At 45.0% G+C, this 144,179-nt stretch overlaps 1 protein-coding gene across 1 annotated transcript; it reads left to right on the forward strand.

The window, feature by feature from the left end:
• The first annotated feature begins 25,557 nt into the window (after window positions 1-25,557).
• Window positions 25,558-92,274, forward strand: TOP1 (DNA topoisomerase I). The gene is made up of 21 exons (XM_069752343.1): window positions 25,558-25,778; window positions 26,209-26,233; window positions 53,881-53,968; window positions 59,638-59,968; window positions 60,115-60,167; window positions 60,775-60,870; window positions 60,971-61,043; window positions 76,536-76,627; window positions 76,745-76,860; window positions 84,471-84,592; window positions 84,688-84,810; window positions 85,308-85,495; window positions 85,721-85,865; window positions 86,145-86,288; window positions 86,503-86,688; window positions 86,800-86,868; window positions 87,058-87,172; window positions 88,391-88,518; window positions 88,605-88,699; window positions 90,281-90,430; window positions 90,753-92,274. Exons 1-21 carry the CDS (start codon window positions 25,746-25,748, stop codon window positions 90,853-90,855), a joined length of 2,475 nt encoding a protein of 824 aa, XP_069608444.1. The 5' UTR covers window positions 25,558-25,745; the 3' UTR covers window positions 90,856-92,274.
• The last annotated feature ends 51,905 nt before the right edge of the window (window positions 92,275-144,179 follow it).

The following is a 144,179-nucleotide window of genomic DNA, read 5'->3' on the forward strand; positions in this document are numbered from 1 at the left end:
AGACCTCAGGATAATCAGGCAAAAAACTCCTAGAGAGGGCATCAGCCTTAATATTCTTAGAACCGGGAAGGTACGAGACCACGAAATCAAAACGGGAAAAAAACAAGGACCATCGAGCCTGTCTAGGATTCAGCCGTTTAGCAGACTCGAGGTAAATCAAATTCTTATGATCGGTCAAGACCACAATACGGTGCTTAGCTCCCTCAAGCCAATGTCGCCACTCCTCAAACGCCCACTTCATAGCCAACAACTCCCGATTGCCGACATCATAATTGCGTTCAGCAGGCGAAAACTTACGGGAAAAGAAGGCACACGGTTTCATTAAGGAACCAACAGGATCCCTCTGAGACAAAACAGCCCCTGCCCCAATCTCAGAAGCGTCAACCTCAACTTGAAACGGAAGAGAAACATCTGGTTGGCGCAACACTGGAGCAGAAGTAAATCGACGTTTAAGCTCCTGAAAGGCAGAGACAGCCGCAGAGGACCAATTCGCCACATCAGCGCCCTTCTTCGTCAAATCGGTCAAGGGTTTAACAACGCTGGAAAAATTAGCAATGAAACGGCGATAAAAATTTGCAAAACCCAAAAATTTCTGAAGGCTCTTCACAGATGTGGGCTGAATCCAATCATGAATGGCCTGAACCTTAACCGGATCCATCTCTATAGACGAAGGAGAAAAAATGAAGCCCAAAAAAGAGACTTTCTGCACCCCAAAGAGACACTTAGACCCTTTCACAAACAGGGCATTGTCACGAACGATCTGAAATACCATCCTGACCTGTTGCACATGAGACTCCCAATCATCGGAAAAAATCAAAATATCGTCCAAATATACAATCAAGAATTTATCAAGATAAGTCCGGAAGATATCATGCATGAAGGACTGAAAAACAGATGGAGCATTAGAGAGTCCGAATGGCATCTGTTGTGAATTCTGCTCTTGGGCTCCCTCCGGTGGTTATGAGTGGTAGTGCTGCTGTCTGTGGGTCGCAGCATTTATCAGGTGTGTTCACTTTTTGCAATTTGGACTCAGCTATTTAGTCCTGCTTGATCCTTTAGTCAGTGCCAGTTGTCCATTGTTTTTGGAGGATTCACATCCCTTTCTGGTCTCTCCTGTTTGCTGTGCTTTTCAACAAAGATAAGTCCTGGCTTTGTTTCTGCTGTCCACATGCTGTGGGCCTTATAGTTCAGTGCATTTTCATGTTTTGTCTTGTCCAGCTTGTCTGTGAAAGGATTTTTTGCAGCCAAGCGGTATCTCTGGAGATGCAGATATACCCTCCATGTCTTTAGTCAGATGTGGAGTTTTGTATTTTCTGTGGTGGATATTTTCTAGTGTTTTAATACTGACCGCATAGTTCTCTGTCCTATTCTTTCTTTTTTGCTAGTAAGGCCTCCTTTGCTAATCCTGATTTCAGTCTGCGTTTGTCATTTCCCTTTCCTCTCACAGTCAATATTTGTGGGGGGCTGTCTATCCTTTGGGGATTTTCTCTGAGGCAAGATAGTTTTCCGTTTCTATCTTTAGGGGAAGTTAGTCCTTAGGCTGTGTTGACGTGTCTAGGGAGTGTTAGGTACATCCCACGGCTATTTCTAGTTGCGCTGCTAAGTTCAGGGTCTGCGGTCAGTACAGGTACCACCTTCTCCGGAGTACGTCACATGCTGCTCCTAGGCCACCAGATCATAACAGGCATCACAAGGTATTCAAAATGGCCTTCGGGCGTGTTAAACTGTTATGATAAGGTAATTCAGTACCACAATGGACATAGAGGTCAGAGCACATACAGTGACCTGACAATAACCCAAAAACATAGAACGAGCTCTGAGACGTGGGAACTCTGCTGACCGCAATCCCTAATCCTCTCCAACCACACTAGAGGCAGCCGTGGATTGCGCCTAACGCTCCCTATGCAACTCGGCACAGCCTGAGAAACTAGCTAGCCTGAAGATAGAAAATAAGCCTACCTTGCCTCAGAGAAATACCCCAAAGGAAAAGGCAGCCCCCACATATAATGACTGTGAGTTAAGATGAAAGGACAAACGTAGAGATGAAATAGATTTAGCAAAGTGAGGCCCGACTTTCTGAACAGAGCGAGGATAGGAAAGGTAACTTTGCGGTCAACACAAAACCCTACAAAAACCACGCAAAGGGGGCAAAAAGACCCTCCGTACCGAACTAACGGCACGGAGGTACACCCTCTGCGTCCCAGAGCTTCCAGCAAGCAGGAAAAAACAAATATACAAGCTGGACAGAAAAAACAGCAAACAAAATAGCAAGCGGAACTTAGCTATGCAGAGCAGCAGGCCACAGGAACGATCCAGGAGGAAACAGGTCCAATACTAGAACATTGACTGGAGGCCAGGATCAAAGCACTAGGTGGAGTTAAATAGAGCAGCACCTAACAACTTCACCACATCACCTGAGGAAGGAAACTCAGAAGCCGCAGTACCACTTTCCTCCACCAACGGAAGCTCACAGAGAGAATCAGCCGAAGTACCACTCGTGACCACAGGAGGGAGCTCTGCCACAGAATTCACAACAGTACCCCCCCTTGACGAGGGGTCACCGAACCCTCACCAAATCCCCCAGGACGACCAGGATGAGCCATATGAAAGGCACGAACAAGATCGGGAGCATGGACATCAGAGGCAAAGACCCAGGAATTATCTTCCTGAGCATAACCCTTCCACTTAACCAGATACTGGAGTTTCCGTCTTGAAACACGAGAATCCAAAATCTTCTCCACAATATACTCCAACTCCCCCTCCACCAAAACCGGGGCAGGAGGATCAACAGATGGAACCATAGGTGCCACGTATCTCCGCAACAATGACCTATGGAATACGTTATGTATGGAAAAAGAATCTGGAAGGGTCAGACGAAAAGACACAGGATTAAGAACCTTAGAAATCCTATACGGACCAATGAAACGAGGTTTAAACTTAGGAGAGGAAACCTTCATAGGAATATGACGAGAAGATAACCAAACCAAATCCCCAACACGAAGTCGGGGACCCACACAGCGTCTGCGATTAGCAAAACGTTGAGCCTTCTCCTGGGACAAGGTCAAATTGTCCACTACATGAGTCCAAATCTGCTGCAACCTGTCCACCACAGTATCCACACCAGGACAGTCCGAAGACTCAACCTGCCCTGAAGAGAAACGAAAATGGAACCCAGAGTTGCAGAAAAACGGCGAAACCAAGGTAGCCGAGCTGGCCCGATTATTAAGGGCGAACTCAGCCAAAGGCAAAAAGGACACCCAGTCATCCTGATCAGCAGAAACAAAGCATCTCAGATATGTTTCCAAGGTCTGATTGGTTCGTTCGGTCTGGCCATTAGTCTGAGGATGGAAAGCCGAGGAAAAAGACAAGTCAATGCCCATCCTACCACAAAAGGCTCGCCAAAACCTCGAAACAAACTGGGAACCTCTGTCAGACACGATATTCTCTGGAATGCCATGTAAACGAACCACATGCTGGAAGAACAATGGCACCAAATCAGAGGAGGAAGGTAATTTAGACAAGGGTACCAAATGGACCATCTTAGAGAAGCGATCACAGACCACCCAAATGACTGACATCTTTTGAGAGACGGGAAGATCTGAAATAAAATCCATAGAGATATGTGTCCAAGGCCTCTTCGGGACCGGCAAGGGCAAAAGCAACCCACTAGCACGAGAACAGCAGGGCTTAGCCCGAGCACAAATCCCACAGGACTGCACAAAAGTACGCACATCCCGCGACAGAGATGGCCACCAAAAGGATCTAGCCACTAACTCTCTGGTACCAAAGATTCCAGGATGACCAGCCAACACCGAACAATGAACCTCAGAGATAACTTTATTCGTCCACCTATCAGGGACAAACAGTTTCTCCGCTGGGCAACGATCAGGTTTATTAGCCTGAAATTTTTGCAGCACCCGCCGCAAATCAGGGGAGATGGCAGACACAATTACTCCCTCTTTGAGGATACCCGGAGAGTCGGGCACAAAACTCCTAGACAGAGCATCCGCCTTCACATTTTTAGAGCCCGGAAGGTACGAAATCACAAAGTCAAAATGGGCAAAAAACAGCGACCAACGAGCCTGTCTAGGATTCAACCGCTTGGCAGACTCGAGATAAGTCAAGTTCTTATGATCAGTCAAGACCACCACGTGATGCTTAGCTCATTCAAGCCAATGACGCCACTCCTCGAATGCCCACTTCATGGCCAGCAACTCTCGATTGCCCACATCATAATTTCACTCAGCAGGCGAAAACTTCCTGGAAAAGAAGGCGCATGGTTTCATCACCGAGCAATCAGAACTTATCTGCGACAAAACAGCCCCTGCTCCAATCTCAGAAGCATCAACCTCGACCTGGAACGAAAGCGAAACATCTGGTTGACACAACACAGGGGCAGAAGAAAAACGACGCTTCAACTCTTGAAAAGCTTCCACAGCAGCAGAAGACCAATTGACCACATCAGCACCCTTTTTGGTCAAATCGGTCAATGGTTTAGCAATACTAGAAAAATTGCAGATGAAGCGACGATAAAAATTAGCAAAGCCCAGGAACTTTTGCAGACTTTTCAGAGATGTCGGCTGAGTCCAATCATGGATGGCTTGGACCTTAACAGGGTCCATCTCGATAGTAGAAGGGGAAAAGATGAACCCCAAAAATGAAACCTTCTGAACACCAAAGAGACACTTTGATCCCTTCACAAACAAAGAATTAGCACGCAGGACCTGAAACACCGTTCTGACCTGCTTCACATGAGACTCCCAATCATCCGAGAAGATCAAAATGTCATCCAAGTACACAATCAGGAATTTATCCAGGTACTCTCGGAAGATGTCATGCATAAAGGACTGAAACACTGATGGAGCATTGGCAAGTCCGAATGGCATTACTAGATACTCAAAATGGCCCTCAGGCGTATTAAATGCAGTTTTCCATTCATCGCCTCGCTTAATACGCACAAGATTATATGCACCACGAAGATCTATCTTGGTGAACCAACTAGCCCCCTTAATCCGAGCAAACAAATCAGATAACAACGGCAAGGGGTACTGAAATTTAACCGTGATCTTATTTAGAAGGCGGTAATCTATACAAGGTCTCAGTGAACCATCCTTCTTGGCTACAAAAAATAACCCTGCTCCTAATGGCAATGATGACGGGCGAATATGCCCCTTCTCCAAGGACTCCTTCACATAACTCCGCATAGCGGCGTGCTCAGGCACAGATAAATTAAACAGTCGACCTTTTGGGAATTTACTACCAGGAATCAAATCGATAGCACAATCACAATCCCTATGCGGAGGTAGGGTATCGGACTTGGGCTCATCAAATACATCCCGGTAATCAGACAAGAACTCTGGAACCTCAGAAGGGGTGGATGACGAAATAGTCAGAAATGGGACATCACCATGTACCCCCTGACAGCCCCAGCTGGACACAGACATGGATTTCCAATCTAATACTGGATTATGGACTTGTAGCCATGGCAACCCCAACACGACCACATCATGCAGATTATGCAACACCAGAAAGCGAATAACCTCCTGATGTGCAGGAGCCATGCACATGGTCAGCTGGGTCCAGTACTGAGGCTTATTCTTGGCCAAAGGCGTAGCATCAATTCCTCTCAATGGAATAGGACACTGCAAGGGCTCCAAGAAAAACCCACAACGCCTAGCATACTCCAAGTCCATCAAATTCAGGGCAGCGCCTGAATCCACAAATGCCATGACAGAATATGATGACAAAGAGCAGATCAAGGTAACGGACAGAAGAAATTTTGACTGTACCGTACCAATGGTGGCAGACCTAGCGAACCGCTTAGTGCGCTTAGGACAATCAGAGATAGCATGAGTGGAATCACCACAGTAGAAACACAGCCCATTCAGACGTCTGTGTTCTTGCCGTTCAACTCTGGTCAAAGTCCTATCGCACTGCATAGGCTCAGGTTTAAGCTCAGGTAATACCGCCAAATGGTGCACAGATTTACGCTCACGCAAGCGTCGACCGATCTGAATGGCCAAAGACATAGACTCATTCAGACCAGCAGGCATAGGAAATCCCACCATGACATCCTTAAGGGCTTCAGAAAGACCTTTTCTGAAAATAGCTGCGAGCGCACCTTCATTCCATTGAGTGAGTACGGACCACTTTCTAAATTTCTGACAATATACCTCTATCTCATCCTGACCCTGACACAGAGCCAGCAAATTTTTCTCTGCCTGATCCACTGAATTAGGTTCATCGTACAGCAATCCGAGCGCCAGGAAAAACGCATCGATATTACTTAATGCAGGATCTCCTGACGCAAGAGAAAATGCCCAGTCCTGAGGGTCGCCACGTAAAAAAGAAATAATGATCCTAACTTGTTGAACTGGGTCACCAGAGGAGCGAGGTTTCAAAGCCAGAAATAGTTTACAATTATTTTTGAAACACAGAAATTTAGTTCTATCTCCAAAAAACAAATCAGGAATAGGAATTCTCGGTTCTAACATAGAATTCTGAACCACAAAGTCTTGAATATTTTGTACTCTTGCCGTGAGCTGATCCACACATGAAGACAGACCTTTAATGTCCATCGCTACACCTGTGTCCTGAACCACCCAAATGTCTAGGGGAAAAAAAAGGCAAAACACAGTGCAGAGAAAAAAAATGGTCTCAGAACTTCTTTTTTCCCTCTATTGAGAATCATTAGTACTTTCGGCCTCCAGTACTGTTATGATAAGGTAATTCAGTACCACAATGGACATAGAGGTCAGAGCACATACAGTGACCTGACAATAACCCAAAAACATAGAACGAGCTCTGAGACGTGGGAACTCTGCTGACCGCAATCCCTAATCCTCTCCAACCACACTAGAGGCAGCCGTGGATTGCGCCTAACACTCCCTATGCAACTCGGCACAGCCTGAGAAACTAGCTAGCCTGAAGATAGAAAATAAGCCTACCTTGCCTCAGAGAAATACCCCAAAGGAAAAGGCAGCCCCCACATATAATGACTGTGAGTTAAGATGAAAAGACAAATGTAGAGATGAAATAGATTTAGCAAAGTGAGGCCCGACTTTCTGAACAGAGCGAGGATAGGAAAGGTAACTTTGCGGTCAGCACAAAACCCTACAAAAACCACGCAAAGGGGGCAAAAAGACCCTCCGTACCGAACTAACGGCACGGAGGTACACCCTCTGTGTCCCAGAGCTTCCAGCAAGCAGGAAAAAACAAATATACAAGCTGGACAGAAAAAACAGCAAACAAAATAGCAAGCGGAACTTAGCTATGCAGAGCAGCAGGCCACAGGAACGATCCAGGAGGAAACAGGTCCAATACTAGAACATTGACTGGAGGCCAGGATCAAAGCACCAGGTGAAGTTAAATAGAGCAGCACCTAACGACTTCACCACATCACCTGAGGAAGGAAACTCAGAAGCCGCAGTACCACTTTCCTCCACCAACGGAAGCTCACAGAGAGAATCAGCCGAAGTACCACTCGTGACCACAGGAGGGAGCTCTGCCACAGAATTCACAACATTAAACGCAGTTTTCCATTCATCACCCTGCTTAATACGAACAAGATTATATGCCCCTCGAAGGTCAATCTTGGTAAACCAACTAGCTCCCTTAATCCTAGCAAACAAATCGGAAAGCAAAGGTAACGGGTATTGAAACTTGACCGTGATTTTATTCAAGAGGCGATAATCTATACAGGGTCTCAAGGAACCATCTTTTTTAGCAACAAAAAAGAACCCCGCTCCCAATGGTGAAGAAGATGGCCGAATATGCCGTTTCTCCAAAGACTCCTTAATATAGCTCCGCATGGCGGAATGTTCAGGCACAGAGAGATTAAAAAGTCGACCCTTAGGAAACTTACAGCCTGGAATCAAGTCAATAGCACAATCACAGTCCCTGTGCGGTGGAAGGAAACTGGCCTTGGGCTCATTGAATACATCCTGAAAATCAGACAAAAACTCTGGAATCTCAGAAGGTGAAGAAGAGGAGATTGACATCAAAGGAACATCATTATGAACCCCCTGACAACCCCAACTAGTCACAGACATGGACTTCAAGTCCAACACAGGATTATGTACCTGCAACCATGGAAAACCCAGCACGATAACATCATGCAAGTTATGCAACACCAGAAATCGACAATCTTCCTGATGGGCTGGCGCCCTGCGCATGGTTACCTGTGTCCAAAACTGGGGCTTATTTCTAGCCAAGGGTGTAGCATCAATGCCCCTCAAAGGAATAGGGTTCTGCAAAGGCTGCAAGGGAAAACCACAACGCTTGGCAAACTCAAAATCCATTAAATTCAAGGCGGCGCCTGAATCCACAAACGCCATGACAGAAAATGATGACAATGAGCAGATCAAGGACACAGATAACAGAAATTTAGGTTGTACAGTACTGATGGTAATTGAACTGGCGATCCTCTTTGTCCGCTTAGGGCAGACAGAAATGACATGAGAAACGTCGCCACAATAATAACACAACCTATTTTGACGTCTGAAACCTTGTCGCTCCGTTCTAGACAGAATTCTATCACATTGCATAGGCTCAGAAATTTGCTCTGAGGATAACACCACAGCGCGCACAGTTCTGCGCTCCCGCAGGCGTCGGTCAATCTGAATGGCCAGAGACATAGAATCACTCAGACCGGAAGGCGTGGGAAACCCCACCATAACATCTTTAACGGATTCAGAAAGCCCCCTTCTGAAAATTGCTGCCAAAGCATCATTATTCCATTTAGTCAATACAGACCATTTTCTGAATTTCTGGCAATACAATTCTGCCGCCTCTTGACCCTGAGACAGGGCCAACAAGGTCTTCTCAGCTTGATCCACAGAATTAGGTTCATCATATAATAGTCCTAAAGCCTGAAAAAAGGAGTCAATATTAAGCAAAGCCAGATTCCCAGATTCCAGGGACAACGCCAAATCCTGCGGGTCGCCACGCAGCAGGGAGATTACGATTTTTACCTGCTGAATGGAATCACCAGAGGATCGAGGTCTCAGGTCAAAAAACAGTTTACAGTTGTTTTTAAAACTCAAAAAGTTAGACCTGTCACCAGAAAACAAATCAGGAGTAGGAATCTTCGGTTCTAAAGCAGGAGTCTGAACAATATAATCAGAAATAACTTGCACCCTAGCAGCAAGCTGGTCTACACGAGAAGCTAATTCCTGAACATTCATGCTTGCACCAGGCTCCTCAGCCACCCAGATATTAAGAGGGAAGAGAACACAAAACAGACTGGAGAAAAAAGAAATGGCTCAAGAGCTTCCTTCCCTTCTTCTGAGATGCATTTAACTAATTGTGGGCCAGTTGTACTGTTATGATCCGGTGACCTTGGAGCTGCATGAGAACTTTCACTGGAGAAAGTGGCCACTATACTGACCGCAAACTTGAACTTAACACCGCAACTAGAAGTAGCCGTGGAGTGTACCTAACACACCTAGACACCTCGTCACAGCCGGAGGACTAAATACCCCTAAAGATGGAAATCGGAATACTGTCTTGCCTCAGAGAAAATCCCCAAAGGATAGACAGCCCCCCACAAATATTGGCGGTGAGTCGGAGAGGAAAAAACATTCACAGGCAGAAAAAACAGGATTTAGCACAGGAGGCCACTCTAGCTAGATATGACAGGATAGGACAGAGTTCTGTGCGGTCAGTATTAAAACCCTTCAAAAAATCCACAGCAGAATATACAAAAATCTTCCTACATCTACTAAAAGATGTAGGAGCGTAAATCTGCAACTCCAGTGAAACCAACCAGACTGAGAAGACACAGTCTAATCTGGACAAAAGAAAAACAAACGAACAGTACTGAAAATAAGCACACTGCATGTGTGCCACAGGAAAAGAAACAGACACTTATCTTTGCTGAACTGGCAGATAAGCAGGAGAGGCCAGGCAGAGATCCAACACTTCCAGAGAAACATTGACAACTGGCAGGGGCTAAAGGATCCTGCACACCTAAATATCCCAGTCAGAATTGTAATTATCCGATACACCTGGCCAGGACTGCGAGTCAGAGACAACTGCATTCCCACCAACAACCACTGGAGGGAACCCAAGAGCAGAATTCACAACACATAACCATCAGATAATGGCTGTCATAGACAGGACCTGCCTCTTTGACATACTGTAATAGCTGCGGGTGGAGCGCAGCTCCACCTACAACAGTTAACCTGTGAAATGACACTGTAAATCTCTTAACAGCACGCCAGCAAGGGAGCACGCCATTCTATGTCCTATTCAGTGGTATACCACCAATGGTGGCAGGCCACGTGGCTGCTAGGGGTCCCAGTCACCACTCCTCCCCCACCAGTATTAGCAAGTTCAACTGTATCAGCATCCTGGATGCCAATTATCAGGCTGCTGCTATGCAGGTAGAAGCAGCTCCACTAGATAGCAATAGAGTGAAGGGAGGACTGCACACAGAAGGAGCAGACCTGCAGCGCAGCAGCGAGGCCACCACCAGGTGGCAGCGGAATAGTAAAACAAACCAGGTCGATATTAGTCTGTAGCGCAATACAAAAGAAATAAACAAGCACAGAGTCAGAAACAAGGCAAATGGGTCAATACCGGTCAGGAGCAGATATGCCAAAGACAAGAGACAAAACAGCAGATCAGAGTCCAAGCCAAGTCAAGTACCAGGGAGTCCAAACACAAATGAGGAACACAGAGTCGGAACGGGAAGAGGGGAATAAACAGACATGGGCACAGTAAGCAAATGCAGCAGGACGAATCAGGGTTTGCAGAGTCAGCTACACACCCCATAGGCAGAAACTATAACTGACACCGCCTGCAGGATGCAATGGCGAGAGATAGCCGACCCGATGCCAGAACAAGGCAGGGAAAGTTAACCCTTGACATGATCAGACCAGGAAGGAGACAGAATACAAAACCTGGTCTGGATCATGACACCAATACAGTTAAAAGCAATGACGAAAGAGTGAGCATCAGCAGATGCTTCATCCTCTATCAATATTACTCGGGGTCTGAGTGCAGCAGGCAGGATAATGTGACTACATGGCGCACTCTACCCTGAGATGTGCAGGTGCTTCAGAACACTTGCTGCAGAGACTGGAGCAGCGGGAATAAGGAGGAAAGTTGAGTATTGTATTGTATTTTTTTTAATCATTGTGGTGGCCATAATCCTGTATAGAGCACTATGGGAAGCGCATTATACTGTATGGAGGACTATGGGGAGTGCATTATATTATTAGGAGGACTATGGGGGTGCATTATACTGTATGGAAGGCTATGGGGTGGGCATTATACTGTATGGAGGACTATGGGGAGTGCATTATATTATATGGAGGTCTATGGGGAGTGTACTACACTATACGGAGTACTATAGAATGCAGTATACTATATGGAGGATTATGGGGTACAGTGTACAATATGGAGGACTATGGGAAGTACATTATACTATATAGTGGGTTATGGATGCTGTATACTATATGGACAGCTATGTGGGGGTAATTATAATATTTGGAGGGCTATGTAGGAGCCTTTATACTTTGTGGAGGGCTATGTGGGGGCCATTATACTGTGTGCAAGCAATTATACAGTGTGAAGGTTTGTTTGGGGTCCATCATACTGTGTGGAGGACCGTGTAGGGGCCATTATACAGTGTGGGGGCCATTACCCTGTATGTAGGCCAATTATATTACATGGAGGGCTGGCTGGGGGAGACACACCATACTTTGCTGTGTGAGTTGAGGTAGGGTACAGTAGGGTAATCATAGTGTGCGTGTAGAGGGTACTGTGGGGGAATTTAATGTGTAGGTATCATACAGTGTTTGCAAGGAACTTTTGTTGGCATCCATCATACTTTATGAGTGCAATGAAAGGGGAATCTAGGGCTTCAATAGGAGAAAAATTACTTTGGAAAGGCTGCAAAATTGTGAGATATGCTTTTCTGTGACCCAGCAGTATATTGTTATTATTTATTGGTTGGGGGAGGGGGGGCAATTGCAACCTCTACTATTGGGCCCCATGAATTCTATGTACGCTGCTGGCACTATTGGCATCCCCATGACACGATCGTGGGGCGCCAATGGGTTGCTATGTCAGCTGGGGGTCTGCTGAAGACTTCCATGCCTATCAACAAAAAGTTCAGTTGAAATCCAGCCTGTGGACAGGCTTCAAAGGAGAATGTGATTTTTGCTATATTCAAAAATACTTTAGTATTGCTGTTTATTGTACAAGTGATCAGACTACCGCAGGTTCAAGTCCTCTAAGGGTATTAATAAATACAATAAAAAGTAAAATACACTGTGTTCCAAATTATTATGCACAAAGAGTTTAGGAGTGATAAGGTTAGAATTTTTTTGTTTGTCATTTAAACTCATTGATGGTGATGTGTGTCAGGACACTTTATACAGTAGCACTGAAAGCAATTGCAGATACCTGTGCAAATTAGTTTGGCAGGTGTGTCCAAATAAAGGCAAGACTACTTAAGAAGGCTGTTCCACATTATTAAGCAGCCTACATTTTTGGCCAAAATGGGAAAGAAAAAGGATGTGTCGGCTGCTGAGAAGCAACAAATTGGGGAGTATTTAGGTCAAGGCATGACTACAATCAACATTGCCAAGACACTTCATCGTGATCATCGCACAATAAAGAAGTATGTAGCTGATTCCCAGCACACACGTGTGCGTGCTGATAAGGAAAAATTGAGGACTCTTTCCAACAGGCATTTGCGTAAGGTTAAAAAAGCAGCTGCAAAAATGCCTTGTCATAGCAGCAGACAAGTTTTTGAAGCTGCTTGTGCCTCCAACGTCCCCAGAACAACAAGATGCAGGGTCCTTCAGAGGTTTGCAGCTGTGCGTAAGCCATCCTGTCGACCACCTCTATCCACTGCACACAAGCAGAAACGTCTCTAGTGGGCCAAACGATACATGAAGACTGACTTTCAAACTATTTTGTTTACCAATGAGTGCCGTGCAACGCTCGATGGTCCAGATGGATGGAGTGGAGGATGGCTGGTTGATGGACACCCCATGAAAACACGGCTAAGGCGCCAACAAGGAGGAGGTGGAGTAATGTTTGGGGCTGGAATCATGGGGAGAGAGATTGTCGGCCCGTTTATGATCCCTGAAGGGGTAAAGATGAACTCCATAATCTATCTGGAGTTTCTAAAACAACACTTCCTGCCATGGTTCAAGAGGAAGAACCGTGCTTTCCGCAGCAAGATCATTTTCATGCATGATAATGCACCGTCTCATGCTGCAAAAAACACATCTGCATCTCTGGCTGCTATGGGCATAAAAGAGGACAAACTTATGGTGTGGCCACCATCTTCCCCTGACCTCAACCCCATTGAGAACCTCTGGAGCATCATCAAAAGGAGTGTCTATGATGGCGGGAGGCAGTTCACATCTAAGCAACAGCTCTGGGAGGGTATTCTGTCAACATGCAAAATAATAATAATCTTTATTTATATAGCGCCAACATATTTCGCAGCGCTTTACAGTTTAACAGTTTCAAACACAAACAGTAACAACGTTAACAATACAATAATTAAAGCGAACTAAAACGACCCTGCTCGTGAGAGCTTACAATCTACAATGAGGTGGGGGAGATACAAAGTACAGGTGTGTATTTACAATGATGTATTTACAATGATGGTCCAGCCATCTTCAGGGGGTGGGGGGTAGATGGAGATAGTGAATGGGCTACACACACACAAACATAAAATGACTTTGATTACTGAATGTGATAGGCCGCTCTGAACAAATGTGTTTTGAGCGAGCACCTAAAACTATGCAAATTGTGGATGGTCCTAATATCTTGGGCTAGAGCATTCCAGAGAATTGGCGCAGCACGGGGGAAGTCTTGGAGTCGGGAGTGGGAGGTACGGATTAGTGCAGAGGTTAGTCGAAAGTAATTTGCAGAGCGCAGCGATCGGTTAGGCCGATAGACAGAAATGAGGGAGATGTATGGGGGTGGCGCACTGTGGAGAGCTTTGTGGGTGAGAACAAGTACTTTGAATTGTATCCTGCAATGAATGGGCAGCCAGTGTAACGACTGGCGAAGAGCGGACGAGTCCGAGTAACGATTAGCCAGATGGGCGACCCTGGCTGCTGCATTAAGGATAGACTGGAGAGGGGAAAGTCGAGTAAGGGGGAGGCCAATTAGTAGAGCATTACAGTAGTCCAGGCGGGAGTGGATCAGGGCGACAGTGAGGGTTTTTGTTGTTTCCATGGTGAGAAAAGGGCGGATTCTAGAGATGTTCTTTAGGTGTAAGCGGCACGAGCGGGCAAGAGATTGCATATAGGAGGTGAAGGAGAGATCAGAGTCAAACATAACACCCAGACAGCGCGCCTGCTGCCGGGGTGTTATTATGGTGCCACCCACGGAGAGGGAAATGTCAGATTTAGGGAGGTTAGTAGATGGCGGGAGCAGAAGAAGTTCAGTTTTGGAGAGGTTACATTTCAGATAGAGAGCAGACATGATGTCGGAGACTGCGGACAGACAGTCACTGGCGTTCTGTAGTACAGCGGGGGTAAGGTAAGGGGATGACGTGTATAGTTGTGTGTCATCGGCATAAAGATGGTACTGAAAGCCAAATCTGCTGATGGTCTGTCCAATTGGGGCCGTGAAGAGAGAGAAGAGAAGGGGGCCAAGAACTGAGCCCTGAGGTAACCCGACAGTGAGAGGAAGAGGAGATGAAGTGGAGCCAGAGAACAGAACACTGAAGGAGCGGTCAGAAAGATAGGAGGAGAACCAGGAGAGAGCAGTGTCCTTAATGCCAAGTGACTGGAGCCTAGAGAGTAGGAGAGGGTGGTCAACAGTGTCGAAAGCTGCAGAAAGGTCAAGAAGAATGAGCAGAGAGTGGTCACTGTTACGTTTTGCTGTCAGAAGGTCATTGGTCACTTTGATGAGTGCAGTTTCTGTCGAATGAAGGGGGCGGAAACTGGACTGTGAAGGGTCTAGGAGGGAATGAGTGGAGAGGTAACGGGTAAGGCGAGAATATATCAGTCGCTCCAAGAGTTTAGAGATGAAGGGGAGATTGGAGACTGGTTTGTAGTTGTTTGTGCAGGATGGGTCGAGGGTGGGTTTCTTTAGTAATGGAGTAATGATAGAGTGTTTGAAGGAGGAGGGGAAAATGCCAGAGGAGAGGGAGAGATTAAAGATTGTAGTTAGGTGAGTTGTGACGACTGGAGAGAGAGACTGGAGGAGATGTGAGGGAATGGGTCGGTGGTGCATGTAGTCGGACGAGAAGAGGAGCCTGGAGACTTCTTCTTCTGTGATGGGATCGAATGCAAAACAATGTAACATCACCTAGAATAAAGTTTTCATTTGAAAACGGTTTGATTTCATTTTGTAATAAGCTGATAATGCTTATAACTTCACAATTGACCATTTTTTGTTCAAAATTAAATAAAAAAGGTTGAAAACTCTGCTGTTCATAAAAATTTGGAACATGCATTTTGAGTGTTTCTTTTTTTTAAAAAGATAATGTTTTCATAGGTAGCTTGTTCCAAAACATTGCAATGACTGCAATTCAGATAGGTAATTTAGAGAAAATATGAGGAAATATTATTTGCATAATAATTTGGAACACAGTGCAAATGGTTTGAAAAATATGAAAAAAACACATATGTGGCAGTGCCACATCCAGAAAAGTCTGATGTATCAAAATATAAAAATACTTAACCTGATCTGTAAATACCTCATACAGAAAAAAGAAATTAAAACAACAAAATTGCATTTTTTTGCTGACCACAAAACCAAAAAAAAGGTGTAAGAAGAGATAAAAATGGCATGTCTATCACAAAATGGTATCAATAAAGCATTGTCTCGCCCTGCAAAAAAACATCCTCTCAAACAGCTCCATCGACTGAAAAAATGAAAGTGTTACGGGTTTCAGAAAATTGCAACTCAATCCTTCAATTTTTTTTCACAAAGTTTCAATTTCTTTTCTTACATAAAATAGTTTTAAAAAATTTGACCAGTTTAGTATTGCCATAATCGTACTGACCTGGCCAATCATGAAACCAGGTCATTTTTACCACACAATCTATGCCATAAAAATAATTTGCCAAAATCGTGTGTTTTTTGCAGTTTCACCACACTTAGAATTTTGTTCCCGTGTCCCAGTACTCTGTGTGATAAAATGAATTGTGTTATTGATAAGTACAACTCGTCCTGCAAACAAAAAGTCCCCATACGTCCATGTGGACAGAAAAACAAAAAAGTTATTGCCCTTGAAAGAAGGTGAGCAAAAAGCGAAAAACACAAAAACGGAAACTGGCCATGTCGGTAAGGGGTTAATAAGTTACATGTACCTTATATGTGCCCCAAAATGATTCCATTGATAAACTCAACTTATCAACAACAAAATCCCTTACAGAACTACATTGCTGAAAAAATATAAAAATCATGGCTCCTGGAACGTGACAATAAAAAGTGGTAAAAAAAATGTTCAGTCATAGAGGTCAAAAGTGGCTGTGACACAATGGGACTAAGTAGCTAATTGGAGGGGGTGTGAGTCCACATTACACTATAACTAATGTTAGGGTGGTCATGTTGCAACTGGCAAATTGCCACAACTCCAGCAGCGGTCGGATTGTGGCATCTTGCACTTTGTAACTCCGCCATAATCAATTTAACCATGCTGCAGAGTCCCATCGCCATAGAGCAAATGTTGGCTTGTGTCATGGCTGAAATTGTTGTGTAGCCCCTGACTTAATTTTCCAGCACAATACTAGACACTGTAAGGCACGGGTAGCATTGTACATAGTGAAGAGGCAGTGACCCACAAAGTTCCAACACAAAAGTCTCTTTAATGTGTTTCCTCACAGCATTAAAGTCCAGTTCACATAAATGCATATAACTTCAGTGTATATTATCAATGTTCAGTTCATACCAGTTCATAGCAATACATATCAAATGGCTTTAGATTTGCAGTCCCTAAATAGGCCAGACTTCCCTTGTCCAGTTACCCTGGGCGACCGCACGCCATTTTAGTCTCCAAACACACAGCTTTACATGTCGCAGACACTACACATGCCAGCCCCTTCCGACTAGTTCGCGTGTGGGTCCCTGCATCACTGTATCAGTCTCCTTTACTCACACAGCCGTACACAGCCCAGGATATCCTTCGGATAGCAGCCGGGCACTGTATCCACCTGTTTGCAATCGTTACACATGCTAGTCCTCTTTCGGGCACAGGACATCCACTTCCGGGCACAGGACTGTCCACATCCGACTCCTTTGGGCACAGGACATCCACCTCCGGGCACAGGACTGTCCACATCCGACTCCTTCGGGCACAGGACATCCACCTCCGGGTACAGGACTGTCCACATCGGACTCATTCGGGCACAGGACGTCCACATCCGAGACCAGTACCATGGACGACTTGCATCACTGTATAGGCTGCGGGTGCCATGCTATTCAGCTGCCCTGGGTGCTGGCTCCACTGGCCTGTGCCTCCATGCACTCAGCCAGGGCTCTGCAGGCCTCTGCTCTGCACACCAGACTGACACACCCATACCTCTTCCTGCAGGGCTTTTAATGCACACAAACCTGTGGCCTTTAGCCACATGGAAAACCCGGACTGGAAATCCGTGACTGCCATGCACACCTATGGACTTCATCCGTTTGCATGCACAACCTGGGGAGAAGACACAGTGACCCCTACCTGTGACATGAGTCACTGCCTCACACCCCTTATGGGGTTATTCGAATTTCAGCCAGTAAAGCTCCTCTATATTGAGTAATGAAATGTCCAGGTATTGTGGATCACTTTCTCAGATTTCAATATCTCTGCTTGCAGTCATTGAATGGGACCCGTCATGTGGAGAATGTAAGTCCCCAAGGACAGAGTCCTCTCCCCTCTGTACCAGTCTGTCATTGTAAATTTGTTTACTGCTAACGATATCTACAACCCTGTACGTAACCCCTTTTCACATGTACAGCACCATGGAATTAATGGCACTATATAAATAAATAATAATGTGTACGGCTGCGATTACACCCCAATGTTAGACTACAGAACCATATTGGCAGTCTGTTGGAGTCAGTAACCTTTTAATGACTGCCTGAATCTGGCCAAGGGTTCAACTTCCCTACAGTTTCTTGCTCTGAATGATTCCTACGTGCACAGCAGCAATAAAGCAGGCCATAAATGTGCAGTATCAATCAGCTGAATAATTCTTCTGCCAACAGCTGTCATACAAATGCGCAAAAGTGCATGTCATTGAGCGACAGATGGATAAGCGGCTACTACATCTTCTGACTCTGCTTATCTCTGAAAACAATATGCCGATAATAATTATACACCAAAACCGGGAGTTCGGGTAAAGAGACGAAAAGATTGAGATGATATTGCATGATAAACGAAGAGAGATCTCCGGCGTTGATTAAAAAAGTAAAACTTCACAATTATGGAATGTTCTTTAAAAATGAAATATTGGGTACCAGTAGAAATCCAAGAGGGCACAAACCAACGCGTTTCGACTAGGTAGTCTTATTTGTGGTCTGTAAGATATTTTATATATATTTTTATGCTTGCACACCAATAAAATCTGTTTTTATTTGATGTTGTCCCCTGCAGCCCCTTCTCAAATACTAACACCCATACATATACACCTGTAGATATACCTGTCGGCACTGGATCTCCCAGGACTCACGTGACATAACGCTCCATAGACTTACATTGTAAAAGCCACTTCTGTGACCCAGTCTGAAGAGAGGTGATGTCACTGAGACGAGGGTCGGAGCGGCACCGAAAACTGGGGAACACAGAGGTAGGGGAGTATATTAACACACTGACACAACACTACCTATACAAAGGTTTAGGGAAAAGAAACTGTAGGGTATGTGCACACGTAGAATTGACCTCTGCGGATTTTCCCGCAGCGGATTTTAGAAATCCGCCGGTAAAAAGCACTGCGTTTTACCTGCGGATTTACAGTGGTTTTTATGCGGATTTTGTGCAGATTCCACTGCGGTTTTACACCTGTGGTTTTCTATTATGGAGCAGGTGTAAACCGCTGCGGAATGCACACAAAGAATTGACATGCTGCGGAATGTAAACTGCTGCGTTTCCGCGCGGTTTTTACGCAGCATGGGCACAGCGGTTTCTGTTTTCCATAGGTTTACATGGTACTGTAAACTCATGGAAAGCTGCTGCGGATCCGCACAGCAAAATCCGCAACGTGTGCACATAGCCTTATGGGAGTGCTTCTTTAACCCTTTCCTGACATGGCTATATTCTATTTTTGAATTTTCGTTTTTCCTCCCCTTCTTCCAAGAGCCATAACCTTTCTGTTTCTCCATTGATCTATCTATATGCAGGCTTGTTTATTGCGAGACGAGTTGTATATTGAATGACACTATTGATTCTATCATGTCATGTACTGAAAAGCAAGAAAAAAAAAATTTCCATTCCATTGCGACGAAACTAAAAAAAAAACCACAATTTCAAAATTGTTTTTTGACTATTTTATTTTGAGTGTTCACTATATATATTGAAAATAATCTGATTTTCCGGGTCAGTATTATTACGGTGATACCAGACATGCATAGTTTTTTTTATATATAAGTAGCGAAAAAAAATAAGAAATTCATAAAAAAAAATTAAAAAATTTGCCTGTGGCGCCATTTTACAAGCTTCATCCATAACGTTTTTAATATTGGTCAATGCAGCTGTATGAGGGCATGTTTTTTTGTGAGCTGATGTTTTTATTTAAATTATTTTTTTCAGCTAGATATGAAGTTTCGATCGCATCTATTGTGGAGGTGGAAAAAATAATTCTAGATTTTCGATTCTTTTTCTCATTTTAATGTTAGTGTTTTTTTTCCCCACTGTATTTATTAGTCCCCTTAGGGGACATGATCTTGTGATCATCCAATCACTTGTGCTATATACAGAGAATCAGCGCCACTACAGTACTTCTGTATATAGTAAAAATCACAGTCTCCTATGAACACCAGCCAGAAGATGGCTTCTGTAGCAAAAGTTTTGGTGCCGCCACCAAGTTGATTTAAAGGGAATCTGTCAGATCATCTTCCTACTCCTGCCCTTTAACCCCTTCATGACCCAGCCTATTTTGACCTTAAAGACCTTGCCGTTTTTTGCAATTCTGACCAGTGTCCCTTTATGAGGTAATAACTCAGGAACGCTTCAACGGATCCTAGCGGTTCTGAGATTGTTTTTTCGTGACATATTGGGCTTCATGTTAGTGGTAAATTTAGGTCAATAAATTCTGCGTTTATTTGTGATAAAAACGGAAATTTGGCGAAAATTTTGAAAATTTCACAATTTTCACATTTTGAATTTTTATTCTGTTAAACCAGAGAGATATGTGACACAAAATAGTTAATAAATAACATTTCCCACATGTTTACTTTACATCAGCACAATTTTGGAAACAAAATTTTTTTTTGTTAGGAAGTTATAAGGGTTAAAATTTGACCAGCGATTTGTCATTTTTACAACGAAATTTACAAAACCATTTTTTTTAGGGACCACCTCACATTTGAAGTCAGTTTGAGGGGTCTATATGGCTGAAAATACCCAAAAGTGACACCATTCCAAAAACTGCACCCCTCAAGGTACTCAAAACCACATTCAAGAAGTTTATTAACCCTTCAGGTGCTTCACAGCAGCAGAAGCAACATGGAAGGAAAAAATGAACATTTAACTTTTTAGTCACAAAAATTATCTTTTAGCAACAATTTTTTTATTTTCCCAATGGAAAAAGGAGAAACTGAACCACGAAAGTTGTTGTGCAATTTGTCCTGAGTACGCTGATACCTCATATGTGGGGGTAAACCACTGTTTGGGCGCACGGCAGGGCTTGGAAGGGAAGGAGCGCCATTTGACTTTTTGAATCAAAAATTGGCTCCACTCTTTAGCGGACACCATGTCACGTTTGGAGAGCCCCCGTGTGCCTAAAAATTGGAGCTCCCCCACAAGTGACCCCATTTTGGAAACTAGACGCCCCAAGGAACTTATCTAGATGCATAGTGAGCACTTTGAACTCCCAGGTGCTTCACAAATTGATCCGTAAAAATGAAAAAGTACTTTTTTTTCACAAAAAAATTCTTTTAGCCTCAATTTTTTCATTTTCACATGGGCAACAGGATAAAATGGATCCGAAAATGTGTTGGGCAATTTCTCCTGAGTACGCCGATACCTCATATGTGGGGGTAAACCACTGTTTGGGCACATGGTAAGGCTCGGAAGGGAAGGAGCGCCATTTGACTTTTTGAATGAAAAATTATTTCCATCGTTAGCGGACACCATGTCGCGTTTGGAGAGCTCCTGTGTGCCTAAACATTGGCGCTCCCCCACAAGTGACCCCATTTTGGAAACTAGACCCCCCAAGGAACTTATTTAGATGCCTAGTGAGCACTTTAAACCCTCAGGTGCTTCACAAATTGATCTGTAAAAATGAAAAAGTACTTTTTTTTCACAAAAAAATTCTTTTCGCCTCAATTTTTTCATTTTCACATGGGCAGTAGGATAAAATGGATCATAAAATTTGTTGGGCAATTTCTCCCGAGTACGCCGATACCTCATATGTGGGGGTAAACCACTGTTTGGGCACACGGCAGGGCTCGGAAGGGAAGGCGCGCCATTTGACTTTTTGAATGGAAAATTAGCTCCAATTGTTAGCGGACACCATGTCGCGTTTGGAGAGCCCCTGTGTGCCTATGCATTGGAGCTCCCCCACAAGTGACCCCATTTTGGAAACTAGACCCCCCAAGGAACTTATCTAGATGCATATTGAGCACTTTAAACCCCCAGGTGCTTTACAGAAGTTTATAACGCAGAGCCATGAAAATAAAAAATAATTTTTCTTTCCTCAAAAATGATTTTTTAGCCTGGAATTTCCTATTTTGCCAAGGATAATAGGAGAAATTGGACCACAAATATTGTTGTCCAGTTTGTCCTGAGTACGCTGATACCCCATATGTGGGGGTAAACCACTGTTTGGGCGCACGGCAGGGCTCGGAAGGGATGGCACGCCATTTGGCTTTTTAAATGGAAAATTAGCTCCAATCATTAGCGGACACCATGTCACGTTTGGAGAGCCCCTGTGTGCCTAAACATTGGAGATACCCCAGAAATGACCCCATTTTGGAAACTAGACCCCCAAAGGAACTAATCTAGATGTGTGGTGAGGACTTTGAACCCCCAAGTGCTTCACAGAAGTTTATAACGCAGAGCCATGAAAATAAAAAAAAAAAATTATTTTCTCAAAAATGATCTTTTAGCCTGCAATTTTTTATTTTACAAAGGGTAACAGGAGAAATTTGACCCCAAAAGTTGTTGTCCAGTTTCTCCTGAGTACAATGATACCCCATATGTGGGGTTAAACCACTGTTTGGGCACATGCCGGGGCTCGGAAGTGAAGTAGTGACATTTTGAAATGCAGACTTTGATGGAATGCTCTGTGGGCGTCACGTTGCGTTTGCAGAGCCCCTGATGTGGCTTAACAGTAGAAACCCCCCACAAGTGACCCCATTTTGGAAACTAGACCCCGAAAGGAACTTATCTAGATGTGTGGTGAGCACTTTGAACCCCCAAGTGCTTCACAGACGTTTACAACGCAGAGCCGTGAAAATAAAAAATCATTTTTCTTTCCTCAAAAATGATGTTTTAGCAAGCATTTTTTTAGATTCACAAGGGTAACAGGAGAAATTGGACCCCAGTAATTGTTGCGCAGTTTATCCTGAGTACACTGATACCCCATATGTGGGGGTAAACCACTGTTTGGGCACACTTCAGGGCTCGGAAGTGAGGGAGCACCATTTGACTTTTTGAATACGAGATTGGCTGGAATCAATGGTGGCGCCATGTTGCGTTTGGAGACCCCTGATGTGCCTAAACAGTGGTAACCCCTCAATTCTACCTCCAACACTAACCCCCCCACACCCCTAACCCTAATCCCAACTGTAGCCATAACCCTAATCACAACCCTAACCACAACCCTAATTCCAACCCTAACCCTAAGGCTATGTGCCCACGTTGCGGATTCGTGTGAGATATTTCCGCACCATTTTTGAAAAATCCGCGGGTAAAAGGCACTGCGTTTTACCTGCGGATTTTCCGCGGATTTCCAGTGTTTTTTGTGCGGATTTCACCTGCGGATTCCTATTGAGGAACAGGTGTAAAAAGCCGCGGAATCCGCACAAAGAATTGACATGCTGCGGAAAATACAACGCAGCGTTTCCGCGCTGTATTTTCTGCACCATGGGCACAGCGGATTTGGTTTTTCATATGTTTACATGGTACTGTAAACCTGATGGAATACTGCTGCGAATCCGCAGCGGCCAATCCGCAGCCAAATCCGCACCGTGTGAACATAGCCTAATTCTAAAGGTATGTGCACACTGCGGAAAACGCTGCAGATCCGCAGCAGTTTCCCATGAGTTTACAGTTCAATGTAAACCTACGGGAAACAAAAATCGCTGTACACATGCTGCGGAAAAACTGCACGGAAATGCAGCGGTTTACATTCCGCAGCATGTCACTTCTTTGTGCGGATTCCGCAGCGGTTTTACAACTGCTCAAATAGAAAATCGCAATTGTAAAACCGCAGTGAAATGCACAGAAAAAAACGCGGTAAATCCGCCATAAATCCGCAGCGGTTTAGCACTGCGGATTTATCAAATCCGCAGCGGAAAAATCCGCAGAGGACCAGAATACGTGTGCACATACCGAAACCCTAACCCTACCCCTAGCCCTAACCCTAGCCCTAACCCTAACCCTAGCCCTAACCCTAGCCCTACCCCTAACCCTACCCCTAACCCTACCCCTAGCCCTAACCCTAGCCCTAACCCTACCCCTAACCCTAACCCTAGCCCTAACCCTAACCCTACCCCTAACCCTAACCCTATTCTAACATTAGTGGAAAAAAAAAATTTCTTTATTTTTTTATTGTCCCTACCTATGGGGGTGACAAAGGGGGGGGTCATGTATTATTTTTTTTATTTTGATCACTGAGATATAATCTATCTCAGTGATCAAAATGCACTTTGGAACGAATCTGCCGGCCGGCAGATTCGGCGGGCGCACCGCGCATGCGCCCGCCATTTTGGAAGATGGCGGCGCCCAGGGAGAAGACGGACGGGACCCCGGCTGGATCGGTAAGTATGATGGGGTGGGGGGGACCACGGGGGGGGGGGGATCGGAGCACGGGGGGGGGGGGATCGGAGCACGGGGGGGGATCGGAGCACGGGGGGGGGAATCGGAGCGCGGCAGGCGTGGAACGGAGCACGGGGGCGTGGAACGGAGCACGGGGGGGCTGGAACGGAGCATGGGGGGGGTGGAACGGAGCACGGGGGGGTGGATCTGAATGCAGGGGGGGTGATTGGAGCACGGGGGGGTGATTGGAGCACGGGGGGAGCGGACAAGAGCACGGGGGGGAGCGGAGCACTGGATGGAGGGGAGCCGGAGCAGTGTACCGGCCAGATCGGGGGGCTGGGGGGGGCGATCGGTGGGGTGGGGTGGGGGCACACTAGTATTTCCAGCCATGGCCGATGATATTGCAGCATCGGCCATGGCTGGATTGTAATATTTCACCCGTTATAATGGGTGAAATATTACAAATCGCTCTGATTGGCAGTTTCACTTTCAACAGCCAATCAGAGCGATCGTAGCCACGAGGGGGTGAAGCCACCCCCCCTGGGCTAAACTACCACTCCCCCTGTCCCTGCAGATCGGGTGAAATGGGAGTTAACCCTTTCACCCGATCTGCAGGGACGCGATCTTTCTGTGACACAGCATATGCGTCACAGGTCGGATTGGCACCGACTTTCATGACGCATACGCTGTGTCACAGGTCGGGAAGGGGTTAATGTTTATATGGTCATGTTGCTCTCTGAGGTATAACATCCATGCCTTTACATATGCAACATGTTGACCGTAAAATGATTTCCATTTTTATGCAAATGAGGCTTAAGTGCTATTGGGCGTGTCAAAGCACTTCCCCAGCCTCTGATTGATTGACAGCTCGGTGGTTTGACAGCTAGTGAGCTGTCAGACAAGCAGATCAGGGTGGGTGGGAACACAGGCATGGAAGCTCTGACACTCCCAGGGCAATTAAGACTCATTTGCATATGAATTCATACAGTGATTTTAGCAGAGCCCCAGCTTGTACAAGGTGTGGATGACAGACACGGCCATATAAACAGTTTGGGAGGTGATCTATTATTATAAAATGACAATTCGATCAGAGTATGGTCCATACACAACACCGCAGGTGTGAACGGAGCCCTGCGCTAATGCATGTAGCGAGAGCCGCCGTCAGCCCCTGATCACATGGTGACCGGCCGATGCTGAGCAGTCCTGCACTGGCAACAACTGGAACACTATTTCCTGTTAACGACCGGCCAGGTCTGACTCATGGGACAAAGTCCGCCTGATGGTAACCCCGGCAGAGCCTGCGAGGACGCGGTGACTGCAGCAACCCCGGTGACATCAGCCGGGAGAGCCGCCGTGCACTGTGCAGCGCGGAAGAGGCGTGGCCGGCACTGACTCCACTCCGCCTTGTCCTTTTAAATGATCGGCGCCTGCGCAGTCTGCTCAAATCGGGACTTAGTAGTTACACAATCCGCTGAACGTCTCTGCCCTCTCTCATTTTGCTTGTGCTGCTCCTGGCTGTGCCCGGCTCCTTCCCCCAGCCACACAATACACCGCCCAGCAGTTCTCCGTGCGCCCCGCCAGCAGCTGCTGCCCCCAATTCCTTCAGTGCCCCCTCCTGTACCTCGTCACCATGAGTGGGGATAACACTCAGAACGACTCACAGGTAAGTGCCCTCCCCTCGATCGCAGTGCCCCCGACATGACCAGCGCAGGTGGCTTGGGGTCAGCCCAGGATGCTGCCCCCACAGTGTGCCCCCTTCCTGGATGGCACCCTATGGTGTCTACCCTCCAGGATGCTGCCCCTATAGTGTGCCCCCCACCCCATAGTGCCTACCACCTCCAGGACTGAGCCCCCCAGTATGGAGCTGAGACTCTCCTGCTTCATTGACTTGTGGCTCTGGCAGTCTATAGGGACTGGGGGGATCAGGACCCCTCATCATGCCCAGTCCTGCCTGTGCGGGGGTCAGAGGACACCGCACCCCATTTACCCCTGGGGGGAGTATCACATCTGGGGTCTCCACGACCATTTTTACCATGTTCTTCGCTTTCCGAACTCACCCCCTAATCACTCTTCTTGTTCCCCTCTCTCCGTAGATTGACTCGAATTTTCGGGCGAACGGTGAGTAATTGGGGTCCCCGTGTGCTAGTGGGGTACAGTGTGGGGTGTGGGGCCCCGCTTTCCCGTCTCTCCCTTCCCCCTCCTCGTCACTCTCCTTCCTCCTCTAGAAAGGGCAGACATGGCGTCCAGAGACTAAGTCCCGTCTCCTCGCTCACCGGCTCCTTTGTTCACCTCCAGCCCCTCATATCTCGCCCATCCAGGCTCGGATCTGCCATAGAGTGCGATATTCTGCTTCAGACCGACCCGAGCTCCCCGTTTCCCGCCTCCCCGGCCACCACAGACCTCGTTTCCCCTGTGTTTTCACGGTGTAAAAGTCGGCAATCAGTCGGTGGGGACTTAGTCTCTGCGCCATTTTCTTTTTCTCTGCCTGTGTCTGTGTGAGGGAGGCTGAGGCCTGGGCTGCGGGGCTGACATGGCTGCTGCTTCTCCTGACAGAAAACACAGCACAACTTGTACACGTCCCCTCAATGCGCCATTATTGGCCCTGTCAGCAGCCGTTTATCATGTTTTGTATGTAATGACCGTCCTTTAGTAACTAGAAACGTGGCTGCTGTGGAACTACAAGCCCCACCATCTCCTCAGCAGAAATAAAGACAAGTCTGCATTGAGAAGTCTTAAACAACATAATACTCGTTTTTATTTGTTGCCATTACAGCCTCACCCAGCTTTTCCAATCTCCTGAATGGCAGCTTCTAAACTTTTTAAGGAGAAGCTAGTCTGCCGAGCAATGGCGGCCGTATAAGTGGTCACCCAAACTCTTATAAAGTGATTATTTTTTCTTATTTATTGTTTTATTCTTTCTGACAAAATGGAGAATATTTTGTAGGTTACAATAACTGCATGTCGGGGTTATTACTTATTTTATATCATCTAAACTTTGGTGAAGTTATGGACGCCGAGTTTCCTGAGGTGCTCAAGAATGACAAGTTGTGTTAAGCAGTAACAGCTTCTTTTTGGGGGGAATCTTTGGAACATTTCTTCTTTTCCTGAAGTGTTTTTTTTTTTATTTAAAATACGGTAAGCGTGGACCATTTGTCAGGCAATACGCTCCAGAATTTACAACAGAAGTCAGTGGGAAGGCTCTAAAGACGCCCGGGCAGGTTTTGTTTTTTTAGCAGTTTTATATTAATCGTTGGCGCTCTTTTATTGCTTAATGAATGTAGGGGTAAAAAGCCTCAAAAAACACGAAGAAAAATGTCGACAAGACGCCAGAGACAAGCCATTGCTAAAGAGTCTTCTGCTTGAAAATAGAGGTTTGAGGCTATGTCCACACGTTGCGTTTTTTTATGCACGTTGAGCGACGTTTTACAGTACCAGCAAAAGCTATGAGATTTCAGAATTCTCCTGCACACATTGATTTATTTTCGTGATTGATTTGGAAATCTGCTCCTGTATTGCAAACTTCAGTATGTCACTTTTTTTTCAGGGTTTTTTCACTCAGGAAACGCAAAACTGCAGCTATTAGTTTCTCCTGTGTTTTTAGTGCAAAAACCTAAGGAAGTTACATCGTGCGTTTTTTTTTTTTTTGTGTCCACTAAATTTTATCACCATGCACAAGAGACAAGAAAAACGCAGTAAGGCTATGTGCCCACGTTGCTGATTTGGCTGCAGATTGGCAGCTGTTTTCCATGTGGTTTACAGTATCATGTAAACCTATGGAAAGCCAAATCTGCAGTGCCCATGTTGTGGAAAATACCGTGTGGAAATGCTGCGTTGTATTTTCCACAGCATGTCAACGCAGGTAAAATCGTTGTGGGAAAAATCTGCCCACGAATCTGCAACGCATGCACATAGCCTAGGAAGCTCAGCGCAACCTGCTTTTTGAAAGCAGCTTCTTTACTGTCAAGAGAGCGGAGTTTGCCTGCGAGGGGGAAAAAAACGCAGCAAAAACCCAGTATGTGAACATAGCCTAAGACAGCAGGGAACATATCTTTAGAAATGAATGGGAAGAGTTTTCCAAGCCTTTTTTTGTTTGCGAGGATTATTGAGCAAATCCACCCTCAAAAAAAAAAAAAATAACGTGAAAAGTGCGTCAGTCACCTATTTATGTAGTGGCGATATCATCCTAGAATTTCGGTATTGGTATAATCCAGTGTGTTAACCCCAGATTACCATGAAATCCAGACTACTAACCTGTGAGCTGTAGTGTTGGCTGTGCGCAGGGATTATTCTCAGTCCTCCGCTGCTCTCGAGGCTTTCGCTGCTGGATTCTCTCATGGTTTCTCTCCAGCCCAGCACTAGACATATTGTTTTCTGCCAAGTTCTGGATTGAGACTATACTATAATCCTTGATGTGAGAGGCTCTTTAGGTCAGTCTAAGCTTTAGGTATCTTGTAAATGAGCGTTTCCATGCAGTGTCTGTATAAACTGGATCGAGGGAAGCCCTGCTGGCATCTCGAGCTAATGTGAACTTGGCAAGGATGTGACGATACAGGGGCGGACTACGATGGGCACAGTATTGGTGCAGTTTTGACTTATCTACTGTAAAGTAAGAACCACTTGATGTCATACAGTAACCATTACTTTGGGTAATGAAAACCTCTTCTGACCTTCGGCCGATTTCATACATCTGACTTTTAGGGCTTATACTCGCGTGAAATACGGCCGAGTCTCGCATGGTAACACCCACTTCTGACACCGGCACTTGGGAGCGGAGCATGCAGCTCCATGTATTGCTATGCTGCCGCACGCTCCGCTCTGGAATGCCAGCGGCAGAGCCGGGTTTTAACATGCGAGACTCAGCCGTATTTCACGCAAGTGAGTATGAGCCCTTACAGTCCGAGAAGGAACCACCATGCCCGGACCAGTCTCTGGTCTCCTGACCTAAACTAGATGGCCTCATAGGCATGTATGGGGCAGGAGACCTGCATCAGATGCGTACTCTATCTAATACAGCATGTGTCCTGCCAAATTCTGTTTTTTTTCTATATATTGTTAGCTTACAGTAAAGAAATAGCAGCCATTATGTTAGATGCAGATTCTATTGTAGGAGACATTGCCTGAGGCTGAACATATTTCTGTGGACTAAAGATCTGATGGGTGTCTATGTGCAGGCTCGGTATAGTGCCATATCACCAGGGAGCAGCGTAGGAAGTGCAGAGATGCCCCTTCTGGCTCTGCCATACACTGCACCGTTCACCCCCAGAGGTGCCCTAAGGCTAGGTTCATATCACGTTAGTGCCATCCGTTTAACAGATCCGTTTCTAAGCGGCACTAACGCAATGTAACGGATCCGTTAACGCACTCGTAGACTTCCATTAGCGTAACGGATCCTAACGCATGCCAAAATCGGTATGCGTTAGCAATGGCTTATTTTGTGACGCACCTTCAAACGCGGACTTCCGCGTATTCCGGTCCGTTAGGGCGAACGCACCTTTTACAGAAGCGTTCTCTGGTCATAGAACTCTATTGCTAACGCAGGCCGACGCAGTGCAACCATGCGTTAACCCGATCGTAAAAATGCAGACAATTTGTGGCTCATCGTTAACGCATCCGTTTAACTGATCCGTTAAACGGATTGCCCTAGCGCGATGTGAACCTAGCCTAATAGACCATTCATGTTGGTACGTGGCTTCTCGTCCGACAAGTGAGCAGCATTGGCTCTAGTTGTTAATGACCAGCAGCATATGCCCCTTGCTCCACCTCAGGAACCGAACTCCATGCACCACCACGTGTTCACAAGTGTTCGCCCTATGCTGTAATTGCCATCTGTCATGTATGAAGGCCTTCTACAAGTTTACCATTTCCTAAAAGGATGGCTTGGCTTTTGGAGATTGACCTTGAACATGCAGATTGACCCCCGATAGTTAACACTTTCTGGCTTTTGATTGGCATTATTTAGCAGTTTTTAATGGAGCTTTGTTAGTGTCTCCCTCCCTGGGCACTTGATTCACCCTTCTTTTACCCTAAAAAAGTTATGTTAGCTAATATATTAAAGTTATTATATAAAATGTGCGTAGAATGCCATACTGGTTGTATGAAGTGATTCTGACTGCATTTAGTAAAGCAGGGGCCAGTGCTTGGTATTGCGATATATAATAGCCTAAATGCACCTAGAGACTCGCTATCTGTATACAACATCTTCTTGTGGATTCTGCCCGAAATCCACCGGAAAAAGTGCTATGTAAAATTAACGTATTTTACAGCAGTGTCAAAACTACTTTGCTGTACACATGACCCATTTTATCTCATGTCTTTAAACCCTGAAGCAGTTGATGGGAATCTGCCAGCAGTTTTATACTACCCCATCTGACAGCAGCATAATGTAGAGACAGAGACCCTGATTGCAGTGAAGCCACCAGTGTCTGAATACTGGGCTCCAATGATTGCCAGCTGTCTGTGTGCACTGTACATCGGTGGGGACGCGGTTATACAGAGCTCCTAAATAGGGCTACTTTCACACTAGCGTCGTACTCGGCCCGTCGCAGTGCGTCGGGCCGACGTACCGACGCTAGCAGTGAATGCGCCGCACAACGGGGGCAGCGGATGCATTTTTCCAGCGCATCCGCTGCCCCATTGTGAGGTGCGAGCGGAGTTCCGGCCACGCATGCGCGGTCAGAAATGGACCGTCGGCAGCAAAAAAGTTACATGTAACGTTTCTTGCAGCCGACGGTCCGCCACAATACGGCGCAACCATCGCACGACGGTTGCTATGTGTGGCAAAGCGTCGCAATGCGAAGCTAATGCAAGTCAATGGAGGAAAAAACGCATCCTGCAAGCACTTTTGCAGGATGCGTTTTTTTCTACAAAACGACGCATAGCGACGTGCAGTGCACGACGCTAGTGTGAAAGTAGCCTAAGGAGGACTACCTGGCAGCAGCTCTACGGGTCCTCTAGTGATAATCTCCTGCTGATAAACTAATGATTTTTGTCAAAGCTACAGCCAGTAACCGAGTAAAGGTACCTTCACACTCAGCGACGCTGCAGCGATACCGACAACGATGTCGATCGCTGCAGCGTCGCTGTTTGGTCGCTGGAGAGCTGTCACACAGACAGCTCTTCAGCGACCAACGATCCCTAGGTCCCCGGGTAACCAGGGTAAACATCGGGTTACTAAGCGCAGGGCTGCGCTTAGTAACCCGATGTTTACCCTGGTTACCAGCGTAAAAGTTAAAAAAACAAACACTACATACTTACCTACCGCTGTCTGTCCCTGGCGCTCTGCTTCTCTGCACTCCTCCTGCACTGGCTGTGAGCACAGCGGCTGGAAAGCAGAGCGGTGACGTCACCGCTCTGCTTTCCGGCTGACCGACGCTCACAGACAGTACAGGAGGAGTGCAGAGCACAGCGCTGGAGGACAGACGGCGGTAGGTAAGTATGTAGTGTTTGTTTTTTTAACTTTTACGCTGGTAACCAGGGTAAACATCGGGTTACTAAGCGCGGCCCTGCGCTTAGTAACCCGATGTTTACCCTGGTTACCCGGGGACCTCGGGATCGTTGGTCGCTGAAGAGCTGTCTGTGTGACAGCTCTCCAGCGACCAAACAGCGACGCTGCAGCGATCCGGATCGTTGTCGGTATCGCTGCAGCGTCGCTTAGTGTGACGGTACCTTAACTCGTCGTGTAATTCATGCTGATTGAGTCCCCTGCTGTTTCAGAAAAAATACTTTGAAAAGCCGGCCAGGGTCTGTGTTTGTCCAGGCCCCTGAAGAGCATTAGACTGATCGGTGGGGGTCTCTGGACCTTCACCATTCAGATGCTCTCACAAGCTAATGCACCACGCTGGCAGATAGTGAGCCACAAGCTGCAGGTTGGGGACCCCTGGTCTAATGGATTGGGTGGGGAGAAGTGTCTGGACTGGCATAGACTGGTCAGCCAAGATACGTAGAGCCTGATTTGTGCATTGTTCTTTATCTTGGTTTTGAGGTTTATTACTTTTTTTTTTTTAATTTGCCCCATTTTGAAGCCTTGTCTTTGGCTATTTTTTTCTTATGTTCGGCCATTGTGGGCAGAGATTGGGATTTCCAGATGTTTTTGGCTGACTGATCAATTGTGACCTCATTATAAAGTTGCAAAGCAAAATGTTCTTTGTCCAGCCCTCTAGAGTGATGTTTTTTTATTTATTTTTTATGTTCACGAGATATTTTGGTGCAATTTTGTGCTAATTTTAAGGCTGTGTGCACACGTTGCTGTTTTTGTTTTTTTTTTTTCACGGTTTTTCCCGATAAAAACGCGATAACACCGCAAAAAACGCATACAATAAGCATCCCATCTTTCAGAATGAATTCCGCATGTTTTGTGCACATGATGCGTTTTTTCTGCGAAAAAAAAAAAAAGCATCGCGGTAAAAAACACAGCATGTTCATTAATTTTGCATTTTTTTTGCTGATTTCCCACTACAAAATGCATTGGGAAATGTCCGGAAAAAAACGCATCAAAAACGCATGCAGATTTCTTGCAGAAAATTTCAGGTTTTTCTTAGGAATTTTCTGCGAGAAATCCTGAACGTGTGCACATAGCCTAAAAGTAGACTGTTTTTTTTGTTTTGTTTTTTTACTTTGTAAAAATTTAATGAACCGCATGTGTCATTTTGAAGAATTTATTGTAATAAATATGCCAAGACAAAAAATGACTGAAAAATACAAATGATGAATCAGACCCATAGTCTTTACCGGGGTTTTCAATATTGTTTTCTCTAAGACGCCGCAGGACTCATTGTGGTTCAGGCAAGTTGATTTGGATATCTGGTTCTCTTTACAAGCCATTCACAAAACCTATGAAGCACATTTCCAGTTCACACATTAAGCGGACCGAAACTTGTGTTGTCATGAACAATCGTGTACAATAATCATATGGTTATTGGGGGCTTCTGTATATACCGTTCTCATTGAGATGTGTCTTGTAAGTTGTGAGGTTCAGCCTCCATGGATCTGCTTTGTTTTTCAAGCACAACCTATATAATCTCAATTAGATTGAAACCTGAGAAACTTGATGGATAAGTCATCCCCTTGGACTCGGTCATGTCCTCTAGCTGTTCCCGAGTAATATTTCCTGTGTTGTGTGGAGCATTATTCTGCTGTAAGACGTCACTGCCATAAAGGAATACTGCTGCCATGATGGGTGTTCCCAGGACAGCATTGCCCAGAGCATTATACTGGTTTCACCAGCCTGGCGTCTTCCTATAGCACATCACGGTGCAGCACGGTGGCTCAGTGGTTAGCACAGCAGCCTTGCAGCGCTGGAGTCTTGGGTTCAAATCCTACCAAGGACAACATCTGCAAGGAGTTTGTTCTCCCTGTGTTTGTGTGGGTTTCATCCAGGTTTAGACTGTGAGCCCCAACGGGGACAGCGATGTTAATGTGTGCGTACTGTAAAGCACTGCGGAATATGTTAGCGTTATATAAAAATAAAGATTATTATCATCCAGGTGCTAGGTAAGCCACATTACATGCTCCTGGACATCCACACGATGTAAATTCACCGCCTTCCACCGGCCCATAATCCATGTCTTGTGCTCACTTAAGAGTTTCTCATTGTTCGGAAAATTGCATGCTTTGCGCTCAGTTTGTTTAAAAAGAAAAAAAATCATTCTTTACTCGCTGTTCCCAGGTCTACCACTGAGTGTCTACTGCTTCTCCTGACTCCTCTTACTGGCTGCAGCGTTGATCTCACATCAACAGCACTGCAGGCAATCATCCTAAATGGACGGAATGCCCTGCTGGAATGGCTGCCACAATGTTGATGTGGAGTCAGCACAGCGGAGACTGTGTTGCACCTGGGGACAGTGAGTAAGGCACATTTCTGTGTTGACAAGCTGCCCATGGACCAACATTTTTTTTCTGCGTTGTGTATTCTACACACTAGGCTCTGCTACATGCACATGTAGGCAACACTGAATACGCCTGTGGCCTGGCAGCCATTGAAGCTGCAAATCCGTGTCAGAAACCCACAGTTCTGTCTTAAGATTTCTACTAGAGTTTCCACAGAAAATATAGGTCGGATGTTCGCGATATGCCTGTAATGTGTGAGTGGAGCTCTTGGTGCCAAATGCATCAGCTTAGAAGTATAAAGAAATCTACGATCATGTGGATCTGCTCTGTGATCAAATTGGTATGTGTTACTAAGGGACAGCAGTAACATTTCTCCTTCAGGGCTCAGATGAGCATATTATACAGGCGATTTCTGCACATTTAGACACACGCACACAAACCATTGTCACATTTTGCACTTCCTGATGGGGACCTGAAGAGGTGCTGCACAAGCTGAGCTGCACAAATAACTCAAGGACCTTTCAGGATATATAATCAGTCACGTGACCTGACAGGTCCTTGAATTACTTGGGTGGATGGTCCTTCAGCTGCTCGGCTTGTGCAGCTTCCTCTCCTGCTCTGCACCAGTAACACAGATCAGTGTGAGACCGGAGGAGAGGGCAGCTCTCTGTGTGCGGGAAGGATGCTGTGTCTGTCTTCTCCTCCATCGCAGGAAGCTGCATCCAAACTATAAGGGTATGTGCACACGTATTTTGGAGCTCTGCGGATTTTTCCACAGCGGACTTGTCAAATCCGCAGGTAAAAGGCTCTGCGGATTTCCTGCGGATTTATTGCGGTATTAGTGCGGATTCCACTGCGGTTTTACACCTGCGGAATCCTATTGTGGAGCAGGTGTAAACCGCAGTGGAATCCGCACAAAGAATCGACATGCTGCAGAATATAAACCGCTGCGTTTCTGCGCGTTTTTTTTCTGCAGCAGGGGCACAACGGATTGCGTTTCCCATAGGTTTACATTGTACCGTAAATCATGAGAAACTGCTGCGGAACCGCAGCAAAATCCGCAACGTGTGCACATAGCCTAAGGCTTCTTTCACACTTGCGTCTTCTGCTGTGCTTCGTCATGCAGTGAAATGACGTCTCGACGGACATCACAAAAATAGTGAAAAATGTGTGTGATGCATCCAGTGTAATGACTGATGCGTCGTTTGTGTTGTTGCCACAATGTCAATGTAGAAATTTCCGGGCATCAAATGTCTGGGGACAAGAGAGAGAGACACTTTTTCCCGGATATAAAAATCCTTCCGGGCATGCTCAGAGGGGAAAAACGTGATACATCGCTGGATACCTGTGTGTGACAGTCAGCGACGGATCCTGCGCCCATAGGCTTCCATTATAGCCAGTGACGGGCAGTGCAGGATGCGTCGCTGACTGATTTTCCGACGTGCAGAAAAAAATGTTCCTCTGAACATTTTTTTTCCACACGACGGACCGCTATTTTCCAACGGATCCAGTGCATGACGGATCAAACGGATGGCGATCCGTCGCTAATACAAGTCTATGGGAAAATGCAGGATCCTGCATTCTCAAAAAACAACGGATTGTGATGGAAGCTGAAAAACGCAAGTGTGAAGGTAGCCTAAGACGCACACATTTTAACAAGCGTTTGTTTTTTTTCTTGTTACAATCTGCGTGTTATAGTCTGAAAAATACGATGCCTACGTGGTTTTGGGCTTTTTGGTTTCACAGACTTGCACTGTGAATCACTTGTTTTCCACCATATACCAGGCACCATGCTTTTCTATAGGGCTATATAGGATGTATAAAATGGGATATAAAGTAAAATTGCAAGCAAATACATTAAATGCCACTAGCAGCGGTAATCTCCAATGTATCCAGAATGCTATTGACCCTCGTTATTACCTACTACCTATATATTTTGTTCTCTTCAGACAAGACCATTGCACTTTTGTCTTAAATTTAACTTTCTAATTCCTGTAGTTTTCGTCTGGAATATCTTGTAAGTGCAGACGCAGTCCCCTGATCCATACTCCTCAGTCTTCTGTGAATTCTTCCTGTGAGAATCCTACAGAAGTGATTGGTAACAAGGACACCCATTGGACCCTGCTCTGGCTGATTGGGTGTCAGCCACAAAATCATCCCTCCAGGGTGTCTGATAGCAGGGAAACAGCATTCTGGGAACAATTAAGGCAAGTTTTGTGACCCAAGCGAATGCAGGTGGTAGAAAAGTAAAAGGTCCATTATAGTTAATGTGGCGACTACTACAGCCACCGAGTACAAGCTTCTTGCTGAATGTGTGTAATGTAGAGAACCATCCAAACGTTGGTTTCTATTTCTGGTGCCCATACTGAGCCGTGTACATGACAGGACTTGAAGTATTGAGTTTGTCATATCTTTATTAGGCCATGTTCACACCATCCTTTTTTTCATGCGGAATCGCCGCGATTTTCCCGCTGCGGGTCCGCAGCTGTTTTCCATGCAGGGTACATTACAATGTACCCTATGGAAAACAGGAACTGCTGTGCCCACATTGCGGAAAATCGCGAAAAAAGCCGCGCTGAATAGCCGCGGTAAAAAAGTACCATGTCACCACTTTTTGCGGAACTGCAGCGGTTCTGCACCCATAGACCTCCATTGTGAGGTCAAACACGCAGTAAAACCCGCAGATGAAAAAAAATATCTGCGGTTTGTTGTGCAGAACCGCTGCAGTGTGGCTGCCCCCACCCCCCATGCTCCGACGCAACTACCCCCCCCCCCCGTGCCCCAATCCCACCCCCCATGCTCCGACGCAACTGTACTCGGGGTACTCAGACGGTGCCCGTGCTCAGCCTGTCCACTTCACAGAAGGCAAATGGGATGTAATGCAATATACAGTGTTGTTTTGCACACCAAAGATACCTCCTCATGGCAATGTTGTCCTCTAATGGCAGTGGTTTCTCAGTGAGAATGCTGTCCAGGGCACTGAAAACATTGAAGAACATGACAAAGGTGATTTACTTTTGTCTTGGTGGCTAACAAAGCCAACATTGCAGTGGAGCTTGTGTACTGACATGTGCCATCATGAGCACCCCAGTAATGGCATGTAGGACATGCCAAGGATGGTTTGTATTTATTCCTTGATTTTGTGAAAGTGAACTTTAATGAAGGTTTGTATCAGTTCATGTAAAGAACATGCCTACAACTGAACCTTTGGCTTTCTTTTGTTTGTGAAGCAAACATATAGGACATAACTGGAAACTTCATTGTGCATAACTATTAGGGTATGTTCACACGTTCCTGATTTCCATCCTTTTTTTTTTCAGGACTGTTTTTTAAAAAACTGCAGCTCTTGGCAGAAAACGCAGGTCCTTTTTTTTGGTCCTTTTTTGATGCGTTTTTTGATCCTTTTTTTGATCCTTTTTTTTTTATGCAGTTTTCTATGCAGAGTCTGTGTGTTTTCTAGGAAGTTTTTTAGGGTAATGGCTGAAAATACCCTAACCCTAACCCTATTCTAACCTTAGTGGGGGGGAAAAAAAAAAATTCTTAATTTTTTTTTTTATTGTCCCTACCTATGGGGGTGACAAAGGGGGGGGGGGGGTGTCATTTACTATTTTTTTTTATTATTTTGATCACTGAGAGGTTATATCTCAGTGATCAAAATGCACTTTGGAACGAATCTGCCGGCCGGCAGATTCGGCGGGCGCACTGCGCATGCGCCCGCCATTTTGCAAGATGGCGGCGCACAGGGAGAAGACGGCCGGACGGACACCGGGACGCCGGGTAAGTATAAGGGGGGGAGATTAGGGCACGGGGGGGGGGGGGGGGCATCGGAGCACTGGGGCGGGGCATCGGAGCACGGGGGGCGGGATCGGAGCACGGGGGGGCAGCCACACTCCGCCCACGCACTTCCGCCCGCTTCCCCGCACTTCCTGCTGCAGCGGTTCTGCACCACAAACCGCAGTAAAACCCGCAGATATTTTTTTCATCTGCGGGTTTTACTGCGGGTTTGACCTCACAATGGAGGTCAATGGGTGCAGAACCGCTGCGGCTCCGAAAAAAGAAGTGACATGGTACTTCTTTTTTCCCGCAGCTATTCAGCGCGGCTTTTTTTTTTTTTTTGATTTTCCGCATTGTGGGCACAGCAGTTCCTGTTTTCCATAGGGTACAATGTAATGTACCCTGCATGGAAAACAGCTGCGGACCCGCAGCGGGAAAATCGCGGCAATTCCGCATGAAAAAAAGGATCGTGTGAACATGGCCTTAGGGTATGTGCACACGATGCAGATTTAGTGCAGAACTGCAGCAGATTTTTCTGCAGCAGAAACGCTGCAGAACTGCACTGTGATTTACAGTGCAATGTAAATCAATGTGAAAAAAAAAAGCTGTGCAGAAAAATCTGCGCAGAAACGCTGCAGATTTCAAAGAAGTGCACGTCGCTTCTTTTGTGCAGTTCTGCAGCGTTTCTGCAGCAGTTTTTTGTGCACCATGTGCACAGCTTTTTTTCACATTGATTTACATTGTACTGCACAGAAACTGCATGAAATCTGCAGATGCAGTACTTTTGTAGCGATTCCATTTGCGGTAACTACAGCTGAAAGTCGCTTTAAATAAGGCTACTTTCACACTAGCGTCGGACTCGGCCCGTCGCAGTGCGTCGGGCCAACGTTCCGACGCTAGCAGTGAATGCGCCGCACAACGGGGGCAGTGGATGCATTTTTACAGCGCATCCGCCGCCCCATTGTGAGGTGCGGGGAGGTGGGGGCGGAGTTCCGGCCGCGCATGCGCGGTCGGAAAAAGCGGTCCGTCGGCAGCAAAAAAAGTTACATGTAACGTTTTTTGCTCCCGGCGGACCGCCACAACATGGCGCAACCGTCGAACGACGGTTGCGACGTGTCAATGCGTCGCCAATGTTAGTCTATGGGGCAAAAACGCATCCTGCAGACAACTTTGCAGGATGCTTTTTTTTCCCCTAAATGACGCATTGCGGCGTATTGAAAAAAAAAAAAGCTAGTGTGAAAGTAGCCTTAGTCTGTGAGCTTTCCACATCTGGACAAAAACTACTCCAGCTCCATCAGGTTAGATGTTGTTTTTTTTTTTTTCTGCAGCGATATAGACAATGATGCCGATCGCTGGAGCGTCGCTGTTTAGGTCGCTAGGAGACGTCAAACACGGCAACAGCAGAACGATGCAGGAGCGATCCAGTGACGTACTTATCGTTCTCGCTGGTTGTTTGCTCCGTGAGAAAACATTGCAGGCATCGTTGCTTTTGCTGTCAAACCTGACGACCAAATAAAGTTCTCAACTTCTAGCAACAACCAGCGATGTCGCAGCGGGATCCTGATCGCTGCTGCGTGTCAAACAACGAGATCGCTATCCAGGACGCTGCAACGTCACGGATCGTTGTCGTTCTCGTTGGAAAGTTGCTCAGTGTGAAGGTACCTTTAGATTGCACACAGGTGGACTTCCTATCACTAAGCATGGGACTTATCAAGGTAATTGCTTGCCCCAGGAATTTTTAGGGTATGTGCACACGCTGCGGGTCCGCAGCGGTTTCCCATGCGTTTACAGTATAATGTAAACCTATGGGAAACTAAATCCGCAGTGCACATGCTGCGGAAAAAAACGCGCGGAAACGCAGCATGTCAATTCTTTGTGCGGATTCTGCTGCGGGTTTACACCTGCTCCAATAGAAAACTGCAGGTGTAAACCCGCAGCGGAATCCGCAATAGAAATCGCGATAAATCCGCAGTAAAAAACGCAGTGGTTTTGCACTGCGGATTTATCAAATCCGCTGCGGAAAAATCCACAGCCCTCACAGATACGTGTGCACATACCCTAAGGGCTTTCTAGCAAAAGGGCTAATACTTGTGCACATACCAATTTATAGTTATTTGATCCCATAATTGTAATCTATGCCTATATTTTTCTCACTTCAGCAACTTAGACTAGTGCTGATGCATCACACACAAATCTGATTCCAAAACTATTTAAACATGTAACAAAATAGCTAAAAAAAGCTCCAACAAAGTGTTAATCCGCACAGCGGGGAAGCCCACTCAGTGCACAGGTAATTGCATGAACTGATGCTGCAAGCATGTATACAGCAGTAAGTGCTCCGTGAGCCGGGGTGCCACTCCAAAGAAAATAGCCACAATGGATACAAAAATTGAAAGGAATGGATGGCACTCACCAGCTAAAAAAACTTCTTTATTCCAATACTTTAAAACATCGGCGTTGGGAGGATGGGAGCAGGAGTGGAATGGACGACAGCGGTTTGGGGCTGCAGTGGCGCTTCTACTGGTCACACAGGTGAGTGAGCCTGACGTCACCCCTAACAGAGGGAGGCAGCTAATCCCACCCCCGGTGCTTGGACACATGTGCAGCAGCTATACATAACAATTACAATGCATTTGGAAAACAATACAAAAACACAATAAAACCGGCTTATTGCAGGAAAATGGACATATCCAATCTTTCATTCAAACCAGCGGATTCTTGCGCTCGAGTGCGCATAATCCATATGGCCTCTCTTTTTAGTAGAAGCTAGTGCAGATCTCCTCCTTGCACTGGAAGAGACACCCTTTCAAGGCCAGCAAAAGAAAGCACCTCTGGGTTTCCTCCATGGAATTCCCTAACATGTTTGATCAAACATGGAACCCCCTTGCCTGAACCGATCGAGTTGTAATGCTCTCTGAACCTCACAGAGGGGGCAAATGGTCTTGCCAATATATAAGGGCTTATAATGACATAAAACCACATGGGTCGTTTTGCACCTGATGAAATCTTTGACAGTATGAGACACAACTCCAATGCAAAGTGTTTGATTACATCATGGTAATTACAAAAAGGACAATGTCCACACTTAAAATTACCATGAGGAACACTTTTATTTAACCAATTACCTTGTTGCTTCACCATCTGTTTTTTCACTATTATGTCACCCAGAGTGGTACTGCGTCTATTAGATATAATGGGACCCTTTGCTGCCACCTCCACAATATCTTTATCACGTAGAATGTGCCAATTCCTGCGAATAGCAGACCGTATGATACCATCCATAGGGCCGAATTTACAACAAAAAAAAATCTTATCGCGTTTGTGGGCAGAAGCACGATTATTGTCTCTTGCCTGATTAACCCTATTGTTAGCCTCATTCAGAAGTTCATTGGGATAACCCCTACAGCGGAACCTGTCACACAACTCTTCTGCCTGCTGAGTGCAGCTCTCCTGAGTATTATTAATCCTCTTCAATCTTAATAATTGGCTATAAGGGAGGGAGCGTATTACATGAGCCGGATGGAAAGTATCAAAATTTAGGACAGAGTTCGTAGCAGACGGTTTTCGAAACTCCAATACAGATTGCACCATCCACAAAGTTAATTTGTACGTCTAAAAAAATCTAAATCAAGGCCTCCATATGAATGTCGTTCACATCGAGATTTGAATATTGATTACTCATTGAGATACTGGACAAAATCAAATGATTCACGAGGTCCGTCCCATATCATGAAAATGTCATCCACATAGCAACATAGTCTGATGTGCCTCAAAAAATTATTTCCAATATTGTACACTCAATTCTCCTCCAGCAAAGCCAGAAAAAGGTTTGCAAAATTGCAAACGTGCACGCTCATATTAAAACAATATGCATTCAAATTTATGGATTCCTGATGCACTTTTGCGAACCTTTTTCTGGCTTTATGTTCGCTATGTGGACGACATTTTCATGATATGGGACGGACCTCGTGAATCAGTGTTTCGAAAACAGTCTGCTACGAACTCTGTCCTGCATTTTGATAGATTCCATGCAGCTCATGTAAAACGCACCCTCTGGGACTCACTGTGTACAGGGGGTGGGATCTGACAACCGGCGGGGGGGCCGGACAGGACGGAGGGGAGAGGAAGGCAGCGGAACACAGAACGGAGGGGAGGAAAGACTGACAGCGGCAGCAGATCGCCGATGGAGGGGGCAGATCGCGGTTTCCAGCCATGGCCAATGATATTACAGCATCGGCCATGGCTGGATTGTAATATTTCACCAAGTTTCATAGGTGAAATATTACAAATTGCTCTGATTGGCTGTTTCATTGGCTCTTTCACTTTCAACAGCCAATCAGAACGATCGTAGCCGCATGGGGGCAAATCCCAAAACCTGTCCCTGCAGATCGGGTGAAATTGGAGTTAACCCTTTCACCCTTTCGGCCCTATGGATGGTATCATACGGTCTGCTATTCGCAGGAATTGGCACATTCTACAACGTGATAAAGATATTGTGGAGGTGGCAGCAAAGGGTCCCATTATATCTAAAAGACGCAGTACCACTCTGGGTGACATAATAGTGAAAAAACGGATGGTGAAGCAACAAGCTAATTGGTTAAGTAAAAGTGTTCCTCATGGTAATTTTAAAGGGAACCTGTCACCCCGAAAATCGCGGGTGAGGTAAGCCCACCGGCATCAGGGGCTTATCTACAGCATTCTGTAATGCTGTAGATAAGCCCCCCGATGTTACCTGAAAGAGGAGAAAAAGACGTTAGATTATACTCACCCAGGGGCGGTCCCGCTGCTGGTCCGGTCGGATGGGTGTCTCTGGTCCGCTGCGGCGCCTCCCATCTTCATTCTAAGACGTCCTCTTCTGATCTTCAGCCCCGGCGCAGGCGTACTTTGTCTGCCCTGTTAAGGGCAGAACAAAGTACTGCAGTGCGCAGGCGCTGGAAAGGTCAGAGAGGCCCTGCGCACTGCAGTACTTTGCTCTGCCCTCAACAGGGCAGACAAAGTACGCCTGCGCCGGAGCCATGGCTGAAGATCAGAAGAGGACGTCTTAGAATGAAGATGGGAGGCGCCGCAGCGGACCAGAGACGCCCATCCGACCGGACCAGCAGCGGGACCGCCCCTGGGTGAGTATAATCTATCGTCTTTTTCTCCTCTTTCAGGTAACATCGGGGGCTTATCTACAGCATTACAGAATGCTGTAGATAAGCCTGTGATGCCGGTGGGCTTACCTCACCCGCGATTTTCGGGGTGACAGGTTCCCTTTAAGTGTGGACATTGTCCTTTTTGTAATTACCATGATGTAATCAAACACTTTGCATTGGAGTTGTGTCTCATACTGTCAAAGATTTCATCAGGTGCAAAACGACCATGTGGTTTTATGTCATTATAAGCCCTTATATATTGGCAAGACCATTTGCCCCCTCTGTGAGGTTGAGAGCATTACAACTCGATCGGTTTGATCAAACATGTTAGGGAATTCCATGGAGGAAACCCAGAGGTGCTTTCTTTTGCTGGCCTTGAAAGGGTGTCTCTTCCAGTGCAAGGAGGAGATCTGCACAAGCTTCTACTAAAAAGAGAGGCCATATGGATTATGCGCACTCGAGCGCAAGAATCCGCTGGTTTGAATGAAAGATTGGATATGTCCATTTTCCTGCAATAAGCCGGTTTTATTTTGTTTTTGTATTGTTTTCATTTGTTTTCCAAATGCATTGTAATTGTTATGTATAGCTGCTGCACATGTGTCCAAGCACCGGGGGTGGGATTAGCTGCCTCCCTCTGTTAGGGGTGACGTCAGGCTCACTCACCTGTGTGACCAGTAGAAGCGCCACTGCAGCCCCAAACCGCTGTCGTCCATTCCACTCCTGCTCCCATCCTCCCGACGCCGATGTTTTAAAGCAGGGGTCCCCAACTCCAGTCCTCAAGGCCCACCAACATGTCATGTTTTCAGGATTTCCTTAGTCTTGCCCAGGTAATAATTGCATCACCTGTGCAATGCAAAGGAAATCCTGAAAACATGACCTGTTGGTGGGCCTTGAGGACTGGAGTTGGGGACCCCTGCTTTAAAGTATTGGAATAAAGAAGTTTTTTTAGCCGGTGAGTGCCATCCGTTCCTTTTAATTTTTGCAAAATAGCTAAAAAGCCAAGGACTTGAATACTTTTGCAAGCCACTGTAGATACTTGTTCCCAGCCCCTAACCAGTTAGTTGCAAGTCTGTTAATTTTTTTACTCACTTGTATAGCACCATTAATTCCACAGCACTTTACAAACATTATTGGCACTGACCCCAATGGGGCTCACAATGTAGATTCCCTATAAGTATGTCTTTGGAATGTGGGCGCAACCTGGAGGAAACCCACGCAAACAGGGGGAGAACATACAAACTCCTTGCACTTGTTGTCCTTGGTGGGATTTGAACCCAGGACCCCAGCACTGCACAGCAATTAGTGCTACCCACTGAGCCACCGTGCTGCTCTATTCTTGATTGGAAATATCATCACCCCAATGAACCCAATTGACTTTATTTTCAGACTAAATGAACTACTGTAATCTTATCTCATTCAATATTGACCAGTTATTCCCTGCTGTATAATACTTACCCTTCTCGGTATTAGATTTTTCTGTTGCTAAAAACTTGATACCTAGCACAGGACTATCAATAGTATGCTCAACCAGCGACAATAAGGAGACTGTTAGCCATAAGAAATCTGTGCCCACAGGGGTGTACCATGACATTGTGTAGGATGCCTCTTGTTCTGTGACATTACTATGTAAATTTATATTCTCTGCGGATATGAACAGACAGCTCTGGTGATGGCCAAAAATCGAAGTACAACTTGTCATGGAGAAGTTTGTCGACTTTACACTGTGTGCAGAATTATTAGGCAAGTTGTATTTTAGAGGATTATTTTTATTGATCAACAACTATGTTCTCAATCAACCCAAAAGACTAATAAATATCAAAGCTTAATATTTTTGGAAGTTGGAGTGTTTTTTTTTTTTTTTTTTTAGATTTGGCTATCTTAGGCCATGTTCACACAGTGCGTTTTTTACCGCGGAACCGCGGCGGTTTTGCCGCTGCGGTTCCGCAGCTGTTTTCCATGCAGGGTACAGTACACTGTACCCTATGGAAGACAGGACACACTGTGCACATGGTCCGGAAATTGTAAAAAAAAAAGCCGCGCTGAATAGCTCCCGGAAAAAAGAAGGAGCATGTCAATTCTTCTTCCTGAACCGCAGCGGTTCTGCACCCATAGACCTCCATTGTGAGGTCAAAATCGCAGTAAAACCCGCAGATCAAAAATATATCTGCGGGTTTTACTGCGATTTGATGTGCAGAACCGCTGCAGCAGGAAGTGCGGGGGAGCGGGCGTAAGTGCGTGGGCGGAGTGTGGCTGCCCCCCCGTGCTCCGATCCCGCCCCCCCGTGCTCCGATGCCCCCCCTCCCCCGTGCTCCGATGCCCCCCCCCCAGTGCTCCGATGCCCCCCCCGTGCCCTAATCTCCCCCCCTTATACTTACCCGGCGTCCCGGTGTCCGTCCGGCCGTCTTCTCCCTGGGCGCCGCCATCTTGCAAAATGGCGGGCGCATGCGCAGTGCGCCCGCCGAATCTGCCGGCCGGCAGATTCGCTCCAAAGTGCATTTTGATCACTGAGATATAACCTATCTCAGTGATCAAAATAAAAAAATAGTAAATGACACCCCCCCCACTTTGTCACCCCCATTGGTAGGGACAATAAAAAAATTAAGAATTTTTTTTTTTTTTTTTCACTAAGGTTAGAATAGGGGTAGGGTTAGGGGTAGGGTTAGGGTATTTTCAGCCATTTTAGCCCTAAAAAGCTTCCTAGGAAACACACAGTAAAAAAAGGATAAAAAAAACGCATCAAAAACGCATCAAAAAAGGACAAAAAAAGGACCTGCGTTTTCTGCCAAGAGCTGCAGTTTTTTAAAAAAAACTGTCCTGAAAAAAAAAGGATGGAAATCCTGAACGTGTGAACATACCCTAAGGAGGATATCTGTTTGTGCAGGTAACTATTACTGTGCAGAATTATTAGGCAACTTAATAAAAAAAAATAATATAGTCCCATCTCACTTGTTTGTTTTCACCAGGAAACCAATATAACTGCACAAAATTTAGAAATACACATTTCTGACATGCAAAAACAAAACCCCCCAAAATTAGTGACCAATATAGCCCCCTTTCTTTATGATGACACTCATCATCCTTCCATCCATAGATTCTGTCAGTTGCTTGATCTGTTTACGACCAACATTGCGTGCAGCAGCCACCACAGCCTCCCAGACACTGTTCCGAGAGGTGGACTGTTTTCCCTCCCTGTAGATCTCACATTTTATGAGGGACCACAGGTTCTCTATGGGGTTCAGATCAGGTGAACAAGGGGGCCATGCCATTATTTTTTCTTCTTTGAGACCTTTACTGGCCAGCCACGCTGTGGAGTAGTTAGAGGCATGTGATGGAGCATTGTCCTGCATGAAAATCATGTTTTTCTTGAACGATACCGACTTCTTCCTGTACCACTGCTTGAAGAAGTTGTCTTCCAGAAACTGGCAGTAGGTCTGGGAGTTGAGCTTCACTCCATCGTCAACCCGAAAAGGTCTCACAAGTTCATCTTTGATGATACCAGCCCATACCAGTACCCTACCTCCACCTTGCTGGCATCTGAGTCGGAGTGGAGCTCTCTGCCCTTTACTGATCCAGCCTCTGGCCCATCAAGAGTCACTCTCAATTCATCAGTCAATTAAACCTTTGAAAAGTCAGTCTTAAGATATTTCTTGGCCCAGTCTTGACGTTTTATCTTATGTTTCTTGTTCAAAGGTGGTCGTTTTTCAGCCTTCCTTACCTTGGCCATGCCCCTGAGTATCTCACACCTTGTGCTTTTTGTTACTCCAGTAATGTTGCAGCTCTGAAATATGGCAAAACTGGTGGCAAATGGCATCTTGGCTGCTTCACTCTTGATTTTCCTCAATTCATGGGGAGTTATTTTGCGTCTTTTTTGCCCAACATGCTTCTTGTGACCCTGTTGGCTATTTGCCATGAAAAGCTTGATTGTTTGCTTCAAAAGTTTGGCAATTTCAAGACTGCTGCATCCCTCTGCAACACATCTCACAATTTTGGACTTTTCAGAGCCTGTCAAATCTCTCTTCTGACCCATTTTGCCAAAGGAAAGGAAGTTGCCTAATGATTAAGCACACCTTATATAGGGTGTTGATGTCATTAGACAACATCCCTCCTCATTAGAGATGCACATCACCTGATTTACTTAATTGGCAGTTGGCTCTCCAGCCTGAACAGCTTGGAGTAGGACAACATGTATAAAAAGCATCATGTGATCAAAATACAACGTGCCTAATAATTCTGCACGCAGTGTACATTGAGATACTGTAGCCTATATAATGTGTGGATAAATGACAGCTGTGAATATGCTTTCATTTTCCTCTACAAGAAAACATTCACGTTTAGATGTTTTTGGTACAGCTATGAAAATATTCTTTACTAGAGATTTTCCTCAGTGTGCGCTGGTCCCAGTGCAGAAAGTCTTGGGCGTGTTTGCATTTGATCTATTAGTAAGTTTCTTTTATTCTCATCCAGCTATATTAAGATGCGAATAACTCTGTTCTGATTGCCAGAACAATCTATATAAGTGCATGTTACACACAACATAATACACTGTAGATGTGTGTGTGTAAAATATATATTTACACACCCGTGCTGCTCTCTAGCTTCTGCAGTGTAGCAGGTAGCGGTCTGTTGCCACAGTATTTTATGTACCACCTCTCTTGGCGTTCAGTGAACCATGTACAATCGAGCCACAGGAAATGTCACTAGTACTACTGGACATGGTGATCCTATCAGATGGCATAACTTGTGGGTCTTGCAAGCTATGCCATGGAGCTTAGTGGCAATGAAGCTGGACATGATCAGGAGCTATAGCCGAATTCAAACATAAGCATATGAAGCAATGATGTTTGAGGCAGGAGATCCGCGGCTGGTCCTACCACTACAGTCCATACTCAGTGTGAATCCTGCCTATCAGTGCTCCAGCTATCCTGGCCAGCTATCTAGCAGCAATTATAAGCGGTTATAAAGAGCTTGTAAGAATTGTGGCGCATGTTCAGCTACTGCTGCAGTGGTGGGTATCCTAGGCAACAAGCCATAAACAAATAAAATGGTAATTATAACAGGAATATTGCAGAAATGTAAGAATAATGAATTTGGAAAGCGGCTCGTCTTTATAAGCACTTTCCAATTATATCCGTTGACCATAACCCTTTGACCTCTTCATGACCGGAGGTATTTTCACTTGTGTAACCCCTTCATGACCGGAGGTATTTTTGCTTTTCTGTTTTTTGGTCCCCTTTTACCCAGAGCCATAACTTTATTTTCCGGTCAAAATGGCCATGTGAGGGCTTGTTTTTTACGGGGCAAGTTACATAGTTACATAGTTATTAAGGATGAAGGAAGACTATAAGTCCATCTAGTTCAACCCATAGCCTAACCTAACTTGCCCTAACATGTTGATCCAGAGGAAGGCAAAAAAACCCATGTGGCAAAGAGTAAGCTCCACATTGGGGAAAAAAATTCCTTCCCGACTCCACATACGGCAATCAGACTAGTTGTACTTTCGATTGAACACATTTGGTTTTAACTAAGGATGATTGAATAGCTTTGGATAACTCCTTATCCGAATAGCTATAGCGCTTCCTGAATAGCTGCCTCGGTAACCCGGATACCTGGAGCGCTCGCGATAATCAGCTGTTCAGCGCCGCAGCTGCATGTATCGTGGCTGTGTGACAATCTCAAAACATTTTTCAGAATAAATGTATATGACTAAGTAAAACAATTTAAAGGGAACCTATCGGCAGGATTGTGCACAGTAACCTACACTGTCGGGTCGGTGCAGTTATACTGAATAAAATGATACTTTGGGTTTTGATGAAATCTGTGGCTGTTTCTTTATCTTTATTTTCAGTTTTGTGCTAGAGATTCTCGTGCCCTAAAGTGGGGCTGAGGTATGTGGTGCCCTGATTATATATTCATAATGGAGACTGCTGACAGGTCACTGATCTCTCACTGACCCGCCCCCTAGTTTGCATAATGAATACCATCACATACTGAATAAAAATTAAAAAAAAAAAAATTGCTTCTGCGGGCAGGTGCCAGCCATGGCACATGCGCTGCAGCATAATCGCATGGTTAATGTGCACTTTTATCCGTTTTGCAGATTTACTTGAACAAGGAAATAAAAAAAAAATAAAAAAAATTTGTTTGAAAATGGCACCTGTGCAGTAGCACCTATCGGTATTCATTATGCAAACTAGGGGGGCGGGTCAGTGAGGAATGCATTATGAATATATAATCATGGCACCACATACCTCAGCCCCACCTTGGGGCACGAGAATCCAACACAAAACTGAAAATAAAGATGAAGAAGAAACAACCACAAGACGGATTTCATCACCCAATGTATCATTGTAATCAGTATAACGGCGCCGACCTGACCCTGTGTGTAGGTTACTGTGCACAATCCTGCTGACAGGTTCCCTTTAATGCATGTTATTGATGTGATCATGCTGCAGCGCCGACGCTTGTCTGTTGAAGGTTGTTTTTTTTTTTTTAATATATATAATACACACTGAATGTTGTATCTAAAATAAGGGGCAGGTCAGAGTATGTTCCCAGGGTCCGTAAACGCTGCAGGTTGGACACTGCATACATCCACTGCGGCCAGATGTTACAGCATAGTGGAGGGGATTTCATGAAATCCCATCTTCACTATGCGTGCAGGGACGCCTCCGGCCTCTTTCCAGACCGCAGCATGTCTATTTATCTTGCGGAGACGCTCAGTCTCTGCAAGATAAATTTCACCAGTACAGTGTATTAAGCATGGTGATTCCGCACGGTTCAATGAACACATGCAGAATCACCTGTGTTAAAAAAAAATGCCAGCACTTTGGATGGAGCAGACATGTGCTGCGTCCAAAGCACTGCTGATTCCTAACCGTGGTACCATACTCTTAGGGATCAGTGATCTGTCATAAGCCATACAGATGCATATGTAATCAGAGCACCACATGAAGTGGTGGGAAATCCGCAAAATTAATGAACATGCTGCGTTTTTTACCACGATGCGTTTTTTTCGCTGAAAAAAACGCAACATATGCACGGACATTGCGGAATGCATTCTAAATGATGGGATGCATATGTATGCGTTTTTATAGCGAAAAATCCACAACATGTGCACACAGCCTCAGACATCTTATCCAGATCGTTTTGCAATATTGCAATGTCAAGGTCAGATTTTAGTATCCTGCATAGTTCGGTGTTGTCGGCAAAGACTGACACTTAACTCTGAATCCCATCCAGTAGGTCAGTATTAGAGATTAGTTCCGTTAGTCAGTGCTTCTGTAGCTTCAGTGTAAGGCTGTTATGCGGTACAGTATCAAATGCATTTGCAAAGTCTGGAAAAACATATCGGCTGCATTACCAACATCTAGATTTGCACGACTTATTCTTCATGAATCCATGCTGGTTGTCAGGTATTATACTGTTCTCTGCAATATGTCTCTGCAGGTCATCTCATTTTTTTTTTCTCTGCCCTCAAAAACTGCTGATGTCAGGCTAAAGGTACCGTCACACTCAGCGACGCTGCAGCAATATAGACAACGAGCCGATCGCTGGAGCGTCACTATTTAGGTCGCTATGGAAACAGGAACACATGGGCTACTTGCACAGTGAACAAGTCTGTATGATCATGTTCACACACCACCAAGAAACCTGAAGACACAAAAGAGAATAGTAAAACCAAAAACACTCAGTTTGAAAAAATGTTGCAGTAATCCGCAAGTGCTAGTAAAAGATGTAAAAAACAGGGTATTTGGTTGATACGTTTTTTGCAAAAAATGTATACTAAGCTGCTCTACCAATCTTCACGGTATACCCTTATCAGAGCAGTCCTAACTAATGTATGCAATCCCTATCTGATGTATTTAAAAACCTGATCATCTGTATATAACCTGTGTGAACAGGGTTCAGAGAGGAAAAATCCATGTGTGCATACAGGGTAGAACAGCTTTTGTGCAGATAGCCCAAGAGGAGTGGTGGAACTCCCCAGTCTTGTAGACACAAGAGAACAATTATGGAAACAGGAACACATGGGCTACTTGCACAGTGAACAAGTCTGTATGATCATGTTCACACACCACCAAGAAACCTGAAGACACAAAAGAGAATAGTAAAACCAAAAACACTCAGTTTGAAAAAATGTTGCAGTAATCCGCAAGTGCTAGTAAAAGATGTAAAAAACAGGGTATTTGGTTGATACGTTTTTTGCAAAAAATGTATACTAAGCTGCTCTACCAATCTTCACGGTATACCCTTATCAGAGCAGTCCTAACTAATGTATGCAATCCCTATCTGATGTATTTAAAAACCTGATCATCTGTATATAACCTGTGTGAACAGGGTTCAGAGAGGAAAAATCCATGTGTGCATACAGGGTAGACAAGACTGGGGAGTTCCACCACTCCTCTTGGGCTATCTGCACAAAAGCTGTTCTACCCTGTATGCACACATGGATTTTTCCTCTCTGAACCCTGTTCACACAGGTTATATACAGATGATCAGGTTTTTAAATACATCAGATAGGGATTGCATACATTAGTTAGGACTGCTCTGATAAGGGTATACCGTGAAGATTGGTAGAGCAGCTTAGTATACATTTTTTGCAAAAAACGTATCAACCAAATACCCTGTTTTTTACATCTTTTACTAGCACTTGCGGATTACTGCAACATTTTTTCAAACTGAGTGTTTTTGGTTTTACTATTCTCTTTTGTGTCTTCTATTTAGGTCGCTGTAGAGAAGTCAAACACAGTAACTCCAGAACGATGCAGGAGCGATCCAGTGACGTAACGGCGACTCACTTATTGTTCTCGCTCCATGTAAAACGTTGCTGGTGTCGTTGCCTTTGATGTCAAACATGACGATACACGCCGACCTGACGACGAAATAAAGTTCTGGACTTCTAGCTCCAACCAGAGATGGCACAGCGGGATCCAGATCGCTGCTGCGTGTCAAACACACCGAGATCGCTATCCAGGACGCTGCAACGTCACAGATTGTTGTCATTCTTGTTGCAAAGTTGCTGAGTGTGACGGTACCTTTACTGGACTGTAGTTACTTGGATCCCCCTTCTTATCTTTCTTAAATATCGGTACCACATCAACCATCCTCCAATCCTGTGGCACCACCCATGTTGCAAGAAAGTCTAAGAATATAAGATACAGCGGTCTGTCAATTACTGAACTCAAGTCCCTCAGTATCTGTGGATGAATGCCATCTGGGCTGGGGGATTTGTCCATGTTTCATTTGCTCAGAGGCAGGCGTACTTATTATTATTATTATTATTATTATTGCGACATTTATTCCATGGCGCTTTACATGTGAGGAAGGGTATACATAATAAAAACAAGTACAATAATCTTGAACAATACAAGTCACAACTGGTACAGGAGGAGAGAGGACCCTGCCCGCGAAGGCTTACAATCTACAAGGGATGGGTGAGAATACAGTAGGTGAGGATAGAGCTGGTCGTGCAGCGGTTTGGTGGAGCAGTGGTTACTGCAGGTTGTAGGCTTGTCGGAAGAGGTGGGTCTTCAGGTTCTTTTTGAAGGTTTTGATGGTACTTCTTGTGTTACACTAATTATCAGGTGGTGAACCTTGATTTTTGCCTTGTTCAATGATCCCTGGAACAGACAGGTCATTGGCAAACATGGATGAAAAGTGCCTGTTCAATATGTCAGCCTTTTCTTTGTCCTCTACAATTTATATTATCGTCTTTTTTTTTTTTTTTGCATTGATTTATAAAAAATTGTGGGATTTATTTTAATGTGTCTGGCGATTTGTTTCTCTGTGGAGAACTTTCCTAGGCTGATTGCATTTTTACATTTTTTTTATTGAGATCTGTATACTCCTGAAATGCTATTTCTGTATTCTCGGCCTTCAGGATTTTGAATGCCCTTTGTTTTAGTCTTAAACTTTGTCCTGTCTTATTTATCCATAATAGTTTCTATTTATTCCTGGACATTTTATTACTATTAGTACTGTTTCTTTAAACATGCCCCATTTATGTTCGATATCCCTTTGCAATGACATGGTCCCTTAAGCTATTCCCTTAATTTGTTGAAATCCGCTTTCCTAAAGTTCCAGGTTTTTGCATTTCCCCCTTTTGAATGTCCTATCATTATTATAGGTCCATCAATATCAGATCTGTGGGGGTCCGACACATGGCATCTGCTGTTCTCTATTACAGCAGCAGCCAGAAGTTAGCTGTCAAAACGGAATAGGACGGTGCCATCAAGTTTGTAGTGACCACTGCCTGGTACTGCATATCATCTCCTGTTTATTAGCAAAGGACCCCGATTGGCAGTGTGTAAATTGCTAAATTTCTATTTTGAGTGTTTTTTTTTTTATTTATTTTTTAATGTTTCAATTTTTGATGATGGGTTTCCTTTAACATCTGATAAGTAGGCCACTTATTGACTTAATACAATTCTTTGTTTGGTTGTTCATGGGAGCCATCTGTGTACTTGGTTGGATCATAGTAATGGCTATGTATACATCCTGTGATGAGTTGGATGCCAACCCTTATGTTGGCTCCAGACACAGCAATATGCCAGACCCATTGGGCAGTGGTGGTTGCATAGTTAGGCCGGGGTCACACTTGCGAGTGTGATGCGAGAAACTCGTACGAGTCTCTTGCATCAATACCCGGCACTGCCGCCGGCACTCTGGACCGGAGAGTGGGGCTGCATGTATTTCTGTGCAGCCGCACGCTCCAGTCTTGAGTGCCGGCGTCAGTGCCGGGTATTGATGCGAGACTTGTGCGAATTTCCCCGCTCCCATCCAGTTGAATGACTGGTTTCTCCTTGTGTGTGTACGTAAGGAGAGACTTGTCATTGTTCAGGCAAGTTCCCTTTAAAAACCTCTCCAGTTTTTACATATTTGAAACCAAGTGCCATCATTTTCATGGCGAACTTCTTCAATGTAGGCAGTGTTTCTAGGATCATTGCGCCACATGAGTTGGTAGCTAGGGTTAGATCCACCAGTTACAGCTGCATAAACCTGCAGCTTTTATAACTTTTTCTCTACTTTCAGATTCTCATAAACATAAGAAAGACAAGGAGCATCGTCATAAAGAACACAAGAAGGACAAAGACCGTGAGAAGTCCAAGCACAATAACAGGTTAGTGGATGATTTCTAGAAATGTTGGCGCTTAATATCTTTCATTCCATTCCTGATATCGGCCGTTCTGTCAATATATAGGACGCCTCCTAGTTTGGATACTCTGTATGCATTAACGTTTTGCTTTTCATATGATCATTCTGAAAGCCATAACTTTGACAGTAATATGGGGACTTGCGTTTGCAGTACACCAGTTTAAATGCTGCCGCTTTGAGGCCATCTAACCTACTGTCTAAAGGTACCTTCACACTGAACAACATTACAACGATAGCGATCCGTGACGTTGCAGCGTCCTGGTTAGCGATATCGTTGTTTGACACGCCGCAGCGATCAGGATCCTGCTGTGACTCGCTGGTCGGAGCTAGAAGGCCAGAACTTTATTTCGTCGCTGGATCACCCGCTGACATCGCTGGATCGGCATGTGTGACGCCGATCCAGCGATGTGTTCACTGGTAACCAGGGTAAATATCGGGTTACTAAGCGCAGGGCCGCGCTTAGTAACCCGATGTTTACCCTGGTTACCATTGTAAATGTAAAAAAACAAAACACTACATACTTACATTCCAGTGTCTGTCACGTCCCTAGCCGTCAGCTTCCCTGCACTGACTGTGAGCGCCGGCCGGCCGTAAAGCAGAGCACAGCGGTGACGTCGCCGCTGTGCTTTACGGCCGGCGCTCACAGTCAGTGCGGGAAGCTGACGGCGAGGGACGTGACAGACACCGGAATGTAAGTATATGTTTTTTTTTTTTTTACATTTACAATGGTAACCAGGGTAAACATCGGGTTACTAAGCGCGGTCCTGCGCTTAGTAACCCGATATTTACCCTGGTTACCAGTGAACACAATCAGGTTACTGAGCGCAGGGCCGCGCTTAGTAACCTGATGTTTACCCTGGTTACCGTTGTAAATGTAAAAAAAAACAAACACTACTTACCGTATATACTCGAGTATAAGCCGACCCGAGTATAAGCCGACCCCCCTAATTTTGCCACAAAAAACTGGGAAAACTTATTGACTCGAGTATAAGCCTAGGGTGGAAATGTAGCATTTACCGGTGAATTTCAAAAATAAAAATAGATCATTATTTCCCCATAGCTGTGCCATATAGTGCTCTGCACCGTTCATATTGCCCCATAGATGCTGCACAGATGCCCCATATAGTGCTGTGTGCCGTTCATACTGCCCCATAGATGCTGCACAGATGCCCCATATAGTGCTGTGTGCCGTTCATACTGCCCCCATAGATGCTGCACAGATGCCCCATATAGTGCTGTGTGCCGTTCATACTGCCCCCATATAGTGCTGTGTGCCGTTCATACTGCCCCCATATAGTGCTGTGTGCCGTTCATACTGCCCCCATATAGTGCTGTGTGCCGTTCATACTGCCCCCATAGATGCTGCACATAAATCTGTGCTGCCGCTGCTGCTGCAATAAAAAAAAAAAAACCACATACTCACCTCCCTTGATTGCAGCTCCCAGCGTCCGGTCCCGGCGCCTCCATCTTCCCGGCGTCTCTGCTCTGACTGATCAGGCAGAGAGCGCCGCGCACACTATATGCGTCATCGCGCCCTCTGCCTGAACAGTCAGAGCGCAGACGCCGGGAAGATGGAGGCGCCGGGAAGATGGAGCGACGCCCGGCGGCTGGAACGCGGACAGGTGAATATAACATACTTACCTAGTCCCAGCGATCCTCGCGCTGTCCCTGCCTTCCTCCCCGTCTTCTGTGCTGCAGCATCTTCCTGTCAGCGGTCACCGGCACCGCTGATTAGAGAAATGAATAGGCGGCTCCGCCCCTATGGGAGGTGGAGCCGCTTATTCATATCTCTAATGAGCGGTCCCACGTAACCGCTGAAGAGGGGAAGACGCTGCAGCACAGAAGACGGGGAGGAAGGCAGGGACAGCGCGAGGATCGCTGGGACTAGGTAAGTATACCTCAGCGCCCTCACCCCCTCACCTGCCGACCCCACCGCTACCGTGACTCGAGTATAAGCCGAGGGGGGCACTTTCAGCCCAAAAATTTGGGCTGAAAATCTCGGCTTATACTCGAGTATATACGGTAATTACATTCCGGTGTCTGTCACGTCCCTCGCCGTCAGCTTCCTGCACTGACTGTGAGCGCCGGCCGTAAAGCACAGCGGTGACGTCACCGCTGTGCTCTGCTTTACGGCCGGCCGGCGCTCAGTCAGTGCAGGGAAGCTGACGGCGAGGGACCTGACAGACACCGGAATGTAAGTATGTAGTGTTTGTTTTTTTACATTTACAACGGTAACCAGGGTAAACATCGGGTTACTAAGCGCGGCCCTGCGCTTAGTAACCCGATGTTTACCCTGGTTACCCGGGGACTTCGGCATCGTTGGTCGCTGGAGAGCTGTCTGTGTGACAGCTCTCCAGCGACCACACAAGGACTTTCCAACGATCACGGCCAGGTTGTATCGCTGGTCGTGATCGTTGGAAAGTTGCTGAGTGTGACGGTACCTTTACTCTTGTGAACTCTCTGGAGTGGGAAGGAGGGCTTGGACAAAGAATGTGTTTTTTTGTTTTGTTTTTTTTACTTTGTGGTATACTTAATTAACATGCTTTTTTATTTTGATTACCAGTAAAATTGTTTCCATATCAAAGTTTTTCATGTTTTATTCTTGTCTAATACACTTGATTAGCAAGTCGCCGTAAGTTTTATTTTATAAAATTATAGTACACTAGATGGCAGCCCGATTCTAAAGAATCGGGAGTCTAGAATCCATATATACTTTATTTATTCAAATGTAAGAATAATACAATTAATAAATAATAGTAAGAAAGAACAAAAAATGGCTGCACTCACCAGCTCTTGACAAAAGTTCAAAATTGGTGTGAAAATGTCACTGAACCACTTCACAACTAAATATATATAGTTTTGGTAAATGGTATTATCATTTTTTTGACGAAATTCGGCAGGAGCTTGAAGAGCAACGTCACTGGGCCCGCCTCCACGCAGTAGAAACTTGCTGTGAGGTAAAAATTCAAAAATCACACCAAAATGGCGGGCGGATTGTGTCACAGTACGGCACGTTTCTGTTTGGTCGCTCGCAGCAGACGGCAACCAATCAGACACTGGACACTGTTGACGTCACTTATCTCCGGACATTAGCTCCGGACATTAGCTCCGGACATTAGCTCCGGACATTAGCTCCGCACATTAGCTCCGCACATTAGCTCCGCACATTAGCTCCGCACATTAGCTCCGCACATTAGCTCCGGACAAAGCCACGGAAGTTGGCACAAATTGCAGGAAGTAGTATTCTAGGCAATTAATCTCCGGACATTAGCTCCGGACAAAGCCACGGAAGTTGGCACAAATTGCAGGAAGTAGTATTCTAGGCAATTATATATTAGATAACCCTTTCAACCACTGGGTGATTACTCATTTTTGTTTTGTTTTTTCCTTCCCAGATCCGTAACTTTTATTTTTCTGTCCACATAGCCGTAAATTGTCTTGTTTTTTTGCGGTATGAGTTGTAGTTTTGAATGACATTCATTCATTTTATCATGTGATGCACTGGAAAGCAAGGGGAAAATATTCCAAATGCATTGAAATTGCGCAAAAAAAGTGCAATTTCATAACTTTTTTAATTTACCATGTTCTTTATACATTGAAACCGACTTTGCGATATGATTCTCTAGGTCAGTACAATTACACAGATACCAAATGTGTACCATTTATTGTTTTGTTTTTTTGTGTTTATATTTTTTTTACAAAAAAACAAACAAACAAACTTCTGTTGACATTTTCCGAGACCTACAAGTCTTTCATTTTTTGTGATAGTGTTGTGTAATGGCTTATATTTTGCACCTTGACCTGACATTTTTAATGATTTTACTTTGGGGCAGATTTGATGTATTGATCGCCTTTTATTGCATTGTTGCCACAACAAAAAAAAACTTTAATTATGGTTTGTTTGTTTGGTTTTTTTTTTTCTTTGCACTGTCTTACCTATCAGATTACTTTTATATTTTGATAGATCAGACCTCTACAAACACAGCAATACTATACGTATATTTTATTTATTGTCAATGGGGCAAAAGAGGGGTGACATGAACTTTAGAGGGTTTTTTTTTTTTTTGGGGGGGGGGGGTCATTTTTAAATTGGCTTTGGTCACATAACACAATAATGTCACATGATTTACTGAGAACATCACTGGAGCAGCGCAGCTGCAGGAGGGGTGCATGCATTTTTATTTTCTGTAGGGCATGGAGATGATTAACCCCTTTCTGACCTCGGACGGGATAGTATGTCCGAGGTCAGATCCCCTGCTTTGATGTGGGCTTCGGCGGTGAGCCCGCATCAAAGCCACGACATGTCAGCTGTCTTGTACAGCTGACATGTGCGTGCAATAGCGGCGAGTGGAATCGTGATCCACCTTCTGCTATTAACTAGTTAAATGCCGCTGTCAAACGCTGACAGTGGCATTTAACTACCGCTTACTGCTGCGCGGCCAGAAATGCGCGCACCGCTGACCCCCGTCACATAATCTGGGGTCAGCGATGCGTCAGGATAGTAACCATAGAGTTACTGATGCCTGTTTGCAGTGAGCGCAATCCTGTGGTCGGCGCTCATAGCAAGCCTGTAATTAAGCTACATAGGAGCGATCTGGGCATCGCTCCTGTGTAGCAGAGCCGATCAGGCTATGCCAGCTTCTAGCCTCCCATGGAGTCTATTGAAGCATGGCAAAAGTAAAAAAAAAAAAAAAAATGAAAAAAAAAAAAGTATAAAAGTTGAAATTTCGTCCCATCCAAAATAAAACAATAGAAATAAAATCAAACCTACACATATTTGGTATCGCCGCATTCAGAATCGCCCGATCTATCAAGAAAAAAAAAGGATTAACCTGATCGCTAAACGGTGTAGCGAGAAAAAAATTAGAAACGCCAAAATTACTTCTTTTTTTTTTTTGTTGTTGTTGCTGCAACATTGCATTAAAATGCAATAACGGGCGATCAAAAGAACGTATCTGCACCAAAATGGTATAATTAAAAAAAATGTCAGCTCAGTACGCAAAGAATAAGCCCTCACCCGACCCCCAGATCACGAAAAATGGAGACGCTACGGGTATCGGAAATTGGCGCAATTTTTTTTTTTTTTTTTATTTAGCAAAGGTTGGAATTTTTTTTTCACCACTTAGATAAAAAATAACCTAGGCATGTTTGGTGTCTATGAACACGTAATGACCTAGAGAATCATAATGGTAGGTCAGTTTTAGCATTTAATGAACCTAGCAAAAAAGCCGAACAAAAAACAAGTGTTGGATTGCACTTTTTTTTGCAATTTCACCGCACTTGGAAATTTTTTTTCCCATTTTCTGGTACACGTCATGGTAAAACCAATGATGTCGTTCAAAAGTACAACTCGTCCCACAAAAAAATAAGCCCTGACATGGCCATATTGATGGAAAAATAAAAAAGTTATGGCTCTGGGAAGGAGGGGAGCGAAAAACGAACACGGAAAATCCCAAGGTCATGAAGGTGTTAAGCATGGTTTGTCTAGTAGTGGACAGCCTTTATAATCTAATTAAAAGAAAGGCAAAGAAATGAAGCAGAATAGTAATGTAAGCTTCTGCCGTGTGATTACTCCATGCTTGTACATTAAAATCTGCAGTATGCAGATCTTTATTGGTGTCCTTTTGCTTTCAGTGAACACAAAGATCCTTCTGAAAGGAAACACAAAGACAAACACAAAGATGGTGACAAACACAAAGATGGTGACAAACACAGAGAGAAGGATGGTGAAAAACACAGAGAGAAGGATGGTGAAAAACACAGAGAGAAGGATTGCGAGAAGCCTAAGGAGAGGGATGGTGAGAAGCATAAGGATAAAGAAGGGGAAAAGCATCGGGAAAAGGAGGTTGAGAAGCCCAAAGATGGTGAAAAGCATAGAGACAAAGAAGGAGAGAGGCGTAAAGATGGAGAAAAACATAAAGAGAAACATCGGGAGAAGGATAAAGAGAAGAGAAAGGGGGAAAAGGTAAGTGAATGCTGATAACCCTAGAAGGGACTCGGAGCTGCTATTGTGGACCACCCGATTCAGGAGAGTTTCCAAACTGGGTGATTGCTGCTAAGAAATTCACTGCTTTTACTTTGGCTATAACTGTAACGTGTCTTCTCTTGCAGCTAAGAACTTCCAGTGATGGTGTCAAAATAAAAAAAGAAAATGGCTTCTCCAGGTAAGGTGACCTACATGCCTGATGTTGAGAACGTAGCTTGGCTCCATGATGTGTTTTTTGTAGTTACAAATATTTAAAGGGTTTGATTCCTCCGAATAATTACGCGAACGCCTGTGCGCAGGTTGTATGTAGAATAGCATATCTTTTCACCTCAATGGCGCTTTGCTATAATACCAGATACAGCCAGTTAATTTGTGGGGAGCTGTTTTAGAAATCCATGTTTTACTATCTTTTTCACAATCCTTTTAAAACATAGGAGATAACAGCATTTCTATCATCTGAAGAGTAATTTGAGGTGCCTCTTCTCCCAGTTTCCTCCCCAACCCATGTACTGTGTCCCAGTTTATGAACTGGTGTCATCCTGTGAGATGGATGGCTCACTGGACCCCATAAGGACCCAGATCCTTGGGGCAAATGTTATCTCTGTACACACGAAGTCCATTAGAAAGTTTACTGCTTCTTTATACAGTGACTGAACGTTGGCCTAAAGCTGGAAATTGTCTTCAGATTTGAGTTACTAATGTCTTTCTGGCTGTGTTTCTTACTTTAAAGCCATTTTGTCTTCATATAACTTGCTTCTTCTTTTTTGTTTTCTCTTCAACACCAGTCCTCTCCATATAAAGAATGAGCCAGACGATGATGGCTACACTTTGTCTCCTAAGAAAGAGAATAAGGCACTGAAGCGATCCAGGGATGACGAAGAGTATGTGGGGAGAAGGGAGCGTGCGCATAACTTTTCTGTAGTGTAGGTGTACACATTGTTAACAAAACGCCATTCCGTAACCACTAATCTCCCTTTGCAGCTCTGACTACAAGCCCAAAAAAATAAAAACAGAAGATGTTAAAGCCAAAAAACGAAAACCAGAGGAAGTGCAGGTAAGAAATGTGTGTATAAATAGAGTTTCTTCTCAATCATCTGTTTGGAAAGGCCTGCAGGCTTTACAAAATTCCGGGAAGACACTGTAGACAATTCCTCTTAGGCCGGGGTCACACTTGCAACTGCAATGCGAGAAACTGGCACGAGTCTCTCACCTCAATACCCGGCACTGGGGACCGGAGCGTGTGACTGCATGTATTTCTATGCAGCTGAATGCTCCAGTCCAGAGTGCTGGCGGCAGTGCCGGGTATTGAGGCGAGAGACTCGCGCCAGTTTCTCGTATTGCAGTTGCGAATGGGGCACCGGCCTTAGAAGCAGGAACTAAGTTTTATTATAGAAGCGCAACAGAGCAGATATAGAAGACGGGTTAGTTGAAGCACGCAGACGTGCAGGTGGGCAGTGTGTGGTCTGTCTCCAGATTAGGGTAGGGGCGTTTAATAGATAGACAAAGGAAACCATCTACTGCTGCAAAAGGTGTATACATTTTAGAACAAAGCATGCAATGACACAACATTTATGGGTATTGCGACTAACCGCCTTATAATCCTACAGACCTCCGTGCTCCGTGTTCCTTTTAGCTAATGTCATTGCTCGCATAATTCTTTAAACACTGAGAGTTCTATGGTTCTGGTTTCTATACCAATTCAGCATATTTACTACTCATTGCCATATAATCATTTATTGACAGTCAGGTCCCCTGGACTGCATCCATACTTACTAATGGCACTGAGGTCATTTTATACCTCCATTCTGGTGAGGGCATCAGCTCTTCTAGCAAAGTTAGTTGATTGGCCAAGATGGCTGCTGGCCACAATATGGTTGTTCAGGATATTATGCCTGACCGTCCTCTGACAACATCCCTTGAACTTAAATGATTGGGTTTTATTATATAAAGAAATGGCCAATAGTCCTCATCTCCTGTGGTCCCTACTAGTTCTGCAGTGATCATGTGCCATTTATGAAGGGAAATTGCCAACAAAAGTGGGTTGCTGAGAGATAGAAAAGTAATCTAAGCAAGACCTAAATCCACAAAGAAAACATGCAGACCCCCAAATGTAGAACAAATATGACTAATCTAATAGTCTTTTTTTTTTTATTTGGTAGGGTTGCAATTTCCTTTTTTCCACCAGGCATAACGCGACACCCTGCTCCCTGTGAATAGTTGTATTAGAGCTTGTTTTTTGTGGGAAAAGTGCAATGAAATGAGAAAAAAAAGTGGAATTCCACAATTTTTTTTTATTTACCATGTTCACTGTATAGTATAACTGACCTGGCAATACGATTTCCCAGGTCAGTATGAGTACGCAAATACAAGACGTGTAAGTGTTTTTTTTGTTTTTTTGTTTTTTTTTTGTGGTCAAAAAAAATGTCAAATTTGTAAGATTTGTTTTGTTTTGTTTTTTTGGCTTGCGTCTCTATTTTCCAAGACCGTAACGTTTTCATTTTAGGTGACCTCAAGCTATATCAGGGCTTATTTTTTGCGCCCCGAGTTGATGGTTTTACTCATACCATTTTGAAGCAGATATGACGTTTTGATCACCTGTTATTGGATTTTACTGCAATGTTGCAGCTGCCAAAAAATTTAATTCTTGCCTGTTTTTATTAATATTCAATAGAGATGTTATATTTTGGCTATTACATGGGACTGTATGATCATCATGTTCTTTGATGATCTGTCCTTATTTGTCCTTTACCACAGTGGCAGTGGCAGATACGACTTTGTGCATTTTTGTATATACTCTGTAATTATGCCGTGTTTTTCCATGAGCTGCTATTATTTTCAGCACTGCTGTGCGTAGCAAAACTCATGATCTCCTATGAACGCCCGCAACAAGCCAGCATTCACAGGATATTCACAATGACCGGCACGGGAGTTCTCTGCAGACCCCCTGCGGTCATGACAATACTCCACAATCACAGGGACGCCGATGGACAGGAATAGCGACGCTCTTCCAGCCGGTGCATGTTAAATCCCGCTGGCAGTGATTTACAGCGGGTTTTAACAACCCCAGGAGGATCACTGCTCCACCCGTCTCTCTTGGAAGTACTTGAAGACTGATTAAATGATCGCTGCAGTCAATAAGTCCTCAGTGTTGACATTTGCATATATGACAAGTCAGCCAGGTCCAGTAATTGGCTACAAGAGTCATGTGAATAATACACTAGGCGTAAGGCTACTTTCACACATCAGGTTTTCAGTGTCAGGCTAAATCCGGCTAATTTTCAAAAAACCAGATCAGGCGAATGTTGCCGCCGGATCAGGTTTTTTCCCCCATAGACTTGTATTAGTGCCGGATTGCATCGGATGACATTGCGTTTCATCCGATTTTCGCCGGATCCTGCAAATCTGCCGCTTCCAGTTTCTTGAAAAAACGTCCATAGCAACGTTTTTTGTCTCCGGCGAAAAAGCCTGAAGCGCCGGATACGGTGCTTCCGACTGTTTGCTAGAATGGGAGCCGGAAGGTGCCAGATCCGGAAAAAGATGGATCCGGAGACCTGATCCGGTTTTTTAACCCCTTTCTGCCACTGGACGTACTATTCCGTCCATGTGGGGTGGGCCCTACTTCCCAAGGACGGAATAGTACGTCCAGCGCTATGTGCCAGGAGCGGTCACGGACCGTCCCCGGCACATTAACCCCCGGCACACCGCGATCAAACATGATCGCGGTGTGCCGGCGGTACAGGGAAGCATCGCGCAGGGAGGGGGCTCCCTGCGGGTTTCCCTGAGCCCCCCGCAGCAACGTGATGTGATCGCGTTGCTGCGAGGGTCTCCCTACCTCCCTCCCTGCTCCAGGCCCGGATCCAAGATGGACGCGGCATCCGGGTCCTGCAGGGAGGGAGGTGGCTTACCAAGTGCCTCCTCAGAGCAGGTGCTTGGTGAGCCTGCAGCACTGTAAGTCAGATCTGAGATCTGACAGAGTGCTGTGCAAACTGTCAGATCACCGATCTGTGATGTCCCCCCCCCCCCCCCCCCCCCCCGGGACAAAGTAAAAAAGTTTTTAAAAAAAAATTACAAGTGTGTGTAAAAAAAAAAAAAATTTCCTAAATAATGAAAAGAAAAAAAAATATTCCTATAAATACATTTCTTTATCTAAATAAAAAAAAAAAACAATAAAAGTACACATATTTAGTATCGCCGCGTCCGTAACGACCTAACCTATAAAACTGTCCCACTAGTTAACCCCTTCAGTAAACACCGTAAGAAAACAAAAAAAGGCAAAAAACAACGCTTTATTATCATACCGCCGAACAAAAAGTGGAATAACACACGATAAAAAAGACAGATATAAATAACCATGGTACCGCTGAAAGCGTCATCTTGTGCCGCAAAAAACGAGCCGCCATACAGCATAATCAGCGAAAAAATAAAAGTTATAGTCCTCAGAATAAAGTGATGCAAAAATAATTATTTTTTCTATAAAATAATTTTTATCGTATAAAAGCGCCAAAACATAAAAAAATGATAGAAATGAGGTATCGCTGTAATCGTACTGACCCGAAGAATAAAACTGCTTTATCAATTTTACCAAATGCGGAACGGTATAAACGCCTCCCCCAAAAGAAATTCATGAATAGCTGGTTTTTGGTCATTCTGCCTCACAAAAATCAGAATAAAAAGCGATCAAAAAATGTCAAGTGCCCGAAAATGTTACCAATAAAAACGTCAACTCGTCCCGCAAAAAACAAGACCTCACATGACTCTGGACCAAAATATGGAAAAATTATAGCTCTCAAAATGTGGTAACACAAATATTTTTTGCAATAAAAAGCGTCTTTTAGTGTGTGACGGCTACCAATCATAAAAATCCGCTACAAAACTCGCTATAAAAGTAAATCAAACCCCCCTTAATCACCCCCTTAGTTAGGGAAAAATTTTAAAAAATGTATTTATTTCCATTTTCCCATTAGGGTTGGGGCGGGGGTTGGGGCTAGGGTTAGGGCTAGGGTTAGGGCTACAGTTAGGGTTGGGGCTAAAGTTAGGGTTTGGATTACATTTAGGGTTGGGGGTGTGTCTGGGTTAGAGGTGTGGTTAGGGTTACCGTTGGGATTAGGGTTAGGGATGTGTTTGGATTAGGGTTTCAGTTATTGGGGGGGGGGGTTTCCACTGTTTAGGCACATCAGGGGCTCTCCAAACACGACATGGCGTCTGATCTCAATTCCAGCCAATTCTGCGTTGAAAAAGTAAAACAGTGCTCCTTCCCTTCCGAGCTCTCCTGTGCGCCCAAACAGGGGTTTACCCCAACATATGGGGTATCAGCGTACTCAAGACAAATTGGACAACAACTTTTGGGGTCCAATTTCTCCTGTTACCCTTGGGAAAATACAAAACTGAGGGCTAAAAAATAATTTTTGTGGGGGGAAAAAAAAGGATTTTTTATTTCCACGGCTCTGCGTTATAAACTGTAGTGAAACACTTGGGGGTTCAAAGTTCTCACAACACATCTAGATAAGTTCCTTGGGGGGTCTAGTTTCCAATATGGGGTCACTTGTGGGGGGTTTCTACTGTTTAGGTACATTAGGGGCTCTGCAAACGCAATGCGACGCCTGCAGACCATTCCATCTAAGTCTGCATTCCAAATGGTGCTACTTCCCTTCCGAGCTCTGCCATGCGCCCAAACGGTGGTTCCCCCCCACATATGGGGTATCAGCGCACTTTGGACAACAACTTTTGGGGTCAAATTTCTCCTGTTACCCTCGGGAAAATACAAAACTGGGGGCTAAAAAATAATTTTTGTGGTAAAAAATGTTTTTATTTTTATGGCTCTGCATTATAAACTTCTGTGAAGCCCTTGGTGAGTTAAAGTGCTCACCACACATCTAGATAAGTTCCTTAGGGGGTCTACTTTCCAAAATGGTGTCACTTGTGGGGCGTATCAATGTTTAGGCACATCAGGGGCTCTCCAAACGCAACATGGCGTCCCATCTCAATTCCAGTCAATTTTGCATTGAAAAGTCAAATGGTGCTCCTTCGCTTCCGAGCTCTCATGCGCCCTAACAGTGGTTTACCCCCACATGTGGGGTATCGGTGTACTCAAGACAAATTGTACAACAATGTTTGGGGTCCATTTTCTCCGGTTACCCTTTTTTTTGTGAAAAAAAGTTAAATGTTCATTTTTATTTAAACATTCCAAAAATTCCTGTGAAACACCTGAAGGGTTAATAAACTTCTTGAATGAGGTTTTGAGCACCTTGAGGGGTGCAGTTTTTAGAATGGTGTCACACTTGGGTATTTTCTATCATATAGACCCCTCAAAATGACTTCAAATGAGATGTGGTCCCTAAAAAAAAAAAAAAAAATGGTGTTGTAAAAATGAGAAATTGCTGGTCAACTTTTAACCCTTATAACTCCCTAACAGAAAACAATTTTGGTTCCAAAATTGTGCTGATGTAAAGTAGACATGTGGGAAATGTTACTTATTAAGTATTTTGTGTGACATATCTCTGTGATTTAATTGTATAAAAATTCAAAGTATGAAAATTGCGAAATTTTCAAAATTTTAGCCAAACTTCCGTTTTTTCACAAATAAACGCAGGTAATATCAAATAAATTTTACCACTATCATGAAGTACAATATGTCACGAGAAAACAATGTCAGAATCACCGGGATCCGTTGAAGCGTTCCAGAGTTATAACTTCATAAAGGGACAGTGGTCAGAATTGTAAAAATTGGCCCGGTCCATAATGTGCAAACCACCTTTGGGGGTAAAGGGGTTAAACTGAGCATGCTCCAATATTTTTTTTTTTTTTTTTTTTTTTATCCAATAATCTAGATATGCTACCCGGATCCGTAAAAAAAAAACGGATCTGTTGCATCAGTTTTTCACATCTGCGCCGGATCCAGTTTTTCCAACATTCACCGGATTTAGCCTGACACTGAAAACCTGATGTGTGAAAGTAGCCTAATCCGTACAGGACTGACTGGATTCAACATGTGTCATAAATGTTATGGTTTTTTTAAAAAAATTTTAATACTTTTGGCCTAGTTTTGTAACATGCTAAATTATCCCTTAATGCACCATACCAAAGTGTATTCACAAGCTGAGCCCTCGCCAAGTAGGGCAGGTACTGGCTGACTAACACAACCGGCATTTCACTCTAATAGCAGTCATTGGAGCTAGCTTGTATCCTTGTTCAGGCCCCTTAAATTTTGCTGACAGCAACATTTCATTCATGCAAACCAGACACCCTTCTGCATCTCCCACCCACAGCATGAATACAAACAGAAGGTACCAATGGGTGGGCATGGCAGCTGCCACGTTGGCACTCTAAGCTGGGCTTCATCAGAAATGGTCATTAGTACTATGTTTACGTTACTACTGCCAATACATAAAACAAGCGATCAAACCATTGCCGGTTCAAGTCCGTACAAAAAAAGTGCTATTCTGCATTGCCAAGTCCTATTTGTCAAAATCTAAAATTGCTTAACCCCTTCACGGCCGCTGACAGTAAATAAACGTCGGAGCTTTGTGCATCACCAACACTTCTCTATGGTTGATCTCTGGGCCCCAGATTCCTGTAAGCACCGGGATTCCGGTGCAGAGCGATGTCTCTAAGTGGCAACATCATCAGGACTTCATTGGCTTAGTTTGCAATGATGTTAACCCTGGTTATCTTCTAGATGCCACAATCTATACTGCAGAATTTTCGCTAAATTTCTTTTTTTTTTCCACAAATAAACGCAAGTCATAGCGATGACACTTTACTACTATCGTAAAGTACAATATGTCACAAAAAAGCGATCTCAGAATTACCGGGATCCCTTGAAGCGTTCGAGTTATTGCCTCATAAAGTGACAGTGAGAATTGTAAAAATTGGCCCGGTCATTAACATGCAAATCACCCTCGAGTGAAGGGGTTAAACTATTAAATAAATAAATAAAATAAATCACCTAAATATTAAACCAATAAATTACTTTTGTTTTTACATAAATTTACTATCGCCACATATGGTAGCCTCGTTTAGAAGGACTCATTTATAAAACTCACTATTTAACCCCTTAAGTGAAAAGTGTAAAAATATGGCAAACTATGTTTTTTCATGATACCGACGAACAAAACGTGGAATAAAACGCAATCAAAAAGATAAATGTTAATATAACTGGTATCGCTGAAATTTTCATCTTGTCCAGCAAAAAAACAAGCCGCCATACAGCTCAGTCAGTGGAAAAATAAAAAAAGCTGTTGCTCTCAGAATACAGCAATGAAAAATTTGTTTTTCTATGAAATTGTTTGTGTAAGAGGCAAAATATATATAAAAAAAAAAATGGCATCATGTCTCTGTAATCGTATGATCCAAAGAATAAAGCGGTTTATCACTTTAACCACACAGTAACCAGCATAAAAAACAATTCCTGAATTGCTGGTGTTTGTTCATTTAACCCCTTCATGACCCAGCCTATTTTGACATTAAAGACCTTGCCGTTTTTTGCAAGTCTGACCAGTGTCCCTTTATGAGGTAATAACTCAGGAACGCTTCAACGGATCCTAGCGGTTCTGAGATTGTTTTTTCGTGACATATTGGGCTTCATGTTAGTGGTAAATTTAGGTCAATAAATTCTGCGTTTATTTGTGATAAAAATGGAAATTTGGCGAAAATTTTGAAAATTTCGCAATTTTCACATTTTGAATTTTTATTCTGTTAAACCAGAGAGTTATGTGACACAAAATAGTTAATAAATAACATTTCCCACATGTTTACTTTACATCAGCACAATTTTGGAAACAATTTTTTTTTTTTTTGCTAGGAAGTTATAAGGGTTAAAATTTGACCAGCGATTTCTCATTTTTACAACGAAATTTACAAAACCATTTTTTTTAGGGACCACCTCACATTTGAAGTCAGTTTGAGGGGTCTATATGGCTGAAAATACCCAAAAGTGACACCATTCTAAAAACTGCACCCCTCAAGGTACTCAAAACCACATTCAAGAAGTTTATTAACCCTTCAGGTGCTTCACAGCAGCAGAAGCAACATGGAAGGAAAAAATGAACATTTAACTTTTTAGTCACAAAAATTATGTTTTGGCAACAATTTTTATATTTTCCCAATGGTAAAAGGAGAAACTGAACCATGAAAGTTGTTGACCAATTTGTCCTGAGTACGCTGATACCTCATATGTGGGGGTAAACCACTGTTTGGGCGCACGGCAGGGCTTGGAAGGGAAGGAGCGCCATTTGACTTTTTGAATCAAAAATTGGCTCCACTCTTTAGCTGACACCATGTCACGTTTGGAGAGCCCCCGTGTGCCTAAAAATTGGAGCTCCCCCACAAGTGACCCCATTTTGGAAACTAGACGCCCCAAGGAACTAATCTAGATGCATAGTGAGCACTTTGAACCCCCAGGTGCTTCACAAATTGATCCGTAAAAATGAAAAAGTACTTTTTTTTCACAAAAAAATTCTTTTAGCCTCAATTTTTTCATTTTCACATGGGCAACAGGATAAAATGGATCCTAAAATTTGTTGGGCAATTTCTCCTGAGTACACTGATACCTCATATGTGGGGGTAAACCACTGTTTGGGCACATGGTAAGGCTCGGAAGGGAAGGAGCGCCATTTGACTTTTTGAATGGAAAATTAGCTCCAATTGTTAGCGGACACCATGTCGCGTTTGGAGAGCCCCTGTGTGCCTAAACATTGGAGCTCCCCCACAAGTGACCCCATTTTGGAAACTAGACCCCCCAAGGAACTTATCTAGATGCATATTGAGCACTTTAAACCCCCAGGTGCTTCACAGAAGTTTATAACTTAGAGCCATGAAAATAAAAAATAATTTTTCTTTCCTCAAAAATGATTTTTTTAGCCTGGAATTTCCTATTTTGCCAAGGGTAATAGGAGAAATTGGACCCCAAATGTTGTTGTCCAGTTTGTCCTGAGTACGCTGATACCCCATATGTGGGGGTAAACCACTGTTTGGGCGCACGACAGGGCTCGGAAGGGAAGGCACGCCATTTGGCTTTTTAAATGGAAAATTAGCTCCAATCATTAGCGGACACCATGTCACGTTTGGAGAGCCCCTGTGTGCCTAAACATTGGAGATCCCCCAGAAATGACCCCATTTTGGAAACTAGTCCACCAAAGGAACTAATCTAGATGTGTGGTGAGGACTTTGAACCCCCAAGTGCTTCACAGAAGTTTATAACGCAGAGCCATGAAAATTTAAAAAAAAAATTATTTTCTCAAAAATGATCTTTTAGCCTGAAATTTTTTATTTTCCCAAGGGTAACAGGAGAAATTTGACCCCAAAAGTTGTTGTCCAGTTTGTCCTGAGTACGCTGATACCCCATATGTGGGGGTAAACTACTGTTTGGGCACATGCCGGGGCTCGGAATTGAAGTAGTGACGTTTTGAAATGCAGACTTTGCGTTTGCAGAGCCCCTGATGTGGCTAAACAGTAGAAACCCCCCACAAGTGACCCCATTTTGGAAACTAGACCCCGAAAGGAACTTATCTAGATGTGTGGTGAGCACTTTGAACCCCCAAGTGCTTCATAGAAGTTTATAATGCAGAGCCGTGAAAATAATAAATACGTTTTCTTTCCTCAAAAATAATGATTTAGCCCAGAATTTTTTATTTTCCCAAGGGTTACAGGAGAAATTGGACACCAAAAGTTGTTGTCCAGTTTGTCCTGAGTACGCTGATACCCCATGTGTGGGGGTAAACCACTGTTTGGGCACACGTCGGGGCTCAGAAGGGAAGTAGTGACTTTTGAAATGCAGACTTTGATGGAATGGTCTGCGGGCATCACGTTGCGTTTGCAGAGCCCCTGGTGTGCCTAAACAGTAGAAACCCCCCACAAGTGACCCCATTTTAGAAACTAGACCCCCCCAAGGAACTTATCTAGATATGTGGTGAGCACTTTGAACCCCCAAGTGCTTCAGAGACGTTTACAACGCAGAGCCGTGAAAATAAAAAATCATTTTTCTTTCCTCAAAAATGATGTTTTAGCAAGCATTTTTTTATTTTCACAAGGGTAACAGGAGAAATTGGACCCCACTAATTGTTGCGCAGTTTGTCCTGAGTATGCGGGTACCCAATATGTGGGGGTAAACCACTGTTTGGGCACACGTCGGGGCTCGGAAGTGAGGGAGCACCATTTGACTTTTTGAATACAAGATTGGCTGGAATCAATGGTGGCGCCATGTTGCGTTTGGAGACCCCTGATGTGCCTAAACAGTGGTAACCCCTCAATTCTACCTCCAACACTAACCCCAACACACCCCTAACCCTAACCACAACCCTAATTCCAACCCTAACCCTAAGGCTATGTGCCCACGTTGCGGATTCGTGTGAGATTTTTCAGCATCATTTTTGAAAAATCCGCGGGTAAAAGGCACTGCGTTTTACCTGCGGATTTTCCGCGGATTTCCAGTGTTTTTTGTGCGGATTTCACCTGCGGATTCCTATTGAGGAACAGGTGTAAAAAACGCTGCGGAATCCGCACAAAGAATTGACATGCTGCGGAAAATACAACGCAGCGTTTCCGCGCGGTATTTTCCGCACCATGGGCACAGCGGATTTGGTTTCCGTATGTTTACATGGTACTGTAAACCTGATGGAACACTGCTGCGGATCCGCAGCCAAATCCGCACCGTGTGCACATAGCCTAATTCTAAAGGTATGTGCACACGCTGCGGATCCGCAGCAGTTTCCCATGAGTTTACAGTTCAATGTAAACATATGGGAAACAAAAATCGCTGTACACATGCTGCAGAAAAACTGCACGGAAACGCAGCGGTTTACATTCCGCAGCATGTCACTTCTTTGTGCGGATTCCGCAGCGGTTTTACAACTGCTCAAATAGAAAATCGCAGTTGTAAAACCGCAGTGAAATGCGCAGAAAAAACGCGGTAAATCTGCCATAAATCTGCAGCGGTTTAGCACCGCGGATTTATCAAATCCGCAGCGGAAAAATCCGCAGAGGACCAGAATACGTGTGCACATGCCCTAACCCTACCCCTAGCCCTACCCCTAACCCAAACCCTAACCCTATTCTACCATTAGTGGAAAAAAAAAATTTCTTTATTTTTTTTATTGTCCCTACCTATGGGGGTGACAAGGGGGGGGGGGGGGGTCGTCATTTATTATTTTTTTTTATTTTGATCACTGAGATATAATCTATCTCAGTGATCAAAATGCACTTTGGAACGAATCTGCCGGCCGGCAGATTCGGCGGGCGCACTGCGCATGCGCCCGCCATTTTGGAAGATGGCGGCGCCTGGGGAGAAGACGGACGGACCCCGGCAGGATCGGTAAGTATGATGGGGTGGGGGGGGAGCACGGGGGGGGGGGGGGAATCGGAGCATGGGGGGTGAATCGGAGCGCGGGAGGGGTGGAACGGAGCACGGGGGGGTGGCACGGAGCACGGGGGGTGTAACGGAGCACGGAGGGGGGTGATTGGAGCACGGGGGGAGCGGACAAGAGCACGGGGGGAGCGGAGCACAGGACGGAGGGGAGCCGGAGCAGTGTACCAGACAGATCGGAGGGCTGGGGGGGCGATCGGTGGGGTGGGGGCACATTAGTGTTTCCAGCCATGGCCGATGATATTGCAGCATCGGCCATGGCTGGATTGTAATATTTCACCAGTTATAATAGGTGAAATATTACAAATCGCTCTGATTGGCTGTTGAAAGTGAAACTGCCAATCAGAGCGATCGTAGCCACGGGGGGGTGAAGCCACCCCCCCCCCCCACCCCCCCAGGGCTAAACTACCACTCCCCCTGTCCCTGCAGATCGGGTGAAATGGGAGTTAACCCTTTCACCCGATCTGCAGGGACGCAATCTTTCCATGACGCCACATAGGCGTCATGGGTCGGATTGGCACCGACTTTCATGACGCCTACGTGGCGTCAAAGGTCGGGAAGGGGTTAAAATTACAAACTTGGGGCCAAAGCAGCATTTTAGTGAAAAATAAAATTGTAGTATTACATTTACTATGCTCAACTGTATACAATTTTGTGAGTCGTCTGAGGACTAAAAATGCACAGAACACCCCTAGATGAATTACTCAAGAAGTGTGTAGTTTTCAAAATGGGGTGCTCCTTCCCTTCTGAGCCATGCCTTGTTCCCAAAGCAAAGCATGCTTTACATTTTGGAGGTTCCATGACTTCATCCTCTTTCAATTCCTATTGCTTGGCTCACACATTTCATTTTATTTTTTAAAATGTAATAAAGACTTCTATTTAACCTTTTATATTTGTTATTTATCAAGACGATATTGGTTTTTTGAAGATGTGTATAGAAAATTCTTGTTCCCAAACAGAAGTTTTTCTTCATGGGGTATAGGGTATCAGCATACTCAGGAGAAATTGCACAACAGATTGTATGGTACAATTTCTCCTGTGTTACCCTTGTGAAAACTAAAGCTATAACTTTTAGAAATACAAGAGTCTGAAAGTTGCCAAATTTTTGCTGAAATTCTGATATTTCCAAAAATAAATGAAAAAAATCAACCTACCGTATATACTTGAGTATAAGCTGAGATTTTCAGCCCCAAAAAATGGGCTGAAAGTGCCCCTCTCGGCTTATACTCAAGTCATGGAAGGCGGGTGAGGGAGAGTGACGACTGTCACATACTCACCTGCTCCTGGCGCGGTCCCTGCGTGTCCCATGGTCTCCGGCGCCGGCACCTTCTACCTCTGTTCAGCGGTCGCGTGGTACTGCTCATTAAAGTAATGAATATGGACTTCACTCCCATAGGGGTGGAGCCACATATTCATTCCTGTAATGAGCGCTACCAGTGACCGCTGAACAAAGGAAGAAGCTGCCGCGCCCAGAGACCATCTGTCCTGGGGAAGCTGCCAGGGACCGCATCGGGAGCAGGTGAGTATTTCATATTCACCTGTCTCTCGTTCCAGCGTCGGCACTGCTCCGTCTTCCGCGTCCTCTGCAGTGACTGTTCAGGTCAGAGGGCGCGATGACGTATTAGTGTGCGTGCCGCTCTCTGCCTGAACAGTCAGTGTGGAGAGACAGGACGCTGAGGAGCAGCGGGCAGCGACGAGAGGGGAGTATGTCTTTTTTTTTTTTTTTTTTTTTAATTTTATTGCAGCAGCAGTATTATATGTGGCACATTGTTATACATTGTTATATGGAGCATCTATGGTGCCATAAAGAACTGTATGGAGCATTATATGGGGCATATTTGTATATGGAGCATCGTATGGGGCCATAATGAACTGCATGGAGCATTATATGTGGCACATTTGTATATGAAGAATTATATGGGGCGTATTTTAATATGGAGCATCTTATGGGGTACATAATGAACTATATGGAGCATTATAAGGGGCTCCTGATTCAATATGCATATTCAAAAACATTTAACCAACTGATGTCTCAATTAATTTTACTTTTATTGGTATCTATTTTTATTTTTGAAATTTACCGGTAGCTGCTGCACTTCCCACCCTAGGCTTATACTCGAGTCATTAAGTTTTTTTTGTGGCAAAATTAGGGGGGTTGGCTTATACGTGGGTCAGCTTATACTCGAGTATATACGGTAAATGTACCAATATATGAAAGCACAATGTGTCACACAAAAAAAAAAAAAAAACAATTTCCGAATCAGTGGGATCCGTTGAACTGTTCCAGAGTTATTACCCCTTAAAGTGACACCTGTCAGAATTTACATGGCATGGCAGAAAGGTGAAAATGGACTCTGATAGAAAAGGGTTAATCCAAACTTTATAAAGGGGAGATAACCTCCAAAATTGCTTTTTTTTTTTTTTTCTTTTTTTTTTTTTAGCTTTGGTTTCTGAACCTGACACAAAAATGTCAGTGTGATGAAAATGATGTCTGTACCCCAGAATGACACCGTTAAAAACTAATTTAAGCATCAACCCATATCTGACTTTTTTCCTTTACTCCCATATCTGACTCTCCCCTGTTTGGTGTGTACTTCGGCGCTGCGCCCACACCGTTCTGGGCACATAACAGCTGCTCTATACAGCTGACATGTGCCTGCAACAGCCGCGTGTGGAATTGCGATCCACCGCAGATGTTATACACTGCTGTCAATATCTGACAGCGGCATTTAACTTGCACTAGCAAGAATCCCACCCATCAGTGACCCCATCACATGATCGCGGGTGGTATGACCACCACAGGTCTGCAGCAGACCTCTATGGTAGTCATTGCCAGATTATGAGCTCCAACATGTGGTCCGTGCTCCTAGCAAGAGCATTTTCAGCTACACACAGGTGATCTGATCATCTCCTGTGTGTAGCAGAAGCGATCAAAGTATTGCAGCTTCTAGTTTCCCATGGAGGCTATTGAAACATGTACATTTTAAAAAATAAGTTTTAAAGTGAACCTGTCACCCCTTTTTTTTATTTGAGATAAAAATATGGTTCAATTGTGCCTGAGCTCTGCTTTACAGCAGTACCTTTCATATCCCCCGATTCCCCACCTTTGCTGAGAAAATACCTTTGTAATCTTTTCCTATGTAAATTACCCCAGTCTGATGGGCGGGGCCTATTCTTCTCTTCCCCCGCTCCTCTGTTTTCTCGACGTAACGAGATATGTGAATAGCAGAGATCCCTACAGTTTCTGCGCGTGAGCATTGAATTGGCCTCTGGCGCCTGCGCAGTATGCTTTGCCCAACTGTGGGCAAAGCATAAAATCACTATTGCGCATGCGCCCACATTTTTCTTTACGTTCTATGCCCCCTTGCATGACAAGACTTCCAGGACACAGAACGTAATGTAATGGGGAGAAATGCACAATAGTGGGGAGAAACTGCGAATAGGCCCCGCCCATCGGACCGAAACCGAAGAGATTCCAAAGGTATTTTATAAGCAAAGGTTGGAAATCGGGGGATATGAAAGGTACTGCTGTAATGCAGAGCTCATGCACAATTGAACCATATTTTTATCTCAAATCGAAAAAAAGGGGTGACGGGTTCCCTTTAAAAAAATATTCAAATCACTCCTTTCTCCCCCGCCCCCCTTCAAAATAAAACAAAAAATCAAATATACACGTTTGGTATCGCCACGTTCAGAATCGCCATGTTTGGTGTCTATTAACTTGTAAAGACCTGGAGAATCATAATGGCAGATCAATTTTAGCATTAAGTGAATATAGTAAAATAAAAAAAAAACTGTGGATCTGCTCTTTTTTGCCATATCAGTGCACTTGGAATTTTTTTTCCTGACTTTTACCGGTACACAATATGATAAACCAATGGTGTCTTCCAAAAGTACAACTTGTCCTGCAAAAAACCAAGCCCTCCCATGGCCATATTGCCTGAAAAATAAAAAAGTTATGGCTCTGGGGAGCAAAAAACGAAAATGCAGAAACTGAAATACCCTGGTAATCTGATATTTCAAAACTACAACTTATCCCTCAAAAAAACAAGACCTTGTGCAGTTATGTCTGTGGAAAAATAAAAGTTGCTGCTCTTTGAAGGAGGAGAGCAAAAAATTAATACTTTAAATTGGCGGTCTTCTTAAGGGTTTTGGTATGAGTTAGTTATGTTCATTACTTGCTTCTAGGATGTTAAACCTAAGAAAGCAAAGGACAAAAGCCATGAGGGAGATGGCAAAAAGAAAAAGGTGAAGAAGGAGGAAGAGGAAAAATGGAAATGGTAATGATGGGACCTGCCTCTGCATTTTCTACATACATCTGGCTGGGTTTTGTGTTCTTTGCGGGTGTGTTATTCAATTTGATCATTGTGTGTGTTTGTTTTTCTTTTTGCTCTCAGGTGGGAAGAAGAGCGTCATGCTGATGGTGTCAAGTGGAAATTCCTGGAACACAAAGGCCCTGTATTTGCACCGCCCTATGAGCCTCTCCCAGAAAATGTGAAATTTTATTATGATGGTAATTATTATTTTTTTATTTTATAAATAAAACTGACCTTTTTTTACATTCCACATTGTAGTCCCTTTTTAGGTGATTTTTGTAGCCCTTCTAATGTGCTAATGGGGTTATCCAGGTTTTTTCACAAGTCAGCTTTGATTCCTAGGTCATGTGACCACAAATTGCAGCAAGGCGCCCCATTCTCTCTTCCCTCACCAGGGAATTCTCGCAAGTCTGACTTTCATGAAAACCTGGGCAACCCCTTTTAAGTGGCTTGTAATATAAAATAAAGCATTTATCTGTGAGCACTACTTTATAACTGTATTTAACCTGTAATGCACTCACCCTGAGTTTCTGCCTATAATGATATTGGAAACCATAAACCAGGTTGTTGACACGCTCTTCCCAGTTGGGTTCACTTACCCCGTTAATAGGAATCTGTCACCACTTTTGAGCTTGTAACCTATTAATACGGACATGCAAGTTATAGATTTCTGAGGAGAGTGATGCCTTGTTGAGAAATCATCTATCACATTATGTAAATGGCCTCTTCCACTCTGTGTGGAGGATGTTGTCTGGAAGAGAACTCTGCCTCCGTACTTGATGATCATGTCAATCGCCTCCCACAGCGTCACTGTGTGCCTGTGACATCGGGTTTTTGACTTGTGACCTCACACCTGCACAGTCTCAATGCCACTGTTCCTCTTCAGTGTTCCTCCTTTCTGTGAGCATTGGCTTTACATTCCTGCTGTGCAGGTGCATTAGTCACTGGTACTTCTGCTCCCAGTGTTTCCCTGACTTGGCCCTCCATATACAGTGTAAAATTGGCAAGATCTGCCTCTAACAGCAACGATCGGACTTGTCTTCGATTACTGCCGATTTAATCATTTGATTGTGAAGTACTGTAGTATGGCAGTATAAACTCCATGATCCAAATTATTCTGCTAATTGGATTTAAGTGTCATAAAGATCTAATTGTTTTTTTAAATAAACTCATGGATGGCATTGTGTCTCGGGTGCTCTTTGGGTCCCTGAAAGCGATCTCAGACATATGTGATCATTAGTTTGCCAGGTGGAATAATGGAAAACTACAGGCCACAGGTTTCAAGCAATATGAGAAAGAACTAGTTAGTATCTCTCTTGGTGCCGAAAAGCGTCAAATAGTGCAATGCCTAAATGCCTAGGACACTGTATGAAGACATTAGGTGTTTCACATAAACTTAAGTGTGATCATTGTACCGCAAAGAGGTTTGTGACTGATACAGAGCACAAAGGGGTTCTTGCAGATAAAGGCATAATGAGAAGGGTTTCTGCCAGACAAATTCAAAAGATTAAGAGCTGCTTCTAAAATACCATTACAAAGCAGCATATAGGTATTTGAAGCAGCTGGTGCCTCTGGAGTCTCGTTTATCTCAAGGTGCAGTTTCCTCCAGAAACTTGCATTTGTGCATAAATCTACTGTTCAGCCACCCCAAAACAGTGGTCACGAGCAGAAATGGCTGCTGTGTGCCCAGATGTACATGAAGACTAATTTTAAAACCGTATTGCTTACTGATTAGTGCCGTGCAACCCTTGATGGTCCAGATTGCCTTGCGCAGGCGTGTACTATGGAGGACAGAGAATTAACTTCAATCCAATATTGCAGCCAGCGGGAAAGGGTGAATCAAACACCCGAAAACCCCACCTCCATGGCTGAAAATTGTTCCCTCCAAATTCAGGTGACTGAGTCTCTTTAAACTTGAGGAGGATTCCACCTCCCAGGAGGACTCAGTTTCATTCAAAAAGGTTGAAACGGCCCTCTGTAGAGTTTTTCCCAATCACAAAGAGTTTGAGACTACTACCTCTAGACCCTAGGAACAACCCGGAAAACGTTTTCCAGGAAGAAAACGTCTGGATATCTTGTACCCCTTTAATCCAGACCTAGTCAGCAAATGGTCTGATTCCCCTAAGGTAGACCTGCCTGTCTCTTGTCTATCCTCGCAGACAGTTCTGTCTATCCCTGATGCAGCGTCTCTTAAGGACGCTACGGACAGGCAAATTGAGGCTTTAACTAAATCAACCCTTGAGGCGTCCGGCGCTTCTCTCTGCCTGAATTTCGCACCCTCTTGGGTGGAGAAAGCCGTGTCTGCCTGGGCCAAGATACTTTGCAGGGGCATCATTGCTTCGGCTCCTTCAGAGGAACTAGCTGATTTAGCGGACCAGATTGCACACGCGGGGAAATATCTGTTAAATGCCTCCTTGGATGCGGCTGCTTGTTCCGCAAGAGCAAACTGCAACATCATTGCCATTCACCGTGTCCTTTGGCTGAAGGCGTGGAACGCTGATCCTGCTTCTAAAAAGTCTCTCACTGGCCTTCCGTTCCAGGGCTCCAGGCTCTTCGGCACTAAGCTAGACCAGATCATCTCCGACGCTACAGGTGGAAAGAGCACCTCTCTCCCTCAATCTAGGCCTAAGCGCCCCTTTAATCGTAGGGGATACCAGTCCTTTCGTCCCTTCTGGCCCTTCTCCTTCTCTGGCGGTTCCTCCCAGCAGGAGCATTCTTCCTCTCAGGGGGAACGGAGAAAACCTTCCTTCAGGCCTACCCCTCACTGGAGGGCTAAGAGCCACTCCTCTAAACCTTCTGGATCTCACGGCCACAGATTCTCTTCAAAATGACAGGTCACCCCCACCTGGAAATCTTTCCAGGGTGGGAGGCAGGCTTCTTCTGTTCAGAGGCTTGGTTATCTGTAGTTGACAACTCCTGGGTCAGGGAGTTTTTCACATCAGGCTACAAAATAGAATTTTCTTCGCCCCCAGGAATACTTTTCTTCCTCTCCCGTCCAACCAAGCAGCCGTCCCATGCCCCAGGGCTCCTCCAGGCTGTCGATGCCCTCCTCACCTCAGGAGTGATCGTTCCTGTTCCTTACCGCGAGCGGTTTTCGGGTTTTTACTCAAATCTGTTTGTGGTTCCCAAAAAAAGACGGCTCTCTCCACCCGATTTTGTATCTCAAACAGTTGAATCGCCACCTTCGGGTTCGACACTTCAAAATGGAGTCACTGCGCTCAGTGATCGCTTCCATGGAACCGGGGGAATATCTGTGCTCTGTGGACATTCAGGATGTGTACCTGCACATACTGATTTGTCAGCAGCATCAGAGGTTCCTTAGTTTCGCAATCCAGGAACATTACCAGTTTACAGCTCTCCCGTTTGGCCTAGCGTCTGCCCCCAGGGTCTTTCCGAAAGTAATGGCAGCGGTCTTGGCCATCCTTCGTTCAAAGGGGATCCTCATAATCCCCTATCTTGACGACCTTCTGGTCAAGGGTCCGTCTCACCGGGACTGCGACCAGATTCTCCAGATCACTCTGGACACGCTGATCGGCCTCGGCTGGATAATCAACAGGGACAAGTCGGCCTTGATTCCAATTCAATGCCTCGAGTTCCTGGGCATGGAATTCAACACAATCCAAGCTCGGGTCTTCCTCCCGAAAGAGAAGTTCTTCTCTCTCCGCCAGGGCATCAAAGTCTTAAAGCACCCGGTTCCGCTGCCTCTACGGCTCAGTATGAAAATTCTAGGGAAGATGGTCGTTTCCATGGAAGCAGTACCTTACGCTCAATTTCACTCTCGCCCTCTCCAGCTGGCTCTCCTGTCTGTCTGGGACAGGAACCCACTTTCCCTAGATTGCCCAATTCGCCTTCCTCTCAATGTGAGACAGTCTCTCACTTGGTGGATGCTTTCCGCCTCCATCCTGCGCGGGAGGTCATTTCTCCCCCTCCGCTGGCAGATCATCACCACCGATGCGAGTCTTCAGGGGTGGGGTGCAGTCTTTCTCCATCACACAGCGCACGGTCGCTGGAAGGTTCAGGAGATTCTTCTCCCCATCAATCTTTTGGAGATCAGGGTGATCTTCCTTGCCCTCCTCCTCTGGCAGCCCCTCGCGGGAAATCTGGTCCGCTTTGTCGGACAATGCCACGGCCGTGGCTTACATAAACCATCAGGGAGGGACTCTCAGCAAGCAGATCATGAGGGAGGTGTCAAACAATCTACGCTGGGCAGAAAACCACATTCCCGCCATCTCAGCTGTCTACATTCCAGGGGTGGCCAATTGGGAAGTCGACTTCCTCAGCCGTCAGAGCCTCGCGTCAGGCAAGTGGTCTCTCCATCCCACCGTCTTCAACCAAATATGTCAGAGATGGGGAGTTCCGGACGTCGACCTAATGGCCTCCCGAACGAACCACAAGGTTCCACAGTATATAGCCAGGTCTCGGAACCCGATTGCCGTCGGTTGCGACGTCCTGGTGATCCTGTGGGCCCAGATCCACATGCCCTATCTTTTTCCTCTTCCCTTGATCCCAAGGGTCGTAAAAAAAAAAGATAAAGGCAGAGAGGGTCCCTGTTCTCTTAATAGCTCCAGATTGGCCTCGCAGGGCCTGGTACGCGAAGCTAGTAAACATGCTGTCGGACGCTCCCTGGAGACTCCCAGACCGTCTGTATCTTTTATCGCAGGGGCCCCTCTTCCACCCGAATTCTCGGTCTCTGAATTTAATGGTATGGCTGTTTAGAGGCCGCGGTCCTAAGGAACGCAGGTTTTCTCACAGCGTCATACAGACCATGATAAAAGCTAGGAAACCGGCTTCTTCTTGCATCTGTCATAGATGTTGGAAGGCCTTTTTCCAATGGTGCGACGACAACAGCTTGATCCCTATGGTTTTTTTTTTCCCCTTCAGTCCTTGGCTTCCTTCACGCGGGTCTCAATTCGGGCCTTTCTTTGAGTACTTTAAAGGGCCAGGTCTCCGCCCTGTCCATCCTTTTCCAAAGGGACCTAGCTTCCCTATCACAAGTCAGGACCTTCCTCCAAGGTGTTGCCCACATAGCATCTCCTTATCATTCTCCGGTTGAGCCATGGGATCTCAACCTCGTTCTTGGCGCCCTCCAACGTGCACCTTTTGAACCAATCCAGGACATTTCCTTTTCTCTCCTATCTTGGAAGGTGGCCTTCCTGGTCGCCATCACCTCTATTAGGAGGGTATCCGAGTTAGTGGCATTATCCTGCCGTTCTCCTTTCCTAATTCTGCACCAGAACAAAGTAGTCCTTCGGCCTGTTCCTTCCTTTCTACCAAAAGTATTTTCGGCATTTCACATCGAGGACATCGTCCTTCCTTCCTTGTGCCCTTCCCCGGTCCATCCCTTGGACAAATCTCTCCACAAGTCAGGGCTATCCGAGTCTATCTTACCAGAACTGCTTCTTTTCGCTAGTCCGATCCTCTGTTTGTCGTCTCTGAAGGTCGTCGAGAAGGGCTCCCTGCTTCTAAATCCACTATTGCTTGTTGGATTTGTTCGGTTCTGGAGGCATACCGCGTTCAGGATAAACAGCCTCCTCCCGGGGTGAGGGCTCACTCTACCCGGGATGTGGGAGCTTCTTGGGACGTTCGTCACCAGGCTTCGGCTTTGCAGGTTTGCAAAGCTGCATCCTGGTCATCCCTTCACATCTTCGTAAGTTTCTACAAGGTGCATACTCAGGCTTCTGCGGATGCAGGCTTAGGTAGGAAAATACTGCAGGCGGCGGTTTCCCACCGGCCGACCCAAGTCTTTTCTCGGATTATTTTTTTCCCACCCTTGGGACTGCTTTTGGACGTCCCATGGTTACCTTTGTCCCTCAATGAAGCGAGAAAGAAAGAGAGCTTTTTGGTTCTTACCGTAAAATCTTTCTTGGAACCTTCATTGGGGGACACAGCACCCTCCCTTTATTTTGTACCGTGTTGGCCAACGTGCCGTTGTTTTGGGTTGGTACATAGAGTGAGTTCCTTATACATACTCCTACGACTGCTTTAGCACCAAACTGAGTTGCAATGTGCCTGTCGGAGGGTGTATACTGCCGAGGAGGAGTTAACGTTTCCTTATTTGCATAGTGGTCAGCCTCCTAGCGACAGCAGCATACACCCATGGTTACCTGTGTCCCCCAGTGAAGGCTCCAAGAAAGAGGTTTTACTGTAAGAACCAAAAATCGCTCTTTTCAATTCTTTACAACCTATAAGACGTTTGGAAACACTGTTGTGTATAGCTTGTAACAATGCTTTTTGAGGTTTTTTCGTTTTGAAAAAAAAAATACTATTAGGAAGTTTGTCCAACAAAATATGACTTAAACGCATTTGATTTAAACGTTATACTGACTCATTTGCATTTAAGAAAATTTGCATTTTTAAAATAACTAAAAGCCAACTTATGCAGCACTAATGCTGCGTTTTGTCAAGGTGGCTCTTTTAGTTCGGGTCCCTGCAAGCGCTGCAATAATCGCTTTTATAATTTGTCCCTGATGCCTTAATTATGCAAATTGTCTCTTTAGAGAGAAAGAGAACTAGAACTTTAGTGCCACCTATTGGAAGGTAGCAATCCTACAAATCAATGTTGACCCTTTAACGAGCCTTGTCGCATGACTTGGGATAATAGCCAGACCAGAATCTCAATTTGCAGACACTGTGGATACCTTGAAATAGACCTGGAGGCATGTCTTTTCCCCTAGACAGAAACGCCTGCCAGCCATCACTCATGGCATCTGCACGCCGGGCGGCGCCGCCTCCTCTACCTTCATTAGCGTCCCCGCCGCCTGCGCTGTAAGTCTTCTTTTTTTCTTTTTTTTTCTTCAGGCATGCACAGTTGCACTGCCCTTCAAACTTCCTGGTTATCATGCCAACCCATCGGTGACCCGCAGTCACGTGACTAGGGTCATCGATGGATGGATTTCCGGCGCGAGTATGAGTAAGGGCTAAGGTTATACCATTTGTTGTAGTCTAGCTTTTTTTAAAAAAAAAAAAAAAAAAAAAGATTACCGATAACTAATACAAACCTGTGTTGAGTCATAAAGGAAATTTCAGCTCATAAGGATGTAAGATTGTGATGACTGCCTTACACTATATTGGCAAAAGAACAGTAATATAGAACTCAGAAGTGGTGTAGTAAGAAAAAAAAAAAAAGCTAGTGTTTTTTTTTTTGTTTACGTTTGCTTCAGCAGAGTAAAGGTACCGTCACACTCAGCGACACTGCAGCGATATAGACAATGAGCCGACCTAAACTAGATCGCTGGAGCGTCGCTGTTTAGGTCGCTGTAGAGACGTCAAACACAGCAACTCCAGAACGCTGCAGGAGCGATCCAGTGACGTAACGGCGACTCACTTATCGTTCTCGCTGGTTGTTTGCTCCATGTAAAACGTTGCTGGCGTCGTTGCTTTTGATGTCAAACATGATGATACACGCCGACCTGGCGACGAAATAAAGTTCTGGACTTCTAGCTCCGACCAGCGATATCACAGCGGGATCCAGATTGCTGCTGCGTGTCAAACACAGCGAGATCGCTATCCAGGACACTGCAACATCACAGATTGTTGTCGTTCTCGTTGCTGAGTGTGACGGTACCTTAAGTCGGATCTCTCATGGCAATTCGGGGAGATCAGAGACCAGGTTGGCATTATCAGTTTTCAATATAGCAGGGTTGAATATACCCCCTGTATCGTATCTAACCTCACCATTCGTTAGCTTTAAAGCAGATCTCCAAAAAACGAAGTTCCAATGTGAACATAGTTACATTTCTTTTTATGATTTATAATTATTTTTTAGACCTGGTGGAAGCCAAATTCATGCATGTTTTCTTGACCACAGGTAAACCTGTAAAGCTCAGTCCCAAGGCTGAGGAAGTAGCCACTTTCTTTGCAAAAATGTTGGACCATGAATATACAACGAAAGACATCTTCAGGAAGAACTTTTTTAAGGATTGGAAGAAGGTATTTTAGCAAAGTTTTTTTATTTTTTTTTTATTTTTTTTTTTTACAGTTTTATTCTTCCCCAGACTTAATTTTCACAAAACAAACTTTCATAGGAAATGACTGTTGATGAGCGAAATCTCCTTACCAGCCTGAGCAAGTGTGACTTCAATGAGATGAGCAACTACTTCAAAGCCCAGTCTGAGGCCAGGAAACAAATGACAAAGGAGGAGAAACTGGTATTGAGACTTGGTGGGAGCTGTCTGCTTTGGGGGTCACATTCCCTCCCTCTGTCTAAAGCATGTGCATCTGGATTTCTTTCATACTCTTTTATGTGGGCTTTTATACTATTATGATACTTTTCTCATACTCTTATGTGACTGACCATTTTAAGGACTTTACTTAAACCATCCAAGCACTCTTCCACAATTAGTTGCAAGATATGGGACTATTCTGGAAAAATGAAATTAGATTCACACACGCAGCCAAAAGTGTTGGCACCCTTGAAATTGTTCCAAAAAATTATTTCTCCCTGATAATTATTTCAATTAAACGTGTTTTGTTATACAAATGTTTGTTTATTTTTTTTGTGTGTATTGGAACAACACAAAAAAACACGGGGGAAAAAAAAGACAAATTGGACATGATTTCACACACAACCCCAAAAAACAGGCCTGACAAAATTTTGTGTATATCATATTAAAATATATATATTTTATATAATTTTTTTGTGCAGAAAATCAAAGAGGAAAATGAGCGGTTGGTTGCGGAATATGGCTTTTGCGTAATGGATAACCATAAAGAAAGGATCGCTAACTTCAGGATAGAACCCCCAGGCTTGTTTAGAGGAAGGGGAAACCATCCGAAAATGGGCAAGCTAAAAAGGAGAATTATGCCAGAACACATCATCATTAACTGCAGCAAGTAAGTCATGGAATGGAGCATTTTGTCTATTGACATAGAAGTGCTAAAGAAAACGAATTGACATTCGGTCATGCTTTGATTGTGAAGATGGAATATAATTTTAGAGGCGAGAGAGACTCAATATCGAACCACAAACTGTTGTGTTCAGCTTGGGTCTTGTAACTCTATGTAAAGAATTAGATTTTAATTTCCAGAAAAAGTTTTAAAAACTTTATTTTGTCTTAGAAATTCCAAGGTTCCCACTCCTCCGTCTGGTCATAAGTGGAAAGAGGTTCGACATGACAATAAGGTCACCTGGTTAGTGTCCTGGACTGAAAACATTCAGGGATCCATCAAATATATAATGCTAAACCCCAGTTCCCGCATTAAGGTAATTGTGGTGCTTTTTAATACATCTGTCCGTTTAATAGAAAATGTGGGACGCTCGTTGTACACATTGGCTAGGAACATGACCACTTCTGGTTTTTAGTGGACTCTTGTGACTACTTTTGTGCTAGTTTTTGCCTGTCCGTGGCTATACTTGAAGCAAAAGTTCTTAAAGCTGTAAACACTCATGTATGATGATGTTGGAAGGAGGTTTGATGATATAACCTCTTACCGATCTAGGTAAAATTTGTCTTTACCTTGTTTACTGACTTGCCTTTATCAGGGAGAGAAAGACTGGCAGAAATATGAGACGGCCCGCAGGCTCAAGAAATGCGTCGAAAAGATTCGTAACACATACCGAGAAGACTGGAAATCCAAGGAGATGAAGGCCAGGCAAAGATCTGTTGCACTGTACTTTATAGACAAGGTGTGTAGTGGTGATATAGCCTATAAAATGCGGGCATCCAGCAATAGGGGTCCTGGTTTGTTTCACTCATTACTTATAATTTAGCCCACCAATACATTCTGAAAGGGAAGTTTACTTTTTACTGGAGCTTTTTAGTTTTTTGTGTGTTTTTTCTTCTTCTTTTTTTTCCTTTTTTTTCTTGTTAAATATTAACATGTACTATTTGTATTTCTAGTTGGCTTTGAGAGCTGGTAATGAAAAGGAAGAAGGGGAAACTGCTGACACTGTAGGCTGCTGCTCTTTGCGAGTAGAGCACATAAAGCTTTACCCAGAATTGGACAAACAGGAGTACGTGGTAGAGTTTGATTTCCCCGGTAAAGATTCCATCCGTTACTACAATAAGGTGCCAGTGGAAAAGAGGGTACGTTGTAGTTTAGTTGTTTTTGTCTTGTTTGCACTGTGATGTGTCTGAACACTTAATGACCGGAGCACGTTGCTCTATATTCATATTTATGTATCCGTTCTGCATCAGGTCTTCAAGAATCTCCAGCTTTTCATGGAAAACAAACAACCAGAAGATGACTTGTTCGACAGGCTGAATGTAAGTTTTCATTTTGGCAAAACTTCTAATCCTATTATCAATTTGAAAATAACTCAAGAGCATGGTGTTTGGATGTATTTTTTCCCTTATCTTACTATAAAAGTGCTAATTTTTTAAGGTGTTTTTAAGAACATTTTTCTTCAAAATTATTACACTTTTTTTTTTCTCTCTCCTCCTCCCACTCACTAGACAAGTATTTTAAATAAGCATCTCCAAGATCTCATGGATGGACTCACAGCCAAAGTGTTCAGAACATACAACGCCTCCATCACCCTGCAGCAGCAGCTGAAGGAGCTCACCAACTGTACGGGCAATGTATATTGTCTTGAGTGTGACCGCAGCAATTGTAGTTAACCTCATGCACACTGGCATTTATAGTATAAAGAGGTCTTGGCCACTTTAATTCATTATAATGATAATCTAGTTCTTGCTTAATAATAATCTTTATTTTTTATATAGTGCTAACATATTCCGCAGCGCTTTACAGTTTTGCATACATTATCATCGTTGTCCCCATTGGGGCTCACAATCTAAATTCCCTATCAGTATGCCTTAGTCATAAGTATTTATCATTTGGGTGAGGCTTCACTGGGAAAGACCTGTCTTTTTATGCGTTATGTAGGCCCATATTTGCCGACTGAGTGTGCCTGATTTTTTTTTTCCCCTTGTGTCTTAGACAAAATTGACTGTTATCACAGTCCCCCATTGCAACCAAACTGCAGCCTTTAACCCCTTCAAAACGGAGCCCTTTTTTGTTTTCGCCTTTGCTTTTTCATTGCTTTTTCACTTCCCTGTTTTTGTTTGTTTTTATTTTGAATAGGTCATAAGTGGGGTGAATTGAAATATATATATATATATATATATATATATATATATATATATATATATATTTTTTTTTTTTTATTATTATTATTATTTACTTTTGGCATGCTTCAATAGTCTCCATGGGCGATTCCACCTGTAGTTGTTCCGGGCACATGTCAGCTGTTCAAAACAGCTGGCGTGTCGGGAAAGATGTGGTCTCCGTGCCGGAGGCCACATCAAAGGGGGAGACACGACGTGCAGTACTAGTACGGCGCATGAAGGGGTTAACTGTAATTGCCCTGATAGAATAGATAGAAATGTCCACACCTGGTCATGGACTTTAGAAGACCAGTTACTTGGTCCAAATGTCGCTGCTCTCCCTAGACTCGCCTCCACCTCAGTCTAGTGCCTCTGGCCATGAGATATGGCTCCTTCTTGTATATAAATCTAGCCTTTATTATCCTCAATGCTACTCTGTACTGGAAGAAAACGCCCACTAACACGACTTAATATGCATAAGAATAGCAGTGGTGGGGGCATATTTAAAAAAAGCCCCACAAATGCCAGATTCAGGAAGGCAGGCACATTATAACCAGGTAAACAAATTACTTATTAATGGCCATGTCCTCTATAAACAGTTGACTGTTCAGGTATCTCTGATAATATAGAAATTACTGTACATTTTGATCTGTAACTGTTTTGTCTTGGTTCTTTGCAGCGGATGATAATATTCCTGCCAAAATATTGTCTTATAATCGTGCAAACAGAGCTGTGGCGATCTTGTGTAACCATCAGCGTGCTCCTCCTAAGACCTTTGAAAAATCCATGCTGACTTTACAGTCCAAGGTAATGGTGAAAGCGATCACCTGGACGCGGCACAGTTACTCATGATGTGGCTATGAATCTTGATTGATTTATTTTTTTGCTTTTAGATTGATGCCAAAAAAGATCAACTGTTAGATGCACGTCGCGAGCTTAAAAGCTCTAAAGCAGACGCCAAGGTCAAGCGTGATGAAAAGACCAAAAAGTATGTGTGTTTTTTGGAGGTTTTTTATTTTCTCGTTTTTTAATCTCCCATTTTATAGTAAATGAGACAAGAAGTTGTATAATTAACCTTTAAAAAAAAAAAAAAAAATTGTCCAGGTTTGGCACAAAAGTAAACAGTCTCTCTGTGACTCCCAACTTATGAATCCTCACACTGCGCATAGTACACACTGTTGGGATTCTCTGGCGTGGAGAATTGGGATACAAGTGAATTGAGCAAGGCCTTGCATTGTCTAGTCGGAATGTTAAGGTTTTTTTTTATTCACAACCACAATCTCTTGTCTAACTGATGCAGATTCTGAGTTCAATACACAACAACCCTGCACCTTTTGTTGGCTGTACTCAGGATGGTTTTTTCACCTTTTACACAAATATAAACAGTTTGGGGCTGATCCATCAAGCGGCTTACACAAGGTTTTTGGGAGGGTAAAACTGTTTAAAATGTTGCGACTCTTGGTGCTTTTTACACCAGCTCCACCAACTTTCTGAAGAGTAGGCAGAGCTTAATCAAGAGAGGGCATAGCAGAGCGCACACAACACTCATCATACTAATGTAACCACAATCGAAATGTAGTCCAGTCACTGCATGCATCTTAATGAACGTGGTACTTCTTGCTCCAGTGCACTCTTCATTAAGACTGGCATGCAAGATGCCAGTCTTGATAAATCCGGACCAACTTCTTGTAGAAAGTTCTATTACTTTTAAATAAAACCTTTTAGATTAACCATCAGTAATCGACACATCAGAAGAATTGACATTATTGGGAGGCTGTCCTGTTACTAGAACCCAGTGTGTGTCCCATAAAATAGATGCATAATGTTTCGTGTTTTACATTTTGAAGCCCATCACGATGTATGATGGGGCGCCAATGGGTTGCCATGACAGCTTAGGGTTTACTGAAGACCCCCGTGCCTGACATTACAATACTCCTGTGAATGCCAACGTTTAGCCTGCGTTCATAGGAGATGGTGATTCTCCTTACACATAACAGTAATGATGCGCTGCTATGTATAGCACAAGTGATCAGACGATCGGAGTTTCAAGTCGTCTGATTTTAATGTGGTTTTTAACTATTTTTAATAATCACCTCGCCCCCTTTTTTCCATTAAAAATAAAACCTTAAAAAAAATGCATGTTTGAGATCGCTGCGTTCGTGAAAAGCTGATCTATTAAAATATAACTTAAATTAATCCGATCAGTAAACGGCATAACAAGGGAAAAAAAATCAAAACTGCAGAATTATTTTTTGGGGGGCGCCGCCTATCAAAACATCGGATCAGTAAAAAATTTCAGTTCAGGGTGCAAAAAAACAAGGCCTCACGCAGCTCCAGACCCCAAAAAATGAATGTGTTGCGTGGCTCGGATAGTGATGACACAAACAGAAAAAAAGTGAAATTAAACTTTTTTTCAACAGTACAACTCCTCCCTAAAAAAAAAACAGCCCTCATACAGCTATGTGGAAGTTATGGCTCTTGGAAGAAGAGGAGTTAACTTTTTTTTTTATAACATAAAATCGCCAGGGCTCAAAGGAGTAAAACTAATATTCGATATTCATCTAAACAGGCTTCTTGAAAGCAAGAAGAAAGCGGTACAAAGGATAGAGGAGCAGCTGATGAAGTTGGAGGTTCAAGCCACAGACAGAGAAGAGAATAAACAGATCGCTCTAGGAACCTCCAAACTCAATTACTTGGACCCAAGAATCTCTGTAGCCTGGTAGGACTCTGGTCTTGATTATAGCTGCTGATATTTTATACATTTGTGACTTGATGTGTTTTATTAGGATTTCCAAGATTTGTGAACAGCTTGGCATTCTATTTATTCTATTCATTGCTTCCCGTTGGGGGGGGTCAAGCGTTCCTACTGCCTAGTACTGATCACTGATGGCCTGGATCCACTAGAGATCTTGCTGAGCTGTGTGGTCGGGTTTCAGCAGTAATCTGAGCTCATGGTGGGGTCATTGCAACACCCATAATTAAAAAAAAAAAAAAAAAGTCTTTCTAACTCTAGTAACGATTTCTGATCTTCTTCCCATCAGGTGTAAGAAGTACGGTATTCCTATTGAAAAAATCTACAACAAAACTCAGAGAGAGAAGTTTGCATGGGCTATCGACATGGCGGAAGATGACTTTGAATTTTAATGCGAGAGACAATGTTTGTTTTATAATTTTTGTTTTAATTATTTTATTTTAAGCCTGGATGTCACCTCAGATAGGGATTTTTATTAGAGAGCTGTGAGCCTTACCTTTTATCAACCTTTATATTAAGATGGGAAGGGGATATGCAGCAGATTAAGGGGGAAAACAGAGATGTAAAAAAAAAAAAAATCCCCCCACAAAGACTAGAGCCTGCTTGATAATTGGATAATATCCCCATGCTGCCTTCAGTATTGTCCCATGGACAAGGAGTATATACATATGTACAAAATGGGATATCTGAAATTGTGATGTTTGTTTTTTGCTTTTAGGGCTTTTAAGATGGGAGGTTTTCACCAGGCATAAAAAAATCCGCTTTTCAAAAAAGTCTGTATTATAGAGTTAAGAAAATATCCTGTGTGTTTTTACAGTTAAGATTTTTTTTTTTTTTCAATAACTTCTATTTTAATAGAAAATATAAACTTACCCTTCCCTTTCATCTGAACATATCCCCCTTACCCTGGTTACACTGAAGAACTGAAGAGAGGGGCCTGTTATGTGGCAGCTCAGGGGGTCTGTGTGACTCCTGTTTTTTTTCCCCCAGTAATCGTGAAACTATATTCAAGCCAATCCACGTGCTTGGTTTGGAGACTTGCCTAAAATGTGATTCTGTTAGATATCTGAAAGGGGAAATCTTTCTGAATATTTTTTTTTTTTTTTTTTTTTTTATAAATGTGAACTTTTTTTTGCCCAATTTTATCAATTTTACCATTATTTCAAGTATTTAATCCTTTTTATCTTATTAAGAAAAAAAATTAAACTGTTGTACTATTGTAAGACATCTGAATTAATTTCAGCAAATTTTACCACAGAATTTTATTTAATGTGAAGAGTAACTTTCTAGAAGTGCAATGAAGACCAAACATGTAGCCTTTTTATAAACAAAAAAAAAAAGCATTACTGTCAGACTAAACACGGTGCCGCAGGTATGTGGCAATCCCTCTTTGTTCTATGGGGTGTTCAAGTTCTATCTATCGAATGTCATTTGGGAGCCTGTCTGAGAGGCTGAGATGTTGATGGCAAGACTTGATTTACTATTTAAGATAATGGGTTGATTGGAAGAAATTGTGTGTTAGAAACATTTTACTTGAATGCAATTACACTATCGATGTCCTCATGTTTAGAACATCAGTTGCAAAAGATTGGTGCGTTTTTGTGCAGATTGCTTGAAAAAATAATGCCCTGTAAACAAATTTGTGAGTTTGTTTTGCCTAGAATGCTTTTTAATATTTTTTTTTTCTAAATATAAAAGCAAATGTTCAGAAGTCTTTCCTTTTGGACATTTCCCCTCCTATCTTCTATTTTTATCATGAATTGCCATTAACTTGAGTGTAGGTTATTTAAAATAAAATCCTACAACTTGGATTTGCCTGCGTGTCTTTACTTTTATTAATAATCCAGCTTTGGATTAAAACAAAGCCAACAAAATAGAAGTGATGGTTACAAGGCTGCCACCATGACTGTACAGGTGACACTAGTGTGAAGACCTATCGGACCGTCAGCTGATCTTTGCCTCTGCAGAAGACATGGATACTGGTACTAAATGAAGGAACACGATGGCATATGACGAACATTGCTAATTTATTTCATGAGACCTTAAAGCACAAAATGACAAAGGAGTACATATACAATGATATCGAAACACAGGTAGACAAAAAAGGATAAACCTGTATATACACCTGTACATAATGTGAGGTAGTGACCCCTGTCACAGCTAGGGGGCGTTGTATGGGCTACTCAGGATACACTTGGAGGCGTAATTGTTAAGGTGAGATAGGGACTGGCATTATTGTGAATGGTCGGTATTAATGATGAGCGAGTCTACTCATTACTCGAGATTTCCCGAGCATGCTTGGGTGACCGACGAGTATTTTTTTAGTACTCGGAGATTTAGTTTTCCTCACCGCAGCTGAATGATTTACATCTCTTAGCCAGCTTGATTACATGCGGGGATTCCCTAGCAACCAGGCAACCACCACATGTACTTATGCTGGCTAACAGATGTAAATCATTCAGCTGCGGCGCAGAAAGCTAAATCTCCGAGCACTAAAAAATACTCGGAGGTCACCCGAACGTGCTCAGGAAATCTCGAGTAACGAGTATATTCGCTCATGACTAGTCGGTATTTGTCGCAGAGGAAGTCTGCTCTGTAAGCCAGTAATGTTCTGGGACCTGTAGTCCCACAAGTATTTGCTTAGTTTTAAAGGGAGGCTTGCAGGGTTAGTTGGAGAACTGGGCGGGTCTGACTAACCACACTTACACCGCCCAACTATGGGGGTGGTTACAGCTTCATAAATTGACCAGGTTTTGGGTCACATGGTTCTGAGTGTATGGACCTGAATGGTTCTTGGCTGTAAGAACCTGTGAGAGGAAAGGCCTTGGTGTTGGGAGTTCCAGAGTGGGGACCGGATTCCAGAAGAGCACGAGGTGAGGCCATGGATCTGCAGAGCCGGTGACTGCTACTGTGTTGGGGAAGCTACCAAACTTCGTTGGGTCTGGAACTGACTGGTGTATGTTTGTCAGGCAAGATGTGATCCCCGTAAGGCAATTTCTCCAGTGGATATAATGAACTGTTAGGCGTGTGGTCTCCAGCGGAAACTGGGCAGATAAGCCTTTTAGAGCCGACTACTAAGAAGCGTTATGAACTGGTGCGGTCACCCATGGTAACTGGACGGAGAAAGGTCCAGCAAGTTTAGTGACCGCAACTTAATAACATGTTCTGATACAGTGTGTAATTGACGGTTCGTGGTACGGTTTATGACTCTATAACCGCATAGACTTATGTGTGAAAAATGTTCCTGTATACCTTAAATCTTGCTGCCAAGCGAGTATTCCCCAACCCATTAGTGGTCTCTGCATCACATAAAGCATACAGATATATTTGGAAAGTAAGGCAGGTAGCGGTTAAGTCAAAGTATGGCTTCCAAAAAATACATGTGTACACAGTAAAGTTCGATAAATGCAATAATTACTATGAATACAGATACCCGTATATAGGCAAGTGCCAGTCAAGAGTAAATTCCCCCAAGGGCCCATCGCACCCGACTCATGTTTTGCCTAGAAATAGAGTGCTTTGTCACTCTTGGAAGAAGCATTACTATGCAGAAAAAAAAAAAAGTTCCTGGAATGCGTTCAAAGGTTATTCTAGTTAATGCATGATCGGGCCTGAGTAATCCTAATAGCTCCCTTTTTCACCAAGGAGAAATTGATTTACGGTACATAGCTTGGGAAAACTTTCATATCTATGGGTTCTCCGAGACCCAGTCAAAGATTTTCTGTCTCAGGGCTCATTCAAAACTGAATATTCCACCTTACAGCAACTTGGGTCTACCCTCCAAACAAGCAGAAAAGTGATTACCTCTAGGACTTACACAAAGTTTTGGAATTTCTTAAGGTTTTTGGTTCAACTTGTGGGAGATTCATTAAAGCTTTTATGCCTTGAGGGGTGCGGCCTGCTATCTGAACGTGGTGGCTGCATAGCTGAAGAGCTCCTGAGACACCGGACCTAAACCAGCTCACATCAGCCTTTACAGCCCTCTCTGCTCCTCCATCTAAGCGGCATCAGCTTCCACACATCCTGGGGCACATGATGACATGCAGCCGAGCCCAGAAGCACGGGTCCCCGCCAAAACTGACTTCAGGAACCGCAGGTAAAATGGTGCCGGTGTCTCCTTTGGGGTCCTCACGCTCCTCGCTGGGCTCTGGCAAAGGTGCGGGAGATCAGCACCCGCTAACAAGTGAAGACATGTAAGGACTTCTCACTTCCCTAAGGGCCTCCTTGAAGGAAGATATGCATGTTATGCTACAGGAAATGAAGGGGGAGATATCTGCCCTGAGAAAATGCACCAGCCATGTAGAAAATAAAATGGCTGAGTATACTACATCGTTTAATGCTCTGGATGAAAATGAAGTGCTCAGAGAGCAAATGTCACGGGTCAGTGACAAAGTATGATCTTGAAGACAGATCCTGTAGGAACAACATCCGTATAAGGGGTATACCTGAGGGGGTCACTGATAAAGAGTTGCCTGTCTTTCTGCAAAAATATCTTCAGGCTGTTCTTCCTGAATTACCCACCAGAGATTTGATGGTAGGCAGAGATCACAGAACACGTAAGCCAAGACGTGGATCAGGACCTCCCTAGAGATACTTTGGCAAGACTGCATTTTTTTTTTTTACCACCAAGGATATATTCATGCAAAGGATGAGAAAGAGCCCAACGTTGCCTGAGGAGCTGCAGAGTCTCCAAGTTTTCCCAGACTTATCTGCTGTGACTTTAGCTAAAAGAAAAGAGTATGCACAGGTGTGTAAAGCCCTTCGGGATGCTGGTACAAGATATATATGGGGGTTTAACCCAGTAAAGTTGCTGATTTCCTATGATGGGCGGATGGTGGTCTGTCATTCCCCCTAAACAAGTTGAGGATAAACTTACCAGTTAGAAAATTCCTTTTTCTCTTACCCCATGACGGCACTAACGAGAGAGGGATCCGCCCTCAGGGACAGGAAACCCACAGGTTAAAAAGGCGGGACCTCTCCTCCACCTCAGTTCGGTTTCCTGTCCCCGACGGGGATCCCACAACTCACCATCCAGGAGTCCAGGGACCATCAGGCCGAGTTCAGGCAGCGGGGGGCCCTGCCACGGTCTCAGGTGGATTCCTCCCTGAGGGAGCGATCCGGGGTCGGCGGGCCTCGTAGATGCGCGCAGAGGGGAGGCAGTGAAGAGGATGCCGAGAAAGCCTGCCTCTTCCTTTTCAAAAGGGATGATCGGCAATAGGTAGCGGCGGCTACCTGGAGGTTTTCTCCACCGATCCATAAGGCACACAGGAGGTGGTGACGCCGGTCACCGACAGGAGAACGCTGGGAGCAGCGGCGGCTGCGGAAGCTCCGTCCCTCCTGTGAGCCGGCAGACAGTGAGCGCGCGCGCGGAGTTCGGCGGCTTACTGCGCAGGCGTGGGGGTCACTTCCGGGGCGGCGCAGGGCACCTCTGGGTAAACCGGAAGTTGCCTGGCGCCGCTCCATTAGTATATATCCAGAAGGAAAGGGGTATACCGCTGCTCAGAGATTACCACCATGAGTGGAATAGAGCAGTCGGTGGAAGAAATTTCACAGGCCCCTGTGACAAAGAACCCGAAGGAGCGCCATTCCTCAAGAAAACCCACGCAGCGCAGCAGCTCAAGATCCCAGCGTAGCAGAGGCTCTGGTGGATCCAGGAGGGAGACGGTGGTTCAAGTGGAGGAGGCATCCTCAAAGCCACAGCCGGCATCTTCCTCACATTAGGAGGGTAAGTGACCTCCGTGAAAGTGTAAATTCTAATAGGGGTTTATTGTTTCCTAGGGAAATAAATGCCAGGGGAGAAGTAAACATAGAGTATGCCCGCTTTGTTCAGCAGATTTGCCGGATTCATGGGTTAAAAAACTCTGTGCGCCATGTATTAAGAACACCATTGATGAGGAGACACCAAGTTTCACATCTGAATTAAAAGATTTAATTAAAACCCAAGTAGCAGACGCATTAAAAAGCGTAAAAAAACGTAAAAGAAAACATAAAGAAAAATCTCCAGATTACAGCTCCAGCGAGGGAGATAGTACGAGTGGGGATTCTGATAGCTCTATAGCTTCATCATCCTCCTCCGCATCTTCAGAAAGCGGTCGCAACTGTTTCCCAATAGATTAAACGGATGCGTTGGTGAAAATGGTTAGGGCGACAATGGGTCTGGCAGACACTCGTTCCAAAAAATCTGTACAAGATCTTATGTTTAGTGGATCAATCTTATAGGCGGCCCTTTCGAGGAAGGAGGTTCACACAAAGACGCCCCCCAAAAAATCAAAAGGAGGGGTGGGAAGACAGAAAATTCAAAAGAGGAGGTTTCATGTTCAACAAGCCGGATAATAAAAAACAGCCACAATGAGGGTGTGCCCCAGGTAGGAGGGAGACTGACCCACTTTCTTCCAACCTGGGAAAAAATTTCTGGAAGTGCCTGGACTTTAAACATCATAAAGACGGGCCTAAGACTAATCTTTCACTCAATGCCACACAATCAGTTTGTGGTCACACCACGAAGAAAGTCAGAGATCGAGCAGCTGAGCATCCAGAGAGAAGTTCTCAGTCTTCTGGAGAAGAAAGTCTTACAGGAAGTTCCACAACAGGAAGAGACGAGGGGGTTTTATTCTCCGCTCTTTCTTTGAACAAAACCGGACGGAACTTTCAGAGTAATTATAAATTTAAAACAACTAAACAGATACCTGGTAATAGAAAAATTCAAAATGGAGACAATAAAATCATGTGTCAGATCCCTTATCCCGTCTTGTTTCATGACTGTTATAGACTTAAAGGACGCATACTATCATGTGCCAATCCATCCGGATTTCCGGAAATATCTCAGGGTTGCAGTAATGATACAAGGGGAACTGAAACATTACCAATACAGGGCTCTTCCGTTTGGTCTAGCCATTGCCCCGAGAGTATTCACAAAATTAATGGCGGAAGTAATGGCCCATATAAGGGAACAAAACATATTGATTGTGCCTTATCTGGACGACCTCCTAGTGATGGGCAGTTCCTCTCTACATTGCAGCCAGCAACTAAACAGAGTGATGGTAGCCATATCGAATCTAGGATGGTTTTTGAACCTGGAAAAATCCAGGCTTATCCCATCTCAAGTACAGTTGTACTTGGGGATAGTAATAGACTCAACAAAGCAAGAGTGTCGTCTGCCGGAAGAAAAAGTATCCAACATGATACATCTAGTGAATCAGTTGAGTATCTCTCCTCTGATCTCTCTAAGGAGAGCCATGTCCATACTGGGGTCGATGACATCCTGTATCCCAGCGGTACAGTGGGCTCAGAGCCACTCGAGAGATCTCCAGTGGGAAATACTAGAGGCGGTATCCCACGCAGGAGGAAATTTAGAAAAGCAATTAAAAATATCCTCTCGGACAAAAACTTCCTTAGCTTGGTGGACAGACCCGTCCAATCTCAGGAGGGGGGTTCCATGGGTATGGCCGGTCTCGATAATCCTGACCACAGACGCAAGCCCTTGGGGGTGGGGGGCCCACCTAAACAGGCAAATTGCCCAAGGTCCTTGGTCAGTAGAAGAAAAAGACCTTACTTCAAACATGAAGGAGCTTTTAGCAGTTCAGTACGCCATCAATCATTTTTTAACTTCCCTCCGTTCCCACCACGTGAGAGTACTGACGGACAACAGGGTGGTAGTAGCATATTTAAACCATCAGGGAGGGACGAGGTCTCAATCCCTAATGAAAGTGACAAATTTCATCATGTCACAAGCAGAAGCCAACTTGTCCTCCCTGACAGCCCTTCACATAAAAGGGTCAGAAAATCAAACTGCAGATTTTCTAAGCAGAACCCAATTAAAACAGGGGGAATGGGAGTTAAATACAAGTATATTCAAACGCATAGTGGATCTTTGGGGGGCCCCGGATATAGATCTATTTGCAAACAATCAAAATCGGAAAACGGAGGCCTTCTGCTCGATAGATCCTCGGGGGAGTCCAGTGGCTATAGACGCGTTAATTCCATGGAAATTCCATCTAGCTTATGTGTTTCCTCCGATAGCTCTAATTCCCTTAGTCTTGAAGAAAATCAGGGAAGACAGAGCCAAAGTGATACTGATAGCTCCGTTCTGGCCGAAAAGAGTATGGTTCCCATGGCTACGCCTAATGTCCATAGCGGATCCATGGGTACTCCCAGATATCCCAGACCTTCTGCATCAAGGGCCAGTGAATCACCCTCAAATAAAAAGTTTGCACATGACGGCCTGGCTTTTGAAAGGGAACTATTAACAAAAAGGGGGTTTTCTTCAAATCTAATTTCTACCCTGCTGGCCAGTAGAAAACCTATAACTACCAGAGCCTACGGCAAAGTCTGGAAAAAGTTCCTCTCCACGTCAGGAGTTATCCTATCAAATCAGATGCCAATTCAGGAAATCTTAGAATTTCTTCAAAAAGGTTTAGAGAAAGGCCTAGCAACAAATACTCTGAAGGTTCAGATTGCAGCATTGGGTGCCCTTTACAACCAGGATTTGGCGGGGAATCACTGGGTAAAAAGATTTATTAGAGCATCTACTAGGTCCAGACCAGTTATACATCTCACCGCTCCTCCCTGGGACCTGAACTTAGTCCTTTCAGCACTAACTAAAGCGCCGTTCGAACCTTTATCTCAGGCTTCACTAAAAATAATATCTTGGAAAACCTGTTTATTGGTGGCCCTAACCTCAGCTCGCAGGATTAGTGATCTGCAGGCCTTATCAGCCTACCCACCTCTAACACAAATATTAGATGACAGAGTAATCCTCAAAACTGACCCTTCTTACCTTCCCAAAGTGGCGTCAAAATTCCACAGATCTCAAGAGATAGCGTTACCATCTTTTTGTCCCAATCCAAAAAACAAAAAAGAGGAGGCTCTACACACTCTAGATGTAAAGAGATGTCTAACACACTATCTATCAGCCACAAGGGAGTGTAGGAAAGGGAGGGCTCTGTTTGTCTGCTTTCAGGGACCAAATAAGGGTCACAAGGCATCGAAAGCCACGTTGGCGAGGTGGGTAAGAGATGCCATCAAGATGTCATATACCTCTTCCGGAGAACAAGCTCCGGACACAATTAAGGCTCATTCAACCAGGTCGGTGGCAACCTCTTGGGCTGAACGTGGTGGAGCATCAATAGATCAAATATGTAGAGCAGCCACTTGGTCTTCCCCCTCTATATTCTTCAAGCACTATCAGCTTAATCTATCTTCTCCCTCAGACTTAACTTTTGGTAGGAGAGTTCTTGAGGCAGTAGTCCCACCCTAAAATTTTTCATTCTTTGAAATTCTCTCGTTAGTGCCGTCATGGGGTAAGAGAATATCGTAGTTACTTACCGATAACGGTATTTCTCTGAACCCATGACGGCACCTGTATATTCCCTCCCTTCACGTATGGGTGTCCACACTACTTATAAATTAAGTCACGAGGTGTGCATAAAAAAAAAAAAAAAAAAAATGTGTGTATATATATATATATATATATATATATATATATATATATATATATATATAGAGGAGCTTATATAAGTTGTACAGTTATATTTTGTTGTGTAAAAATAACCAATTAAGTTACAGCAGAAATTCCCTGCAAGGCTCTGTAAACCAACTGAGGTGGAGGAGAGGTCCCGCCTTTTTAACCTGTGGGTTTCCTGTCCCTGAGGGCGGATCCCTCTCTCGTTAGTGCCGTCATGGGTTCAGAGAAATACCGTTATCGGTAAGTAACTACGATATTCTCCTAAACAGCAGTCACAAGGGAAAAAGATTGCCCAGGAGTGGTTTACGGCTTGACATGGAGGGATCTGATCCGTTTCTCTGGAGCCTGTGGAGGGTTATTACTGTAATCCAGGACTGTGAGCAACTTCACGGAGAGAGAAGGTGGAGTTGGAAGAACTCACTTGCCCCATGCAGTTAGGCTACGTTCAGACTAGCGTTGTGCTAGTGTGTGTCGGGTTAGCGTCGGGCGACGCACGCGTCATGCGCCCCTATGTTTAACATGGGGGACGCATGCGTTTTTGTTGCGTTTTGCGACGCATGCGTCTTTTTTGCCGCAAGCGTCGGACCAAGAAAACGCAACAAGTTGCATTTTTCTTGCGTACGATTTTCGACAAAAAACGACGCACGCGTCGCAAAACGCAGCGTTTTTGCGTGCGTTTTGCCGCGTTTTTGCGTGCGTTGTGTCGCCGACGCAGCGGCGCACAACGCTAGTCTGAACGTAGCCTTACTGTGTCTGCAGATTATAACTGATGTTTGGAGGATGCATCTGAATTATTGCATCCTGATTCTTGGTTCATGTTTTTGTTTTTCAAGTTTATTTTTGCTGTCCTTTTTATAATCTTTGGTACTTGTGCACTTGATATCTTCACACCATATTGTGTATCAGTGGGGATGAGGGGAGTGTTAACGGTGCTTCAGGTGAATAGGCATAGGAAATTTTGTGTTATATCATGAGTGTCTAAATTTTATCCATGAATGTCCGGGGACTGAACTCTCCAGTGAAAAGATCAAGGTTATGGAAGGAGGTGCGGAAGTCGCGAGCTGAAATTATCTGTTTACAGGAGACTCATTTGTTGGAGGCTGATAATTGCAGGATACATCATCCACATTCATATATTTTTTGCTAACATGAGTAAAAAAAGCAGGGGTTTGTATAATGACTAAAAATATGGTTGCTTTTAGGAATCTACATATGTATGTGGACTCGGCTGGCAGTTTTTTGATATTTGCTCCTTAAATGGAGAGTTATAAACTTTGGTATTATTACGTTATATGCCCCAAGTGAAGCATAATACCCCTTCATTCGTAATGTTTTTCAGAAAACATGTGAAATAGCCAAGGGTGAGAGAATTACATGGGGGGACATTAATGTTCCAGTGGATAAGGATATAGATTGTTCCAATAGGACAGCCCGATTCTGGAGGGAGTTGAAAGCATTAATAAATGAATACCATCTACATGATTTTTGGAGATATTCCCAAGCTGATGAAAAGGATTATAACTTTCTATTCCTTCCATCATCGGACTTATAGTAGGTAGATTTTTTTTAGATGACAATAAGGCATTGGATAGATGCATTTCAGCGACTATTGGTCTGATATCCTGGTCGGATCATGCCCCTGTATCCCTGAAATTGGCTCTGCGTTATCAGGCTAAGTAAGAAGGAACACAAACCAGCTCACCCGTGATTCAGCAACCAAACCTCGGGAGCACGGACCCGCTGTGTCCAGGCGTGCAAGACCCAGAAAAAGAAAGAAATGTCCAGCTTCACCGAGTCCGCAAAAAAGCTTTTTCTTTATTAACAAACTTTGAACATGGAGGATACAGACTTCAGCACAACCATATGGGCAAGAATCTCAACGCGTTTCTGGAGACTAGGCTCCCTTAATCATGACCATGGTTGCAATTTTGGTGAAGTGCATAAAGGTGCACGGAACTTGCTAGAGGTGCTGTGTCTCATAGTTTTTAAGTTTGATGGTAGGCATAAGTCCTTAGAGTTCAGCCTATAACCTAACATGGTGATCCAGAAGAAGACAAAAAACCCATAAGGCAAGGCATATACTAATTAAATGAGACTAGTTCCTTGGATCCAACATCATATCAAAGAATTTAGTACCCATAACCTGAAATCATTTATATTTTTCAAGAAAGGTATCCAGGCCCTCCTTGTACTTGGTGAATTAATCATTACAACGTCATGTGACAGTTCTATTGTCTTACTGTAAACAATATAGTTTGTGCTTATGATTAAACCTTCTTTAACCATAGAGGACACTCCTTTTCCAATATGGCCCTCAGGACAGCACCACGGGAGGTAGTCTTTCCTTGACCTATAGCGGGACAGGATCACAGAGAGATTTAAATACCCCTCCAGTGCTTTTTTTTTTTTCTGTCCCTGCAGGGCATAGTCATATGAGAGGTTAAGGTACCGTTACACTAAACGATTTACCAACGATCACAACCAGCGATACGACCTGGCCGTGATCGTTGGTAAGTCGTTGTGTGGTCACACAGACAGCTCTCCAGGGACCAACGATGCTGAAGTCCCCGGGTAACCAGGGTAAACATTGGGTTACTAAGCGCAGGGCCGCGCTTAGTAACCCGATGTTTACCCTGGTTACCATTGTAAATGTAAAAAAAAAAACACACACTACATACTTACATTCCGGTGTCTGTCACGTCCCTCGCCATCAGCTTCCCGCACTGACTGTGAGCGCCGGCCGTAAAGCAGAGCACAGCGGTGACATCACCGCTGTGCTTTACGGCCGGCGCTCACAGTCCGTGCGGGAAGCTGATGGCGAGGGACGTGACAGACACCGGAATGTAAGTATTTAGTGTTTTTTTTTTTTTTACATTTACAATGGTAACCAGGGTAACTATCGGGTTACTAAGTGCGGCCCTGCGCTTAGTAACCCGATATTTACCCTGGTTACCAGTGAACACATCGCTGGCTCGGCGTCACACACGCCGATTCAGCGATGACAGCGGGTGATCAGCGACCAAAAAAAGGTCCTGATCATTCCCAGCGACCAACGATCTCCCAGCGGGGGCCTGATCGTTGGTCGCTGTCACACATAACGATTTCTTTAACGATATCGTTGCTATGTCACAACAAGCAACGATATCGTTAAAGAAATCGTTATGTGTGACGGTACCTTTACTCCTAGAGTGAAGATATCCTTTGGAGCTTCGTTGTAGAGGCTCAGGGTGACTCAGAGGTCTCGGCCTTCCCTTCCCTCTGTCAAGCAGTCCGGATCTGACACCTCTCTGGATAGAGGTCCCCAAGTAATCAGTCGCTGTACTAGTACTGACTCGAGGATCGTGGGGTCTCTGCCTTCCCTTTCCCCTGTCAAGCGGTCCATGGCTGACACCTCTGAGAGAGATCCATCAACCAGCAAACAGCCTGTGCATTATCTGCAATAATGTAGCATTACTGAGTTGATGCCACTTCCCTTCATGGTGGGCTCTCGGCATCACCAGCTCCCCCTGTTCATCTAGTTGGTTTGCAGCCAGCACAGGTAAGTGCACGGTGTAATGTTGTGCTGAAGAGCTAGTACTCTGGGCTGATGCTAGCCTTTATGCCGAAGCTGGGCCGAGAGCCTCATGTTCTGAGGTTTGATTTCAGATACGCAGCTACATCTCGGACTTCTAGGCTATAGTTCAGGCGTAGATCTGGGCCTTCAGAGTGTAACTTGTGCAAAGCATGTTTTCCATTTTTTGGTTTAATAAACCAGTGCTTCACGTAATACAGCATATTGTCTATGTGAAGACTGCCCTCCAGCTGCGCCTTATTAGTTAGTTCCTTCAGGTGGGGCTAGGCTGGCAGTTGAGCTGGTACTATTCAGAGTGGAGGTTAATCCTGAATTCAGATGGATTACTCTCAAGTGTAAGGCCCTTTTTACACATCGTTTTTTTGCTATGAGTTGCAATCCGTCGAATTTTGAAAAAAAAAAAAAAAAAGGATGCCGTCGGATCCGTTTTTTTCTCTTAGACTTGTATTAGCGACGGATGGCCTCACGTTTAATCCGTCGTTCGCCGGATCCATCGAAAATTGTTTGTCCGGAGACAACTGACAAAGTAACGTTTTTTGTGTACGTCGGAAAATCGGACAGCGACGATCCGTCGCCATCTGTCGTTTGCTTGAATGGAAGCCTATGGGCGCCGGATCCGTTAAATGACGACATCCGGCAATGGATTCCGTTTTTTTTAACGGAGCATGTTTCAATTTATTTAGGATACAATTAGCCAGATCCGCTAGTCGGATCCGTCGAGAAAACAAATCCGTTGCATCAGTTTTTCACAATCTGCGACCGAGCCGTTGAGTTGACAGCAAAAAATTGATGTGTGAAAGGGGCCTAAGTCTGGTCTCTTGTTTAGTGCCTTCAAGCATGGCCCTAGTCTGTACCTTGTGCCTCATAGCACTTTGGTGCTTCACAGTGCCTCTGTCATCATAGTGCTTTATGGTGCCTCTGTGCCTCATTGTACTTCAAGGTTTCCTCATGGGTCCGACTTTCGCCTCTGGCTTTGTGCCTCTGGTTTCAGCTTCATGCCTCCGGATGCTGGCAGTGTGCCTTGCTCTTGTGTCGCCAGCCTACCACTTCACAAAGTGTCTGGCCTCAACTCTGGTTATAGAGTCTTTCTGGATCCAGATCCAGCTTCCTTTGTCATTCTTTGCAACTGGCCTTAGCCAAGGAACAGCTATGCTTGGATTGGCCTAGTATTTTAGGATTTCTTCTATTTTGGAACAGTAGTCTCAATTCAGCTACTGCCGTTAAATGGGACCTGTCAGCAGGATTGTGCACAGTAACCTACAGTGTCAGGTCGGCGCCGTTATACTGATTAAAATGATAACTTGGTTGATGAAATCTGTCTTGTGATTGTTGCGTAATCTTTATTTTCAGTTAATGATATGCTTGTGCCCCGGGGTGGGCTTGCAGTGGGGGGTCTTCATGTGGTGCTCTGATTAGGTATTAATAATACAGACTGCTGACAGGTCATTGATCCCTCAGATTTTTTTAATTTATTTATTTTATAAAGCTATCCTTAAGGTACCGTCACACTCAGCAACTTTCCAACGATCACGACCAGCGATTCGACCTGGCCGTGATAGTTGGAAAGTCCTTGTGTGGTCGCTGGAGAGCTGTCACACAGACAGCTCTCCAGCGACCAACGATGCCGAAGTCCCCGGGTAACCAGGGTAAACATCGGGTTACTAAGCGCAGGGCTGCGCTTAGTAACCCGATGTTTACCCTGGTTACCATTGTAAGGCCGGGGTCACACTAGACCGTAATACGGCCGAGTGCAATGCGATAAAAAATCGCATTGCACTCGGACCAATATTACCATATGGGGCCGCTCCCACCAGCCGACTTTTTCTCGGCCGTTTTCCTCGGTCCGAGACACTCGCAGTATGCTGCGATTGTCTCGGACCGAGGAAAACTCCCGGCTCACTCGCACCCATATAAACCTATGGGTGCGAGTGAGACAGCGCACACCACTTAGATATCATCCGAGTGATGTGCGCTATAAGCGGACCCCAGCAATGGAGGAGATGGAGAAAGTCATTTCGCCTCCTCCGCAGCTGTGCTCCGATCCTCCCTGTGCGAGAGAATCGGAGCACAGACGCATGACACTCGGCTCCTGCTCTGCTGCGAGCAGGAGCCGAGGGTCATTAGCATATTGCATCCGATGCTCTTGCATCGGATGCAATACACCAGTGTGACCCCGGCCCTAATGTTAGAAAAAAAACAGTCGTTGCGGGAAGCTGGCGGCGAGGGACGTGACAGACATCGGAATGTAAGTATGTACTGTTTTGTTTTGTTTTTTTTTTAACATTAGGGCCGGGGTTACACTGGCGTATTGCATCCGATGCGAGAGCATCGGATGCAATATGCTAATGACCCTCGGCTCCTGCTCGCAGCAGAGCAGGAGCCGAGTGTCATGCGTCTGTGCTCCGATTCTCTCGCACAGGGAGGATCGGAGCACAGCTGCGGAGGAGGCGAAATGACTTTCTCCATCTCCTCCATTGCTGGGGTCCGCTTATAGTGCACATCACTCGGATGATATCTGAGTGGTGTGCCGGCCGTAAAGCAGAGCACAGCGGTGACGTCACCGCTGTGCTTTACGGCCAACGCTCACAGTCAGTGCGGGAAGCTGACGGCAAGGGACGTGACAGACACCGGAATGTGAGTATGTAGTGTTTTTTTTTTTTTTTTTACATTTACAATGGTAACCAGGCAGTTGTATACTTTGTGGTGCTCATGTAATGTTATGTACATGTTCATGTGTATGATTGTATCATTGGTGATCTGTATGTGTGCACACATTTATTAAATGATTTTATGGTTTATTTCATCTTGTATTGGTGACTTTTTTTCTACTTTTTTATGTTGGCAAGGTGGAAAGAATGACAGAAATTTGGGATGTGGCATGCGTAAACGTCAATGATCGGCAAAACAAGACTTATACATGGCAAGTGGTATGCTGCACCTTTGCTGGGATGAAGCTGATGCTGAGCTTCAGTGGGACATAGGTACGTTTTTTTGTTTTCTTTTTTTTTTCACATTGCATGAACATAGTGCTTTTAAAAAAAAAAATTTAATTACCAGGTCATTGGTAAATACTAGTGATACGAACCTGCTGATGTGATGTGATCGCACATCAGAGGACAGAGAAATAGGGGGATTCGGGGACCCTATCATACTTACCGGTGTCCCTGGGTCCTCCTGCGTCCCCTCCTGCCCACCGGCTTCTTCATCGGGAAAGAAAATGGTGGGCGCATGGCCGGCAGGAGAGGAGTTGGGGCTAAAATTAGGGTTAGGGTTGGGGCTAAATTTAGGGTTAGGGCTAGAGTTAGGCTTCTTTCACACTTGCGTCGGTACGGGGCCGTCGCAATGCGTTGGCTCCACGTACCGATGCACGTTGTGAAAATTGTGCACAATGTGGGCAGCAGATGCAGTTTTTCAACGCATCCACTGCCCAGTCTATGTCCTGGGGAGGAGGGGGCAGAGTTACCGCCACGCATGTGCGGAAATGGTGGACGCGACGTACAAAAAAAAGGTTACATTAAACTTTTTTTTGTGACGTAGGTCCGCCAAAACACAACAGATCCAGTGCACGACGGACGCGACGTGTGGCCATCCATCGGTAATACAAGTCTATGGGCAAAAAAGCATCCTGCCGGCACATTTGCAGGATCCGTTTTTCGTCCAAAACGACGAATTGCGATGGATGCCACACGACGCAAGTGTGAAAGTAGCCTTAGGGTTGGGGCTAAATTTAGGGTTAGTGTTAGGGCTAAAGTTAGGGTTGGGTCTAAAATTAGGGTTAGGGTTGGGGCTAAAGTTAAGGCTAGGGTTGGGGCTAAAGTTAGGGCTAGGGTTGCGGCTAAAGTTAGGGTTAGAGTTGGGATTAGGGTTAGGGTTTGGATTAGGGTTGGTATTAGGGTTAGGGTTGGCATTAGGGTTACGTTTGGGATTAGGGTTGGGATTAGGGTTAGGGGTGTGTTGGATTTAAGGTTTTGATTAGGGTTATGGTTAGGGTTGAGATTAGGGTTGTTTTGGGGTTAGGGTTGTGATTATCGTTAGGGTTGTGATTAGGATTATGGATCGGGTTGGGATTAGGGTTAGGGGTGTGTTGGGGTTAAGGTTGGAGTTAGAATTGGGGGGTTTCCACTGTTTAGGTACATCAGGGGATCTCCAAACATGACAGCCAATTTTGCGCTCAAAAACTCAAATGGTGCTCCCTCCCTTCTGAGCTCTGCCATGCGCCCAAACAGTGGTTTACCCCCACATATGGGGCATCAGCGTACTCGGGATAAATTGGACAACTTTTGGGGTCCAATTTCTCCTGTTACCCTTGTGAAAATAAAAACTTGGGGGCTAAAAAATCTTTGTGGAAGAAAAAAATATTTTTTATTTTCACAACTCTAATAACAAGCAAATAAACGCACACAGTGGGAGGAATACCTCATAATCAATCTGCGTAACTACCAATGTAGTGAACAGGAGGCATACACACCCAGATAATAGGACAATAAGGACCCACCAGAAACTACTACAAACAACCACAGAAATAATGGTGGAAACCGTCCACAATTACTAAAAGTAGAAACAACTTTATTGATAAAAGATACATACATGGGTATCAGACAGGGACGAGACTGAAACAGGCAGCAAAACCACATCACCACATCACTAGCGAGAGCCCACACTTAGGGGTAAAGATCGGTCACAAGCGCAAGTGCGCAACACAATAATAAGAAGACATTAGTGTGACCTACCAAGTGGTGTATAGACCCGGCACGTGTGGGCTCCCGCCCTCCCCGACACGCGTTTCGGAAGTGCGGGACTTCCTTCCTCAGGGGGCGTGCCATGCAGGACAACAGAGCGGTATAAGAGCGCAAAGGACCGGATATGATCGCGCCTGTATGACGCTGGAGATCCGTACCCCCGCCTCCATACGCCGACGTCACCGCTGATGCAAGATCACATGGGGCCCCATGTGACCAGGACAACAAGCGGTGAGCAGCGATGGGCAAGGGGAGGGAGCAACACAGCAGACGGCAAGCCGCAGCTCGACGCAAGACGCAAGAGGTCCCTCTCCCAGAGCCCCAGGAAAAGACCGGCATAGGCGGGCGCAAAGGCCGCACCCATAGCGGTCCCCTGGAGCTGAAGGTAGAAGGACCCCTTAAATGCAAAAAAAATTTGTGGGTTCTCCCTCTGGGAGAGGGACCTCTTCCTGTCAAATGAACAGGGGTTAATGGACCGTGTCCCTTTTTGGACACGGTACATTGACGATATCTTCTTCATTTGGCAGGGCACCCCCGTCGACCTTGGGCAATTGATGCAGACCCTGAACAACAATGACCTCAATGTGCATTTGACGTTTACCTTTATGAGTCACTTGATTTTTTGGATGTCACCATCAGACGTGACAATTCTGGTTGTTTACAAACGGATATTTTTAGAAAGGAGACGGCCACTAACACACTTCTTCTTGCCTCCTCGGGTCATCCTAAGCACATGATTCGCTCTGTGCCGGTGGGGCAATTCCTCCGTCTTCGCAGAATATGCTCGTCTGATGGTGACTTCGAGATTCGAGCTGAGGAGCTTAGGCAGCGTTTTTACGCACGTGGTTATAGTCATAGGATGGTTAAGGTGGCATACCATCGAGCTAAACACGCTTCCCGCCACAACCTCTTATATAATAATACACCTAGGCAGAAGGCGGATGATACTGTGAGATTTGTAACTACATTTAGTTCTCGTGCTGATATGGTTCGCTCCAGTTTGCAAAGGGCATGGCCGATTCTAAAAGTTGATCCTGTTCTTAAAAAGTTGATCCCTCCGGCACCATTGATGTCTTTTAGGAGGGCAAAGAATCTGAGAGACCATTTGGTCTCCAGCCATTATTCTGAGCAGGTGATGCCTACCTTTTTGGACAAGTTCCCTATTAGAGGTGGGTTTGTTCCGTGTGGCCGATGTGTCGCCTGTCCCAATGTGGTGTGATGTGATGGGTTTGTTAACGCTGATGGTACAAAATCTTTCCACATTCGTCAGCGCATCACATGCACCACAAGGTATGTCATTTACTACGCTACGTGCCCGTGTAACCTTATTTACGTTGGGCTAACTACACGCCAACTTAAGGTGAGAATACGTGAGCACGTATTGGGTATTCAGGCGGCAGTCAGTCACGCGGACGCCTCCACCCTGAAAACAATACCACGCCATTTTAAAGATTTCCACAATTGTGATGGTACTCTTCTGAGGGTACGTGGTATTGAGTCCTTGAATATAAATATTCGTGGTGGCGGACTATCTAAACGTCTGTCTCAGCTTGAGACTAGATGGATTTGGGCTCTGAATACTGTTCATCCCAATGGTTTAAATGAGTGTCTCTCTTTTGCTCCTTTCCTGGGGTCCCCCTGTTGATGTATTATGCGGGTAGTACTGCACATTCACTTTCATGTTTTTAGTCTGTTTTATTAATTGTGTTTTTTTATTTTAGTGATCTTGTTGTTCTTGATGTCTTGCGGTGCCCGTGATGGATTGCTGAGCTATCAAGATGAAGATGTGTTGCATTTTCTGCAATTTTGAATATGCATTTTTTGTATATTTATGTGCTATTTTGCTCTATTTGTAAAATTGTCATGTGTTTGATTAATTCATAGAGCGGATGTATTGTGTACTGCTGTACAGTTAGATATTGCTTCTCATCTTGTAACTATACTGGTGTTCTGTATTGAGCCATGTTGGCCGTTTGGCGTACAGTATAGACAAATAGTATATATCGGTGCCTGAGCGTGTATCTTATTATATAGTGGCATGGGTTTAATGTTGTGTTTTGGTCTTATATATATATTTTTCTCATTTCTTTACTTATTTTTTCTTTATACTATTCTCTATGTGGGGTTATTATGTTTATATTATTGTCTTCTTGCATATAAATGTCGCTCATCCTTTGTTATGAGCTTTAATCTTCTATATATTGCGGTGCAGTGCCGAGCTGCGTCTTGCAGCGAGGTACTGGCATATTCCCCATAGTTAATATGGCCGCCGTCTGCTGTGTAGGTCCCTCCCCTTGCCCATCGCTGCTCACCGCTTGTTGTCCTGGTCACATGGGGCCCCATGTGATCTTGCATCAGCGGTGACGTCGGCGTATGGAGGCGGGGGTACGGATCTCCAGCGTCGTACAGGCGCGATCATATCCGGTCCTTTGCACTCTTATACCGCTCTGTTGTCCTGCATGGCACGCCCCCTGAGGAAGGAAGTCCCGCACTTCCGAAACGCGCGTCGGGGAGGGCGGGAGCCCACACGTGCCGGGTCTATACACCACTTGGTAGGTCACACTAATGTCTTCTTATTATTGTGTTGCGCACTTGCGCTTGTGACCGATCTTTACCCCTAAGTGTGGGCTCTCGCTAGTGATGTGGTGATGTGGTTTTGCTGCCTGTTTCAGTCTCGTCCCTGTCTGATACCCATGTATGTATCTTTTATCAATAAAGTTGTTTCTACTTTTAGTAATTGTGGACGGTTTCCACCATTATTTCTGTGGTTGTTTGTAGTATTTTCACAACTCTGCATTATAAACTTCTGTCAAGCACTTGGGCATTCAAAGTTCTCACCACACATCTAGATAAGTTCCTTAGGGGGTCTAGTTTCCAAAATGGGGTCACTTGTGGGGGGTTGCTACTGTTTAGGTACATCAGGGGCTCTGCAAACTCAACATAACGCCCGCAGACCATTCTATCAAAGTCTGCATTCCAAAACGGCGTTCCTTCCCTTCCGAGCTCTGCCGTGCGCCCAAACAGTGGTTTACCCCCACATATGGGGTACCAGCATACTCAGGACAAATTGGACAACAACTTTTGGGGTCCAATTTCTCGTTACCCTTGTGCAAATAAAAACTTGGGGGCTAAAAAATCTTTGTGGAAGAAAAAAATATTTTTTATTTTCACAACTCTGCATTATAAACTTCTGTGAAGCACTTGGGCATTCAAAGTTCTCACCACACATCTAGATAAGTTCCGTAGGGGGGTCTAGTTTCCAAAATGGGGTCACTTGTGGGGGGTTTCCACTGTTTAGGCACATCAGGGGCTCTCTAAACGTGACATGGCATCCAATCTCAATTCCAGCCAATTCTACATTGAAAAAGTCACACGGCGCTCCTTCACTTCCAAGCTCTGCGGTGCGCCCAGACAGTGGTTTACCCCCCACATATGGGGTATCGGCGTATTCAGGAGAAATTGCACAACAACATTTATGGTTACATTTCGGTTTTTACACTTGTGAAAATAAAAAAAAATGGTTCTGAATTAAAATGTTTGCAAAAAAAAGTTAAATGTTCATTTTTTACTTCCACATTGTTTTCAGTTCCTGTGAAGCACGTAAAGGGTTAATAAACTTCTTGAATGTGGTTTTGAGCACCTTGAGGGGTGCAGTTTTTAGAATGTGTCAAACTTGGTTATTTTCTATCATGTAGACCTTTCAAAATGACTTAGTAACCCGATGTTTACCCTGGTTACCAGTGTAAATTGTAAAAAAAACCAAACAGTACATACTTACATTCCGGTGTCTGTCCCCCGGCGCTGTGCTTTCCTGCACTGGCTGTGAGCGCCGGCTGGCCGTAAAGCACAGCGGTGACGTCACCGCTCTGCTTTACGGCTGGCCGGCGCTGACAGTGCAGGAAAGCACAGCGCCGGGGGACAGACACCGGAATGTAAGTATGTACTGTTTGGGTTTTTTTACATTTACACTGGTAACCAGGGTAAACATCGGGTTACTAAGCGTGGCCCTGCGCTTAGTAACCCGATGTTTACCCTGGTTACCAGGGGACCGGCATCGTTGGTCGCTGGAGAGCTGTCTGTGTGACAGCTCTCCAGCGACCAAACAGTGACGCTGCAGCGATCGGGATCGTTGTCTAGATCGCTGCTGCGTCGCTAAATGTGACGGTACCTTAAGGGGTTAAACAACAACCACAAGATGGATTTCATCAACCAAGGTATCATTATAATCAGTATAACGGCACCGACCCCTTAATGAGCATCCCCATACAGGTGACAATCCAGCAACTGTTGGCTGTCCACTATAGCTGACAACTTGCTGCATCAGCCACAATCAGCGTTGTCACCGTCCATATCTGTTTAACCCCTTTATCCCATATGACGTACTATCCCGTCGAGGTGCCCTGGGACTTAATTCCCAGTGACGGGATAGTACGTCATATGCGATCGGCCGCGCTCACGGGGGGAGCGCGGCCGATCGCGGCCGGGTGTCAGCTGCCTATCGCAGCTGACATCCGGCACTATGTGCCAGGAGCGGTCACGGACCGCTCCTGGCACATTAACCCCCGGCACACCGCGATCAAACATGATCGCGATGTGCCGGCGGTATAGGGAAGCTTCCCGCAGGGAGGGGGCTCCCTGCGAGGCTTCCCTGAGCCCCCCGCAGCAACGCGATGTGATCGCGTTGCTGCGAGGGTCTTACCTCCTTAGAGCAGGCACTGTGAAGGCTGCAGCGCTGCATGTCAGATGATCTGACAGAGTGCTGTGCACACTGTCAGATCACTGATCTGTGATGTCCCCACCTGGGACAATGTAAAAAAGTTAAAAAAAAAAAAATCCAAATGTGTAAAAAAAAAAAAAAATCCAAAATAATGAAAAAAAAAAAAATATTATTCCCATAAATACATTTCTTTATCTAAATTAAAAAAAAAAACAATAAAAGTACACATATTTAGTATCGCCGCATCCGTAACGACCCGACCTATAAAACTGGCCCACTAGTTAACCCCTTCAGTAAACACCGTAAGAAAAAAAAAAATAAATGAGGCAAAAAACAACGCTTTATTATCATACCGCCGAACAAAAAGTGGAATAACACGCGATCAAAAGACATATATAAATAACCATGATACCGCTGAAAGCGTCATCTTGTCCCGCAAAAAACGAGCCGCCATACAGCATCATCAGCAAAAAAATAAAAAAGTTATAGTCCTGAGAATAAAGCGATGCAAAAATAATTATTTTTTCTATAAAATAGTTTTTATCGTATAAAAGCGCCAAAACATAAAAAAATAATATAAATGAGGTGTCGCTGTAATCGTACTGACGCGAAGAATAAAACTGCTTCATCAATTTTACCAAACGCGGAACTCTATAAACGCCTCCCCCAAAAGAAATTCATGAATAGCTGGTTTTTGGTCATTCTGCCTCACAAAAATCGGAATAAAAAGCGATCAAAAAATGTAACGTGCCCGAAAATGTTACCAATAAAAACGTCAACTTGTCCCGCAAAAAACAAGACCTCACATGACTCTGTGAACCAAAATATGGAAAAATTATAGCTCTCAAAATGTGGTAACGCAAAAAATATTTTTTGCAATAAAAAGCGTCTTTCAGTGTGTGACGGCTGCCAATCATAAAAATCCGCTAAAAAACCCGCTATAAAAGTAAATCAAACCAAAAATCAAAAATTAAAAAAATGTATTTATTTTCATTTTTCCATTAGGGCTAGGGTTAGGGCTAGGGTTAGGGTTAGGACTAGGGTTAGGGCTAGGGTTAGGGTTAAGGCTACAGTTAGGGTTGGGGCTAAAGTTACGGTTAGGGTTTAGATTACATTTACAGTTGGGAATAGGGTTGGGATTAGGGTTAGGGGTGTGTCAGGGTTAGAGGTGTGGTTAGGGTTACTGTTGGGATTAGGGTTAGGGGTGTGTTTGGATTAGGGTTTGTTATAATTGGGGGGTTTCCACTGTTTAGGCACATCAGGGGTTCTCCAAACGCGACATGGCGTCCGATCTCAATTCCAGCCAATTCTGCGTTGAAAAAGTAAAACAGTGCTTCTTCCCTTCCGATCTCTCCCGTGTGCCCAAACAGGGGTTTACCACAACATATGGGGTATCAGTGTACTCAGGACAAATAGGACAACAACTTTTGGGGTCAAATTTCTCCTGTTACCCTTGGGAAAATACAAAACTGGGGGCTAAAAAATAATTTTTGTGGGAAAAAAAAAAGATTTTTTATTTTCACGGCTCTGCATTATAAACTGTAGTGAAACACTTGGGGGTTCAAAGTTCTCACAACACATCTAGATAAGTTCCATGGGGGGTCTAGTTTCCAATATGGGGTCACTTGTGGGGGATTTCTACTGTTTAGGTACATTAGGGGTTCTGTAAACGCAATGTGACGCCTGCAGACCATTCCATCTAAGTCTGCATTCCAAATGGCACTCCTTCCCTTCCGAGCCCTCCCATGCGCCCAAACGGTGGTTCCCCCCCCCCCACATATGGGGTATCAGCGTACTCAGGACAAATTGGACAACAACTTTTGGGGTCAAATTTCTCCTCTTACCCTCGGGAAAATACAAAACTGGGGGTTAAAAAATAATTTTGGGGGGAAAGATTTTTTTTTTTTTTTCACGGCTCTGCGTTACAAACTGTAGTGAAACACTTGGGGGTTCAAAGCTCTCACAACACATCTAGATGAGTTCCTTAGGGGTTCTAGTTTCCAAAATGGTGTCACTTGTGGGGGGTTTCTACTGTTTCAGTACATTAGGGGCTCTGCAGATGCAATGTGACACCTGCAGACCATTCCATCTAAGTCTGCATTCCAAATGGAGCTCCTTCCCTTCCGAGCCCTCCCATGCGCCCAAACAGTGGTTCCCCCCCCACATATGGGGTATCAGCGCACTCAGGACAAATTGGACAACAAATTTTTGGGTCCAATTTCTCCTGTTACCCTCGGAAAAATACAAAACTGGGGGCTAAAAAATAATTTTTGTGGGAAAAAATTTTTGTTTTATTTTTACGGCTCTCCATTATAAACTTCTGTGAAGCCCTTGGTGGGTCAAAGCGCTCACGACACATGTAGATAAGTTCCTTAGGGGGTCTACTTTCCAAAATGGTGTCACTTGTGGGGGGTTTCTACTGTTTAGGTACATTAGGGGCTCTGCAAACGCAATGTGACACCTGCAGACCATTCCATCTAAGTCTGCATTCAAATGGCACTCCTTCCCTTCCGAACCCTCCCATGCGCCAAAACAGTGGTTCCCCACACATATGGTGTATCATCGCACTCAGGACAAATTGTACAACAACTTTTGGGGTCCAATCTCTTCTCTTACCCTTGGGAAAATAAAAAATTGGGGGCGAAAAGATAATTTTTGTGAAAAAATATGATTTTTTATTTTTACGGTTCTACATTATAAACTTCTGTGAAGCACTTGGTGGGTCAAAGTGCTCACCACACCTCTAGATAAGTTCCTTAGGGGGTCTACTTTCCAAAATGGTGTCACTTGTGGGGGTTTCAATGTTTAGGCACATCAGGGGCTCTCCAAACGCGACATGGCGTCCCATCTCAATTCCTGTCAATTTTGCATTGAAAAGTCAAACGGCGCTCCTTCCCTTCCGAGCTCTCCCATCCGCCCAAACAGTGGTTTACCCCCACATATGGGGTATCAGCGTACTCAGGACAAATTGTACAACAATGTTTGGGGTCCATTTTCTCCTGTTACCCTTGGTAAAATAAAACAAATTGGAGCTGAATTAAATTTTTTGTGAAAAAAAGTTAAATGTTCATTTTTATTTAAACATTCAAAAAATTCCTGTGAAGCACTAGAAGGGTTAATAAACTTCTTGAATATGGTTTTGAGCACCTTGAGGGGTGTAGTTTTTAGAATGGTATCACACTTGGGTATTTTCTATCATGTCAAGTCATCAAAATGACTTCAAATGAGATGTGGTCCCTAAAAAAAAATGGTGTTGTAGAAATGAGAAATTGCTGGTCAACTTTTAACCCTTATAACTCCCTAACAAAAAAAAATTTGGTTCCAAAATTGTGCTGATGTAAAGTAGACATGTGGGAAATGTTACTTATTAAGTATTTTGTGTGACATATCTCTGTGATTTAATTGCATAAAAATTCAAAGTTGGAAAATTGCGAAATTTTCCTAATTTTCGCCAAATTTCCGTTTTTTTCACAAATAAACGCAAGTTATATCGAATAAATTTTACCACTACCATGAAGTACAATATGTCACGAGAAAACAATGTCAGAATCGCCAATATCCGTTAAAGCGTTCCAGAGTTATAACCTCATAAAGGGACAGTGGTCAGAATTGTAAAAATTGGCCCGGTCATTAACGTGCAAACCACCCTTGGGGCTTAAGGGGTTAACCCCTTAGATGCTGCTGTAAATAATCACTATATCATATAAATGTTTAAAAGAGTGTGGGGGCTTCCTCTTTATCCCCATCAGCACTCTGAGATCATGATTGTGTGGTCCTGATGTTTGCCATGGCAGTTCACAGCCAAATCGCGGCCATAGAGTCTGCCGGCTACAGTGACCTGTTCAAAAGTAGCGACATTTAGGTGGTAAAAATCAACTTTTTCATTCCTATTATGCCACTTTGTATTCAATCCTGAAAAGCACCTGAAGGGTTAATAAACTACCTGACAGCAGTTTTCAGTATGTCAGGGGGTGTTGTTTTTTTTTTTTTTTTAAATGATATCACTTTTGGGGGTTTTCCAATATATAGGACCCCTAAAATCACTTCAAACCTGGAGAGGTCCCTAAAAAAAATAATTTTGTAAATTTCCATGAAAAAATGAAAAATTACTGCTACATTTTTAAACCTCCTAAAATGCTAACAAAATAAAATAGCATTTTACAAATGGTGCCGATGTAAAACCGACATGTGGAAAATGTTATTTATTAATGTTTTGCTATGGTATGACTATCTGAATTAAAGAGATAATCATTCAGAGTTTAAAAATTGCTAATTTTTTTTAACATTTTTGTCAAATTTCTGATATTTTTTATAAACATATCAACTAGTGATGAGCGAGTATACTTGTTGCTCAGGTTTTCCCGAGCACGCTCGGGTGATATCCGAGTATTTGTTAGTGTTCAGAGATTAAGTTTTCATCGCCGCAGCTGAATGATTTACAGCTATTAGCCAGCTTGATTACATGTGGGGATTCCCTTGCAACCAGGCAACTCCCACATCTACTTAGCCTGGCTAATAGCTGTAAATCATTCAGCTGCGGCGATGAAAACTTAATCTTCGAACACTAACAATTACTCGGAGATCACCCGAGCGTGCTAGGAAAACCCAAGCAACGAGTACACTCGCTCATCACTAATATCAACCAAAATTTACCATTATCATAAAGTATAATATGTCACAAAAAAACAATCTCAAACTCACTGGAATTTGTCAGAGCGTTCCAGAATTATTACCACATAAAGTGACACTGGTCAGATTATTAAAATTTGGCTCTGTCACTGAGGGATTAAATCTTGGTATAAATTAGTAAATTGGCCCTTCTTTATGCAATCCACGACAATTGGATGCACCCACATTCTATGACGTGCTGTAGAATGCTGCAAGATAAAATAAATCGCGCACTGTGTTAGGGCTCTTACATGTCATGCTTTTTACGGTACGGGAAAATGAGTAACACAGATACAGTGGGGCAAAAAAGTATTTAGTCAGTCAGCAATAGTGCAAGTTCCACCACTTAAAAAGATGAGAGGCGTCTGTAATTTACATCATAGGTAGACCTCAACTATGGGAGACAAACTGTGAAAAAAAAATCCAGAAAATCACATTGTCTGTTTTTTTTAACATTTTATTTGCATATTATGGTGGAAAATAAGTATTTGGTCAGAAACAAAATTTCATCTCAATACTTTGTAATATATCCTTTGTTGGCAATGACAGAGGTCAAACGTTTTCTGTAAGTCTTCACAAGGTTGCCACACACTGTTGTTGGTATGTTGGCCCATTCCTCCATGCAGATCTCCTCTAGAGCAGTGATGTTTTTGGCTTTTCGCTTGGCAACAAGGACTTTCAACTCCCTCCAAAGGTTTTCTATAGGGTTGAGATCTGGAGACTGGCTAGGTCACTCCAGGACCTTGAAATGCTTCTTACGAAGCCACTCCTTCGTTGCCCTGGCGGTGTGCTTTGGATCATTGTCATGTTGAAAGACCCAGCCACGTTTCATCTTCAATGCCCTTGCTGATGGAAGGAGGTTTGCACTCAAAATCTCACGATACATGGCCCCATTCATTCTTATATGTACCCGGATCAGTCGTCCTGGCCCCTTTGCAGAGAAACAGCCCCAAAGCATGATGTTTCCACCACCATGCTTTACAGTAGGTATGGTGTTTGATGGATGCAACTCAGTATTCTTTTTCCTCCAAACACGACAAGTTGTGTTTCTACCAAACAGTTCCAGTTTGGTTTCATCAGACCATAGAACATTCTCCCAAAACTCCTCTGGATCATCCAAATGCTCTCTAGCAAACTTCAGACGGGCCCAGACATGTACTGGCTTAAGCAGTGGGACACGTCTGGCACTGCAGGATCTGAGTCCATGGTGGCGTAGTGTGTTACTTATGGTAGGCCTTGTTACATTGGTCCCAGCTCTCTGCAGTTCATTCACTAGGTCCCCCCGCGTGGTTCTGGGATTTTTGCTCACCGTTCTGGTGATCATTCTGACCCCACGGGGTGGGATTTTGCGTGGAGCCCCAGATCGAGGGAGATTATCAGTGGTCTTGTATGTCTTCCATTTTCTAATTATTGCTCCCACTTTTGATTTCTTCACTCCAAGCTGGTTGGCTATTGCAGATTCAGTCTTCCCAGCCTGGTGCAGGGCTACAATTTTGTTTCTGGTGTCCTTTGACAGCTCTTTGGTCTTCACCATAGTGGAGTTTGGAGTCAGACTGTTTGAGGGTGTGCACAGGTGTCTTTTTATACTGATAAGTTTAAACAGGTGCCATTACTACAGGTAATGAGTGGAGGAAAGAGGAGACTCTTAAAGAAGAAGTTACAGGTCTGTGAGAGCCAGAAATCTTGATTGTTTCTGACCAAATACTTATTTTCCACCATAATATGCAAATAAAATGTTAAAAAAACAGACAATGTGATTTTCTGGATTTTTTTTTCTCAGTTTGTCTCCCATAGTTGAGGTCTACCTATGATGTAAATTACAGACGCCTCTCATCTTTTTAAGTGGTGGAACTTGCACTATTGCTGACTGACTAAATACTTTTTTGCCCCACTGTATCTATGTACATGTGTTTCATACGTGTGACTACCATGTGATGCATCAGTATGATATGTCCCAGCGCATGAGAAAAGCGCATGATCACAGGCAACAATGAGAGCAGCATTCAGCACCCAGCGCCTGGGCACAGCGCAGAATGTACCGCTTTTTCACAGGTGTTGGTACGTGTCACATTGCTCACACGCTGATGCCATGTATATGTCACATGTACAGTGGGGAAAAAAGTATTTAGTCAGCCACCAATTGTGCAAGTTCTTCCACTTAATAAGATGAGAGACGCCTGTAATTGACATCATAGGTAGACCACATCTATGAGAGTCAAAATGAGAAAACAAATCCAGAAAATCACCTTGTCTGATCTGGCAAGATTTATTTAGCAAATTATGGTTGAAAATAAGTATTTGGTCATTGAGGGCGTGTCCTAGCTGGCCATGTGAGCGGACGCAGGGAAGAGCGTTCCTGCTGCCAGAAGGACTAATAATCCTGATTTAACCTCGATTTTCGGGGATACTTATAATCCTCCGGCTGGCTGAAGGTCCGGAGAGAGCAGTGGTGTGGAGCGGCGGGTCCGGAGTCGGCGGCGATGACAAGAAGGCGGCAGAAGGACGCTGGTACCGGCGATGCAGGAGCCGGCCAAGATGGCGCCGATGCTAGGGAGGACGCCGAGAAGGAGAACGCCGCATGTCAGCGGCGCATGGAGGTGGCCGCAAGGCTGCAGCAGTATGCCAGAGTGGAGGCTACTGAGGAGGCAGAACCAGGATCCGAAGCTGGAGCTGACCAGGAGGTGGAGGAAGCAGGCGCAGCGGAGCAGCACGAGGTACAGAAGGGGACAGAAGGAGGCAGTATGGCGGGGGCTAGTGGGGGACCTGGAGGCATACCACAGGGAGAGGAGCTGACTCTTAGGGATGTTATTACCCTGATCTCCTCATGCCAGCAATCCCTAAATTCTCTAGCCCAGCAGGTGCAGGAAGTTAAAGGGGACACGGCACAGATTAATGTGGCCCTGCAGAAAATGGACAAACGTATAGGAGTGGTGGAGGAGAGGGTGAGCACGGCAGAAGATCACATAGTTAAGCTACAAAAAGCTGAAAAGAAGTTCGCCCAAGCTATAGCCGAGCTCGCTGCCAAAAATGAGGATCTGGAGGATAGGTTTGTTGGGAACTGGCTGCTGGAGAGGATTGGGGGCACGGTGTTGACAAGGGTCTTTGCTGTTGGACGGGCTCGTGGGGTCCCGCTGCGGCCCTCTTCCCTGGGAGCGAATCCCCGTACCATGCTTGCTAAAATACTCAGTTACAGGGACAGAGACATTATCCTCAGGAAGGCTAGGGAGATGGAGGATCTGACGGCTGGAGGTCAGAAAATCGCCATTTATCCGGATTATTCCGCTGCGGTTCAGAAGCAGCGGATGAAGTTTACTGGAGTCAAGCGACGACTGAGGGAGCTGGGAGTGCAGTACTCAGTGATGTTTCCCGCCAAGCTGAGACTGGTGGCTTTTAATAAGACCCACTTTTTCCTGACACCGGAGGACGCTATCCAGTGGCTTGACACCAATGAGAAAAAGCTGAAAGGAATGGGCGACTGACATGTCGGCGAGATTTGGCTGGAAATTGTTTTCTCTGTTGTTGGTGGAGGGTTTTGCGCTTATTAACGTTGGTTAAAAAGTTGAGCAACTGCTGGGAATTTTGCTGGGCCATGTTGAGGACTGGCCGGGAAGGGACAGTACCTTCTACTAAATGTGGGGGAGGAGAGCTATGGCGGGTACTGTAAATTGGTTTGGTACTTTTCTTATATGTTCATATAAGTGCAATGTTAAGATATAATAAAGTGAAAAGTTGGGGGAAATTATGTCTGTTATGGCAGCGGGACGCGAATGGAGAGGGTTAAGTAAGGGAGAGTGTTCGCAGTGGGCAGTGGAGCCCCACTCTTGCTGAGAGGAAGAATGCGTTACACTGGGGGGGTTGGGGGAGCGGGTTGGGAGGGGGTGGTGGGGTTGGGCAGCTCTTGCTTGGGAGATTGGATACTATGAGAAATGATGAGCCACATGAGGGGAGAGTATATTAAAATATTGAGTTGGAATGTGAGAGGACTGGCGGATAAAACACGGCGGGCGGCAAGTCTACAGTATGTTCGAGAGCAGAAGGTCTCAATGATATGTCTACTGGAGACACATTTAGTGCGGGAGAGGGTGAATGTATTAAATAGGCGCTGGATACAGAGGCCGTATCACTCTACTTTCTCGACATACTCTAGGGGTGTGTCTGTGTTGATTCCTGCGGGGGTGCAGTATGAGGAGGTAGCGGTAAAGGAAGATGTGGATGGTCAGTATGTGGTGGTGAAATGTAAAATGAATGGAGTATTGATGTGTATAGCGGCAATGTATATTCCGCCCCCATACTCAAGCAAGAAGATGAGAGGTGCTGGAGAGGGTAGAACGTTGGGGACCGTTACCATTACTAATTATTGGCGACCTTAATAATATATGTGATGACTTTTGGGATAAGAACAAAAACCCCCAGAATAGGACGGTGGGACATATCACTACGTTTGGGACCTATGTCGGGGAAGTGGGCATGATTGATTTATGGAGAGTTAGGCATATCGGGGAGAGGGGGTATTCATGCTACTCGCCAGCTCATGGTACTTTGTCTAGGATTGATCTGGCACTGGGTAACCGTTTACTGGATACGATGGTAAGGGACGTGAGATATTTGCCTAGGGCTCTCTCGGACCATAGTCCAGTTGAAGTGGAATTTCAGCCGGTGGGGACACGGACCGGGAGCAGGTGGGAGTGGAAAATTCACCCTAATTGGCTACACAGTATAGACTTGGAGAAGATTAAGAAGGAGTTGGTGGAATTTTTTGAGATAAATGAGGGAAGTGTAGACGTGCTTACTGTGTGGGAAGCCATGAAAGCGTACTTGAGAGGGCTGTCGTTCAGGGATATTAGTAGGTGTAAGCGGAAATCGAGAGAGGCAGAGAGGTTGGCGATTGATGGGCTGAGGGTGGCGGAGGATGAGATGGTAATAACGGGTACTCTGGAGGCTGGGAGGAGGTTAAAGGCAGTTCAGCGTCAGAGGCGGTTTTGCTGAGTAAGGCTGAAAGGAAGAGGGAATTCATGAATCTGGCCTATTACCAGGAGGGTGAATCGGTGGGTCATTTGCTATCGCTGGTGGCGTCTTCCCAGAAAAATACTTCCTTTGTTCATTCTCTGGTGTCTGGGAGCGGTATTGCTGTCTCTGAGACTTCAGAGATTTTGGAGATTTTTGCAGATTTTTATGCAGACTTATACTCCTCTCGGGTAGATGGGTCGATGGAGGACACGGTGGCGTTCCTTGAGGAGTTTGAGCTCCCAAGGCTGAGTGACATGGATAGGGAGGATTTGGAGGCTCCCATTACGGAGGAGGAATTGGGACGGGCATTGCAGTCGATGGCTAATGGGAAGGCGCCTGGCGTGGACGGATTTCCTGCCGAAATTTATAAAAACTTGGGGGAAGTGTTGATCCCTAAATTGAAGAAGGTCCTGGAGGCGGCTAGGAATGGTGGAAGGCTACCGGCATCTAGGCGGGAGGCCACAATAGTGGTGATTCCTAAGGAGGGGAAAGACCCGACACAGCCGGACTCATATCGGCCAATTTCTTTGCTTACTATAGACATTAAACTCCTGGCTAAGGTGTTGGCGATGAGGTTGACAAGTGTTATTTCCGGCCTGGTACACTCAGATCAATCTGGCTTTATGCCTGATAGATCAACTGCGATCAACTTACGAAGGCTGTATATAAACTTGCAACTCAGATCCGATAACTGTGGCCAGAGAGTTATTGCATCTTTAGACGCTCACAAGGCGTTCGATAGTGTGGAGTGGGGGTATCTCTGGCAGGTGTTGCGAAGAATGGACCGCAGTTCATATCCTGGATTCAACTAATGTACTCGATGCCGATGGCCAGGGTTAGGGTAAATGGGGAGTTGTCACGGACCATACAATTGGCTAGAGGGACGAGACAGGGGTGTCCGCTCTCCCCCCTTTTGTTTGCTCTGGCTGTGGAACCACTGGCTGCTACGCTTCGACGGTCTGATGAGATGACGGGGTTTAAATATGGGATGATTGAAGAAAGGGTGGCGCTGTATGCGGATGAGATTTTGTTATTTCTGGCTGATCCAGTTGCATCCTTGGAGGGAGCCATTGGGATTATTGAACGATTCGGATCAGTGTCGGGGCTTAGGATAAATTGGAGTAAGTCTATCTTGTTTAAGGTGGACGACATGGGTGGGGAAGCACTGGAGGATGGGCGACTGGAGGTGACGAGTAAATTTAAGTACCTTGGAATATGGGTATCTATGCCTGTCACTGATTATATACATGAGAATCTGACTCCAATCTTAGGTGTCCTTAGGGCAAAAGCGGATGCTTGGCTTAAGCTGCATCTATCTGTGGTAGATAGGGTGAATCTTATCAAAATGATTCTGATGCCGAAAATACTGTATATTCTCCACAATGCGCCAGTTTGGATACCACGCGGGAAATTTAGACAGATCAACTCTCTGTTTAGGAATTTGATATGGGGGAGACAGCATCCGCGTATCAGACTGGAGACACTTCAGCGACCCAAAGATGATGGGGGCCTGGCATTGCCTAACCCTGAATTGTATTTTCTTGCAGCCCAGAGTCAACATTTAAAGGGCTGGGCGCATGAAGGGTCATCTGGAGCGGTACAGTGGTTGATGGAAGTGGTGACAAAAAGAAGGCCAGTGGTACAATGTTTGGAGGATGGATCCCTGGAGATTCTGGGGAAGTTACATCCGACTGTGCTGTTGATACGCAAGCTGTGGAGTAGATTGAGGGATATACGTGGGGTCACGGACTTGACTAGATACTCGCCGCTATGGCATAACAACAATCTGAAGGAATTTGAGGCACTGGGGGTACTGATAGAGTGGCTGAGCAAAGGGATTCAGTATGTGTATCAAATAATTGAGCAAGGTGAACTGAAATCATTTTCCCAATTGCAGGCGGAATTTGGTCTCGGGACTGCAGGGGAGTATCAGTATTTGCGGATGAGACATGCCTTTGGAGCTCAGAGTAGGGACGGAGGTGTTAGGATTCAAAGGGATATAGTACTGGAGTATGTGTGTAATGACGGGACAACTGGAGGGGTCATATCCACTCTGTATAAAGATTTGTTGCACACTTTCCTTTTGGGGTTTCCAATAATGGCGAGAGCTAAATGGGAAAGGGATCTGGGTCCAATGGATAATGAGACTTGGGAGTCGGTGTTAGAATGGGTCCCAAGACTATCGCTGAGTGAACCGTATAGACTGTCACAGCTTTGTGATACACAGAGTTTATAAGTCTCCGATGGTGCTATATAAGGCAGGATTGCGTAATGACTCTGAATGTCCGAGGTGTAAATCTACGGATGCTGATATTTTTCATATGATGTGGACATGTCCGAGGTTGGCTGCCTTCTGGGTGGTAGTTTTGAGTCGTATGGAAGGTGCGTATGGATGTAAGGTGCCAAGGGATCCAGTTGTCTGTTTGTTGGGATGCGTGGATGAGATTGGAGTAAATAAACACCTAAAGATAGCTATTGCCAGATTGTTATACATGGCTAGGAAGGTAATAGCTCGAAACTGGATTAGGGAAGAGCCGCCGTCAAGAGGAGAGTTCCTCCAGTACGTGAAACAGGGCCTGACACTGGAAAAGGGGATTTACAAGAAGAGAGGGAAAATTGAAACGTTCAATAAATTATGGTCTTCATGGATTGCTATGGGATAGTAATGTAAAGTGTGGCTTTTATGATCGGTTGAGGGATTGGATATTCTATTGTTTTAATGATGGACGTAACTAGCAAGGTGAGCTGCTTTGTTGGGTGGGGGCTTGAAGGGGGTTGTTTGAAGGGGGAGGGGGGGGAACTTTGTATTAAAAATGTGAATGTAACATGTTAATTGCCTTGTTATCTAATATATAATTGCCTAGAATACTATTTCCTGCAATTTGTGCCAACTTCCGTGGCTTTGTCCGGAGCTAATGTCCGGAGCTAATGTCCGGAGCTAATGTCCGGAGATAAGTGACGTCAACAGTGTCCAGTGTCTGATTGGTTGCCGCCTGCTGCGAGCGACCAATCAGAAACGTGCCGTACTGTGACACACTCCGCCCGCCATTTTGGTGTGATTTTTGAATTTTTACCTCACAGCAAGTTTCTACTGCGTGGAGGCGGGCCCAGTGACGTTGCTCTTCAAGCTCCTGCCGAATTTCGTCAAAAAAATGATAATACCATTTACCAAAACTATATATATTTAGTTGTGAAGTGGTTCAGTGACATTTTCACACCAATTTTGAACTTTTGTTTGGTGTTTTCTCCATATACTGCCTATTATTTTTGTTCTTTCTTACTATTATTTATTAATTGTATTATTCTTACATTTGAATAAATAAAGTATATATGGATTCTAGACTCCCGATTCTTTAGAATCGGGCTGCCATCTAGTTCTTAATAAAAATCTATTTGAACAAAAAAAAAAGTATTTGGTCAAAAGTTCGTCTCAATATTTTGTTATATATCCTTTGTTGGCAATGACAGAGGTCAAACGTTTCCTGTAAGTCTTCACAAGGCTGGCACAAACCGTTGATGGTATGTTGTCCCATTCCTCTATACAGATCTCTAGAGCAGTGATGTTTTGGGCCTGTCGCTGGGCAATACGGACTTTCAACTCCCTCCAAAGGTTTTCTATGGGGTTGAGATCTGGAGACTGGCTAGGCCACTCCAGGACCTTCATATGCTTCTTACGAAGCCACTTCTTCATTGTCCTGGCTGTGTGCTTGGGATCATTATCATGCTGAAAGACCCATCTACAATTCATCTTCAATGCCCTTGCTGATGGAAGGAGGTTTGCACTCAAAATCTCATGATACATGGCTCCATTCATTCTTTCATGAACACGGATCAGTCATCCTGGTCCCTTTGCAGAGAAACAGCCCCAAAGCATGATGTTGCCACCCCCCACGCTTCACAGTAGGTATGGTGTTCTTTGGATGCAACTCAGCATTCTGTCTCCTCTAAACACAATGAGTTTTGTTTCTACCAAACGGTTCTACTTTGTCATATGGTCTGATGAAACCATTCTCCCAATACTCTTCTGGATAATCCAAATGCTCTCTAGCAAGCTTCAGAAGGGCCAGAAGATGTCCTGGCTTAAGCAGGGGGACACGTCTGGCACTGCAGGATTTGAGTCCCTGGTGGCGTAGTGTGTTATTGATGGTAGCCTTTGTTACGGTGGTCCAAGCTGCTTGCCTATTGCAGATTCAGTCTTCCCAGCCTGGTGCAGGGCTACAATTTTGTTTCTGTGTCCTTTGACAGCTCTTTGGTCTTCACCATAGTGAAGTTTGGAGTGTAACTGTTTGAGATTGTGGACAGTTGTCTTTTATACTGATAACAAGTTCAAACAGGTGCCATTAATACAGGTAAGGAGTGAAGGACAGAGGAGCCTCTTAAAGAAGAAGTTACAGGTCTGTGAGAGGGAGAAATCTTGCATGTTTTTTGGTGACCAAATACTTATTTTCCACCATATTTTGCAAAATAAATCTTGCCAAATCAGACAAGGTGATTTTTCTGGATTTGTTTTGTCATTTTGACTCTCATAGTTGTGGTCTACCTATGATGTCAATTACAGGCCTCTCTCATCTTTTTAAGTAGGAGAACGTGCACAATTGGTGGCTGACTAAACACTTTTTTTTTCCCCACTGTATCTTACCTGTCGCAATTCATCAAGCTGTAAAAGATGGATAATTGTCATTAGCAGCAGCTTTTTATATGACCTTCCAAGTCACAATGGACGTTCAGTCTCCATTTTCTTCTCACAGACAAATATGGGTGGTTCTACAAGAAGTTGGGTTTTATCCCCTGAGGGCGCTAAACTTTATTAGTATGTACAAAGAGATACAATTGAGCAATGAAAAAAAAAGTTCCAAAACAGCAGAAAAAAAAATGCTTATTGTGAACTTAAAGGGACTCTGTCACCTGAATTTGGCGGGACTGGTTTTGGGTCATATGGGCGGAGTTTTCGGGTGTTTGATTCACCCTTTTCTTACCCGCTGGCTGCATGCTGGCTGCAATATTGGATTGAAGTTCACTCTCTGTCCTCCGTAGTACATGCCTGCACAAGGCAATCTTGCTTTGCGCAGGCGTGTACTATGGAGGACAGAGAATGAACTTCAATCCAATATTGCAGCCAGCATGCAGCCAGCGGGTAAGGAAAGGGTGAATCAAACACCTGAAAACTCCGCCCATATGACCCAAAACCAGTCCCGCCAAATTCAGGTGACAGAGTCCCTTTAAGGTACCTTCACACTGAGCGACTTTAGAACGATAACGATAGCGATCCGTGACGTTGCAGCATCCTGGATAGCGATCTCGTTGTGTTTGACACGCAGCAGTGATCTGGATCCTGCTGTGACATCGCTGGTCGGAGCTATAAGGCCAGAACTTTATTTCGTCGCTGGATCTCCCGCTGACATCGCTGAATCGGCGTGTGTGATGCCGATCCAGCGATGTCTTCACTGGTAACCAGGGTAAATATTGGGTTACTAAGCGCAGGGCCGCGCTTAGTAACCCGATGTTTACCCTGGTTACCATTGTAAATGTAAAAAAAAACACTACATACTTACATTCCGGTGTCTGTCGCGTCCCCCAGCGTCCGCTTCCCTGCACTCCTCCTGCATCTTGTGTCAGCGCCGGCCGTAAAGCAGAGCACAGCATGTCATCGCTCTGCTTTACGGCCGGCGCTTACACAGTGCAGGGAAGCGGACGCCGGGGGACGCGACAGACACCGGAATGTAAGTATGTAGTGTTTTTTTTTTTTTTACATTTACAATGGTAACCAGGGTAAACATCGGGTTACTAAGCGCAGGGCCGTGCTTATGTTTACCCTGGTTACCCGGGGACTCCGGCATCGTTGGTCGCTGGAGAGCTGTCTGTGTGACAGCTCTCCAGCAACCACACAACGACTAAACAGCGACGCTGCAGCGATCGACATCGTTGTCTATATCGCTGCAGCATCGCTTAATGTGACGGTACCTTAACCCTTACAGTTGAGAACCCATAGTCCAAATACATTACAGTGGATAATCGACCCTCTGTGATGGGAAGAAACTTTCTTTCCTAAAGAGGAGGGTTCCTGTCTCCAGTCCGGGTGTGCAAATATCACTGAGCCATTGTTATGTAGTTCCTTCGTTTATTTGCATAATGGTAGAGGGATCGCTTTTAAAGGTACCTTCACACTGAACGATATCGCTAGCGATCCGTGACGTTGCAGCGTCCTGGCTAGCGATATCGTTCAGTTTGACAGTCAGCAGCGATCAGGATCCTGCTGTGTCATCGTTGGTCGGAGCAGAAAGTCCAGAACTTTATTTTGTCGCTGGACTCCACGCAGACATCGCTGAATCGGCGTGTGTAACCCGATGTTTACCCTGGTTACCAGGGGACTTCGGCCACAGCGACGCTGCAGCGATCGGGATCGTTGTCTAGATCGCTGCAGCGTCGCTAAATGTGACGGTACCTTTAGGCCTTTATTTATTTTTTCTCCAGGCTGAGTCCCAAGTTAGCTTCTCCTGGTTGTAAAAAAAAAAGAGGAAACAATTTTGACATTTCATGTATGCACTAATGACTGGTATAGAAGCAGTTTCAAATAGTCTCTCTTGTGGGGAAAGATTCTTGCCAGGATAATGCCCCCCACCTTAGTTTTACCAAGGTCCTGTGTTAGGGTCTGTCCGTGAATATATCAGTTCATGATTTTCCTCCTATATGTGTGTGTGTGTGTATAATATTATATTTATATGTGTGTTTATGGCATAACCGAGGGTTTATTTAGACCACTTTCATCAATTCCAGAGTCCAAACCGTGTGTCGCTAACATCGGCACCACAGGAGTGATGATCCACGTTTCCGTATCAGCGGTTCTGATGAGGAACTCAGCATTAGTAATAGCCTGCCAGACTTCATACTCCTTAGTTTCAATAATATCCAGCTCCTTACTTGAGGCCTACAGATGTAAGGATTCAGAATAGACGTCCGTGAACTCCTGGTTGAGTAATGTATAAACACCCCAATGCTCTGCCCATTATCCATATAGTAATGGTTATTGTGTGATATTCCAGCAATCCAGGGTCTCTGTCCTGCACGACTCCTTGTGCTATTGTAAGCTGGACAATAGCCAAGGTTTAATCTGGGCCCTTGAGGACCGATGAAGAAACAGTCCTGTGTTATTAAAGGAGTTGTCTACTACTAGGACAACCCCTTCTTAAACAAAATGTTTGTCCCAGATATAATAATAAAGCCTATACTCACAAACCATGCCAGCACCATTCCAGCAGCATCTGCTCTTTCGGTCCCAGAACTGTGATGAGGTCAAATGACACATGATGCCCGGCACCCAATCAGCGCTGGCGTCACTGTCTCCGCCTTTGTGCAAACTGAACATGAAGAGGAAGTACGGGCTGCAGCTGATCCCTGTCTTCCTCTTCATGTTCAGTTCGTACAAAGGTGGAGACAGTGACGCCAGCGCCGAGTTGGCACCGTCTTCACTTGTCACAATACCGCATCACAGCACTGGAAAGAGCGAGTGCCAACACCACGGGAACGTCATAGCACGGGAGGTGAGTATAGGCTTTATTATTTTATTGGGGCCGAACATTTAATTTAAGAAGGGATTGTCCTAGTGGTGAACAACCCCATTAAGCATATGCAAGCCTATTATTGGTCTGTAACCAGTGGCGTAACTACCACGGTCGCAGCAGTCGCCACTGCGACCGGGCCCGGGGGAAGTCAGGGGCCCCGGCAGGTCAGATGCACGCCGACACCAGCAAAAAGTTAAAAACTGTTGCGGTGCAGGTGATTCCTCCCGCACGGCAACAGACAGACCGGCCCTCCACCTGACCTGCCGGGCGCACACATCAGATCAGCAGCCGACGCCTGATCTGAAAGGAAGAGCTGAAGATCCTGTGGTGACGTCATCACTATCATAGGGCTTTCACCATTTATCAGCTCCGCCTCCTGATCACATGACGATGACGTCACCACAGGTCCTTCAGCTCTCAGCAGCTCAGTCCTGGTTGTGTGCAGCTCGTGTTCTCTGGTATCAACCAGCAGCAGATTTCCGGTTCCTGCTGTTCTGGTGAGATGTGGAGACAGGGGCAGAATGTGGAGACGGATGGGGCAGAATGTGGAGACGGATGGGGCAGAATGGGGAGACGGATGGGGCAGAATGGGGAGTCGGATGGGGCAGAGTGCGGAGTCGGATGGGGCAGAGTGCGGAGTCTGATGGGGCAGAGTGCGGAGTCTGATGGGGCAGAGTGCGGAGTCTGATGGGGCAGAGTGCGGAGTCTGATGGGGCAGAGTGCGGAGTCTGATGGGGCAGAGTGCGGAGTCTGATGGGGCAGAGTGAGGAGTCTGATGGGGCAGAGTGAGGAGTCTGATGGGGCAGAGTGCGGAGTCTGATGGGGCAGAGTGCGGAGTCTGATGGGGCAGAGTGAGGAGTCTGATGGGGCAGAGTGAGGAGTCTGATGGGGCAGAGTGCGGAGTCTGATGGGGCAGAGTGCGGAGTCTGATGGGGCAGAGTGCGGAGTCGGATGGGGCAGGAGCATGGGCAGGATGTGGGTTTGGGTGAAAAATATTTTGGCGGGGGGGGGCCCCATTTGAAAGTTCGCACCGGGGCCCATAACTTTGTAGTTACGCCACTGTCTGTAACCGTCCTTTATTGTGTTGTGGCAATAGCTATCGCCAGGGGCGTAACAACTGCGGTCACAGGGGTCGCGACTGCGACGGGGCCCGCAGTGCTTTCAGGGCCCGTGCAGTCCAGCAAACAAGTAGCAGGGGAAACAAAGGACTAGGAGACAAGTCACGCACGCATCCTGCTGGCCACGCCCACAGCTTCCCCAGACTTTCAGCAGTGTGCGGCGAGTGGGCGTGTCCGTGAAGGACATGTGACCTAGCAGAACGGCTGGGCTGTCACTGACTGAAGCTGGAGAGATGGAAGAAGGCAGCAGCTGGTGAGTGATGTGCTGCTTACACCTGACACACACACACACACACACACACACACACACACACACACACACACACACACACACACACACACACACACACACACACACACACACACACACCTACCTGTTCTATGCGCACAGGACCTGTGATGAGGTCACAGGAGGGGAGGAGTCAGGGGTCACATGATCAGTGGCCTCAGTGTATGCACTATGCAGGACTCTGCTGTGCTTCATTGTCATGGTGCTGAAAGAGGGGAAGTTTATGTAACAGAGCCGTGTGTGTACAAGGTGTACAGAGCGGAGCCGTGTATGTATGTAGTGGAGCAAGGTGTACGAGGTGTACAGAGCGGAGTCAGGTGTGTACGATGTCTACAAAGCTGAGCCGAGGGTGAAAGAGGTGAGCAGATTCGTGTATGTATGGGGTGTATGGAGTGGTGCTGCGTGTTTAAGAGGTGTATAGAGCGGAGCCGCGTGTGGACGGGGTGGACGGAGCGGAGAAGCGTGTGTGTGAGGTGTATGGGGCGGAGCTGCGTGTGTACAAGGTGTACGGAGCAGAGCCGCGTGTGTACAAGGTGTACGGAGCGGAGCCGCGTGTGTACAAGGTGTACGGAGCGGAGCCGCGTGTGTACAAGGTGTACGGAGCGGAGCCGCGTGTGTACAAGGTGTACGGAGCGGAGCCGCGTGTGTACAAGGTGTACGGAGCGGAGCCGCGTGTGTACGGGCTGTACACGGCTGTGGGCAGAGGTCCAGCATGTGCACTGTGGGGGAATATTGCGTGTACTCGCCAGCATCAGAATGTGCAGTGCGCATGCTCCGGAGCCAACCAGTACACCGAATACACCCCCACACTGCACAGGTCCGGAAATGACGCACTGCAGCGTCATACCAGGAAGAAACGGCACACAGAATTCAAACGCCGGGAGTGCGCTTGGAATTAGAGCGAGGGAGGACATATTACTGTAGGGACATGTTAGTTATAAAATCATTTTTCTCAGCGATTACTGGGCAGTATTAGGTCAGACTATACAACATTGCAACACAACTATAGTGTGCGAAATGAATAGGGAAAATGTGAATTTCGGTGGGAAATATTTTGGCGCAGGAGGGGGCCCCATTTGAAAGTTCGCATCGGGGCCCCTCACTTTGTAGTTACGCCACTGGCTATCGCCATTCTTTTGCTAGGCAAAAAGATTTTTTAGGTCTATCCTGTGGCTGCGATATTATAAGTACCATATTTTTCGGACTATAAGACATGTTTTTCCTCCAAAAATGTGGAGGAAAATAGGAGGGGGTGGGTGCATCTTATACTCCGGATGTACCAGCTCTGGCTGTGGGGGGGAGGTGGGGGAGCGGCAGAGAGTCAGTGGGTCACAGAGGCAGGAGCTGGCTGCTGCGGCTAACTCCTGTGCGCACTGCTAAAGAAAAATTAATATTCACTGCATTCATAGAATGGTAGCATTGGAAGGGACCTCCTGGGTCATCTGATCAAACCCCCTGCTCAATGCAGGATTCACTAAATCATCCCAGACAGATGTCTGTCCAGCCTCTGTTTGAAGACTTCCATGGAAGGAGAACTCACCACCTCTCGTGGCAGTCTGTTCCACTCATTGATCACCCTAACTGTCAAAAAAAATTTAATATCTAATCTGTGAAAGCCAGGGAGCTTTCTAGGTAATTTCCCACGATCTATGAACAGCCAGCAGAGGGCGCCTCACCGCAAATAAAGCTAAATATAGATCATTGATCTATTTTTAGCCTCATTCCCTGGGGTTTTGCAGCGAGGAGCAGCCTGCATTAGCACAGCTCCTTGCTGCAAAATGTTTTAACCCCTTCAGAAGGATTTACATCGTTGGACGTTACAGATCTGCGGAGGGTAAGTATATTGTTGGTTTATTATGTTTTTTTACTCACAGAACGAGGGTCTTCAGTGACTGGATTGGGCGTTGAATAAAATACTGCAACAACCATTGTTTTTATTTCATTAAAATAATTTTAAATAATGTGTTTGTGTTTTATTTAACCCTTTACTAGTATTGGATTAATAATGGATAGGTGTCATAATTGACGCCTCTCCATTATTAATTAGGCTTAATGTCACCTTACAATAGCAAGGTGGCATTAACCCTTCATTACCCCATATCCCACCGCTACACAGATTAGACCGCACATGGAGTACTGTGTCCAGTTTTGGGCACCGGTGCTCAGGAAGGATATAATGGAACTAGAGAGAGTACAAAGGAGGGCAACAAAATTAATAAAGGGGATGGGAGAACTACAATACCCAGATAGATTAGCGAAATTAGGATTATTTAGTCTAGAAAAAAGACGACTGAGGGGCGATCTAATAACCATGTATAAGTATATAAGGGGACAATACAAATATCTCGCTGAGGATCTGTTTATACCAAGGAAGGTGACGGGCACAAGGGGGCATTCTTTGCGTCTGGAGGAGAGAAGGTTTTTCCACCAACATAGAAGAGGATTCTTTACTGTTAGGGCAGTGAGAATCTGGAATTGCTTGCCTGAGGAGGTGGTGATGGCGAACTCAGTCGAGGGGTTCAAGAGAGGTCCGGATGTCTTCCTGGAGCAGAACAATATTGTATCATACAATTATTAGGTTCTGTAGAAGGACGTAGATCTGGGTATTTATTATGATGGAATATAGGCTGAACTGGATGGACAAATGTCTTTTTTCGGCCTTACTAACTATGTTACTATGTTACACGGGAATGGGAAGAGAGTGGCCAAGTGCTGCCAGAATAGGCGCATCTTCCAGATGTGCCTTTTCTGGGGTGGCTGGGGGCAGATATTTTTAGCCGGGGGGGGCCAATAACCGTGGACCCTCTCCAGGCTATTAATATCTGCCCTCAGTCACTGGCTTTACTACTCTGGCGGAGAAAATTGCGCGGGAGCCCACGCCAATTTTTTCCGCCATTTAACCCTTTATTTTAAGAGCTAGAACGGCCAAATTTTGCAGATACACACTACTGACATTAGTAGTGTGGTATCTGCAAAAAAAATGGAGAGAAGACATGGTTTACTGTATGTAAACCATGTCTCAAATCATGTCGGGTTTTAGGAAGGAGAAGGAAAAAGCCGGTAATTGAATTACCGGCTTTCAAGCTGTCTAGCGCTGGAATAAATATTAATATATATACATATATGTGTCTAATGACATATATATATATATATATACCTATTCTATGTGTACACATTTATTCTACCTATTCTACTGTAAGCTGTCAGTGTGATTTTACTGTACACCGCACTGAATTACCGGCTTTTCTCTCTAACAGCGCTGCGTATTTCTCGCAAGTCACACTGCTTGTCCGTGTGTAATCCGTATTTTTCACGCTTCCATAGACTTTCATTGGCGTATTTCTTGCGCAGTACGGTGACAAACGCAGCATGCTGCGATTTTGTACGGCCGTAGAAAGCCGTATAATACTGATCAGTAAAATACGGCAAATAGGAGCAGGGGCATAGAGAATAATTGTGCCGTATTTTTTGCGAGTTTTACGGACGTAGATTCTGCGCTCTTACGTCCGTAAAACTCGCATGTGTGACGCCGGCCTTTCTCTGTATCTTTGTGGTTCTCTTGCAGCTATAACAGGACACAGTTCTTCTCTCAGCTATCAGCACAAAAAGTCCTGTCTCCAGCAGCCTCAGCTCACACATGCTGCTCCAGCTCCACACCTGCACTCTGCACAATCTAGCTCATTACAACGATTATTGCAGGGGAGAAGCAGAACATTCCATCACGCCAGACAAGTAGGTGCAGCCTCTTAAAGTGACAGCGTGTTCCTTACTGTCCATAACAGCACCAACCACTTACAAGCACAGTGTCAGCCAGAGCATTCCTGCATCTGCCGGCAGTCACGTGTGCCGCCACTTAAGGGAATGAATATTCACCGCATTCCACTCCCATCGATCTTCCCGTGTTGGAAGGAAATACGGTAAAACTGGTGGTGGTAGAAAGATTCAGTAAAATGTCTCATTTTATCAATTTACCAGCTTTACCAAACTCCAAATCCTTGGCGCAAGTTTTCTTCAGGGAAATAATTAGATTGCATGGGATCCTGACCGATATTGTTTCTGATTGGAGGGTGCAGTTTGTCTCCAAGTTTTGGAGGGCATTTTGCACCCGTCTGGGGATCTACTTGTCATTTTCTTCCGCTTTTCACCCACAGTCTAATGGGCAGACTGAACAAGTTAACCAGAATCTAGAGACATACCTCAGGTGCGTCGTATCTGAAAATCAGGAGGACTGGGTTACCTATTTACTGTTAGCCGAATTTGCTGTAAATAATTATTGTCAGCAATCGACCGGTAAGTCCCCTTTTTTCGGGGCATATGGGTTCCAACCTCAGTTTAGTTCATTTATTAGTAATCTCCCTACTGGATTACTGGAAGAAGAACGGTTTTCATCTGCTATTATTACCATATGGCAGGAGGTTACAAAGAATTTGGGATCTAAATATGAGTGTGGCTGATCAAAGACGTTTGGTGGGTTCAGACCTGTATGTTGGTGACCTGATGTGGCTGTCCTCTAGGAACATTAAGCGGAAGGTTCCGTCTTGGAATCGGTTCTTATAAGATCCTAGTCATTGTCAATCCCGTAGAATTTCGCCTTGCTTTACGGCCTACCTTTAGGATCCATAATGTATTTCATCGTTCTCTCCTCAAAAATGCGTCGCATCTTCAGTACCATCACCTCTACCACCACCGTCTCCTGTCATTGATGATGGAGCTTCAGATTGCGAAGATCTTGGATTCTCGTGTTTTGTCGGTCACTTCAGTATCTGGTACATTGGCGTAGATATGGTCCTGAGGAGAGGACGTGGGTACCAGCATCTGATGTTCATGCGGCCAGACTGGTCCGGGTTTTTCACGTGGCACACCCCGATAGGCCTGGTCCTGAGGTTCTGGAGGTCCCTTGTAGAAGAGGCAGTACTGTCACATGGTTACCACGACAGTGTGGAGCCAGAAGACCGTAGCGTCTGACTGATCCTACTCCCCCGCTGAGAAGAAACGCTTCTTCATTTTAAATGTGTTTATTTCTTCTGGCAGAACAGGGGTTAATCGGCCATGTTGGAAATCCCTGTGCTCACAGCTGAGCTTGGTTAGCCACTCCTTTCCCCTTTATAATCTGGGCTCTGCTACAAATCATTTTCAGAGCAAGCATTGGCTGCATGGCTAATGGAGGGAGAGGAGTTCATATGAAGAGAGTTGGAGGAGTAATCTGTGACTGTTGCTTGGTTTGTATGTGTGATGTGTGGTAACTCCCTATCCTTCTCTATTTTGGTTTATTCCCCTACCTCTAAACCCCGGTGCATTCCTCTGTTATATGCGAGTGAATGTTTTGTAAGCCTGGAGTTTTCTGTTAACTCTTGTTTCCATTGTACTATGGTGCACAGTAGCGCCCCTCTTCCCTGGGTGCGGGAAGAGAACAGATGAAGGGCTAACTCAGGAGATAAGGAAAGGGTGGAGGCCCCAGCATCTTCACCTTCAGAAGCATCCCAGGGAATAGGACGAGCTAGGGCATCCCCCAGTGTTAGGGTCAGGGAAGGAGCCCCTGGACCTGGGTCACCCAACAGCTGTGTCGTGACAGCCATGTAGTTCTGGGCTGAATCCTAACCTTTCTCAGAAACATTCTTACCCCACGAGGCGAGATCATGCATGGAGCCCCAGACCGAGGAAGATTGACAGTCATCTTGTGTTTCTTCCATTTTCTAATAATTGTGCCAACAGTTGTTGCCTTCTCACCAAGCTGCTTGGCTATTGTCCTGTAGCCCATCCCAGCCTTGTGCAGGTCTACAATTTTGTCCCTACTGTTTTTAGACAGCTGTTTTGTCTTGGCCATGGTAGAGATGTTGGACTGTGATTGAGTGTGTAGACGGGCGTCTTTTATACATGTAATGGGTTCAAACAGGTGCAATTAGTACAGGTAATTAGTGCAGAGTAGGAGGGCTTCTTACAGAAAAACTAACAAGTATGTGAGAGCCAGCATTCTTGCTGGTTGGTAGGTGATCAAACACTTATTTCATACAACAAAATACAATTTAATTATGTAAAAATCATACAATGTGATTTTCTGTTTTTTTTATTTTTGATTCTGTAACGAACAGTTGAAGTATATCTGCGATAAAAATTACACACCTCTCCATTTTCTGTAGGTGGGAAAACTTGCAAAATCGGCAGTGTATCAAATACTTATTTTCCCCACTGTACATGCCCATATAGACGGCTTAATAGGGTTGATGCTACTGACAGATTTCCTTTAACAGCTATCGACCTTCTCCCTCCATCTTTTATTTACTGTATAAGACTATTTGCTGATTTTTCAACAGGTTTTTAGCATAACAATTGCTGTAGATGAAAAGCAAGTTACAGTAAATGTGTGTATCATACTTTTTTGTAGCATAAACTCAAGGTTTTGACAAGAAAACTGATGCAAACTACTTATTAAATGCTCTGTTTGTCACTCATTGATGTTGATTATTAAAAGCAAAAAATAAAAGATTTGAGTTGTGGCACAGCTGCACGTGCTGCCACTAGTGTTGAGCGACTTTTACTTTTATAGGATCGGGTCGGGTTTCACGAAACCCGAATTTTTCAAAAGTCGGGTCGAGTGAAATCGGCCGATCCTATAAAAAAGTCGGGGTCGGCCGAAACTCGAAACCCAATGCAGTGCATTGGGTTTCCATGGTTCCCAGGGTCTGAAGGAGAGGAAACTCTCCTTCAGGCCCTGCGATCCATATTTAGGTGTAAAATAAAGAATAAAAATAAAAAATATCGCTATACTTACCCTCTGACGCGCCCTGGTACTAACCGGGAACCTTCCTCCTTCGAATCAGCGCTTCCAGGACCTTGCGGTGACGTCGCGGCTTGTGATTGGTCGCGCGACCGCCCATGTGACCGCTCGCGCGACCAATCAGAAGCCGTGACGTCACCGAAGGTCCTTCAAGCGCTGATTCTTAGGAAGGAAGGCTGTCGGAAAGAAGCAGGGCGCGTCCGAGGGTGAGTATATTCCTAATAGCCTAAGAGTTCCATTCATGTCACAGTACCATCAACATGTTAGTCACTGCATGACTCTGTGTGCCCGCCATTCCTACATTAACATAACATCGATACAACAGGGAATAATTACCAATCAGGGTTGAAAAATCCAACCTAGACCACGGCCATGTACCCCTAGTGTGGAGGCAGATTATAAATACTAGACAATGTTTTTTATTCATGTCCTCAGCCCTTAGCAGAATTAAATGACTTTATTACTGCATGGAATTGAGTAAAACCTGATGTAGCCACTAGAGGGAGGTAGCAGATCAGCAATTCATTGTCCGCTCAGCAGCACATTCAGAACCATGCAAGATGTTGACAGAATTGTTTTACGAGGTGGAGCTCACCCCAAGGAACGACTTGTGGATGTTCTTTCCTTCTTGCGCTCAACCGATGTATGTATAGTACTGTGCAACATATTTCAACACCTGCCTAAAACCTTTGCAAAGTAAGAATGCCTTAAGTATAATAACTTATTTTTTATATAATTTGCTAAAATGCAAAGCGAGTGAATAAAAGATAAATCTAAATAAAATCAATATTTGGTGTTTACTATCCTTTTGCTTCAAAACAGCATCAAAGCATCAATTCTTTTACGTACACTTGCATACAGCTTTGGAAGAAGCTTGGTAAGGAGATTGTTCCAAACATGTTGGAAAAGTAACCACAGATCTGTAGATGTAGGCATGTATTCTCAGAATTCCAGAAAGACTCAATGATGTTGAGAGGGACTCTGTGGCAACCATATCATCACTTCCAGGACTCCTTGTTCTTCTTTATGCTGATGACATTAGTTGCCTGTTTGGAGTAATTGTCCTTCTGTGAAATATAGTTGGAGCAAGGCCAGTCGCCTCATGATGGATAAGTATTTGTCTGTATTTCTCAGCATTGAGGACAACATTAATTCTGACCAAATCCCCAACTGCATTTGCTGAAATGCAGTTCCAAACTTGAAAAGAACCTCAACCATGTTTCTCTGTTGCCTATTGTTCTTCTCTCCAGCTCTTCATCAAGCGAACTGCCTTCTGTTACAGACAAATCGTTCAAATTTTGGCACATAGGTCCTGCTGCCATTTTTCTGCACATCAGTTCCTATGTTTTTGTGTTGTAGCATTGCTGGGTTAGACTAGCTTAAATGCCAGCTCTGCAGTGTTTGATTGCAAGCACCTGTATGGTTTCTCTAAGGCTACGTTCAGACTAGCGTTGTGCTAGTGTGCGTCGGGTTTGCGTCGGGCGACGCAGCGGCATGCGCCCCTATGTTTAACATGGGGGACACATGCGTTTTTGCTTGTTGCGTTTTGCGACACATGCGTCTTTTTTGCCGCAAGCGTCGGACCAAGAAAACGCAACAAGTTGCATTTTTCTTGCGTCCGATATTCGGCAAAAAACGACGCACGCGTCGCAAAACGCAGCATTTTTGCGTGCGTTTTGCCGCGTTTTTCGGTGCGTTGCGTCGCCGACGCAGCGGCGCACAACGCTAGTCTGAACGTAGCCTAAGAAGCAGGAAGTAGATTCATTGTGGGACCAGTCAAAATGTGAGCTGTAGCTAAGAGAGAGACATGCCGAATGGTCCAAAATTCCAGTTGAGAGGTGTAAGAAGCTTGTTGATGATTACAGTTATTTATTCCAAAGGGTGTGCAACCAAATATTAAGTTTAGGTGCCAACAATTTTGTCTAGGTAATTTTTTCAGGCTTTATGTGAAATTTTGTCCAATTTGCAGTTGTTTCCTTTTTTTGTGTTGTTCACATACACACAAAGGAAATAAACCTGTGCATAACAAAACGTGTAATTGTAATAATTTTCTGGGAGAAATACTTCATTTTCTGGAACAATTTCATGGTTACCAACACTTTTGGCCATGACTGTATATTCTGCTCAGTATTTGGTAGAAAACAGTGAGAAATTCTCAGTCTCTTTTTAAAGTCTCACTTCAAACCTTTACATTGAAAACTGACAGGGACACCGTTTAGTTACATGCATCTCCTTACATTCTTTGCTGTCAAAACCACAGCATAGCAAAACTAAGCCAATACCTTGAAAGGTGCTGCAGCAGCAGAGGAAGTCACATGCTGTAAGACATTTCCTGTGCTTTGTATTATGTCAATCCATCTTCACCCTTACCAACCTCAAAATAAAACAAACCTCAGTTTATGAAATTTAAAAAAAACAATATTTTTTGCCATTGTCACGAAGACTTCATGAAGATGGAAAACATGTAGTCAGATAACCAAGAAGTATAATTTGTTGCTGTAATATTTTGGAACTTGATTATACGTCAGATACAATAGCGTAGCTACCGGGGGGGCAGAGGGTGCGGGCGCCCCGGGCCTGGTGCTCTGAGGGGGGCCACCCGGAGCTACACTACTGTAACTGTATTGGCGTGTGCAGCACGCCGATACAGTTACCTTCTGCGGCAGAGCAGGGAGAATCGATCTCCCTGCTCTGCTGTGCAGCCCCTGAACAGGCGGGGGGGCCAAGTGCCAGCAGTGGGCCCCCTGCCGTCATTGGAAGATCATTTAGCTGATACAGCTGATCGTATTGATGGGAGAAGGAGCGCTGCACTCCTCCCATCATCCCCCTGTCAGTGTCGGCATCTGACGTCGCCGACACAGCGGGCGCGATGACGTCACAAGCCGGCGCCCGCTGTCAGGAGAACAGCGGGAGCAGCTCAGGAACCAGGATGAAGAGAGGTGAGTATTTATTTTTTTACAGGGTCTGCCTATGGGGGCTGCCTTATTACAGGGTCTGCCTATGGAGGGGCTGCCTTATTACAGGGTCTGACTAAGGGGGCTGCCTCCTTATTACAGGGTCTGCCTATGGAGGGGCTGCCTTACTACAAGGTCTGACTTAGGGGGCTGCCGCCATATTAAAGGGTCTGACTAAGGGTGCTGCCTTTTTACAGGGTCTGACTATGAGGGTTGCCTTATTACAGGGTTTGCCTATGGGGATCTGCCGCCTTATTACAGGGTGTGCCTATGGGGGGGCTGCCTTATTACAGGGTCTGACTATGGGGGGGCTGCCTTATTACAGGGTCTGCCTATGGGGGCTGCCTTTTTACAGGGTCTGACAATGAGGGCTGCCTTACTACAGGGTCTAACTATGGGGGTGCTGCCTTATTACAGGGTCTGACTATGGGGGTGCTGCCTTATTAGAGTATCTGCCTATGGGGGCTGCCTTATGCTATTGAGTCTGCCTATGGGGAGTGCATTATACTATATTGTGGACTATTAGGTGCATTATGCTACTGTATATGGAGGCTATCTAGGGGGCCATCATACAGTATGGCTATTACAGTGAGGGAGTCATCTTACAGTGTTGGAGCCATCACACAGTTTGGGGGCTACTAAGGGGCCAGTATACTGTGTGGGTGGTACTATACAGTGAGGGGCATTATACTGTGTATAAGAGAACATCATACTGTGTATAGGGGAGCTGTACAGGGGGGAGACTCGGGACATTATTAAATGTAAAGTGGGCACTTATTGCTATAGGGGAACTCAGGTTACTGTGGCTATTAAAGGGGCACACAGGACAATATTACTTTCTAGGGAGCAAAATATGGGCACTGTTTTCTAGGGCACTTGCACCTGGCATTACTATATTGTAGAGAGTTGCTTTAGAATTTAGAGGGCACAGAGAACCACACAGCAGGTGCAATAATAGGGACACATACGGCAGCAGCGGCTCAGTATTGGGGTATCAGGTGCAGTAATAGGGACACATACTGCAGCAGCGGCTCAGTATTGGGGTATCAGGTGCAGTCATAGGGACACATACGGCAGCAGCGGCTCAGTATTGGGGTATCAGGTGCAGTCATAGGGACACATACGGCAGCAGTGGCTCAGTATTGGGGATCAGGTGCAGTAATAGGGACACATACGGCAGCAGCGGCTCAGTATTGGGGCATCAGGGGCAGTAATAGGGACACATACGGCAGCAGCAGCTCAGTATTAGGGTATCAGGGGCAGTAATAGGGACACATACGGCAGCAGCGGCTCAGTATTGGGGTATCAGGAGCAGTAATAGGGACACATACGGCAGCAGCGGCTCAGTATTGGGGTTTCAGGTGCAGTAATAGGGACACATACGGCAGCAGCTCAGTATTGGGGTATCAGGGGCAGTAATAGGGACACATACGGCAGCAGCTCAGTATTGGGGTATCAGGGGCAGTAATAGGGACACATACGGCAGCAGCGGCTCAGTATTGGGGTATCAGGTGCAGTAATAGGGACACATACGGCAGCAGCGGCTCAGTATTGGGGTATCAGGTGCAGTAATAGGGACACATACGGCAGCAGCGGCTCAGTATTGGGGTATCAGGTGCAGTCATAGGGACACATACGGCAGCAGCGGCTCAGTATTGGGGTATCAGGTGCAGTCATAGGGACACATACGGCAGCAGTGGCTCAGTATTGGGGCATCAGGTTCAGTAATAGGGACACATACGGCAGCAGCGGCTCAGTATTGGGGTTTCAGGTGCAGTAATAGGGACACATACGGCAGCAGCGGCTCAGTATTGGGGTTCCAGGGGCAGTAATAGGGACACATACGGCAGCAGCGGCTCAGTATTGGGGTATCAGGTGCAGTAATAGGGACACATACGGCAGCAGCTCAGTATTGGGGTATCAGGGGCAGTAATAGGGACACATACGGCAGCAGCGGCTCAGTATTGGGGTATCAGGTGCAGTAATAGGGACACATACGGCAGCAGCGGCTCAGTATTGGGGTATCAGGTGCAGTAATAGGGACACATACGGCAGCAGCGGCTCAGTATTGGGGTATCAGGTGCAGTCATAGGGACACATACGGCAGCAGCGGCTCAGTATTGGGGTATCAGGTGCAGTCATAGGGACACATACGGCAGCAGTGGCTCAGTATTGGGGCATCAGGTTCAGTAATAGGGACACATACGGCAGCAGCGGCTCAGTATTGGGGCATCAGGGGCAGTAATAGGGACACATACGGCAGCAGCAGCTCAGTATTAGGGTATCAGGGGCAGTAATAGGGACACATACGGCAGCAGCGGCTCAGTATTGGGGTATCAGGAGCAGTAATAGGGACAAATACGGCAGCAGTGGCTCAGTACTGGGGTTTCAGGTGCAGTAATAGGGGCAGTAATAGGGACAAATACGGCAGCAGTGGCTCAGTATTGGGGTTCCAGGGGCAGTAATAGGGGCAGTAATAGGGACACATACGGCAGCAGCGGCTCAGTATTGGGGTATCAGGGGCAGTAATAGGGACACATACGGCAGCAGCGGCTCAGTATTGGGGTATCAGGTGCAGTAATAGGGACACATACGGCAGCAGCGGCTCAGTATTGGGGTATCAGGTGGAGTAATAGGGACACATACGGCAGCAGCTCAGTATTGGGGTATCAGGGGCAGTAATAGGGACACATACGGCAGCAGCGGCTCAGTATTGGGGTATCAGGTGCAGTAATAGGGACACATACGGCAGCAGCGGCTCAGTATTGGGGTATCAGGTGGAGTAATAGGGACACATACGGCAGCAGCTCAGTATTGGGGTATCAGGGGCAGTAATAGGGACACATACGGCAGCAG

The sequence above is a fragment of the Ranitomeya imitator genome, chromosome 2, assembly GCF_032444005.1.
Source record: "Ranitomeya imitator isolate aRanImi1 chromosome 2, aRanImi1.pri, whole genome shotgun sequence".
Taxonomy (NCBI): domain Eukaryota; kingdom Metazoa; phylum Chordata; class Amphibia; order Anura; family Dendrobatidae; genus Ranitomeya; species Ranitomeya imitator.

What these genes read in the sequence shown, in the direction of transcription:
- TOP1 (XM_069752343.1), top strand. Translation starts at nt 25,746, where the DNA reads ATGAGTGGGGATAACACTCAGAACGACTCACAG. An exon ending in AAGTCCAAGCACAATAACAG is followed by an intron (nt 53,969 to 59,637) that starts GTTAGTGGATGA and finishes TTTTGCTTTCAG; the next exon opens with TGAACACAAAGATCCTTCTG. An exon ending in TGTGAAATTTTATTATGATG is followed by an intron (nt 76,861 to 84,470) that starts GTAATTATTATT and finishes TCTTGACCACAG; the next exon opens with GTAAACCTGTAAAGCTCAGT.